We start from the raw sequence: 144,179 nt of genomic DNA, 5'->3' as shown, positions 1-144,179 counted from the left end.
CTAATAACCTTTCACCTGTGATTTCTAATAAAATATATCATCGCATCTGCATGTCCCAATCAAATATATTCTCACATATGACGAATACTATAATATAATATTGTAAATTCATCAATCCATCTCAAATTTGATAAATTTATTGACTTTCTGTTTTTTTTTTTTTTTTTGTTAATATTTTGCTATAAACTTTTGAAATCTCACATTTCTATGTCATTGTTATAATAAATTTTTTTTTTTTTTGGTTACAAATCATATTATTTTAATCTAATTAAATTCATACAAAAACTAACCAAAATGGCCCTTCTTTTTATAAAGTAACCCAACATTAAAAGAAATAAATTAACTACATTGGGAGAACCATGTCAGTAGTGACCATGTCAGGAGAACCCAAATATAGCATCTAGCTTACACAACACCTTCTTCTCATAAAAACAAATGCTTACACAGCACCTACATCAAATTTTGACATGATTCTCAAAAAAAAAAAAAAAAAAAAAAAAAAAAAAAAAGACCTTTTTTTTTCCTGGTAACTTGGTGCAGACATAAGATATAGGCCTTCATTTATATGACCTATATAAGTTTTGGAACACTATTTAAGAATCTTGGGTTCTCTTTTGTAAGACAGAGTTTCATTGATAAATAAAGCTCCTTTTGGTTTTATGGTCTTTACCATGAACTATCTATTGCAAGCCGCTCATTCCCACAAGCTAAGTGTCATCATCGTCGTCGAAGTCAAACTGCACCAAAAGGACCACCGCTTTTCTTATTAGATGTTTATTTTTCAAGATAAAGTATAATCAAACATAGCTCGTGCTGCTCGTCAGAGTTAATAATTGTGTTGATCATGTCTATATGGACGTAATTGGTTATAGGGTTGACCGTATCTATATATTTGAGAACTGAAATTCTTCAATACATAAAGTTTGATTTAGTTTTGCACCATCTGTTTTCTGAGCAGAATTTTTCATGGAAATATGTTTTTTCTTGGGATATTCGTATCAGGTTTAATGTCGTTGCACATAAGTTAATTCACACAATTTGCACACACACACCTCGAAATAACAGCACTCGTGATTAGAGTGTGTATAATAAATATCACTCTTGACATTAGTTGTAAAAAGTAAATGATCCAATTAACGGGTTTCCAAAAGGCATTTGTTAATAGATTATTTTAAAAAAATTTTAATTCCAATTTCATAAGAAATATAAAAAAATTGTAAAAAAAATTAGTTACTTTTCATTTCTCCCATAAAAAGTTTTTAAAAATATTTTTTAAACTATTAATACCATTAGGATATCCTTTAACTTCTCCCAAAAGTAAATATGACAGTAATCAAGTAGTGAGCATGAGCAATCAATGCATATTTCAAGATTTACTTTCAGCGTGTATGAAATGAAATAAAGAAAATTTCAAAACTAAGAGAGAGAGAGAGTAATGTTCCTAAAGTATATCGCTGATTTGCAAGATAATTGAATGACGTATTTCCCTATAATACAACAAAAAATAAAATAAAATAAAATAAAAAAGTTTGGCTTACTTCTAATACTTTTTTAACTAAAATTTTCTTTTATTTTAATAAGTGACTATCACTAAATAAAATGTGGAAATTAAAACTCACTATCACTTGTCATTGTATATTTAAAATAAAAGGACATGTCCAGTTAAAAAAGTACTAGAGGTAAACTAGACCCCAAAAAAATCACCCTATTTGTCGGTATTCTAGTTATGTGCAGATCTTGTGGACTTAGAATTTGTTGTTGCATATCTAGTGCTAAAAATATATATATAACTATGGGAAAATTTGAAAAATATAGATATTGGGAATGATTAAAGAAAGAATATTTAAATGGAAATGAGAAAAAAAATATAAATCCTAATGAAAAGTGTATTTGAAAAAGTGTTATGGAAATACGTGTAGGTGAAAAAGTGTTGTGAAAATACGTGTTGTGCTGTTTAAACAACAAAAACTGTTGTTCAAACGTTACCAAACAGACCCTTTATTTTTTGAACCTACGTAGGTACGGACTAGGATTGGACTAGATCCCAAAATTGGGTTTGCGTTGGGCAAATCTACTAAATAGTTTTTTGATTAAAAAAATTACATCATTAAAAATATGTCTTATTTCTAAACAAAGCTAGACTGGAGAAACAATGGAGCTCTTTTTTCTAAATTTAAGGGACTAAAATTGCTCATTTGAAGTTGTAGAGACTTAAAGCACTCAAAAGTTTAAACAACGAAAATTGTTGTTCAAACACGTTATTAAACAGACCCTTTATTTTTTGAACCTACGTAGGTAGAGACCAAGATTGGACTAGATCCCAAAATTGGGTTTGGGTTGGGCAAACGTACTAAATAGTTTTTTGATTAAAAAAGATTACATCATTAAAAATATGTCTTCTTTCTAAACAAAGCTAGACCGGAGAAACAATGGAGCTCTTTTTTTTTTTTTCTAAATTTAAGGGACTAAAATTACTCATTTGACATTGCAGAGATTAAAAGCACTCAAAAGTTTAAACAACGTTACCAAATAGACCCTTTATTTTTTCAACCTACGTAGGTAGGGACCAAGATTGGACTAGATCCCAAAATTGGGTTTGGGTTGGGCAAATCTACTAAATAGTTCTTTGATTAAAAAAAATTACATCATTAAAAATATGTCTTCTTTCTAAACAAAGCTAGACTAGAGAAACAATGGAGCTCTTTTTTTTTTCTAAATTTATGGGACTAAGATTGCTCATTTGATGTTGTAGAGACTAAAAGCACTCAAAAGTTTAGGAGTGTTTAAATTTCACATGCGTTTATGTGTTTGTTAAGTGTTACAGGAATATAAATGTTGATTCAGTCATGCTGCTGTCTACACTTGCAACTGATGGATAGTAATAGGTTGAATTTGTAGCATTGGGCAATGATTTTGTAATGATCTGTTTTTTTTTGTAATTTTGAGCACTTTGTTTAAGTTTTGTATTTTGTCACGGATTGCCAAAGGGGAAGTTTGTTGGGTTCTAAGACTTTAGGTTTAAATGTATTAGAACTTCATTTTGTAATGTTGACAAACCATGGTCAAAACATTTAGTCTTGTTTCTAGACTTGCTCAAAGTATGTTTTTGTGTAAAGTTGGAATCGAGTGTACTGCAGGATTTACTGTGTAAATATGCCTGGCTCGATCGATTGAAAATTAAACCCGATCGATTAAAACTTATGCAGATTGTTTTTCTACAAAATTTTCAACTCAACCCAAGCTTGTTTGACGTGTAGGGTTTTATGTTTTGTCTTAAGTATAAAAGGGAAAACCCTAGCCACGTTTTGAGGTCGCTCATGCTGTGTGTGTAAATCTCTTGTGAGATCTAGAGGTGTTTGCCTTCGCATACACTTAAGATTATCAAGATCTAGATTGATGTCAAAATCTTGGTGATCAATTCAATTGCAAATTCAAGAGCTTAAAGATATACAAGCGGGAGTTCTTGTACTTGCTGGGAATCCAAGAAAGAAGTAGTCCGTGGACTCGGAGTTATCACGTGATCGTAGTAGTAAGTTTCCTGCTCGAGGTAGTAATAGGATATTAGTGGTCTAAGTCGCTATTGTATAAATTTCAATTCTATCATAGTGGATTCAGTTTATCTTAAGGATAACTAGGTTAAATCCTCCCCAGGTTTTTTACCAGTTTGGTTTTCCTAGGTTATCATATCATTGTGTTCTTTATTTTCCGCACTTTACAATGATATGATATATTTGTGTTAACTTAGATTTGTTTAATTTGACTAAGTAATCACTTGGCTAACTAACTAAGTTAATCTGGTTGTGTTTTAAGGGGTCTAAAAACTATACAAATTGTTGTCTCCATCAATTGAACCTTAGATACATATTTTATGTTTTGTTAAAATACTTATTGTTATTTTATCCCAAAAATAATAATAATAATAATAATAATAAATAAATAAATAAATAAATTATTATCTCGGCCTAAAAAAAATTTATCCAAAATATTGATATAATTTAGTATAATCACTTAGCGGAATTTGAGTTTCTAAGGCCAACTTAGAAATAAAATTTTAAAAAACATTTTTATGAAAATAATAGAGGGAGCCGTACAACTGTACAAGAGTGCGTGCCATCCTTGCCTCTCGCTTTCGAAAAAAACTAATCATCACAACGATGACTTTGTCCATTGCCATAATTTTTTAAAAAAAATATATATATATATTAATCTGATCGAGCTTTTAAATTTTAGTACAAGTAGGGGAGCATTTTGCACCTAAGCAATATTATAATACCAATTAACAATCCCCATATGGCAACTTGAAATATACATACTAAAATGCTGCAACCATAAACATTCACCAGATACATCCCAAAACTACAAAAAGTCATTAAATTAACACCACCACCAAAGTCACTCACGCAATGTCCTTTTTCAACCCCAAATACAATCCCTCCTCTTCCATTTCATTTTAGATTCTAACAATGTCTTCAAATAATCTAAATGCGTTTACATATTCCCTTATTTTCATGGTTTTCGTGCTTGTCGTGATCACGATTGTAGCATTGCTTCGCTATTGCACTGTCGCGTCATCCAACCAATTTGGCACCTTCACAGCAGCACAACAAGATGCAATCAACATCGAACTAGGCCTCGACAAAGCCACTCTAGAAAACTACCCAAAACTCATCTACAGCCAAGCAAAGCTCCACAAAGGCATGGGCAATTCTACCACATCATGCTGCTCGATATGCTTGGCTGATTATAAAGACACTGATGTGTTGCGGTTTTTACCTTATTGTGGTCATCTCTTTCATGTTGAATGTGTCGACTCGTGGTTACTGCTGCATGCTACGTGTCCGGTGTGTCGGGACTCGCCTCTGGCCAAGGCGGTGCCTTTGGAGGAGCAACGTGTTTGACCTGAAAAAAAAAAAAGGAAACATTGGGGTCTCAATAATGCATGTTTTCTAATTTAGAGGTATTTAAATTTATTATAAATTTAATTTTGTACAAGTTGATGTATGTGGTTTGGTTAGGTAGGTTGGGTTTTCTCTGTTACTAAACAATGATGTCTTGCATTTTTGGTCATGTATAAATTATGACTTGATTGATATCGGTATACGTAAAAGAGTTTTTCGTTCCTTTAAACAAGAAAGGGTTTAACTCGAAAATTGGACAATAGCAACTTTCACTTATCAGTCTTTTAAACAAGCTAGTTGTTTATATCAAGCACACTTACCGTGAAAGGGAACCATTGTATGAATCTTTTGGCCAAGAGAAGCACACTTAAAAGCGTTTAGCTAATGCTTAGGGTACTATGTATCTTAGACTTTGTATTGTTTATGTTTGATTTTTAATAAATATTCCCTTTTTACCCCCAAAAAAACAGTTGTTCATAACTATTTTTCGGTGGACTTCGTGTTAGGCAATCTGTTATCCATAAACTTTTTATTATTATATAATATTAGATTTTAAAAACTTGAAATTTAAATATTTGATGTAAAAAAAAGTAATTTATTAATTTTTAATCTTTTGAAAATTTTGCAAGTAAGAAATATATAAGAAAAAAATGTAATCTAATGGTGAATTTGTCAAATGACAAAGTTTAGTTACAAAATTAGTTGTAACCTAAGGCTACAACTCTACTCAATAAAATAGATATTATTTACATATTTTGAAAATATAACTATTAAATTGCAAGATTATTTATGCTCTTAATATACATGTCAAATTTTGTGTCAATCGGATATTATTTACTATATAATCTATAAGTTTATATTTTATACACAATTTTAAACTGCAAAAATTTGCAATTTAAACAATTTATTGATGACATAGCTATTAATCTTTAATTTTCTAGAAATTTTACAAGCATAAAGAATATAATAAGAAGATGTAATCCGATAGTGGATTTGTCTATATTCACCTCCAATAAAAAAGATATTGAGTAAGGTTATACTACAACCAATTTTGTAACTAAATTTTGTCATTTGTCAATATTCACATCCAATAAGAAGATATTGAGTGCAATTATAGCCATTAATTATAAATTAGTTTGTAGCCAAACTTTATCCTATATATAAAAAAATAAAAAAGCCCCATTGCAATTTGCAACAAACCAAGTGCAACATAAAATGCCAGAAACACAAACGGCCTAAAGATGGCCTAAGAAACCCCAAACTTGCAACAAACAATGAAAAGATTGTGAAGCATGTGCCTTACTTGGAAATCAACACATGATCCCCCGGTTCAACCTATCAAAATGTAATCCAAGGAGGATTAGTTTGAGACTTGAGAGCATTAAGGCAAATTCGAAGTGGCTGGTTATATATTTATAGACAAAGTTTAGCTACAAAATTAGTTGTAGCATAAAACTACAACCTTACATAATATAATAAACATTACTATATATTTTTAAAATCTACCTGTTGAATTGCATGTTCTTTACGCTCTTAAAACATATGTCAAATTTTGTGTCAATCAGATATTATTTACTATATGATCTATAAGACTATATTTTATGCATAATTTTAGATTACAAAAACTTGCAATTTAAACAATTTATTGATGACATAGCTATTAATCTTTAATTTTCTAGAAATTTTGCAAGTATAGAGGATATAAAAAGAAGATATAATTTAATTGTAGATTTGTCAAAATTCACCTCCAATAAAAAAAAAATATTGAATAAGGTTGTAGTATAAGACTACAATCAATTTTGTAGCTATATTTACCACACCCTTTTGCTTTTTTGTCTAGGCCAAGGGACATATATATGCACCAAAGAGTTGAAGCCCAAGTCATCCAGAACGTGCATGCCCTATCCTTTTGTTTTTTCCTTCCAGTTAAATGCACAACTGGCACCCAAGAGCATTTTTTCCCCCAAATTACCCTCATCTCTCTCCCTTTCTAATGTAATTTAAAGAGGGGAATGAATGAATCAGGAAATTTATATTTCCCTCCCATCTCTCTATGTAGGACTTTCTGAACTCTTGTTTATCCTTTTGGACCGTTGGATGTTTAAACTAAAGTTAGAGCAAAAATCAGCGCTAAAATTAGAAAATGGAAGGTTTTGAGTAGGGGTGTGGAAAAAACTGATGAACCGAAAAAACTGGCTAAAAGTGACCAAAGCGAGTTCAATTTTTCGGTTCGGTTTCAGTGCGGTTCGATTTTGGTTTGAATTTTAGAAAACCGATATATTTCGGTTCGGTTTTGGTGCTGGATTTTTTCACCTGAAAATCGACCGAACCGACCGAATATGTGTGTGTGTGTGTGTGTGTGTGTGTGTGTGTGTGTGTGTATTTATGTAACTTTAAGACATAACTCAATAGTGGCTTAGTGGTATGCTCCCTGCGTTTTGGCTAACTGATCCCTAGGTCGAGCCTTCGCATGGGCTCAGTGCGGTTCGGTTTTGGTTTGAATTTTAGAAAACTGAAATATTTCGGTTCAGTTTTGGTGCTGGATTTTTTCACCTGAAAATCGACCGAACTGACCGAATGTGTGTGTGTGTGTGTGTGTGTGTGTGTGTGTGTGTGTATTTATGTAACTTTAAGACATAACTCAATAGTGGCTTAGTGGTATGCTCCCTGCATTTTGGCCAACTGATCCCTCGGTCGAGCCTTCGCATGGGCGCTTTTGCTATTTTATTTTTTAAAACCCTAGTAGTAACATGATATAAATACCCCCTATTCTTTTCTCTTCCTTTCTTCAGCCGCCCCCTTCCCCAATTTTCTCTGTCCCTCTCTACCTTTCTCGCTTCAGCAGTTCAGCGCCTCCTGATTTTTTCTTTCTTTCTCTGAGTCCTATGGACCTTCAACCGCCCCCTTCCCCAATTTTCTTTGTCTCTCTATAGTCTCTACCCTTCTCGCTTCAGCAGTTCAACGCCTCCTCATTCTTTTTTTTTTTCTTTCTTTGAGTCCCATGGATGTGCCTCTCTCTTCTCTCTGAGTCAGATATCTCTGTTTTTTTCTTCAATTCAAATTAAAAAATCACTATAGAGACATAGTGGTAGGCTCATACTATGGTGCAGCAATGGTAAATTTCTGTTTGGACCCTTTTGCTAATTTAAAAAATTTTCAATTTTATGTTGGAATCTGTGTGTAAATTCTTGAACAAATATTGTTGGAAGTTTTTCTCGCTCTGTCGTTCTGATTTGTTCAACAACTCTCTCTCTCTCTCTCTCTCTCTCTCTCTCTCTCTCTGCTGCTCTATTGCTTTGTTTTTTATATGTGATTAAAGTTAGGGACTTAGGTTTTGAAAGTCTCAATAACCCTCTATTTAGAAAACTGAAAACCGACCGCAACCAACTGAAACTGAAATACACCGAAACCGATTGATTTCCAGCCATTTCGGTTGAGAATTTTACAAACCGAAATATTCGGTTTCCTTTTATCTTAACCGACACACCCCTAGTTTTGAGGAGTAAGTGTCGATTGGCACTTATTTCAAGAGGGAAGTGCAAATCGGCACTTCCTCTAGGCTTTGACTAGTTGATTCTTTTTCCTCCAATTGTGAATATTACATGATTTTAACTCTATTTAAAAAAAAAAAATTGTTTCAGGATCAATTTTGATTTTTAAACTCTCCCCCTTGTTCCCCAAGAAATTTATGGATTTTTAAAATTTAAACTCTCCCCCTTTTTCAAAGATGACTGCATAAAATTCAAAAACCATAATTATCTTCAAGTATTATTCAATAATACTTTAAATACACACTTGTAGTAAACTTTAAACCAATGAGATATGACATATATTAATTTTAATTTATCAATCCAATGAAAAATCAATTAACTAATCATAGTCAGATAGTTTAAACCCTAATTTGCAATAATTCATATTAACTGTTAAAATTTGATGTGCTTGATCTTTTAATTTGATGGTTTGATTTTCGCATCTCTAATGCATTTTAAAATTGATTTCATGTTCATTGAATGGTTTAAATAACATTTTTTACCCATTCAAATATCCAAAGAGGAAATTATGGTTTTTCCCTTAATCGAAGTTTAGTTTCAAAATGGTTTCTATACATAAGTGGTCAAGTTAAATAAACAACTAGACCAACTTAGGTATTGCTTCTTGGGGTTATCAATCGAACTATCTAGATTTAGTAACTATGCAAAAAACTGTTGAAAGAGAAATAAAATCAATTTTGTAAGCTCTCTTTAATGGAGCTCTATCTCTTAAGTATTTTTAAAACTATGGTTGCTTCTTAACAACTTTTAGCATTGGAGATAAATTTTTTTTCTAAATATCAATCTTTTTTTTTTGGCCAAATAATGTGGAAACTTTATTTAGCACTTGAAGTATGTTAAAATATGGATTTGTATTAAGTAATCCATTTATAAAACAGTTATAATTATAAAATTTTAATTTTTTATTGACCTGTTTTCATTGTATACTAAAGCTATAATGAAATTTTGCGTTGTAGATAAAAATACTAGCAAAATTACTATCCAACTTGAGATGCAATTCTCAAGTATGAATACTTCCACTGTTGGATCTACTACTAACATTGAGTATATTGGTGTCCAACTCATATTAAATATTTACCTATTTTGCTTTATGTAGCATATTATGTTTTATTTTTAATACTTTATACGATATATACACCTAAGAAGGTTGAGAGCTTGACAGGATCCATGACATCTGGCTCTTTGTTTTTTGCCCATTCTTTTTGTGGTGAAAGAATATTGAACTTTGGACTATGTAAATTTAAGAATTTATGCATTATTTAACTTTTATATTTGAGTGTTTATGTTTTTGTTGTTCTTTTATTTGTTTTGAAATGAAGAAAAAGACATAATAATCACGTTTCTTTTTTATTTATATTTTTTGGTATGAGAAAAAATATGGGTCATACTAAGTTGACCTAACCCTCAAAAGACTAGGTAAGGATCATAGGATTTGCAACCTATTTAGGATGGCATATTTCTGACCAGAACTCAGCCGGGTCAAACCAATCGACTTGAACTATTTGCCACATTTATATAAGATACATGAGAGACATCCAGGCAACAAAGGAAAATGTTGTGTGAGGTAAAACATAATTCTCTTAGTTATTGAGGGTGTCAACAATATATAAAAAGGGATGATAGGTTGAACTGTGTAGGATCAATGCTAAAGCAGGAGCATAATGGCAACTTATGTGGCTGCCACATAGGTGACATGTGTCATTTATTTATCAGTCTAGTTGTCTTTTATTTATCTTTATTATTCAATCAAATTTAATCATGAGTCTTGTAAGAAAACGAAGTCAGGCGGCCTAAGCCCACCGAAAATAGTGAAATTGGAGTTCCTAAACCTGGCCCAAATTAATAGATATTTGTATAGAGAGTGAGATGAACAAGTTTGGGCTTCGCCCAAGGACACAGATAGGGAAAGAAATACCAAAAACCTAAGGTTTTAATATATGAATGAATCTTTACAAGTTTGCCTGATGACAATGTTCTTTATTGTTACAAATACTGTTCACTCTCTCTCAGCTACTATTCTCTCTGTTATCACCCTTTCTCAATTCTTGCTGGATCCCTTTTATCTGAGAGTCTCTTTCCTTTATATACTCCATGGCATCTTGCATCCTATCCCTTCATCTTTAATTCTCCTAAATCTCCTTAGGACACTTGTCCCACTAGACTCCTAGTGAAGGTGGTGGAAGGAGCTGCTGAGCTGTGAATCCACTGTTCAGGTACTTCCTCATTAATGCGGTTGATAAAGCTGTTGCCAACGACCAACCATTCTCAAAAGGTTGTAGCCTCCAAGGGCGCTCCGTCACCTCCAATTCTCTCCTCAGACCACCTCACTCCTTGGGCCGTGGATACTTCTTCAAAAGAAACAATTGAAGGCTACAATGGTGCTTCACATCTTCGGTCCTCGAGTACCCACAATAGCCCCCTAAAACCTTGCTATCTCCACTGAGGTAAACAGTAAGGTTTTAGTAATGCTACCTTAATCCATACGTCCTAAAAGCGTTCCCACATGGCAACGTCTCTTCACCTGTCATCAGCACTCTCCTGATGCTTCGATATCCATGGTCTCACATTTATGGTGTCAAGCGGCTACTTGTCCCCCCATTTTCTACAGTACGATGATGATCCTAGGTCCTGGTTTATTCTCATTTATGAGCAAAAATTTTACTGCTCATTTTTCACCTTTATATAAGGAGAGGCTGGAGGTACCTTTGCCCCATTTATTCACTTCACAATTCTTCGTTGAAACAGCAGTCCGAGGAGAGATTCTTTCATTGCGAGTAAGTGCATCCAGATTCCTTTATTTTTCGCTTAGATTATTTATTGCCTTCACCATAAATTGCTATGGATAGATTTGCTAAGCTAATAGATACTCCCGAAGGCATGGCTGCCTTTAGGGCCAAATATAGGATCCCTGACGATGTTGTACTCCAACACTGTGAGTTAGGAGAGTGGCTAGTTAAGAATAGACAGCCAGGATCAGTGGTAATTCTAATGGTCACCTTCATTGAAGGCGAGATGGAAATCCCTATGGGTAAGGTCACTAGAGACTTCCTTATGAACTATAGGTTAACCCCCACCCAATGTACTCCGAACGTCTTTAGAGTCCTTGGCAGTTTAGACATGATAAATCAAAATATGGAACCTCACATGGCATGACGTAAACTGGGTGTACAACTATCAAAGAGGGGAAAAAGGGAAAGGGACTAACTATTACATCAAATGTAGGGTTCCTTCAGTTAGGTTAATTTAATGCATGAAGGATTCAAATAAGGTTATGGACGAGGATTTTTTCATCGTCTCAGGAGACTGGCATGATGGATTGCACTGTCCCATCAAAAAGGGCGAACCAGGTAGGGTTCCCACAGACACTAGACAAACTTAGGATCTTGTATAAATAACAATAATTTTTCCATGACTTATGTTGTATTTTTTTTGGCAGACGCACATCATACCACCCCGAGCAAGCATCTCGTGAACTTTCCCTATCTTAACCAAAGTCTCAGATCAGAGATCTTTCTTTCAAAGGACGGTAGCTTCGAGTAGCGCACGTGATCCTCCTCCACATAGAACTCAGAACGTTTAACTTCCAACCCCACTCATAACCAAACTTCTGTACTCCTAGGAGCAGCCCTACCTTCAAACGAAGAAGCTAAAAAGCCCACTCCTGAACCTGTCCAAGAAGTTACAGACAAAGACTTTGAGGTCTTCTATCAACAAGATGCTCCTAGTACCTCACACCACCTTTTACGTCCTGCCCAAGTTAGCTCTAGCCAAGAAGAAGCTAATATTCCAGAAAGGATGGTGTTCGAAGAAAAACTCCAAACCTCCTGGCCTTACTTAATGCCCACACTGGGAGTTCGTCCCTAGCAATTCCAGTAATGCCGATGGTGCCCCGACCACTAACTCCTATTCCCGAGCACACATCCTCTGGTGATGCCGCAAAGAAAAAGAGGAAAAGGGGCCAAGGAGGCAAGGGCCATGAAGGTACTAAGGAAGGAGAATTCATTCGCTCCTCTCAATAGCCCCCAACTAAAGAGACTCGTACAACTAGGGCCTAACAGAAGAAGGGTACATCCACTGGTACCTCAAAAGAATCCAAAAGGGAGCAGCCACCCAAACCTTTGGCCTGGAGACCTTTTTTTAAGATAAGCTCAAGGGGCCCTGTTATGGACGATGCCAATTTAAGAGACTGCCAGAAGGGCAGGTCAGGCTTGGTGGTAGAGTGTCTAGAGAAAGCTCTCTGCTTGCCCAAGGACATGCAAGAGCTCAGGTCCTTCAGAAAACGTGAGGTCTTCCTATTTCTAAAGAGTGACCTTACCAAGGTATACTATCACTTCCCTCTTTCCATAAACAAAGATAACACATGTATGAACAATAACATGTATCAAACTTACAGTTTGTACAAGCAGCCTTCGTGGCCGAAGAATGGGTGGACCAAGCTCTAGAGTAGGCTCGTAAGGCTGAAGGCAATCTGGACGCAGCTGAAAATGCCTATGGCGAGGCTGATCAGGAGCTCAAAGAAACCATCACCCCGACTGACTAAGGTAGAGAACTCTTGAAAAAATGCCAAAGCTACCTTGTCCAGCTTTGAAAAATAAGCTGTAGAGTCTCTAGAGGCTCAAAAGAAGTCCAAAAACAAGTTGGCCTTGACCATGGTAGAGCTTAAACAAACACAAAAACAGCTAGTGGCCAAGGATGTCGAGATGACTAAGGCCAAGTAGCTAGTAACTCGGGCCTTTTGCCTCGAGGTATAGGGTTAAGCACTCACTACAGCTAGGGTTGACACTGAATCGTAGCTTAGGGCTCCTGACAGAGTATATTACCCCCTAGCCTTGCGCGTGGCCCCCAGCCTCCCTTCGCCTTCAATGGACTCTGGCTCTGCCCCCACTTCTTCCTCGACCCAGCTTGCCATTACCTCGTCTACTACACCAACTACTAAGAAAGGGCAAAAATAGCCAGACCTCGTGGATGTGGTGGACGTGGAGATAGAAAAGGCAGATGACACGGCTCAGTTGAAGAGGAAGAAGAAGGAGAAGGAGCCAGAAAAGAAAAGAGAAGAGGAGAAAGAGACATCAATGTAACTTAGCTCTAGGCTTAGTGACAACTTACCAACTGTGTAAATGGGCCTAAGTTTAGTTGATGCCCCCATTTCCCTTATAATGTAATCCTATTCTCAAATTTTAATGAAAATGGTTAAACTTTATTTTGTACTCTTTCATTTATCTAAACTTTACTTATCTGATTGTATTTTCGGCTATATTTGTTTTCTTTTTTATAACATTTTAACCTTTGTATAACTAAATCAACCCCCCTTTCCTAACTATTTACTCTAGCACAAAGTTTAAGAAAGTTACTAGACTGACCCTTAAGGCAATGATTTGGCACTTAATAGAAATTACAAACAACCCTTACCTTAAGTTAGACTTGGAATCCCAAAAGGTCCATCTACATGGTTCCTGTAACCCGAGGAAGCAAGCAAGCTCTATAACTTTATTATATACTTGGACAACTTCACACACAGGTTAATTTACCCGAGGTTTGTGACCCAAGGAGTCGAACAAGACTAAGGTTCTTGTTTAACTCTGAGAAACTTTTTATACAAAAGTTAACTTACCCAAAGTATCTCATGGATATACTTGCAAATGCTTTAAGTGACACTCATGGGCATTTTTGCAATTAGGTTATTATGACAAGGGTCTTAGTCATCTATTGCAAACAAACCAAGCAAGTCCAAGGGACCAGACGCAACCGAGGTCTTGTTTAGTACTTAGCACAGTAGAAAAGCATTAATTTACCCAAGGTACGTGGTCCGAGGAACCAGGCGTGACCAAGGTTCTGTTTAACAATTAGAAAGATATGAAAGCATTAATTTACACAAGGTACATGGTCTGAGGAACCAAGCATGACTAATATTCTATTTAATACTTAGAAAGATATGAAAGCATTAATTGATTAGCAATTGAGCCACAGATACAGTAATTCAAAAATAAACCAGTATTAAGTGAAGAGAACATCATCTCATTAGTAATAATAACGACGTAAGTTATTTACATTCTAAGAACGTGGAACCACATTCTCATCCAAATATTCCAAATAATAAGCCCCAATCCCTGCTACTGATGTTATTCGGTATGAACCTTCCCAAGTGGGGCCCAACTTCCCCCAGGATGGGTTCTTTGTGGTCCCCACCACCTTTCTTAGGACTAAATCTCCTAGAGCTAGTGGCCTCAACCTTACTCCCTTATCATATCCTTGCTTAAGCCTCTGCTAATAATGTGCCATCTTTACTACAACCACCTCTTTTCTTTCCTCAGGCACGTCCAAGCTGTCTAAGAGTAAGCGGTTATTTTCGTCAATGTTGAACTAATCAGTTCTCAAGGTTAGGAACCCTATCTCTAAAAGGATTGCTGCTTATGTCCCATAGGTCCTTGAAAAAGGAGTCTCTCTAGTTGATCTTCGAGGAATGGTACGATGAGTCCACAGCACGTGGGATAATTCATCCACCCACTTTCCCTTTGCATCATCCAATCTTTTCTTCAATCTAGGCAGTATGATCTTATTAGTCTTAGCCTGACCATTCCCTTGAGGATAAGCAGGAGTAGACTACTTGTTTCTGACCTTCAACTCCCTACAATATCTTTGAAAAGCTTTAGCTTTTCAATGTGTGTGGAACTCCAAATCTAGTGATGATATTCCTTCATATAAACCTCTTAGCATCCATATCCCTGATGTTGGATAATGGCTCAACTTTCACCCATTTGGTAAAATAGTTTGTCTCGACGAGGAACCACTTTAGTTTCCTATAGCTCGGGAAAATGGTCCCACTATGTTTAAGCCCCACTAAGCAAATGGCTAAGGGCTGGAAAGTAGGTTTAGGACTCCTTCAGGTTGATGAATATTTGGAACATACCTCTGACACTGGTCACATTTCTTCACATAATCCTGAAAGGCTTTCTACATGCTTGTCCACCAATATCCATGGGTAAGTGCTCTATGGGCCAAAGACCTCTCTCTTTTATGACCCCCACATATCCCCTCATGCAACTCTTCTAAAAAAGGCTCCACTTCCTCGGGATGCACACACAATAAGTGTGGTCCCATATAAGAACGCTTATACAATTTTTGCTCTTCGAACGACCAATAACAGGAAGCCTTCCTCCGTACCTTTTCTGCCTCACCCTTGATCTCTGGTAACAAACCTCGCTTCAAAAAATTCACCAAGGAGTCCATCCAGCTCGGCCTAACCTGGATGTTATGTATCTCAACCAATGGCTTATTTGCAAGACTAGAACTAGCCATATCTTCGGATGACCAATAACGGGAAGCCTTCCTCCGTACCTTTTCTGCCTCACCCTTGATCTCTGGTAACAAACCTCGCTTCAAAAAAGTCACCAAGGAGTCCATCTAGCTTGGCCAAACCTGGATGTTATGTATCTCGGCCAATGGCTTATTTGCAAGACTAGAACTAGCCATATCTTCAACCATAACGACCCTAGGCAAATTTGACCCTAGAAAAGTTGCAATCACAGCTAAAGAATCTACATGGGAGTTCTGTCCTCTCGGGATTTGCTTTAGAATGAAGCTCTTGAAATGGATCTAAGCTAATCTAATTTTAGAGAGATATCCTTGCATTTGCTCATCCCGAGCTTCAAACTCCTAATTGACATGGCCCACCACTAGCCGAGAATCTGAATACAACTCTATGACTTCACCTCTCAATTGCTTAACCATTTCCATCCTAGCCAACAAAGCCTCATACTCAAACTCATTATTAGTAGCCGAGAAACCCAACCGCAGCGATTTCTCCATAACCAGCTTCTTAGGGGTTATTAGCACAATCCCTACCCTTGCTCCTTTTCGGTTAGCTACACCATCAGTGTACACTTCCCAGGGGGGAATATTAGAGGCCAAGGTGGTCATAACACCAACTGCTCCTTCCCCCTCACCTTCTACCCCATCAGTGAATTCTGCCACAAAATCTGCTAGTACCTGCCCCTTTACAATAGTACGAGGCATGTACTTGACATTATAAGCACCTAGCATGGTTCCCTACTTGGCAATTTTGCCCAGTGTAGTTTGATTTCCATAAAAGGGCTTGCAAGGGCAGTTGAGTGAGCACCACCACAATATGTGCTTGGAAATAATGAGGAAGCGTCCTAGTGGCTTGCACAATGGCCAATACTGCCTTCTCCAGAGGTAAATAACGTGTCTTTGCTTCCTACAAGGACTTACTAACATAATATACAGGTTTTTGTACTCCATTCTCGTTCCTAACTAGAACCAGACTAACGGCATAATTTGTGACTGTCAAGTATGCATATAGCACTTCCTCTTTCTCGGGCCTAGAAAGGACTGAGGGTGTGACAAATATTGCTTAAGCTCCTCAAAAGCCAATACACACTCCTCAGTCCATTGAAAGTCCTTCCACTTGTGGAGAAGTTGGAAAAAAGGATGACACCTATCTGCTGACCAAGAAATAAACCTATTGAGAGCTGCTGCCATTCCTGTTAACTTTTGTACTTCCTTAGGATTCCGAGGAGGATGCATGCTATTTATGGCCTTAATTTGATCGGGATTAACCTCAATTCTTCGGTGTGTTATCACGTAGCCTAGAAACTTTCCCGAACTGACCCCAAAAGAACACTTAGATGCATTTAAGCGCAACCCATGTTCCCTCAACACCAAGAACACCTCCCCCAAATCTGCTAAATGCTCTGAAACTTGCTTGCTCTTTATCACCATATCATTAGTGTACGCCTCAACGTTCCTTCCTATTTGTGACTCAAACATCCGTGTCACCATTTTTTGATACGTGGATCCTCTTAAGACTAAAGGGCATCAGACGATAGTGGTAATTTCCAGTAGGGGCGCAAAAAGCTGTTTTTTCCCTAATTGGATATTGCCAAAGGTATTTGATGATACCCTTGGAACGCATCCAAGAAACTCATCCGAGGATGTCCAACCATGGCATCCACCAATTGATCAATCCAAGGAACGAGGAAGGGGTCCTTCAAACAAACTTTATTAAGATCCGTGAAGTCCATGCCCACGCGCCACTTTCCGTTCTTCTTTTTTACCACCACGATATTAGCCAACCACTCGGGATAAAAAATTCCTTTGATTGCCCCTGCCTATTTAAGTTTGTTCATTTCTACCATCATTGCTTCAACATGCTCCTTTGATGACCGTCGAGGAGGTTGCTTTCGCGGGGTTGCCTCTGGATTCATGTTAAACCGGTGACATATAAACTCAAGATCTATCCTAGGTACGTCATAAGTACTCCAGGAAAACACATCAACATTATCTTCTAGAAACTTCACCAACACTACCTTTTCCACTGACAATTGGGACCCCACCTAAAAATATCTTTCAATGTCCTGTCCAATCACAACCCTTTCTAGCTCTTCGAACAACACGTCAGGCGCCTCGGTCCCAAGACCCTCTTTGAGACCCTTTAACTGCTACGGGATTCGCTTTTCTCCCACCACGACAGGATCCACAGGATACTATGTGATGGCTGACACCAAACATTGCCTTCCATTGTTTGGCTACCAACTAGTTCCCCTACTCCTCCTTGTGTAGGATACTTGACTTTCAAATGCAGATTTGGTGACACCGCATTCATGGCACGAAGCCATGGTCTGGCCAAAATAACTGTGTAAGGGGAGTAGGCTTCAACTACAATGAAACTGGCCTGCACCTCCTCGTCTCTTGCCTACACGGGTAACCTTATCATCCCACGAGGGACTACCATCGTCCAATTAAAGCCCACCAAGGGCGAGTCATATTTTTCCAGATCCTTAGACTTTAGATTTAATCCGCTGTACAAGTTAGGGTACATGATCTCTGTTCCGCTTCCCTGGTCAACCAACACTCACTTTACATCATACCCACCAATCCTTATAGTGACCACCAAAGCATCATGTGGCTGAAGTGTACCCATTTTATCCTCTTCAGAAAAACTTAAGGTAGGGATAGCCACCATCTTAGCTTTCTTAGGAGCCCGATTCCTGTCCTCTAAATAAGGGCCCCCAACCATAGCCATAACCCCCAAACAGGCCCCAAGATCACTTCTTGGCCTAGAAAAGATCACGTTAATAGTTCACAATGCTGGCCGAGGAGCTCCATCCTTTTGAAACCCAATTCCTGAATGCCTATATTGACTTGTAGGCTGATACAAGAACTAACCGAGTTTACCTGCCTTCACCAATTGATTCAAGTGATCCCATAGAGTTTTGCATTCCTTCGTTGTGTGCCCTTTGTCCTGATGATAATTGCAATAAAGGCTCTAGTTCCTCCTAGATGGATCTCCACCCATCTTATTGGGTCACCTAAAATAGGGCTCATTTTTTATCTTGTCCAGTATTTGATAAACTGGTTCCTTAAACAGTGAGTTAACCACCTGAGACCCGTAGATGGCGTCTGATTAAGGAAGTCCCTCTTGGGACGATAATTATTATATCCTCCTCCCTGAGGATTCCTTTTCTTTGGGAACATCTTAGCTTTACCATTTCCTTGTATCTGATCCTCCTCCACTTGTTTATACTTGTCAATGCGATCCATAAGCTAACACATACTGAGGGTAGGTTTCATTATTAATGACTTTCTCAGCTCATGCTCCGTCAAGAGCCATACCTTGAAAGTTCTCACTACCACGTCCTCAAAGTCTCCATTTATTTCATTATACGTTTCCCAATATCTGTCCGAGTAAGTCTTGAGAGTCTCTCCCTCCCTTATCGTCATGGAAAAAAGGAAATCTATTGGCTTGGGAACTCTGCTACATGTTATCAATCTAGCGTCAAACGCTCTTATTAGCTGTTTAAAGAACCTTATTGACCCCTCTCCTAAGGCATCAAACCAACGCATGACCACTAGCCCGAGGCTAGAAGGAAAAACCTTGCATATAAGGGCTTTATTACCAGAATGAACTGCCATCTTCTGAGTGAAGTGGCTCACATGCTCCACAGGGTCAGTCCTCCCGTTGTAAGGGGTGAAAGTTGGTTGTGAAAGTTGGTTGTGAAAGTTGGCTTTGTTAATTCTCCTAACAAAGGGTGACATAGAGATTTGTTGAAGTATTCTGCTCATCGCATTGTTCCCCATGCCTTGATGAGACGACCCCTGTTCACGCCTGTACTTGCCCTTTTCCAGCCTATCTTGGCAGGAGGAGGCTGATAAGGATTCGCTGGATGGAGTTCTCGACCTATGGCAATACAAGCAGTCCCTGCTCTCCCTTAACTCATCACTTGATGAGGGTCATGGGCTCCTTCTATCACTCTCCCTGTGCCTCAGCTTCTCACGTAGGTGGTCTATCTCATGTTGCAACTTTCATGTCTCATGATCGTAGGACACCAAGCTCCCTAACCTTGAATGACTCCAGCCAGTGCGTTCCGTACGGTATGACTCTACCACAATACTAGTATGGTGCCTATCTGCTCTCTGTTCCAGATTAACAAACGGGTTTACCTTCTGTGAAGCCATAGATTCCCCCCTATTATGCTCCAAGTTGGCCATGACTTACCAGAACAAAGTCACGACAAAATCTTGTTCCCACAGACGGCGCCAATTGTAAGAACGCGAAGTTAGGCGGCCCAAGCCCACTGAAAATAGTGAAATTGGAGTTCCTAAACCCAGCCCAAATCAATAGATATTTGTATAGAGAGTGGGATGAACAAGTTTAGGTTTCGCCCGAGGACACAGATAGGGAAAGAAAGACCAAAAGCCTAAGGTTTTAATATATGAATGGATCTTTACCACTCTCTCTCAGCTACTATTCTCTCTGTTATCACCTTTCTCAATTCTTGTTGGATCCCTTTTATCTAAGAGTCTCTTTCCTTTATATACTCTATGACATCTTGCATCCTAACCTTGCATCTTTAATTCTCTCAAATCTCCTTAGGACACTTGTCCCATTAGACTCCTAGTGAAGGTAATGGAAGGAGCTGCTGAGCTGTGGATCCACTGTTTAGGTCACTTCCTCATTGATGTAGCTGATAAAGTTGTTGCCAACCATTCAATGTGGAGAAACAGGTGGGACTTTACAAGAAACTTCCCACAAAGATCTCGTTTACCCCCTGAGGCACTCCCTTCCTCCCAGTATATCCCTCCAAAGGCACTCCATCACCTCACATTCTCTCCTCGGACCACCTCACTCCTTGGGTCATGGATGCTTCTTCAAAAGGAACAATTGAAGGCTACAACGGTGCTTCACATCTTCGGTCCTCGGGTCCCCACAAGTCTTGTTAGTAGTTGTTCCAACCCAATAAAATTGATCATATGGTGATGTGAAGTCAATCTAGGGAGTTGTCATCTATATTGAAAGTTGTCAAGTATTTAATGGAAATCATTTATTTCACATGCAATGTATTTACCTATAATTATCAATAAGAAATAAAAAAAAAGTGAGAAAAGTTTCTATCTAGAAAATTATTTTCAAGTAGCCTTGATTTGGAGTTGAGTGATTCCTCCTAACAATTAAGTGTTTGACTTGGTTGCATTGAGTGACATCCGCAATTAGTAGCGTTAAGTGACATTTGCTACCTCCATTTTAGTGGCATCCTGAAACTATTCATCCTATCATTAGGTTAAATATTTGATTTAGCCTATCTAGCACATCTCAGCCTGCATCAAATGCGTTCTGTGCATGTTTTGGAATGCTCGTTGGTTGATTTTAAACAAATGCAGGATCTCTAGTGAGTATTTGTGAGAGGTAGCCTTAATTGTCTTTGGTAGTTCGCTGTAAATTAATAAAGGTTAATTGGAAGTATTTTTCTATATGTTATATTTTATATATAAAAATGCGTATTCTTGTTTTACACAAATTGATAGATAGTTTTATGCTTCTAATTGGTCGTTGGTCAGAAGAAGAACCAGACACTTTGACTGGCTTGCTGAACTAAGCAATGATGCACATGGCCTTAAAACTTATGGGCTATGGAGAGGGAAAATTCAGCTTTTCTTTCTATTTTCTAATCGTTTTTTTTCTCTCTCAATTTAGTTACTCACTTCTCTACAAGAACAAGAAACTTCAATCTTAAAATCCATAATGCGCACTTTAAGTGTTTTAAATGAGATAAGCCTGCGCTTTCATCTATATTTCATTCAAATAAAAATAAATAAAAATCGATTAAGAATTTTCCTTCTAACTAATCATTATACTTTCAAGAATTTTAGGTGTTAGTTACGTGGAAAACTTGGATTTTATAAGTGACCCCGCATGCTACCCTTGTAGTTTACGATAATCTAGAGAGCAAAACTAATCATCAGGACAACCCAAATGCAAAATAGACATTCTCAAAAAAAAAAATGCAAAATAGACAAAATAATAAATTAATAATCCATTGGAACGTTTAAATTTAGTTATAAAATTAGAGAGAATTTGTACTCAGCAATAGTATTGAAACTCCAAATATGCACCAAACAAACAATCACCAGGTACTTATTCCCAAAACTAGCAAGCACTTCCTTCGTTAAATTAACAACACCAAAGTCTCTCACGTATTGTCCTTTTGCATCCCAAAAATACAGCCCCTCTACTTTTTCTCTATGCAACCCACTCTTCCATTTCATTTTAGATTCTGACGATGTCTTCAAAAAATCTATATGGGCTTGTATATATGATTTTGCTTTTCTCTTTCATCACTATCATGTTCATAATTTTACTAATTGTTTGCTATTGCACTGTCCAGCCATCCCTCCAAATTGGCAATCTCACAACTGCAGAACAAAATGCAATCACCATCGATCTAGGCCTCGACGAAGCCACTCTAGACAAGTACCCAAAGCTCATCTACGCCCAAGCAAAGCTCCACAAGAACAAGGCCAACTCTACCTCATCTTGTTGCTCAATATGCTTGGCTGATTATAAAGACACAGACGTGTTGCGGGATTTATCAGATTGTGGTCATCTCTTTCATCTTGAATGTGTGGACTCATGGTTAAAGCTGCATGCTACATGTCCGGTGTGTCGGAACCCGCCTCTAGCCAAGCCGGTGCCTTTGGAGGTGTCTCATTAATGCATTTTTTGTAGGTATTTATTATAAAGTACTATAAATTTGTTTTGTACAGATTCATGTATGTGGTTTGGTACTTTTAGTTGGATTTTGTGTCACATTTTTTATTCGAAATCTTCTCTAGAGCATTAGGAGCAATGAAGCTAAACAACTATATAGTTATTTTAGCTTCACCAAAACACAAAATGCATGTTACAATATTGGAGTCCTAGCTAATATATATATATATATATATATATATATATATATATATATATATATATATATATATATATATATATATATATATATATATATATTTTAGTAAATTTCTCTCTCTTCTCTTATTAAAATAATATTTTCTCTTTTTCTTTCTTTCTCTCTCTCCAGCTAAAATAGATCCATTGTTACTGGGTGTTTTGTAAAGTGAGTAGGTAAAATAGATAAAGTAACTTTTTGTAGTGCCAAATAGCTAAATTTTTAGCTCCACTGCTGTGAATGCTCTTACATAACAATTATGTCTTGCTTTGTTGGTCATGTATTAAATTATATCATGACATGATTTGACATCAATATATGTATAAGAGTTTTCCTTTCCTTTAAACAAGAAAGGGTTTAACTCAAGAAAAGGGTTTATTATATTAAAATTTACTTATTTTTCTTTACGTAGCATATTATATTATATTTTCAATACTTTATACGATAAATACACCTAAGATGGTTGAGGACTTGATATGATCCATGACATCTAGCTCTTTTTTTTTCGTTCTTTATTAGTGAAGATAAGATTATTGAACCTTGGATAATGTAAACTTAAGAATTTATATAATATTTGAATTTTATATTTGAGTGTTTATGTTTCTTTGTGCTCTTATATGTTTTGAAAGGAATATAGCATTGGCGGTTCTATGAATTTTTTTTCAGGGTGGTCATTAAGAAACTTAAATTAGTAAAAAGAGTACTTCATATATTGATAAAAAAAAAAATACTCACACACAAATACATAAAGTCTTACATTGTATGACTGTCTCATTTTCAATATTGCAAGCTACATTTTTTTCAAAATTTTAGTTAAATAAAAAAAATTTGGGATTTTTCTTTTTATTTGTAAGGACCTATTGTATTGTTAAAGTTATCAAAGTTTAAGGACAAAATTTGGCTACAAACTTAATTGTAACCTAAAACTACAATTTTAACTAAACAAATTATCATGACTACATATTTTGAAAATCTAATAGTTGAATTGCTTGATTTTTATGTTCTTAAAACAAAAGTCAAATTTCATAACCAATCAGATTCTATTTATTATTCAATCCAAAAAAATTATTTTTATTTATGTTTATAGATTATAAAAACTAGAAATTTAGAATTTTGATTGTTGAACATAGCTATTGTTTTGTAATATTCTTGAAATTTTGTAAATATGGAGGACATAATATGAAAATGTAATCCAATGGTGCATTTGTTAAAATTCATATCCAATAAAAAAATATATTGACTACCCTAGTCTACAATCAAATTTGTTGCCAAACTTTGTCCAAAGTATAATTATGTTATACCTAAAAGAAATTTAGGGTGGTCATAAATTTTATATAGAGATAAAAAAAAATCATAATTTTTTAAAAATTTATATATAATAATAATTATTTTTTCCAAGTTAGGATGGTCTTGTGACCACCCTTTACCCAACGTAGAACTGCCATTAGAAGATAGAGACATAATGATCATGTTTCTTTATTTATTTATATATATATATATTTTTGGCATGAGAAAAAATATGGGTCATACCAAGTTGGCCTAACTCTCAAAAGACTAAGTGAGGATCATAGGATTTGTAACCCATTTAGGATGATATATTTTTTACAAGAACTCAGCCGGGTCAAACCTAATGGACTTGAATTGTTTGCCACGTTTATGTAAGATGCATAAGAGACATTCAGGCAACAAAGGAAAATGTTGTATGAGGTAAAACATATTCCCTAACCTGTAACATGTATTAAAGGGGATAATAGATTGAGTTGTGTAGGATCAATGAGTTCTGTGTTTTTCTCAAAAAAAAAAAAGAAAAGAGAGTTCTGTGCATGTTTTGTAACGCTCGATGGTTGATTTTAAACGAAGGCAGAATCTCTATTGAGTATTTGTGAGAGGAACCCTTAATTGTCTTTTGCAGTTCGCCGTAAAATAATAATAAATAATAAAGGTTGGAAGTATTTTTCTATATGTTGTGTTGTATGTATAACATTCTGTATTCTTGTTTTACACGAATTGGTAGATAGTTTTATGCTTCGAATTGGTCGTTGGTCAGAAGAAAAACCAGACACTTTGATTGGCTTGCTGAACTAAGCAATGATGTCATACCATGACCTTAAAACTTATGGAATATGGAGAGGGGAAATTCAGCTTTGCTTTCTATTTTCTAATCAATTTTTTTTCAAATTTATTTACTTAACTTTACTTACAATAACAAGAAATTTCAATTTTAAATTCCATATGCATGCACTTGTGTTTTAAGTGAGATATGCTTGCGCTTTCGTCTATATTTCATTCAAAAAAAAATCGATGAAGATTTTTCATTCTAACTAATCATTATACTTTCAAGAATTTTGGGTGTTAGTTAAGTGGAAAACTTGGTTTTTTACAAGTCCATAAATTATCTTCTGAGTCGTATTCCTTTTAAGATGAGTTTTGGGACCTACACCTATAACATTTTCATTTGCTCTTTTCCTTCTCCTTAGTAAAAAATATATAAAAATTATGAATTTGAGCACAAAGAGAAGCAACAACCAAATCTAGGAAGCAAGTAAAGTGGATTTTCAAAAATATCATTTCACTATATTCCAGAAAATACCTAAATATTTCTGATTTTAAAATGAATTAACTATGATTTACTGTCTTGACAAGAGAGAAAATTTGAAATGACAAAAATTTATTATATCCATGTGACATTTACATATATAATAAAGTGAGCCCGCATGGCGCATGCTACCCTTGTGGTTTGCGATAATCTAAAGAGCAAATCTAATCACCAGGACAATCTATATGCAAAATAGACAAAACAATAATCAATTGGAAGTTTGGAACTTTTAAATTTAGTTATAAAATTAGAGAGAATTTTGTACTTAGCAATAACATTGAAAGAGCAATTAAGAATCCCCATATAGCAACTCCAAATATGCATCTAATAACAAACAATCACCAACTTATTCCCAAAACTAGCAAGCATTTCCTTATTTTTGAGTGGTGGTTTGTGGTGGGCAAGCATTTCCTTGGTTATATTAACAACACCAAAGTCTCTCACGTTTTGTGACTTTTGTCCTTTTTCAAACCATATAAAATACAGCCCCCCTACTCTTTTTTTTCTCTATGCATCCCACTCTTCCATTTCATTTTAGATTCTAACCATGTCTGCAAATATTGTATGTGGGCTTGTATATATGATTATACTCTTCTCTTTCATCACTATCATGATCATAGTTGTACTACTGCTTTGCTATTGCACTGTTCACCCATCCCTCCAAATTGGCAACCTCGCAACTGCAGAACAAAATGCAATCACCATCGAACTAGGCCTTGACGAAGCCACTCTAGACAAGTACCCAAAGCTCATCTATGCCCAAGCAAAGCTCCACAAGAACAAGGCCAACTCTACCACATCATGTTGCTCAATATGCTTGGCTGATTATAAAGACACAGACGTGTTGCGGGATTTACCAGATTGTGGTCATCTCTTTCATCTTGAATGCGTGGACTCATGGTTAAAACTGCATGCTACATGTCCGGTGTGTCGGAACTCGTCTCTAGCCAAGCCGGTGCCTTTGGAGGTGTCTCATTAACGCATTTTTGGTAGGTATTTATTATATAGTATTATAAATTTGTTTTGTGCAGATTATATGGTTTGGTACTTTTAGGTTGGATTTTCTTTGTCACATTCTTTATTCGAATTCTTCTCTGTTACTTTACAATTATGTCTTGCTTTGTTGGTCATGTATTAAATTATGTGACATGATTTGACATCGACATATATATGAGTTTTTCTTTCCTTTAAACAAGAAAGGGTTTATCTAATAAAGCTTGCCTGGGCTTTTTTTTTCCCCCAAAACAAGAAAGCGTTTAACTCAAGAAAAATCGACAATTACAACAAATACAAATCCTCTGTATTACTTGTTGTGCACCACTCTATGTTTCACCAACACAACTTGTTATTTCCTTATAAAATAACTAAAGTTGAAAATGAAAAAAAAAAAAAAAAAATTCAATACATTACAAGTTGTGATTAGTAGAACATAAAACATAAAGTGGTATATAAAAAATGGTACAGATGATTTATATTCAATAACAACTTACAACTATCAGTCTTCTAAATTAGTTCTGTTCATAACTCATTTTTGGTGGACTTCATGTTTAGGCCATAAAAGGCCCACATATGCAGACAAGCAAGATTGGGCCAACAAGGCACCAAACCTTAAAACATAAAAAGAAAGCCCATTGCCATTTTTGACTGATTGAGAGCTACATATATAAAATGCCCAAAACACGGCCTAAAAGATGGCCTTGGAATCCCAAATATGCCACAAACAATGAAAAGATTGCGAGGTGTGAGCCTGACTTGGTAATCAACACGATTCCCCTAAAGGGTGGCCCAACATATGGCTCCAGCTCATGACAGGTCCAACCCATCAAAATTTAATCCAAGGAGGATTAGTTTACTAATTAAGAGGGTGGGAATAGGGATGGCAATTTTGTCCCATTCTGCTTATCTCGTCCTAATGGGAATAGGGATGACAAAGATGGTGGGGTGGAGATAGGGCGAGATTTTAAACTCGCACCACAGGGCGGCACAATAATGGGTTTACACTTTTTAGACCCACCCCGCCTCATCCCATCCCTACCCCACCCCACATTAATAAGGATTAAATTGTAAATTTTTCATATCTTAAAATCCTACTATTTAAACAAATATATTATCAACTTATGTTATTCTACCAAATGTGGCACTTTACCTCTATTTTCTCTCTAGCAAAGTTGGAAATAAGGTACTAATTTTAACATTTTATTTTGTCTTTATTAAAAATAAATTTATATACTATTGAATCATTGATTCCATTCAACATCTTTCTCAACATAATTTTCATCAAATGAACATAATAGATTTTTTTTCTACTTTTATGAGTTACGGGTCTAAATGTTTGTGTAGTTATTTCTATCATGAAAAAATTGGAACAACATAATAGCTTGTCCTATGAGGTATGGGTCCATACATACATACATATATATATGTTAGAAAAAATAAAAGCTCTAGATTAGTTTCACTCATAAAAATAATTGTGGAATATAGAAATTTAATGTGGTAATAGTGCCACGTGTCATACTTGATGCCAAGGAGGCCAATGTCGTTCCGAGAAGGCCATATCCTCGGACGGCAAGGCCAAGGAGGCAAGCCATGGTCATGTCGATGGCACATCACTAGAGGAGGCCTCATTGTAGAGGAAGAACTTCAAAGATGGAAGTTAGCCCTGACATGACTGGAGAGATGGTAGCTGCCACCACATTGAATGTACCCCACCAAATCCCCTGACCGTATTTATGTGAAGAAGACCTTCAATCAGTGCTATCTTGGTTGCCGTAACTCACAAAAGATTTGGGAATGGTGTCATATGGGACAAGCACTCATATAGCGTCTTGCACAATCAACAAGTGGAAGACCAAGATCAGCTGAAAGAGGCTATATAATGTAAGAGATCCTCCAAGGATGGGGATCATCTGAAAATGGTGGAAAAAGTCACTATAGTAACCAAGAACTGAAATTATAACCAAGTCTAAAGAAATATATTCAAGAACTACTATCCTCGGACTTTGCTGAGGAGGGATTTTCTTTGCATACAACTTAATTTTCTTTGCTTTCTTATTATCCTTAATCCACTATGCGCGTTGCTCAATCCATTGAAGCCTAGTTTTTAAGCCCACTCTCTACAAATTCATTGTATTGGGCTCTTTGAACCCTAATCCAATCACTTCTTGGGCTTAGGACGCCAAAGTCGCCCCTACAATAATATACATACATATACATATAGGTATATATGTTAAAAAAAATAAAGAAAAAATATTTTATAAAAAAAAAAGGACTTCCAGATTAGTTTCTAGAAAGAGATAAAGATGTTATAAAAAAATAAATAAAGACAAAGAAAAAAGGTGTTATAAAAAAATGCATTGGGTATTATTAAAAAATAAACAAAACATTTTCTTGAAAGTTAACTCATTGTCCCTGTTGGTGTGTTTGGTTTTGTATCTTGAAGCATTTCTTTTGGGAATTTGAATATACAAGTGATAGCTTTGGGTGTATTTTAACGTTTTCTTTTTTCTTTATTAGAACAACTACTTCAAATATACGACTTGGAAGTTTAAAACTCATTATTTCATTTTATTTATGTATTTTATCTTTGTTGGAGAAATATAGTTTGTCCATAACTAAGTTGCTAAATTAACATCTGAAAAAAAAAAATGACTTCACATGATAACATTGATAACTCCAATCCATCTGCACCTATTGGCAACAATCAATTTCCTTTGATAGTAGATGAAGATAATGCAACTCTGTCATCACCTCTGTTGGATAGGCCAAAAGATATCCAGCATAACAATGAGATAATTGAAGGAGAGGGGAAGTACAAATCAATTGTTTGGAGTCATCAACAAAGAGAAGGCAGAAGTTTGAAGAGACAGCCCGACAAGTACATGTTGAATGTACCAAAGAACTAGCCCTTGATTGTAAGACTCACTGGAACGAGGATGGGGCAATAAAATTTTCCCTGTTATACGGCGCAGGGCGAGGATGTAATAAGACAAAACTATGCGGTGCGGGGGTAAAGACCCCATTATTTGCCCCCCCCCCTCCCCCCCTCCCATTGCCATCCCTAGGTGGGAACCATTTGTGAGTGGCTAGGGGCCGTTAAGTGTTGTTTAAGTATTGGCGTTCAAAATGTTATGAAAATTGTGGTTTAAAAAGTGTTGTGACTTGCGAAAACACGTGTTTAAAGTATTTATAATGCAAGAAAATTGTGTTTAGTACCATATTTCAAATAACATATTTTAAAATGTGAAAAAAAAACATAATTGTGAGTTTGGTATGTACATGTGTTTTTTTTTATAAAAAAATTGATAATTGTTTAGTAAAAGAATACTATTTTATTTAAGGAGAAAGAAAAAGAAAGAAAAAAAAGAAGAAGAGAGAAAGACAAAGAGGTGGGCTTGTCGAAGAAAAAAAAAAGAGTTTGGTTTGGTCCATGGGGCCTACACTTTTCAACTTGTTTATATTACAAAAAGACCATATGACACCATTACCTTTTTTTATTTATTTTATATATATATAAGATAAAATTTCTACTTTAGCTTAATCTAAGTATATATGTGTGTGAAATTCCCTTCTGGAGACTTGAAAACTAAAAACTAGTATGAATGAGTTTTCAAAATACATGTTATAAATACTCTAATTTGAGAATTGTAACTCAAACACCCATAATAAAAACATCGCTACCAAATACGTTTTTTTTTTTTTTTTTATGAACAATTTTCAGTGTTTAAATATCGAAAACTATTGTTTGAACATGACTACCTAATACACTTCTACCAAACCCCTTTGTTGTTGTGTTCCCTAAGGAGCATATGCACTAAGAGCATTCTTATCAAACATCTTTAAAAATATACCATTTAGCCTCTCAAATCCTAATTTTATAACATATAACACATCACTTTATAATACCACTTATAGCAAAACTTCTATTTTTTTTTTACCATTTCATTTAAATAATGATTCTTTATTATTTTTCAATAATTTTTTTTTTTATTTTTCCTCTCTTTCCTCTGTTTCTCTCTGTTTCTCACAGCACCACCGGCACCACACTACCAACCACCCACAAAAAATCCACCCCCCACCAAAAATCCACCACCCATACCATAACCACTACAAAAAAATCACAACAGAAAGACACCTCCACGTCCACCCACAACCACCACATCCACTCACCACCACCAACCACAGCAAAAAAGAAAGAAAGAAAAGAAACCTCCACCATTGCCGCCACTAGCAAACCCACTAGCAGACCCATCACGCCGAACCTCCACCATTGTCATCTTCTTCCACGGCGCGGCTTGACGTCCTCCTTCGTACCTGTAAATCAAATCAAGGCCCACCCCAACCAAATCAAGACCCAAAATCCCAAAACCAAATCAAGACCCAAAATCAATCCCACAAACACCACGTCCTCCTTCGCACGATCGGAGCCCAATCGGACCTAAGAAGAACCATGCAGAACCAAAAAAAAAGAAAAGAAGAAACCTCCATCGCCGCCACTGGATCACGGCCATCAGACCCACGATCCATGACCACAATCACCGGACCACAACCATCGTCATCCCACAACCGCCGGAGCACAATCATCGGTGGAGCCCACTCATCGGCGAAGCACAAAGAGAGAAGAGAGAAGAGAGAAGAAAGAAGTGAGGAAAGAGAAAGATAGAGTAGAGAGAGAGCGTTGAGTGAATAAAAAAAAAATCAGCTTGGCTTGATGCGCTGGCCTGGGTTTCGTCGGAGAGGGAGGCAGAGACGTCGAGCAGAGGGAGAGAGAGAGAGAGCAGAGAAATGGTGAAGAAACGGAATGAGAAAGAAGTAAAGAAAGTGGCCCACGGAATAAAAAAATAATAAAAGTTTTACAATTGGGTGAACAGTGCGGTCTCAAAAATGAGATTGCACTGTTCACCAATTGCAAAAATTATGCCATTTAGTAGGTTTGATGGAGCATGCCTTTTAGTATTTATAGGATTTTGTATGTTAAATTTTAGCATTTATAGGATTTGCCCACCTTGATAAGAATGCTCTAAGGATAGTGGATTATTGTATATACACCCTATTTTATATTGGTTAATAAACTTGAATCCATAGTCCCAAATGATAACACCTAGACATGATATATTAATCAGCTAAGACACTAAAAAGCAAGAAATCACCGCACACCCTTGGTGCGATGGTCACTCCACAAGTATAAGTGCTTGTGGGGTGTGGAGGGCAAGGGCCGGGGTTCAAGTTTTTAGGAGGAAGCTTCACACACATATACACTTAGAATTCTATCTTGTAAAAAAAAAAAAAAAAGCAAGAAAAAGAGCATAAGAATAGCATGATGTATGCATGCATCGACCATGTATACACGGCCTCAACTGTGCCTTACACATGGCTGCCAACTCCTGCGTATGGAGGCCGTGGCTGAAATCCTAAAAAATGGAAGGTTTTTTGAGATACAATTTTGTGGCAAAGCAGTATTACATTGCTTAAACACAAGTTTCTCACCCAAACTTCCCCATATAATGAGGGTCTTCAACCAGTAAAAAGAGCGAACTTAAGGAGAGCGGGTATACTAATTAAATAGTATTCAGGATTATAAGAAAGCAATAATAATTATAAGTAAATAAACTTTGCTTTCATTTTCAAAACCCTCTCTCTCAAGGTTTTGATTGCTCTTTTGTTCTTTGAGTTAGTCTAAATCTTGAGGGGACCGGACAATTGAGTTTTTGGGCCAGGTAAGTTCATTTTTAGTTTATGTATTTCCATGTAGTATTGAACTGTTTTATTCATTTCAATTCACAATTTATTTCCATTTTCTTTTTTTCTAAAAAAAAAAGATTTATTTTGCTTAAATTTCAGTAAGTGTTTTGTTTATTTTAGTTTACATATATGTAGATTACGGTTGTTGGGTAAGGGTGTATAGTGTATACACATTATGTTTTTTTTTTTTTTGCGAAATTAAATTTAAAATAAATAAATACGATAAAATTTAAAGGTATTTTGTCTACTTTGTGATAATTATTCTTTATTATTAGGTAAATGGTTTGGATTTGAAATCTTTGATTTAGTCTTCAAGATAGCAGCCAGCCTATAGATGTCCATGTCATTGTACTCAACTTTGAAAATTATATATGGTGTGCCAGAAACTCCCTCAGAGTTGAGAATATGATGGTGAGCTCAATCAGCTTTGCTATACTTAGACAAATGGAAGGAACTATCAGAATTTGATAAGTGTGGCCAAACCTAGTGGTAACCAAATAGAGGCCCCCGGAGTTGGGTAAATATAAAGTTAATTATGATGGAGCCATATTCTAGGATTAGAACTTGTCTAGCATGGCTTTCTCTTATGTCAAACAACAAGGCAATAGGTATGCTCATTTATTAGCAAAACAAACTCTAGGCTTGGTAGATTTCTCTGCTTGGATTAAAGATTGTCATTGTTTTTAAGAACAAACTCTTATCTATGATGTATCTGTGTCTTTATCTTTATGAATAAAGTTTTAGTCTTTTAATAAAAAAAGAAAAAAAAGGGAACTTGCCTAGCGTGGGAGTGGTAATACGAAACCATAATGGTTGGTCTCATCAGTTATGGAAGCTATGTCATACTGGATTGAAGAACAGCTATAGGTGGAAAGGGTGGAAGCAATGGCAGCGTTTATGGCAGTAAAACTTGCTTTGGAAATTGGCTTATTGGATATTGTTTTGGAATTATGACTACTTTAACAATAACAATTAACTCCTATCTTTCATCTCAAAAAAGAAAAGTAAAAAACAATAACAATTGAAGGGGATAAAAATAGTAAATGGACGGAGATAATGAGGACGGACACTGTAAGGGGCGCGACTATGACGGTTAACTTTTGCTGAGTATGTGTCATAGGTGAATTGATTGTAGGTTCCAGGTGGCGTGTAATTTGATATGCACCAGATGAACTTTTGCTTTATCCCCACGCAAACGTGCACACTTGGGCTTCTTGCGACACACGTTTGAGAAGACTCCTATATGGAAATAAGCTTGAGAAGGAAGTTGTATCCTAAAAGAAAGGTAATTCCGCTCAATATAAATACTTCAGAAACCCTAAATATGAAGGTACGCACAATATTCTTAACTCTGGCACTCTAGGGTTAAAGGAACAAGATTCTAACTTGACCTTCGGAGGGTATTCGGCCGACACCACACCGGTGCTCTCTCCTAGGTCCTTTGTTTTCTTTTTGCAGGTATTGCTTTCGTTTGAGTAGCGCTTGCAACTCACTGGTGATATTTTCGGAATCATCAACAATTAACAGGGCCTTCAAAGTGATGAATACATGAGGATGCTGGCTTTGGAAATTTGCTGCAGGATATAAAGACTTTACTGGGAAACCTCAAGATTGGGACCGTGACTCACACTGTGCAAATAATTTAGACCAAGAAATAGTATGGGTAGAACTGTAGAAGATGAGTCTTTATTTGTGATAGTATGAGGCAGAAAAATTGTCTTGCACTAGTTGATTCATTTTAATCGAATTTCCTTCATTTTTGTTAAAAATTTTAAAAGAAGAATAAAGACAATTATTAATTTTTGGTATAAGAAGAATTAAATATAGGCTTTTGTTTGATGATAGGATACTTTATAAGAAGAGCACTTAGTGGAATCTATTGCATTACGAAGAGATCAAATTTAGTTAGATCCTTAATTGAACAAATTTGGGTGCATAATATTAATACCTTTTTAATCCCGCACCCAATCACCTTGACTTTGACAACATGACATTCTGTCAAAAAAAAAAAAAAAAAAAAATCAAGACATCAAAGTGTCAATTTTGCTAACTTCATTTTTGGACTTTTACCCTCCGTTTGTTTCGATATAAAATATTTGCAAAGGTAAAATGTTTTACATGTAAAATATTTGCAGGAAAATATTTTCATTTTACAGTGTTTGGTAGTGTATATGAAAATGTTGTGTATAATATTTTCCAATGTTTGGCACAACGTAAAATGGAAATAAAAAATCCGGTAAAATCAAAACAATGACCACAAAATTGGATCCTTGCATCATCATAATTCCAGCCACATTTTTTATTTGAGTGGTATAACAATAAGAAATTGGAGTTGGCTGGATAAATTCTATACTCATATAAAATGAATAGTTCATCTCGATATTAAATGTTGTAGCAATGGGCTGGTCAGAAAAGAATTATGCACAATTGTACCCCAAAGACATTAAGCTAGTGAAAGTAAACTTTCCGTAATTATATTTTCCATTAAATCCAAATATATTCCTTCTCAAAAAAAAAAAAAATCCAAATATATTCTATCTTTTCTTAAAAAAAAAAAAAAAAAAAAAATATATATATATATATATATATATATATATATATATATATATAACCTGATATGTACATAATTTTTATCAAACCATCAAATTTTAAAGTACGATTAATATTATTTATAAGGAAAAAAAAGTAGAATTAATATTGTGAATTTTAATAACTCAATTAATAAAATCTCATATCAAGAGTTAATGTAGTAGGTTAAGTATAAAATTCTATACTGATTATTTGTATCTATAAAAAAGAGCAAATTTTTATTTATTTATTTATTTAAAGAAGATATCAAAAATATCGCCAAAGACATTGTAGCTGAATTGACACCTCCTATGTACAAACATGTTGTAATTATCTCTAAAAAAAAAAAAAAAGAAGATCAACCAAACATAGTTTTGAGAAATGTCACTAAGGGAGTATTTGAGAGAGTAATTTGAGTTATATTGTTTGGATGTTTTTGATATACTTATAGGTGAAAAAGTAAGTAAAAAAAATGTGTAATATTATTTAAAAATGTGAAAAAAGTTGCTAGAAGTAATTTAAAACAGGCTCTTAAAAATCTAAGATGGTCTAAGTCAATTTAAGAAAAGAATTTCTAATCACATACGAATTTTTTATTTTTTTATTTTAAAACCCACCTTCAGAAAAACCACAAATCTTTCTTCACGTTCAAAGTTGAAATCCAATTTTTGCTGGCAAATTACACATTCTCCTCCGCACTGAACTCAACCCTCCCTCCTCTCCCAAAATGACAATGGTGGCCACCACCACCGCACCACCACCACCACCACCACCACCACCACCGTCTTTACTAAACCAAGACTCCCTATCACACATAGACCTCTCAACACTCTCCCAATCCGAACTCCACTCCCTCTCCCTCTGCTCCACTTCTCCTTCTCCCTCCACTTTCCCCTCCCCCTTCCTCCCTCCCAAAATCGACCGTTCCCAGTTCAACGAGTCCGCCGGCTCCCGTCGCCAAACCTACTCCCGTCCCTCCATCTCCGCCGGCCACCGCCGCCGCGTCGCCGGCCTCCTCCCCGCCCCTAAACTCCCTCCCATCCCCGCCGACGACCCCGAACGTGTCGAGAATCGCTACATCATCAACCACCTCAAGCAGTTCCTCAACCAAGACCCTCGATTCGATCGCTTCGACCTAACCCTAACCCTTCCTTCCATCTCCTCAATCTCCATCGCCGGAGACAACGGCAACAACAACGACGAAAAGGTGAGCTTCGGGAAGAGGAAGAGAGGGAGGAAACCTAAGCTGAAGGCTTTGCATTTGGAGGAGGACTATCGGAAGTTGGAGATTGTGAATAAGAACGGCGTCGTTGTGGACCTCGAGAAGTTGGCGAATGCGGAAGATCCGTTTGGGGAAGAGTTGCGGAGGAGGACTGTGGGAATGGAGAGTGAAGAGGCGTTACTTGGTTTTATGAGGGAATTGGGTGGGCAGTGGGGGAGTAGGAGAAAGAAGAGGAAGATTGTGGACGCTGCAGCGTTCGGAGACGCGTTGCCGGTTGGATGGAAGCTCTTGTTGGGGATCAGAAGGCGCGATGGCCGCGCCTCCATTTACTGCCGCAGATATATAAGGTGCCAATTACTACTTTTGTTTTAGAATGAAATTTATTGTGAATGTTAGGATGATTTGCGAATGCTTGATTACTATCGGAATATCACAACTGATACATTGTGTGAAAACTTGACCATCAGATTGCCCCCAACAAATTAGAACTTAATTAGAATTCGACTAGAAACTTGCCAAGTGCCTTGTAGCTCAAGTGGTTCGCACCTCCTGTCGTTTCCATTGGAGACATTTAGGATTCAAATCCCCCAGTCTCGGTTATCAAATTATCAACCAAAAAAAAAAAAAACTTGCTAAATATGGAAAATTAAAATTAACACTCGATAAGAGCTAAAGTAGCCTATGTTTACAACGATATGATATGAGTTCTTAGCTTAATCATTTGTTTAAGACTAATTTCTCAGACTTTATATGAAGTGATACAAAATAAAGGATGTTATCTAAAATGGAATCTTGCACATGCTACAGTTCCATTTCCCAGAATCCTTTTCTGCTATATAATATGATGTGGAGTCATGTTAATTCGGTAGAAGGAATGACAATGATCGTTGACATTTCAGCTCTAGTGTAGCTGTTTATTTGTCATATGTGCCATTTGGGTTTAGAGATTAAATTAAACACCATAAAAAATTTCTGTAACTATTAAGATTGTTAAATTATTTCTTGTTACTCTGTATCTTTGTTCCCTCTTCTTGCTGGGTCTTAGATGTTCTCTTAATTTATTGATCCAGCCCTACTGGACAACATTTTGTGTCCTGCAAGGAAGCTGCTTCATACTTGCAGTCCTTTTTTGGTCTTAGAGATGCACAATGGCCCAGTAGTCAGATGGTTGAAAATATTCAGCAGGACTACAGACTAACTTCTGAAACTGTAAGTAAATATTTGTGTAGTTCTTTGGCATATATTAATGTCATTCAATAAGGTTTATGGGGGATGTGCAGCAGCTTGTGGCTGTTTCCCAAAAGGATGAAGACCGAAGGCAAGAAGTCATTTCTAGTTCAACCGCAGCAAGAGTTCCGATATCTAGCGAACAGCCAAAGGAAGCAACATTATTGGGAATGGACAATCTTGCAGATGTCCAAATACGTGATTTATTTGAATGTCACAAGTGTAGCATGACCTTTGATGAGAAGGATACGTATCTGCAGCACCTGTTGTCCTATCACCAGAGGACTACAAGGAGGTACAGGCTTGGTTCTTCTGTTGGGGATGGAGTGATAATTAAAGATGGCAAGTATGAATGCCAGTTCTGCCATAAGGTATTTCTGGAAAGGCGTCGTTACAATGGTCATGTGGGGATACATGTGAGGAATTATGTGAGAAGGGTGGAAGAAGTGCCTGGTACAACTCCTCTTCCAATGAGAATTGAGTCTCCAACCAGGGATGATGTTCCTTCAAGGATCTCAAAAATGGATGCTTTGATAGAAATTGCTCAGAATTCTATTCTAGAGACTTCTACTGTTAGACCTAATAATGAACCCAATGGTGGTTCCACTCCTAATCAACTGAATGTTGTTCCTACTCAAGAAATTCCTGCTTCCAATCTTAATTATGACCCAAATCTTGGTTCTCCTCTTAGTGGACCGGAAATGGATGATGACTCGAGTGATAGAACTCTGGATCAAGATTTAAATCAGCTAGATGGTGAGCATATTAGCACTGCTGAAAATATGGAGAAGACTACTGATGAAGTAGTGGATTCTAAGATGGATTGTTGTTTGGGTGCCACAAATGTCTTACCTGCTAAAGATCAAAATGCTAATACAAATGAAGCTTTTTGTAAAAAAGACAGTTTGGCATTTGTCAATAATGAAAATGACATTTCTGGGGTTGAGCAGGAGGGAGTTCCTGAAGGCCATTTAGTTGCTCAGTTTGAAAATGAGATTATTTGTGAGGCTAGGGATAATATTAATTTGAGTTGCACTAGCACTTTAGACCATCCCAAGCTTTGTGAAGTCAATAATAATATTGAGCTAAAAGTTGGTGTTGGTGGTATCAATGAAGGGCCATCCAAGAATGTTGTGATGGAAATTGTGCAGCAAACTTCTGAAGAAAATATACTCCAGCATGGGGTTTCTGATTCCCCAATGTCCCCAGAACAACTTTTGCAAAAATTTTCAACATTCAATGCAACCTCGGATAAGGTTTGAGGCATTGTTGTTCCAACAATTAATAATAAAATAAGCATCACCTCTGTGTGTTTTACCCAGCTTCTCTATACGTTTTCTGTTTTCTAAGAAGTTTACTCTACCATACTTTTTCTATGTGATTGTTGTTAAATATGGTAACCCATATTTTTCCAGTTATTCAGTTAATATGTGAGTCTTGGGAGATGCAGGAATTTATTGGATTGTTCTGTCTGTTTCAGTGTTATTAAACCCAACCTGACTTGGCCGGTCGGACCAGTAACTTGGTGACCCAGCACATAGACCTGTCTGGGTCATCAATTAGATCGGATGTGCATAAGACCCAGTGAAAACCGGTAAAACCCGGTGGGTTCTAAGCAAACTGTGTGACCCAGATGGGTTTTATTAACCTAGCTGGGTTTGTGAATTGTGTAAAATTATATTAATAGATCAATCTCATTGACTTCTTTATTGTTTAATATGTGATAATATGGTAGTTTAAATAAGAGAAAACCTAAATAAATAAATGCACTTTTCAATTTCACAAAGCTCGTCAATACGTAGGTATTAGTATATCAGTATATGCTATATAACTTATTGCTTAAACATTTTTTTCTCTTCTTTTTTTTTTTTTTATTTATATTTTTTGGGTTTTTTGTTTATTGCTTTAAGTATAAGTCTTTAAAAAAATTTCTCCTCTTTTGTTTATATATATATATAATTTTTAAAATATTTTTATTTGATTCTGCAGTTTGACCGTTGACCCTTTGGTCGAACTAGTGACCCAGTGACCCGGCTTATAAACTGGGTCAACGTATGGTCCGGGTTTAATAACTTTGGTCTGTTTGTTTATTGTTGCTTAATTAATTGTGCTTAGATTTTTAGCATGTTGCCTGTGAGACTTTTTTTGTCTAAAGGCTTTCCTGTTGTTCTGACGGTTATACGGTTACAAGGGGTAGTATTGTAGATTGGGGACTATGTATCATTGCAAAGTAATATATCATAATGGATAGTTTTTTACTTATTGAAGTTTGTATTACTTTTAATTTGAGTGGTTTGCCAAAATTTAGCTGCTTATACTTCTTAATGTACATTTAACATTTGTATATTGTAAATTAGGTTATATAACATAGTTGAGTCGTGATGTTCATGTTCTGTAGATGTAAATGGTCTAGCTCCTTCATTTTTGGCAAATTGGTTGATACAATGTGTAAGGTTTCAAAGAACTGTTCTTTTTACCTTCCCAATGTTTGTGATGAAGATGTTCAGTTTTCCTGTTCCATCTTACAAAATAAATTATTGTTTTTTATTTTTATTGACAGGGAGACCAGTTACACAGGGTTGACCAACGGCATGACAATTTAACTGGGTTTGAGGAGCTGGGGTTGGATGAAATAGAACCTCTTAAGTATAGCACTGCAACTGGGCAAGAATCTCTTTCCTTGCAGGAGGTACCCATGGATTTGACATACAACGTAGATATGGAAAGGGAATATGGTTCCTCTGTCCAGTTTGAGTCAGAAGAAGTCATGTTAAATATGGGTGGGAGACATCAGCTTACAACTGTTTGTGTATGGTGTGGAGTGGAGTTCAACCATGAGGCTGTTGATGCTGAATTACAACCAGATTCTGTTGGTTTTATGTGTCCAACCTGCAAGGCAAAAATCTCTGGGCAGTACATTAGTGGTTCACCAATGACTTCCCATCGTCTTTGATAAAGTGCATCCTTTTCAATTTGCCACGGGACAAGCTTTCCTTGATGTGGGGTAATTACTATTTCTCATTAAGAAAAACTATACCAATTAGTAATTAAGAATGTTTCTGTTATATAAATTTTAGATGTCACGAGACTTATCAAAAAATAAATAAATTAATAAATAACATTTTTGTTGTCATACTTATAAGGCATTTTTTTAGGTGTTATAATATTATTAATTTCTGTTTTTAGTAATTTATAATTTATCCTCTTGGTTTACTAATCTATGGGGGTAAAAGTGACACTTTATCCCCTGTGATTCACTCAGTTATCTTTCCCTATTAAGTCTCCAACGTGTAGATCAAGAAGTGACACTTTGTCTCCTTGTGGTGTGTCCCTTCACATGTAATTTCTGTCCAACTAAACTGAGAAAGATTGCCACAATGGGGCAGGGTGTCTCTTTCTAAACCACAAGTTGGTAAACTAATTTTGGGCAAACAACAGGAGGGTGTCCTCTTTTTTGATAAGTAGTCACCTTTTTATTTTTATTTATGTTTATAATTTCCTCTTTAAGATATTTTTTATATTATTATTTTTAAATCATTCTTGGTTTCATAGAGATAAGTATAGAATAGTAATTATAATGTGTTGTTTTTTATATTGATTCACAAGTTGATAGAATTAATTTTGCAATCCTGTAAGTTTCTCATGGAAATGTTACCACTAAGATTGCCATTTTGCTGCCCATTATTGACAATTAAATAGCAGCTACCAGGTATTGAAAAAAAACTATTTATTGATTTGGGGTCTGTACGAAATTTAGCACTACTTTAGGTTTCTCAATAGATTTTGAATGTTTCTTGTACGTGGCTTGATGTTTAAGGGCTAAATGATGATTAGCTAATAAAAACTGATTGAATCTTAAAAAATAAAATAAAAACAGATTGATTCTTGATCTGTTTGGTATGAATACGATGAATTAAAGGAGAAAAGAAAAGAAATCACACCTAGGAAGGGGATGGCAATAACATCCTTATGTCTTTAAGAAAAGCTGTTGGAATCTTTTTTTTTTTTTTTGTGGATAAACACTGTTGGAATCTTATTGAACTCCATTTCTAATCTTTGACAGAATGCATAAAAGCAAAAAAATAATTAAAAAAGAACATCTAACCAAGTAGGGTACTAGTACTACTAATTCAAAATAATAAGTAGACCCAAAAAATAAACAAAAAAACTCATGGGCCTCTGGAATTGAAAATTACCAGATTACCACTGGCATAGCGAAACTTAAAAATCTTAATTATAGGTACTGATAAATCTAGTCAAAAACTATTGAAACAAAATAGAAGAAAGTCCAAAAACGTAGAAAAAGACTCAGTGTTAACTAAAATAGCCTAAGAATGTGCCAATAAGGGCCATATTGGGACTAAACAATGAAATTGCTGCAACAAGGTATGGTTTGAACTTTGAAGCACAACTTCATTGCGTGTGGTCTGCTATTAGTAGTAGTGGTAACTGGTAAATTAAACTTTCATCTTCACAGTTCTCTCACTTTTAGTTTGCGTTTGGCATGAAATATTTTTGCCAACTTATTTTACTATTTAGCTTATTTTTGCTACTATTCATGGGTATTACTATACTATTTTAGCTAACTTTTACTTTTATCTACAGTACTTTTAGCAAAAAGTTTTCAGTTTCAGCAAAATAAGCGGATCTCAGATGGACCCTTGGTATAATTAAAATTAAAAATGTTCATGTCACCTATTAAGGTTCACCATTTTGTGTGACCTACATAAAAAGGTTCACTTTTTGTGTTGGGGGAATGTCCTGTTTATTAGCTTAAGTATTGTTTTACTTGTTAGAAGTATATTCAAAACTAGTGGCTATGTTAACCATCCACTTTTTATCTAGATTGAGGCATGTCAAGAACTTTTGGTTATAGCACAAAATTGAGTTTGGAAACACAAGTGAAACAGCTACCCTTCCTGCCCTTGATTAAATAATGATAACCTTGACCCTGAACTTTTTATTTTATTTAATTGTATTATATTAATTTATTTTTGAAGCCCATGGCTGTATGAAGATTTCACTCTTTACATACATAGAATTTCATCCTGAAAAATTTACCAGTCAGAAATTAATGGAGGACAAACCTTAATAGTGGAACTAAGCTTCCTGTGATGAATATTGATTGGGTAATTCAGGAAAGTTATCATAAAGGGTTAAAGGATGAAAGGTTTAATGGTGTTGGTTTTAAATCAAAATATGGTTTGAAATTATAATGGGAATATATTGCTCTAATTTCTGGACAGTATGGAAAAGTATAGGATTTTAGTGCTGAGCTTACGCACATGAAGTTGCTAACAGTTTCAGAGGTCAGATTCAAGGAATTAAGTGAGTTTTAAAAAAGTGCTGGTTGGTAGCGAGTGAGATACATGCATATAATGCGATAGAAAAACAGACAAGGAGAGAAAAGAGTCAAAATATCTTAAAATATCATAAGGTGTCCACTGCCGAGGAGATAATCCATTGTGTCATAATTAATTGTGCCAAGCTTTTAGCCTGGGGCAACTAATATAGTCAGTAAAAAATGCTTTGGTGAGAGGTTCTTCTGGGTCGGGTTTAACAAAGGCATGAAGTGGACTTGTGAGTTTTCAGGCTTTTTTACATTGATGTAAGGTATGGTTGTTGGATACAATTGTTTTGGCATGATAGTTGTTACCGTGAGGTTGCTTTGAAAATATTTGTTCGACTTGTTTCCCATCACTGACGATACGGAAATGACTAAACAACCATATCCTCCAATTTAGGCATAAGTTGAGGATTTAAGTTTGATCCCCATTTTGTATGAGCAATTTGAGGTTGGTCAGTGGTGTTTTGATTGTTCTTGAGTCAGGTAATTAGTGAAGGAGAGGACAAAATACATTAAACATCATTTCATCCAATTCTAGTTTGTTTTAGACATTCATTTTTGAGTCCTCTGTTGAATCTACTCTCATTTTATTAGACTGCTATAAGACTATTTATGCTATATGGTATTGAATGTTGGGCTACTAAGAAGCAATATATTCATAAAATGAGTATTTTTTTCAATTTGAAGCATTCTCAAACCAACACTGACTAGAACTGAGTTTCTCCATTCTAAGTTATGGGTGGTTCCACCTTTTTCTTCATTGAATCCAAAACTTTTGAGTTTTCCATTGTGGAGGGGGGTTCTTTTTTCTCTTTACGGATTTTTGAGAGAGGACATTCCTCAATGCGCTCTGTGTTTCTGGGGAAGGAGAGTGCACATCGATTCATGATTCTTCTGGAGGATTTATATTCTAAGAAATCACCTGATCAATATGTTAGAACATTTAGAGAAGGAAACTTGGTGTACATCCTTCAACTGGGGTCAAATGCACATGGTAAGTTTCTAATGGTATCAGAACTTCTTCATGGTCGCCGGAAGGGTACTATAGTGATACCAGAAGGAAGATTGGGATGTGGTTGGCACTATTTCGGCATTAATCTGAGGAAAATATTGAGACCAGCCTCTCTGGTCAGCCAGGGATCTTCTCGGAGAACTCAGGGTGCTACAGAGGTGGAGGCGCCAGCGGAGGGTGACAGCTCCCTTATGCATGGTGGTGAGACAAACAAAGGGAAACCAAACACAGATATCTCATCCTATGCATCAGTGGTGGTGGGGCAGCGGAATAATACCACCAGCAGAGGGGTTGAAGGGAAGAAGAAAGCTGCGTTGGGAGGGGTGAAGATTTGGTCAGAAAGCAGTCGCAATCTCAGCAAGAATAGTGTCCTAGGACAGAGGGAGCAGGTTGGAAAGAAGATTGTGTCAGATTCAAGATGTGCTTACCGTGATCCTTGCAAGGCTAGTACTCTCGGGCAGAGGGAGCTTCTAGGGGTGAAGATTTTGTCAACGGTAAAGGATATTGATAGTGATGGGAAGAAATCTGAGTTAGCGCTGGACCTCTTTATGCGATTGGAACGTGGGTTAGACGGGAGTTGGGCTATTGTGTGGTCTGAGGTAAATGAAGTGGGCCCAAACTCATTTAAACCCTCAAAGCCCATTAAGCATATTCCCTCCAGCCCCAAAGTTCCAGCCAAGCCCAGTAGAGAGTGGAGGCCATGTCAAAATCCAAAAATGTTGAACCCAGCCCACTGCCAGAGCTCTGTTGTAGTTTCGGGATCCAGAATGAAGATGATGATGGAGGATCGGGTTCCGAGAGTGGGTCTAGTGGGCTCGTGTTCAAGGGAGGAAGAGACGTGGCCGGCGATGGAGTGTGGCGAAGACCCAGTGACCGGAACTGTTGGTGAGGCCCCTTGCGGCGCCGATAAAGCTATTATCGACGCCGGCAAGGAGCTGACTGGGCTTTCGAGCCCAGATTCTAGATCGCCTCATCGGATGGGGTTTTTGGAGCTGGGTGTCACCGGCGACTTGGTGGTTGGCTCGGACTTGGTTAGGAATGGGCCGGTGAGTAATGGTCTGATGCCTTTTGTAGATTTGGGTAATATGTTGGAGGTTCAGCTTGGGGAAGGGGAAACAATTGTGGAAGAGGTGGATTCAGTTGGGGATTTTCAGGCAGATTCTGGGCTCTCCATTCTTCCTAGGGAGTCCAATGGGGGGGTGGTCAGTGGTGGTGGCAGTGGAGAGAACGTTAATTGTGTGTTGGACTGTGAACCTCTGTCTCTTTGGGTTCCTATTGATCCAAACGTGGGTACTTTGACTCAGGATTTTGTAGAGGGAGCACAGAGGAATGTATCTGGTCCACACTCGGATTGGGTATCCAAGCTGATGAAAAAATTCTGTAAATTGGTGGGGTTCCCTATTGTGAAACATGAAGCTCAATGTTTGGCCCTTTTTAGCATACTAGAACAGGACTGCCTCAAGGTGATTGACGAAGAGGTGGCTAAGAGACCTGTTAAGTCAGGGACACGAGGCCTTAGGGAGCTTAAGGGGCTGATTTCAGATGTCAATTATGAGGGGGCCATTGCTAGGAGTAAGAGCAGAGACTCTTTGACTGACTTGGGGGGTGCTAGTAGTTTCAAATGACGATACGACTGCTTTCTTGGAATGTAAGGGGGCTTAATAATCCCCGGAAGAGAGAGGTGTGTAAGAACCTCCTAAAAGAGTGGAAGTGCGATTTTGTGTGTATTCAAGAAACGAAAGTTTCGTCTATTGATGGGGTCTTTGTTCGGAGTTTATGGGGTAGCCCGTTCACTGATTGGGCTGCTTTGGATGCTGTGCAGTCTTCAGGTGGGGTCTTGCTGATTTGGGATAAGAGGGTTTTTGAGAAGTTGGATATTAGTGTGGGTCAATTCTCTATCAGTGTTTTACTGAGAGGAGTGGTGGATGATTTTGTGTGGGCTTGTTCAGGTGTGTATGGACCTAATGACAATGGGCAACGGCCTAATTTGTGGGGGGAGTTGTCTCAGGTGCGCGCTAGGTGGCCTGTGGCGTGGTGTCTGGTAGGTGATTTTAATATTATCAGATATCCAAGTGAGAGACTTGGCTGTGAGACTTTCAGCCCCGCTATGCACGCATTCTCAGATTTCATAGAGAATAATTCCTTAGTTGATTTACCTTTAGAGGGGGCTTCGTTCACTTGGTTTAGAGATTCCGGTCTTCCCTCTATGTCAAGAATCGACAGGGCCTTGGTCTCTCCTGATTGGGAGGAGCACTTCGAGAATGTATCCCAACGGGTGCTTCCCCGTATTCTTTCAGACCACTGCCCTCTTCTGCTGGAAGCTGGTGTTGTTCGGCGTGGACGAAGTGCCTTTAAATTTGAGAACATGTGGTTAAAGGAAGAGGGCTTTGTTGATAGAGTTAAGCAGTGGTGGGGTAGCTACAGTTTTGAGGGCTCTTCAAGCTTCATCTTGGCCCAAAAGTTGAAGGCTCTAAAAGCAGACTTAAAAAAGTGGAACAGAGAGGAGTTTAGTGATTTGGCTTTTAGAAAGAAGAACTTGCTGACTGAGTTGATGGGGTTAGATCTGAGAGAGGAGCTAGTGGGTCTTTCTAGTGAGGATCAGATTCGGCGTCTCCAACTCAAAGGGGACATTGAGCACTTGGCTATTCTTGAGGAGACTTCCTGGAGGCAAAAGTCGAGAGCCTTATTCGTGAAAGAGGGAGATAATAATACTCGGTTTTTCCATAGATTAGCAAACTCCCTTAGAAATGCTAATCAAATTAAAAGGATGGAGGTGAACGGTATCCTTTATGAGGAAGAGAATGATGTTCGCTCTCAAATAGTCCTCTTTTACCAAGACTTGTATAAGGAAACTGAGGTGGGGCGTCCTTCTATGGATGGGTTAGAATTTGCCCGTATTGAAGAGGGGGATCGGGTGTCTTTAGAGAAGGAGTTTACAAAGGAGGAAGTCTTCCAGGTTCTAAAGGAGATGGAGGGGGATAAAGCCCCGGGTCCTGACGGCTTTACCATGGCCTTTTTTCAGAATTGTGGGAGTGTCGTGGAAAGGGATGTAATGGATTTTTTTGAAGATTTTCATCGGCATGCTTCGTTTGAAAGGTCTTTAAATGCTTCGTTTCTCACTTTAATTCCTAAGAAGTGCAGTGCCGTTAACATTAAAGACTTTCGCCCTATTAGTTTGGTGGGTAGTGTTTATAAGCTGTTGTCTAAGGTGCTGGCCAATAGGATGAGGAGGGTTTTGGATAATCTCATTTCTGAGACTCAGAATTCGTTTGTTGGCGGAAGGCAGATTCTGGATTCTGTGCTTATTGCCAATGAATGTTTGGATAGCAGGTTGAAGAGCAAAATTCTGGGTGTGGTTTGCAAGCTGGATATTGAGAAAGCTTATGATCACGTAAACTGGGAGGCCTTGTTTTATTTGTTGGGCCGGATGGGTTTTGGGGAGAAATGGAGGAGGTGGATTAAAGCTTGCGTTACGTCTGTTCGATTCTCAGTCCTTGTAAATGGTTCCCCTGAGGGTTTTTTTGGTAGCTCTCGTGGGTTGAGACAAGGGGATCCGCTATCTCCGTTGTTATTTCTTTTGATAATGGAGGTTTTAAGTAGGCTGTTGCAGAAGACAGAGGAGTGTAATCTTATTCGGGGTTTCCAGGTGGGAGCTGTGAATTCTGCTGGGGTGAGTATTTCCCATCTTTTATTTGCGGATGACACCATCATATTTTGTGAGGCCTATAGGGAGCAGCTTCTGTCAATTAGGCTGGTGTTGTCTTGTTTTCAGGTGTTCACGGGTTTGAAGGTCAATGTGGGGAAAAGCGAGATTGTCCCCGTGGGGGAGGTGAATAATCTTGATGCTTTGGCTAATGTGCTGCAATGTAGAGTAGGCAAATTGCCTATGAAGTATTTGGGGATGCCTTTGGGTTCTTCTTTTAAGTCCCCCTTGATCTGGAATCCTATTTTGGAAAAGATGGAGAAGAGGCTCTCTGGGTGGAAGCGTCTCTATTTATCTAAGGGTGGGAGGCTCATGTTAATTAAGAGTACTCTCTCATGTCTCCCGACTTACTTTCTATCTCTCTTTACTATTCCTAAAGCTGTGGCGGCTAGATTGGAATATATTCAGAGGAAGTTCCTTTGGGGGTCGTCGGAGGGGGGATTCAAATATCCTTTGGTGGCCTGGGATAAGGTGTGTATTCCCGTCGAGAAGGGTGGATTGGGGTTAAGAAAGGTGGTGTCGTTTAATCAGGCTTTATTAGGGAAGTGGTTGTGGAGATATGGCCACGAAGATACCCACCTGTGGCGTCGTGTTATTTCTTCTAAATATGGCGAGGGGCTAGGGGGGTGGAGGACTAGGGCTTGCAGGAGGTCCCATGGGTGCGGCCTTTGGAGAAGCATTAACGAAGGTTGGGAGAACTTTTCTAAGCATCTTTCATTTGTAGTGGGGGAAGGCACTCGTATCCGCTTTTGGCATGACAGGTGGGTTGGTGATGCTACTCTAAAAGTTCTCTATCCTGAGCTTTTTGAGTGTTCATCGGTCAAGGATGCCTGTATCTCAGAAGTTTTGTGGATTCCAGAAGGGGGTACTGTTAGAGTGTGGAATATAACGTTTTATAGAGCTTTTGAGGATTGGGAGTTGGCGGTTTCGTATTCTCTTCTCCGGCTTATCCAAGCTCGTATCCCTCAGGGTAGTAGGAGAGACATCCTTTATTGGAGGCTTAAAGGGGATGGTATGTTTGATGCTCGGTCTTATTACCTCGCGATCCGGGGTGCTTCGGATTCTTGGCTTCCTTGGAAGGGGGTTTGGAAACCTAAGATCCCTAAGCGGGTGGCGTTCTTTCTGTGGTCTGCTGCTCATAGCCGGATTCTCACCCTGGATAACCTCATGCTTAAGGGTAGGCCTTTGGTTAATAGGTGTTGTTTGTGTTGCATGGATGGGGAGTCAGTTAACCACCTTCTCCTGCACTGTCCTGTTACCCACTCTCTATGGTCTTCGATGCTTCAGGCCTTTGGGACTCCTTGGGTTATGCCAGGATCGGTGGCGGATTTGATCTCTTGCTGACATCAGTGGCATGGAAAGGATAAGTCGGACATTTGGAATTTGATTCCAGGGTGCTTAATGTGGACTGTGTGGTTGGAGCGGAATCGCCGTTCCTTTGAGGACAAAGAGAAGACCTTGTTTGAGCTAAATCTTTTATGCCTGCGTAGTCTATTAGAGTGGTCTTGGTGTTGGGGGTTTACTAATTGTTCTTCTCTCTCTGTGTTTATGTCCTCTCTTAGCTTTGTTCCCTAGTAGCTTTTCTCATTCTCTTGTTGTTCATCATCATGAACTTCTTGTATGTCTTTCTTTATCACATTTATATAAGCTTTCTGATTACTTATAAAAAAAAAAGAAGGTTAATGAGAAATGTCTGTTTGTATTTGTTTTTATTTTAAGGCAGTTAGAGCGTTGGACTGTGGAGGGACCTCAAAAAGGTCCATCTCTTTTGGGAACTTTGTTTATAAAAATCTTTGACAAGTGGATATTTATTAAGGAAAGAAATTATTGTACTTTAAGAGAGAGAGAGAGAGAGAGAGAGAGAGAGAGAGAGAGAGTAATTGTAGATTGGTACTGTATGATCGAAGCAGCAGTAAGATATTGCATTATCTTTTGCTACACTGTGCAATTGCAGATATTTTTGGTCACTTGTGTTCTCTCTTTGTGGCATTTAAAGAGTGACAAGTTGAATAAATACACTGAGTGGCTGCTGGAGAAATTTTCAGACAAAGAGTCCAAGAAAATATTTTTGGCTGATGTGGTAGTATGTTAGAAATAGTTGTAAAAGATTTTCAAAATATGTGAAATTCTCAGTTGGACATGGGAGATGCTTCTAACAGAAGTATGTGTAGTGTGTTGGTGAATCACTCAAAATTATATTCCCTATCTTTTTTTGAAAATGTGGTTAATAGACAAGCTATTGTTGCTAAATATGTGAAAATGCTTAATGATATGACCCATTGGTGTCGTACTTTTTCATGGGCCTGATTGGGAGCTTGGATCTATTGGGGTTTTTTTTTTACTCTTTTCTCATCTCATACTTACTTGAGAGGCGTGTATAGGATGTATTGGACTTAATACAAGAACCACAAATTTGATGTGAAATCCTTCTATAGGGATTTACAAGGAAACTATAGGGTGGTTTTACTTGGTGAGAAAGTTGGAGCGCCAAAGTTCCAAGGAAGGTGGCTTTTTTGTTTGGACAACCTCCCATGGTAATGTGCTTACCATGGATAATATTTGAATTTGAAATATTACAATTTTTGATTAGGCTGTATGTACAAAAGGGATGGGTAGATCTATTAATATAATTTTACACAATTTACAAACCAAGCTGGGTTAATAAAACCCATCTGGGTCACAGGGATGGTTAGAATATTAACCACCGTCTTCATTGTGCATCACTAGGGACCTTTGGCGGTTTGGCCTATGGCTTTTTCTGTGTTTAGTGCCTCTTGGTCATACCTTTTTTTTTCTGTGAAAGACCTTCTAGCTTGTTGGAGAGGTGCTTTCAAGGGCCATCAAAGTGCTGATGTGTGGAATGCTATTCCTAAATTTCTTATGTGGTACATTTGGGAGGAACAAAATTCTTGGTCTTTTGAAGGGGTTCAATTCCCATAGCTTCAAATGAAGTTTTCTTTCTTAGATCGATGTTCGATTGGTTAAAGGCCTTAGGGAATTTCAATTGTTCTTTTCTGTAGTTTATTGATCTTTGTAAATTTAGGTGTTTTGTGTGCAGCTCTTCTATTACTCCCAGTATGTACCTGGGCTGTCCTTTTTCCTTTAACATAATTTTATTATTTGTAAGAAAATGAAACACCAACTTTACAGAGCAAAGTTACGTGGTCTAGTGATTAGGAACAGGTGTCTCTAGTCTGTTATGCTACAGTCTGACACTGTTCCAACTCAACCTTTTTTTAGATTATTGATCAAAGCTGCCTATGGCAATGCTTGAAGATTGAAAGCCCAAAAGTATGGTATATGCCAAGAGCCTTGTGGCTCAATTGTTTGGCACATCTTGGTGTATCCATGACATCCAGGGTTCCTCCCTCCCCCTTGGTAACTATAATTATCAAAAAAATAAATAGGGATTAAATAAGTTGCATTGCTTGACAATGACATTTCTGTAGATTCCTAACCAATAAAATGTGCCCCTAAGATTTCAGAGTGTTGCTAACCTGGAATCTCAGAAATGAATCCCTGATTCATGGCTGATCCATTTCCTAATTTCCAAATTTTGAAATGAGGATGGATTCATCCCTTTAGGATGTGATAAACTGTCACATAGGTGATGTCCAAGACAGTAAGGTTCAATTGCCTGTGTTAAAAACTTGGGTTTGGTCATTTGACTTTGGGTACTGTAGAGCGTCAATTGAATTATCTTCAGCTTCTACTGATATATTATCCAGTCTAACTCTGTTTTGGTCTTAAGTTATTTTGAATCTTAGACAGTGATTTTTAGGAGGAACTTTTGTATGCTTACTGTGTCTTTAAAATTTTCCCTCCTTGATAACCATTTTGTGAAAAAAGAAAAAAATTTGTCTTCCCCTGTCCTCTCTCTATCCAAATGTTTAATTCGTTATGCACAAAAGAATGAAAAATTGAGTGCAAAAATTGTAGGAAGTTATAGTTAGTTCTTCTCTAGTTGTGTATACCCTCCTTATGTGTTATAAGCCTAACTTGCTTAGTGTTCCTAAAGATTATACCCCTACAAAAGCTAGGAAGGCACTTTCTGTGAATCAAATATAACTCAAGCTAATATGAGAAGGAATTTCCTATAGCCTAATGCATATCAGCTCTGACACCAATGAACCCTGGGCTCCTCATTAGAAAAAATGCCCGAACCCCCAAATGAGAGATTTTACTTTTCTCCAAATTTGACATGAAGATATTTTCCACCATATTCAACAAAGGATGTTTCTGGGCACCCTTGATGGAAATTTTACCACAATTCATAATGCTAACTTAAGCATTGATTAAATGAATTCAGAAAATCCTCTGGAAACTAAAATCTGTTTCCTTGCTTTATCTTTGGTAGAAATTTTTTCAGCATTAAAGCATGCTCAGAACTCAAGCTTTGCACAAAAATACTCAGACCTTGCAAACTAAGATACTATGCTGTCGAATTATAAACCGTTGAAATGAAGCAAATGCTAACATGAGGCCGTCATATATATATATATATATATATATATATATATATATATATGTATGTATGTATGTATGTATGTAATTCCAGTGTTTAAATCTATTTTTGCCACAGCTCTCAATTTAGTTTAGTGTTATCACTTCTTTAGAATGGTAGGACTACATATTGTGTTATTGATACTAATGCTGTTCTTTTTCAATTTTGGCAGTAGACTGGTGGCTGAAAGATGCTTATATTGGCTCTGATTAAAATTTTGATGGCATTCTGGTTTGCAGTATGTCTGTATGTGGTTTCTAGTTGCTGGAGTTAGCTATTAAATCTTAAGATCGTAGGTTTGATGGATATGTCTTTGTTGCATCATCCTTATGAAGTGAAAAAGAAACGAAGGCCAGCTCAGTATATGTAGTTGATATACCTTTTATTTTTCTACTCCTTTTAGGTATATGAGAAATTTTATCTATCTACAAGCCAGGAAATTTAGTAACACTAGCATCTATAAAATTAAAAAAAATAAGTAAAAAGAGAAAACTTATTTCAGTTGTATAATCCATACTATAAAATTTAACTAGGTAAAATACAGGAAAAGGGAATGTTCTTGGTTTTGTGGCCTGAGCACAGTAAACAATTTAATTAATGTTTATATGATAATACAAATAAAAAGAATAAATTTCTAATATTTGGCAATATTTACTCTATAAAGTCTAAGCAAACATTCAAGTTAGTTAACAACTTATGTAAGAAAAACTTTTAAAAGGTTGCCATTGTGTACATAGAAATTGCTCGCTCCTCCGTTTATGGTAGCAGCCATATCAGAAATATGGAAGATCGTTAGTTCTCAAACTACCTGACTTATTATGTGACCCTAAGCAATAAGATAATATCTATACTATTATTTAAGGGGTTTTTTCGGATTAGATTTCTCATTTTTTAGTTTAAAAATGTCCTTATAGCTCTATGTTTAACTAGAGATAAAATAAAAGGGTAATCTGGTAAAAATGTAACTTTAACTTTTACTAAAACGTTACTTAAAAAATAAGACCATTTTCCTTAATTTTCAAATTATTTTATTCATTTATAAATTAGATTTTAAAAATAAAAATTATATATATAAAATTAAAAAAAACACTTTTTTTTTACAAAATAGGACCACTAAAAAAAAAAACTTTATTTCCGGTTAATTTTTAAATTATTTTACTCACTTTTAAATTAGATTTTCAAAAAACATATATTATATATATAAAATTAAAAAAAAAACACAATTTTTTTTCTACAAAAGAGGATCACTAAAAAAAAATCTCATCTTACGTGCGTTGCGCGTGTGATGAGGCTAGTTCTTTTTAAAGTAGCATGGTAGTGACCATTAGAGCATTAACATTAGATCGTGCATGATAGAAAAAAAAAATATATATATATATATATATATATATATATATATATATATATATATATATATATATAATTTACACAATTTTGTTTAAAAATGACTTATATTAGTCTGCGTATAATTAAGTAAATTTACAAATTTGCTAAATTAAGAGCATTTACATCAATCATGCTAAAATAGAAAAAAGTGATAAAATTTACACAATTTGGCATAAAAAGGACTCGCACCAGATTGTCTAAACTTGTGTAAATATACAACTGTGATACAGTAACCATGTATATTTACACGGTTAATATAACTTTCTATCGTATTATTTTATTAATTTCTACATTTTTTTTAATATTGTTTTCACTTTCACTTTTCATTCTGTCTTACACCCTACTTTCTCTCCGTTCTTATCTCTCACTACTCTCTCTCTCTCTCTCCTAGTCGTTCTTCTCCAATTAGGAACTCAATTACATTTTTTCTTGGCAGCACCAACTGGGCTAAATCTTTGATGAGCGATTTGATTTTCGCTTTTGGGTGGCCTCGATCTTCTTCTCAATGTGTTGTCCTCGACTTTGAGCCTCTATTGGGCAGTGTTGATAGATTTGTATAACTCCAAGTCTAATTTTCAATTTTAGTAGCCCATTTTTTTTATTGATTTATTGTTGTGATTTTTTTTTTTTGTTACCTAAACAAATAGGGTTTGATATTGGAGATTGTAAAGAATTGGATATGGCTGGGCGTGATTATCAAATGGGGCATCATTGATTTGGTTGTTCTGGGTAGATTCATTAGCTAATGTTGTTTGATGATAAGTAATGACCGATGTCGTTAGGCAGAGGGGAAGGGAGAATATGGGAGAAAGAAAAAAAAAAAAGAGAGATTAAAATATAATAAAAATACAAAATTTTAATAAATTATAGTGTAGAATACATAATCTAAGATGGATGCTTTGAAAAAGTGGTGTGTTAAATAGAAAAATAGGTGTTTATGCTAAAATAAACAACAATTTATACAGAAATTGATGCAGATGCTTTAGCCGTGTAAATTTACACTAACACTATTAATTTTGTATTTAATTGTTTAATCTTTCTTTACATATCTTGAGATGAAGGAAGAGAGTGAATGGTAGTTTTTATGTGTGAAGAAAGAGAAACAATTTATAAAATTAAGAAAAATTGATAATTTAATGAAATATAGTGTAAAATAAATAATCTAATGTGGGGTGTTTTGAAAGGTGAGTATTTAAAATAGAAAAAAAAAAAAGGTTTTTATACTAAAATAGATAGAAATTTTTGTACGAGATTTTTTTTTTGAGAGTTTCAACCTATAGCATCCGCTCCTGATAATAGCTCTTTATCATCAAACTAAAACACTTATCAGTTTTTTATGTAGGCGGGAATTGAACCCCAGATCTCTTATTCAACCATCAGAGACTTTATCAATTGAGCTAGCTTTAGATAAAAATAAGTTGAATTTTTTCAACCAAGCATTTATGTATCTTAGAAAAAGCTTGTTCTAAGCTGTCAATGGCCAAGTATTAACATTTGGTTTGGGAAACGTAACATGGCTCTAGTTGAAAAGAAAGTTGGCTTTTTAGCTGTAAATGACCGAAGTACTAAAACCTCTCGGATACAATGTATCACAATCCTTGGAAATGTTCCGATACGGGTTTCAATACACACCCACTTAACACATACAATTTAATTCAATCAAATTCATATAATTCTAAGGTTATATAATCTCTCTCATACAAATTCTTGATGTCCTTGTCAAAGTTCACATTATATTGCTAATTGCAATGCTCTCAACTCATAAAGAGGTTTGATATCAATTCAACCAAATCCATACAATCCAGAGTATCGCACCATATCTTCTCAACTTCCTTTTTTGTTGATATGGTGTGGTGGGAGACAATTTAAAAGTTGCCAACATCTTTCAATATTCTTAGCATGGCTATAATGATCATATGTTATGTTCTCTTTGACAATGAAACTTATGATGTTCATAAGATTGCCTTAAATCCCCATTTTGAAAATATATCCAAAATCTCTAGAGTATTTTCTCCTATAATCAACACCTCGACCCACATACCGGCAAGAAAAATTCCAAAACCAATAGATTGCAATGTCAAAATCATATTGGAATGGTGAACAAACAACAAAGGCATCAAATCAATTTTTTTTTTTTAATTGCATTTCAAAATATAAGAGTGAATTTGTTGCATCATGTACAAAGGCATTCCATGATTTTCATCAAAGTTAGCATAGCATATGATCATAGAATCATTATAATTTTTCCACAACAATGTTCGTCAATGGTGTTAATAGTCAGGGATTGTGCCGGATTTGGTCTTGCCTCTGAAGTTTGTGTCTACCTTCGTATTCCCTTTCTCGGTTGTCACACCTAGGCCAGTGTGGTTTTTTTTAAGGAAAATATATTTATTTATGGGATTCTAGCATTTAGGTATATTTTCAAATCAGGGAAGACGAGGCAAGACGGAGAGGGCTAGTATCTTAAAGATGGTCTCATGAGATCACCTTCTCACATCATGTGACACCCCTACATATTGTGAGAGAAATATTTCCCTAGACCTCTTTTGCACAGTTGAAGGATGGTTATTTATGTAAAGTAGCTGAGTTTTCACATGATATTTTGTGCAACTTATTATTAGTTTTTTCTAATATTTTAATAAGATTAAGCTTAATTGGTTGGTACCTTAATTTTCAATATAGACATTTAGGATTTAGATCCCCGCCCTCAATTATCAATGTATAAAAAAAATTTAAATAAATTTCATTGTAAAAAATGGTAATCTTTAGTTATTTTATGGATAAAATAGAAAGACATTAAAACTAGTACAGTGATTTGATCATACTATATATATTTTTTTATAAATTGAAAATTTCATGATGTAGTGGCTCATATAGATAGGCATGTTTCATGCCTACTAAAAAATGAAAAAATATATACTTCAATTAATTCTTTTTACATTCTTAATTTTGTGTTAATAATTTTTTTTTTCCTTTTTGTTGGACATTGTTTCAATTGTTGCATAAACAACTAAATTTGAGTAAGAATACCATATTTCAAATCAATTGTTCCTCACATTAAAAAAAAAAAATCAATTTTTTTCTCCTATAAATCTTAGAAAAATGATATTAAAATTTTATTCTACTTAAAATAATTAATATAACAAAATAAACGCATTTATTCTATTAGTTATCTTTCTAATTATATAGAATAAATACTACAATGTTAGTTATCCTTGCTCCCCCCCCTCCCCCCCACACACACATACATACTACATTTCACAAAAAGGAGTTAGGAAATTTAAAGGGATAAGATTAATTTTAGTGAATTCACAAATATTTAATTTCTTTTATGGTTTTTGTGTCAATTTTTGACAAAGTAACTAAACATGAGAAAGAATGTCATATTTTAAATCTATCATTATTATTCCAACTTTCTTATATAGAGTTTATAAAAATAATCATATAAATTCATTTAATTTAAATAATTAATGCAAAACTATAGATAACTAATATATACATTCACTCTATTGGCTAATTCAATAAACTAATACTTTGATATAAATGCACATTTTTTTTTAATTAGAAGCCTAAATAAGGAGAATTTCAACTGAAATAGGGAGAATTTCAGTTGAGCATTACTTTCAGTTTCAAGTAATTTTCATATTGCATTTGGCTGGTTATATCGCCTTATTTTCAGTATCATATCATAATGTCTCCCATATTTTATTCTAAATCTATTTTATGGTAACTCTCCCCTTCCCCTTCATTTATTTCTATACTTGTTATATTTTCTCCATTCTCATCTTTCATTATATATCCTCTTTCCTAGAAGTTTTGTGGTGGATGTCTCCATTCTAAGCTTCTTTCTTTCTCCTATTCAAAATTTTATTTTATTACTCTGTGTTAACCAGTTATTTTCCAATTATCTGCTTCTTCCAGTCTCTGTGTTTAGCCCAGCAATTTGTTTTAGGGAGGTACGAGTTTGGCGTGTAAGTCTTGGAATCCTAAGCGAGGGGCCATTTAGCCGGAATTATGTGTCTAAGGCTTAAAGTTAGGAATGGCAATCAGTCATGGAAAGCATCCCCAGAAATAACTCAAAGGTTAGGTACAGTAATTTGGAGATAAATATGATTAGAATTTAATTACTTAACATAGATTTTGATTGAATTCGGAATTATGAATAACTTGTTTAGAAGCAGCTCTTCCACTAGCTCTTGGTCGTTTATTCCTGAGATTCCCGAAGACACTGGGATTCTCAATTCAAAGTCTTTTGAAGCGATATATTTAGATTTAAACCTAGGAGATTGGAATATCCCTAAGGTCCCCACCAATTAGCTCTATAAGTCTTCTTGGTCCCTTAAAAAATCTTTTAAGACAAACTACCATGTTAATACTATAGAGCAAGTTTATGGTTTAAACAAAGAATATGAAACCTGTTACTTGTTTTCACCATCAACTCTAGTTGCACACCGGAAAGAAGGGCACAACTTCCTACACATAGGTCTTGTCCAAGTAGGAGTTATACCCCTAATCAAAGAAGGATTGAACTGCTCAATCCTCATGGCCCTTAGGGACACAAGACACATTAGATTTGAAGATAGTCTCTTAGGGACTATCCAAACTAGCCTTAGTAATGGACCAATCCATTTTGATTGTTTTCCCAACTTCACAGTTTCTCTTCATGACCCACATATCAGGAAAGCCCTCACCTTAAATATCCAGACCTTAGGAACCCTTATGGTACTAGGAACCCAACAATTAGCCTTAATTTATAGAGTTTACTACAAGTGTATCAGGACAAACCTAGATGTTCAAGCTCTTAACAGGAAACCAAAAGGAGAAACCACTTTTATCCAGTCCTTAACACTAGGATCTCAAGTTCAAGTACCCAAAACCCTTAAATGGATAGAGGTCACATTCCCACAAGATTGGACTCTGCGAAATGAAAATTATTCATTATAGATCCAACACCCTACCTAAAACCCAGATTTAGACTTTGTCCAGTAGCTAACTGATGGAATTGTAAGATTAAGTTTCGAATTGTCCAAATTTAGACTTCCTTTAGATCTTTATCAACCCAAAATGTAGTCCCCTATTCTCCTTAGGGACAAATCTGCATCTCAGTGTAGCTCATCCAGACCTTTAACACCTAGGAAAGACTTGGATCTAGAACTCCTAGGAGTCAGAACTAGATCCCAAATTAGTACACCATGCTACACAGCCAAACAAGAATTAGTTGTAGAGGAGGATGAAGATCACAATCAATCTTCTCCAACTCAATCAGACTTTGAGCAGAATGAACCCTCAGTAGGTCATCAGCTCAATGTCATGAAAAAGGATTTTGCCCCTGACCATAAGTCTTTAGGAGATGACTATGACTTAGAAACAAACAAAGCCAAAAGGGAAGCCTATAAGGCAAATCATACCAAGGAACAGAAGATAGAAGTGTACATTAAATGGCAAGAGTTCATGAGAGAGATATCAGCAAATATCCCTTTCTTTGAATATTTTGAAAACCATTTTGAATGGCACAGAAAGTCTTGTGTCATCATTAAAACAAACTGGACCAAAGAAAATAAGGAAGTAGTCCGATCTAGTCACTCTCCCCTAGAAAACATAACTATCAAACACCAAGGCTTTGAAATAGTTGCTACTCCTTTTAGGAAGCCTTCCAGTGGGGATAAACCAGTAGAAAAGGTCATAGAGCAAAACAACTACACCAACTAGTGTCTAGATGTCATAGGAAAACAACTAGACAAAATAGAAGATAGGATAGAAGCCAAGGCCGGAAACCTTGTTAAGCCCATCTCGTCTTTAGAAAAGCCTTTAGTCAAGTTACCAATAACCCGACAAATCAATCTTAGGTCCAAAGATAAAATTGCATATAGTCAACTAGAAATTAGAAGAGCTAGTTAAAAAAGAACCAACTACCTCTTCAACAAGTAAAGACCCCAGGTTGGCCACCCTAGACATCCATAGCGCTTCTAATAGCAGTCGCAGCAACACCTCTTCAGATTCTGAAGAGGAGATTGGACAATTAGAAAATCAGTTTTAGGATTTACAGGTGAATAAACTCCACCATCGTAGGGTTACCCCAACCAGTATCACCAAAAATTGGTATCCTAGACTAACACCCCCTGACCTCCATTTAGAGGAAAAGAATGTTAGCAACCTAATCTTAATATCTTCAGATAAACTCTATGAATGGAATATAGATGGATTATCAGAACAAGAAATCATAACTAAAATCCAACACATGACTATGGTAGCCAATAACTACCTCAATGGCGGTTGCCCTCATACCAAAGTAGTTGAACTTCTGGTCTTAGGTTTCATAGGAAAACTTCTGTCATGGTGGAACCATTACCTAACAAAAGAATTAAAGGAAGCTATCAAAAGCGTAGTCCAAAAAGATGAGGAAGGGCGTCCAATCTTTGATGAAACCATAGGTCGAGGTGTCCCTAATGGAGTAAACAACTTAATCCATACCATTACAAGACATTTCATAGGAGCCCCTAGCAACGTCTCCACAAGGATACACGGCCAATTAAATAACCTCAGGTGTCCTACCCTTAGTGACTATAGGTGGTATGAAGACGTCTTTACCACTAGAGCCATGCACAGAATTGATTGTAACTCTCCATTTTGGAAGGAGAAGTTTATCAATGGCTTACCCAGTCTTTTTGCCCATAAGATTAGAAAAACTCTCAGTAACTCCTCAGCTGTCATAGACTATGATGACCTGACTTATGGAGACTATCCAGTGTCATTTACAAAGAAGGCCTGAAAATGTGCATAGACATGAAAATCCAGAATCAAACCAATAAAGACAAGAGAAAAGCTAAGTATGAAGTAGGGAACTTCTGTACTCAGTATGGCCTCCCTTCCATAGCCCCATCCAAAAGGAAATCTAGAGGGAAAGAATACCCTAGGAAAAGAACAGCCTCCAAGTATTATAGAAGTCATAAGAAGCCTAGTCACTTTAGCAGAAATGATTTCTATAAAAAGAGCAAGAAATCTAGGGATTACCCTAAAGTCAATGGTAAAAGAAAAGATTCAGCAAGAAAAATATTTGATAAAAAAAAATAGCGAATGTTGTAAGGGTGGCAAGAAAGGTCATTTTAGGAATGAGAGTGTAGATCCAAAGCTAAAACTTTAATCAACACCCTCCAAGGTGATCAAGCCATAAAAAATGAAAATTTTGAGCTCTTAGAACTTAATCACATAGACAGAGAGTCCTCCAATAGTTCTAGTGACAATGAAATCTTTCAGGTAAACTAGTCCTCATCCTTCGGAAAGTCATCTAGTATCTCTAGTAGTCCAGACATCAAAACAGGATGTAAAGACAGTTGTTGCAAAAACAAACCAGTCAATATTCTTAGCCAACAAGAGGAGCTTCTCTTCACCCTAATAGATAAGGTTGAAGATCCAGTTGTTAAGGCTCAATACCTTAGCAAGTTTCAGTGCACTTTAAAGAAACCAAACCCAAACACCCCGAACCCCCAGTTAACCTAGAGAAAATCTTCAATAGGTTTACCAAAGCTAAGAAAGAAATCACAGTTAGTGACCTCCAACATGAAATCAAAGAAACCAAGTATGAGATTAGGACCCTCAAAGAAGAAGTTAAAAAGCTTGACTAGGCTTTAATTATTCTTAGGATTGACCATAATTTCCTTAACCAGATAATTGAGCACCAAAATAATACCTCTCATCAAGGCCATGATGAGGCAAGTCCTTTATACCAAAACCCTACAGCAAACATGGTCTTATAAGAACCAACCCAAAAATACATAGATACTATCAGCAGAATTGATTTCCAAAAATGGCATTCTAAAGTCAAGATTGTCATTAGCAAAGATTTTGAATTTGAGGTTATAGCCCTTATAGATTCAGGAGTAGATCTCAACTGCATCCAAGAAGGAATCATTCCCTCCAAGTATTTTCAATAGACTAGGGAGCATTTATCTTTAGCAAATGGGAGCCCAATGCAGATTAAATACAAAATCCCAAAAGCTCATGTGTGCCAAGACAACACATACTTCAAAACAGCCTTAATCCTAGTTAATAATATGACAGACATAGTAATCCTAGGAAATCCTTTCATGTGTTTATTATACCCATTCACTACAAATAGTGAAGGGATCACTACCTATCCTTTTGGTCAGCTAGTTAAATTCAAGTTTATCAAGAGCCCGGAAGCCCCAGAAATTAGCAGTCTCCCAAATGTCTCCATCTCCAGAACCCTTAACCTTATCAGTAGGAAAACCCAACACCTTAAATACCTTAAGGATGATTTAAGACACAAGAAAATTGAGGAACAATTAACTTGTAAGATCATCCAAGTAGAAATTAGAGATTTGAGGAAAAACTCAAGCAAGAAATTTGCTCTAATCTACCCACAGCTTTTTGGCATAGAAAGAGACAAGAAGTAGCTCTCCCATATGTCAAAAATTTTAAAGAAAAGGATATCCCAACCAAAGCTTGACCCGTCCAAATGAACCAAGAACTCATGGAGTTTTGTAGAACAGAGATAAACGACCTCCTTAGCAAATGAATCATTAGAAATTCTAAGTCACCTTGGTTATGTCCAGCCTTTTATGTCCAGAAAAATACTAAGATTGAGAGAGGTGTACCCAGATTAGTTATCAATTACAAGCCTCTTAACAAAGTACTTGAATGGGTTAGATATCCTATCCCAAACAAAAGAGACCTAGTTAATAGGCTTAGTAAGGTAGTTATCTTCAACAAAGAGTCTGATAGGTATAAAACAGCTTTCACTATACCCTTTGGACATTACGAATGGAATGTAATGCCTTTTGGTCTGAAGAATGCACCCAGTGAATTCCAAAACATCATGAATGAGATTTTCAATCCTTTCTCCAGTCATTCTATTGTTTACATAGATGATGTACTCATATTTTTAGAATCTATTAAGCAACATTGGAAACATTTGAGATCGTTTCTCAATACAGTCAAGCTCAATGGCCTTGTAATCTCAACCCCAAAATCAAACTTTTCCAAACAAATGTCAAGTTTTTAGGTTTTGACATTCATCACGGTCTGATCAAACCAATAGATAGAGTCATCCAGTTTGCGAACAAATTTCCAGATCAAATCCTTGACAAGACACAACTTCAAAGATTCTTAGGGTCCCTCAACTACATCTCAGATTTTTATCAAAATCTCAAACAGCAATGCAAGCCACTTTTTGATAGGCTTCGAACCAATTTACCTCCTTGGACCCCGGCTCATACATCACTTGTTCAAGAAATAAAAAATATGTTAAGACTCTCCCTTGTTTAGGAATTCCCTCAGTAAATTCCTTCAAGATTGTCCAGACAAATGCCTCTAGCAGTGGTTATGGTGGCATTCTCCTTCAGCGTACTAGTCCTAATTCCCCTGAACAAATAGTTCATTTCCATTTAGGAATTTGGACTCCTACTCAGCTAAATTATAGCACTATTAAAAAAGAAATTTTATCTATAGTGCTATGCATTTCAAAGTTTCAAAGTGATTTGCTAAATTAAAAGTTTTTAATTAGAATTGATTGCAAGTCTGCAAAACATGTTTTAGAAAACGATGTCCAAAACATTGCATTAAAACAGATTTTTGCAAGATGGCAAGCCATCCTCTCAGTTTTTGATTTTGACATAGAATTCATAGAAGGAACTCAAAACAATATCCCTGATTTCCTAACCCGTGAATTCTTGCAGAATCCAACCCAACATGTCTGGAAAGAACACAACATTGCAGCCTCAATCCCCAAAGCCACCCAAACAGTCACCTCCCAGCAATACTAGTCAGGCAAAGAACCCTGGCCCGATAGTCCGAATTTCCCCAGTTTCATTGGCCAACCGTTATGTAGTTTCTACAATCCTGAAACCAAACTATGAAAGGCCACTCCTAACCCAACCTAGTTTTAGTTCTGCTTTAGTTTCCCTAGCACCTAGGGATTTAACCCCATACATAGTAGATGATCCCTTGGCCCCTTACAGTCCCAAAGATCATCCCAGCCATCTAGTAGACAAAATAAGTCCCCTTATGTTAAGAAACCTTATATCCAGCACATCTTTTATATTGAACCACACATGATCCATATAAATGATCCATTAGCCCGAGCTATGGAAGTCTTGCCACCAAATTGACATTTTCTTCCAAAAGTCCTAGAAAAATCCATCAAGTTCTATAAGAGCATCATCACCTAGGAAAAGTCTACTCGAATAGAAGATATCAAGTCAAAATTGAACCCTTCAATCGTCCTCTACCACAAGCTCCTCATCACTAGGTTCATCAGTTGTAAAGAATGGGGCCAACACCCCTCCCTACTTAGACCAATAGAAGGCATCAGTATTCAATATAGTTATTATGACTATATCGACGCCTTTGAAAAGATTTTGTTTTATCAAAATAAGATCTTTAATCATTCATGGTTCTTAATGTTCGACAAAAACTTCAACAGCCAAATACTGACTTGGTTCCTTAAGTGGTGGGAAATGCTCGGATAAATTCCTCAGATCTTCCTAGAACCTCTCCAGGATGCCCTCAGAAATTTCAGTTCAATAATCCAAGTTAGCCATTACAATTCTCAATTTCTAGCAATCTTGCACATGACCATCAGGTATAAAATCCATTGGATCAACATGTGGTCCTATGCAATTAGCAACAATCTGTTAAACAGGGAGTTCTCAATAAAATGGTGGGATAGCCTCAAAATTGATCCACTCATTGTCCTGTTAAATAAGGATTTCCCTTCTCCTGTCCACAGAGCCATTACCCAGAAGACAAGGTCCCAGTCCAGCCTAGAATCCGTCTCGGTCACCGAAAAATCTAGCAAAGAATTAAAAGATCTTGCAGACCAATTGCTCCTCCAGGCTTCTCAGTTAGAAGAAGAAGAAGAAAAGACTTCTCCTACCTCTTTAGAAGCATCTACTAGTCACCAACCATTTGATGCCTTCCAAGATTCTTAAGATCCCTATAAGGGCCATAATTTGGACAGTCCCTAGACTATTCTGGTAGCACCAGTCATTACTCAGAATAGCTCCAAACAGCTCCAGATTTGGTTACTATTCAGAACAGTACCAACAGACAAGATACTATTAATAAATAGTAATATATATATATATATATATTTATTTATTTATTGTGAATTGGATATTTTTATCATTTACCCCACTTATGGTCCATTGCAACTATTAAAGTTTACCACCCAAATAGATGGTGGGGTGCTACTTGCAGGGATTGTCACGATTGGTGCCGTAGTTTTTGTAGTTTAGGGTATATAGCGACACTGCTTCTAAAGTTTAGGGTATATTTCTATAATTAACCCTGCTTTCCCCCTTTAATTTTAACAATTAGATAGATTTGGGTTTACTTTTTTGGATTCTCTACATATTTTATTGGAAATTTTAATAGTTAGAAAAGAGGAGAATTTGAACCTTTGATGCTTTATTTGAAAATGAGAGGAGGTGCTAACTAGTTGGATTACAAAATTCTTAGCATGAAATCTCTTCATCCTACTCTCCATTTTTGGCCTAATTAATAAATCTCTTTTGCTTAATATTTTAGCTACTAATGAATTTAGCATGCATCATATAGTGCTTAATCAGTGAATTTGCATGTGTTGTTATTAACTTATTATCCTTGCGAGACTAGGCTTTTGTCTTATTCCAATGGTAGTGACCTACATCTCACACAACACGTGAAAAAGGAATAATGAAACTGGATTGATATTGCGAAGTGTGAACGCTTGTCATTTCAGTTAATTAGCCGTCTATGTATATGCCTTGCTTGACTTGAAAAGACACCTATGGAATGCCTTTGCATAATCTATTGATTAGAAAAGACTCGTTCTTCAGACTCACCAAGATTTTTTTTTTTTAAATCTTTTTTCAAATGGGATTAATATTCTATCTTGTTCCAATGTCAAATAAAAAAAGGTTGATAGCTACCGTGTCTCACACAAGAATATTTATGCACACCTCATATTTATGGATGCATGTCACAACTTTATGGAGCTTATGTCATATGTTGAAATTTTATCATATTTATATATATATAAAAATTAACTATCTTTTTTTATTTATAAAAACATAGTCTTACACAATATCATTTTACTAAAAGTAATTTTTATTCATTTATTTTTACTCTCTATTTTATTATTTAATTTTAATTATAATTTTGAAATATTATTTTTAGTTTACATATGATTTTTAATAAATTGCATGGAAATAATACTTATTTTATAACTAAAAGTGATGCTTAATTCTAGTAATCTAATGCAATAAAAAATAAAAAAATAAATCTCATCAAAAAATAAAATAAAATAAAATAACAAGTTTATACCAGCGCTTTCAAAATGCTAGTATAATCTAGCTGAATCTATTGCAACGGTTCAATACTGAAGCTAGAAAGCGCCGATATAGTGCAAATGGACCTATGCTGGCGCCTTCTTGGTGGATCTATCCTAGCATTTATAAAGTGCTGCTCTAGGTTTTTTTTTTTTTAAATTTTTTTTAAAATTTAAATTGGCTATAGATATTAGAAACGCCACAATAGGTAGTCTTTAGATTTTAAAAAGCTATTATAAGGGTTTTTTTTTTTAATTTTTTTGATGTAGGCTGTAGTGGCGCTTTAAAAGTGCGGCTATAGGTATTTTTTTTAAATGCATAATGTGGGCTAAATCCAGTAAGATCACGAAAAAGGAATATTAATGGGAAAAAAAAAAAAAAAATTAAACAACCAGATCCGCCCTTGACTAGTTTACATTTTTCTAGTTAAATACATTGAGCTTTTTATTTATTTTATTTTATTTTTAGCTTTTGGTTAAGCAAAAGTGCGAATAAGAATCTAAGAGACCAAACAGAAAGGGAAAGCAATCGTCAGCCACCGAATAAAGGTTAAGGCATGTGATTCTTGCCTTCCAAAGTGAGAGAGAATAAAGTGAAAAAGGAGTTCAATTGGACGCCAACAATTTTGCACCTTTGGTATATAGATTTTCGTGAGCTAAGATTACGACATTTTAAGGAAACTTACATTTTATCCTATTAAATTAATTTGAGTGTATTTCAAATTAAAATTTCATAAGTTACAAACCCTATAATTTGTAGAATTTCAAATTATTCCTTATAATTTCATAAATTACAAATTAAGCCATGAAGTTTTGAATTTGTTTCAATTCAATTCATCTCTTTGCGTCTCTCCATCACCGATCTCGAGAATCTCGAAATTTGAATTGAAATTGATCTAAAGATTCATGATTTGATTTTTCGTTAGCATTTTCTTACGTTTTGGGCTAGTATAATCATTTTTGTGTATTTAATAAAACCTGAATTAGTTGGAGAATATATTACTAAGTGTTTTTTAGAGTAAATAATAGGTAGTGATCACCGTATTTTGTTAATATTGGTTATTTTAGTGGACATTATAATTAATGGTATGTATTTTAATATTGTGTATTTTCTTTCTGGTCATAGGCGGTCCATTAGGGTCTATTTGTTTAGGCTTTTTGAAAGATTAAAATCATGTTTTTAAAATCCAAAACTCTGTTTTAAGACCATTACTCTTTAAAGTTTTTTTTTACAAATGTTCATTTTAAATTCAAAACACAGTTTTCCAACGGTTTATACAAACACACCCTTATTAGGACAAATTAGTATTTTGAGTTTTGATAATATAAAGGTCCCTATCTTGTACCTGTTAAAATATTGGTTTGGCTTATTAAAATTCAATATATTTTGATTATATGTATATGTTGTGTTGGTGTGAGGTGTACAAAGTAGGGAATATGAGAGAGTGCAAGCGTCTTGGTGTAGTTCACCTTCCTCTCACACAAACTCCATTCTAACTATTCTTGCAGCAACATTACCTGCTTGCTTTTGTTCTCATGGAGGATTCTCCATCTTTATCATCAGGTGTGTTATGTTGGCGTCCTCATTTATTTGATAAATATGTTGTGTGATTCTTGAGAGTTTGGTAAATGCTTTATTCCTTTTGTTATGTGGGATTCAGTACAAATTTTTTTCAACTTTACGTAGAAGTTAGTACATATATTTCAACTTTTAAACTTAAAAATACTATGGTTTAGTTTGAAATTTCTCCTAGACTATTGGGTTTAATTGATAACTTATAAAACTATAAAGTTTAATTTAGAATTTTCATAAATTAAAATATGTAAAATGTAATTTCGTCTACATTTTATTTTACTTAAGGGAAAAGGACAAAAACAGAAAAAAAATTCTTGGCTTTGGGGTTGGAGCTTTGCCCCATAGGAAGACCAACCTTTCTTTATATTATTTCTTTAAGAATTAAATTCTTTTCTGTTTCTTAGTACTAATTCATGCCCTTTAGTTTTTTCTACCCAAACTTTAAGCAATTGTAGCTCTTTTAAATATTAATTTTTTAAAACAGGTTAAAAAAAATATAATCACTTCTATATCTTTTTCTTTACCCCTTTCACATTTAGCAAATAGTCTGAAGAGTCAGCGTTATCAAGTATAAATAAGAAAACACAAGGTTTGCATTCTTCAAAGGAGAAGGTGTGAATTCAGGGCCGCCATTCGTACAAGCTTTTAGGTCGGTGTAGGGCTCTGAATATAACTTTTCTACAAAGTTATGTTCTAGCATTTTGAAGGGTGCCAATTTATTGACAGTCATATCAATAAGCAAAAGTCAAAAGTTTCTCATTCTATATATCCCCGCCGAAAATAAATTATTCTAAATTTCATGCATATTCAATGATTTCGGCTTAATAGAGAGTGTCTATATAGCTAGCTAGCTCTTTGGCCAGGAAAATTCATAGGCAACAATGGAAAAAACAGCGTGCAATACACAATATTCAAGAACAAAACCGGAGTTAAATTGCAAATGTTTTGTCCCAACAGGCGGGCAGTCAGGTGACAACCAAGAACGGCACCATCGGTTTTCACAATTTGTTAGAAATTTTGCTCAGAGGTTCAAGAATAAGCTCTCAAGCAGTGGTGAAAGCACAAATGTTTCTTCAATGAATGTTAAGCCATCTGGTACAGGTTCTGCAGAGACACACCCAAGGAAGAGGGCACTTCTTTGTGGGGTTACTTATAAGAATAAGAAATACAAGCTCAAGGGAACTGTTAATGATGTGAAGTCCATGAGAGAATTTTTGATTGGTAGATATAATTATCCCGAAGAGTGCATTCGCGTCCTCACAGGTAATTACCAATAATTATTTGTCTATATGATCTGAATATTGGTGCTTTTACACACATACAACATATATGCATGTATGCCATCCACACGTTTCCTAAATTTTAATACAAACATATGGACTACTATTTCCTCAATTGTTTCCTTTGGATATCTTTCCTTATTATTATGTGATTGTTCACATGTTTATTGGAGTTTGCACTCCCTTTGAAGTTTTAATTAGGACAATGCAAGAGTACTGAAACAAGCCAACAAGAACTGCTACAAACACCGAATAAGCCACCCAAAAAAACACACTCACATTTCAAATAGGAAAAGGAGATTTGGACCATGATTTTCCATAAAGGAAACTAAACAATGAAACTAGGTTATAAGACTCTTAATTTCGTAGGATGTTAAGGTACTAGCTAGCTATAAATTGTGTTGGTCTGGTATGGTTGCATTGGTTAAGTCCTAGGCTCAATTGTTAGCTGTAGCTCATGTAGGCAAGTTGTAACTAAGAGATTAGGCTGTGTGCACATGCTTAAAAAGCAGTAGTTAGTTTGTTAGTTGATGGTTAGAACCAGTTAACTACTAAGCAGTTACTCATAAGCTGTTACTGTGGTCTACTGCAATTGTATCCATATAAGGAGAGTCTTGTACTGGAATGAACCATATATGATGATGAATAATACTGAATTAGCTCTCTCTCGGAGGCTTAACTAGTCTTTAATTACCTCACCATTAAGCACTTAAGAACCCCTTTGTTCTTATCATAGGATAATTTTATAGGCTGCCTATGGACGCACTCAAACCGCTTGGATAAACCTATACCAATTTTTCAACATATATGTTTGATGTTAACTTGTAATTGCATTACAAGACCTACACATAGGGCTACAATAAGTACTTACTAAAGAAATGAATTTTGGTGTGCCAATTACAAAATGACGCTTGAGCATATTATAGAATATGTTGAAACATATGTAGGTCTTGTAAAGTGATAAATAGAGAGAGACCTTTTAAATAGAGAATATGCTTGACTTACCCTAAAATATTTCTAGTATGTATATAACAATATCAAGATGCCATAAAGTGATAAATATAGAATATGCTTCACTTGTCATATCAAGTTCTCCTAAAATATTTCAAGTAATATATATATATATATATATATATATATATATATATATATATATATATATATTAATCTTGTTAGCAACTAAACTTTTATGGGTTAACGAAGCATTTTTTTTTATTTTTTCCTCCCCCAACTAGTTTAGCTTTTAGAGTTAATCTAAGGGACAAAACGAAAGCCAATTTTTTTAAAATAAAACAAAAAAAGATGGAAGGATTTTTAGAAAAGTTTTATAATATGATATCGTCATATATTTAAAGCTTTTACACTGATAACTTTCCAACATAAAATTATACTATATATATATAGTAGATCCAACGGTCAAAAAAAGATTTTCATTAATGTTAATATTTTGATTAGGATCTTATTAATTATTTCCCATTTATTATATTTTTTTATTTATCTCTAAACCCAAAGACTCTTCCTTTCTTTTATCTTCTTCAACGCATATACTATCCAAATTCTGCCATACCTTAATGTATCTCAAATACAGTATTTTTTTCTCAAAAATTTTCTGCATCCGGTGAAATTCAGCCTCATAGATCTTGAAAAGATCTTTCCCCCTTGACTTTGACTTGTTTCTCTCAAATTTGCCCACTGCTTCAATTTCTCCCCAATATTAATATTAGTACCCCCCTTCAATAACAAATCCACAATAGCATCTTTACACTCATCATCATTTGATACGATTTCAACATCAGCACTAGAAGTAACAGCGGCTCCATCATTCGGCACAAGAAGCTTTCCATGCGACATTCTCTTGTCGAAAACTACACAAGAGAAGTCCTCATTTAATAAAATCTTCTCATGATAATTGATAAGCAACACAAGACTCACCTCTAATCTTATCCTTTGCAAGACTGAAGCAGAGCACGTATGACCCACAAATATGGCCGAGATCATCCAAGAACTTGAACACACAATTAGGCTCTGAGATGTCAAGAAAGCATGTTGAGAGCAGAGTGCAGTTCATCCCACGTTCCTTAAGCAGCTATTCCGGGATTCGCTTCTTAAGCATTTCCATTTTTTTTTTTTCCTTCTTTTGCCGGCAATCTATCCATGGAGGTGGAACAATGGTGGAGGAGAAAGAGATAGAGAGAGAAACGTATAGAGAGAGAGTCAAATATAACACTTTTTTTGGGTTTAGAGTTAGATATAAAATATAATAAATGAGGGATAATTAATGAGCTTCTAATAAAAATATTAGTATTAATGAGGTTTTTTATTATTATTTATTTTACCGTTGTATCTATTTAAATTCAATGGTTTAAAAAACGTGTAACTCTTTAGAGTTACACCAAGTGTAACTCTCTCTCTCTCTCTCTCTCTCTCTCTCTCTCTCTCTATATATATATATATATATATATATATAAAGTTGTTTTAATGTTTTTTACCTAAAATACTTTCTTGGAAAAAAAGTTTTAATGGAAATTATTTTCTAAAAATGAGTTGCTTTTCTTGTGTTTGGCTATGACTCTAAAAAGGATTATATAAGCCAAGAGTGTGAGATGACGGTCGTGACTAATGGCTATGTCGAAGATAGTGGGGTGGTGTGGTGGTAGCCATGATGGTGTGCTAGTGGCAAAGTTGGTATGGTAGCTAGCGACGGCGGTGATTACATTAGTATGGTGGCGTTGGGTGTGAAAGTAGTGGAACATGGTGACATGGGTGTGGTAACAGTGGTGTTGTCGGCGAGGTGGGTGTGGCAGTAAAAGGGTTGTTGTGATGGGGTTGGAGTGGCAACAATAGCAATAGTATAGTATGGTGGCATCCACATTCTGCAATAGTGTGGCTGTAGTGGCATTGGTTGTAGTGGGAGGCACTGATGGCGGTTAAGGTAGTATTAGTGGCGAAAACATGGTGGAGATAAAGTTTATGGTGGTGGTTATTAGACATGGCAAAACGGGTCAGAATTTTCTAATCCGACTCCAAAAATACCTTATTCGAACCTAATTTTTTGACCTGAAGCAAAAACAGGTTGACCTATGACTTGATCTGTGTTTTTTGCGGGACAACCTAACCCAACCCAACCCAACCCAAACCATTTTTTAAAACTTTTTTTTTTGGGTAAAAAAACATAAAATTAAAATAATATTGGTTTAATTGTTTGTTATAAATTTTAAGGAAACAATTGAGACATATACATAACTGTATGCAAATTAATTGAAAGATGAATGATTGAGTATTCTGTAATGAGCAAAGATTTATATATATCAAATAGTAAAGTACATGCTAAGATAATCTGATTACAATACAATTAAAAACATAGATTTAAAATTGTAGACATGTGTGAGAAACATTCACAAGTGTGAAAATAGTGAAACCAAAGTATCAAATTAACATAAATTATAAATGTTTAGACCTATTTTTTAAAAATTTATGTCCAAAATAAACTGCTTTTCAAAATAAATTATGATATTTTTTAGCGTGTGTGTTGCTTAACAATGATATGATATTCATAAAAAAGACCATGTATAAATAAGTAAACAATTAGACTTTAATATATATCTCAAATTGAAATAGAGTGTCAATCACAATTGAAAATAGATTATAAAATTAATTTTTAAGATTGTAAATTTCTTATATGTTTTTATTTTTTGTCAAATGAATTATCCAATAAGTCATTTGTAATTTTGTTTTATATTTTGGGATGTTGATATTGTGTAGAAATAAAACTTGTGTATTTTTTTTTTAAATTTCTTATATGTTTTTATTTTTTGTCAAGTGAATTATTTAATAAGTCATTTATAATTTTGTTTTATATTTTGGAATGTTGATATTGTGTAGAAATAAAACTTGTGTATTTTTTTTTACTTATCTTTGTGTTATTTTATTTTAGATAGCAATGTTAAGATTTGTATAATTTTAAAATTATTGAATAAGTATTAATAAGTGTAATTTATTCTTGATATAAATGGTGAATCCAAAATAATGCATTTCACATCAAGTAATTTATTGCATAACTTTTTAAATGACAAATAAATGTTGTTTTCCTTATAAAAAAAAAAATTCATGTGAAAAATATGGGTCAACCTGACATGCACCCCGATTGACCCACTCTGCCTCACCCGTTTTGCCTTGTCTAGTGGTTAAAATGCCAAATTGAATGGAGGTGGTGACTGGTGAGTACACAAAGGACCTAAAAGAAAATATTATTTATTTATTTTTCTAAAAAGTGGATTTTTTTTTCTAGTTCTCAGAATTAGAAAACTTTTATTCTCCTATTTTGGGTTATTTTTTGTTGAATTTTAAAAAATATTTTCGAAAGATTTTTTGTTGCATTAAACATTATAAAATTTTTGCCATGGAAAAAATTGAGTGTTGTAATAATATATATATATATATATATATATATATATATATATATATATATATATATATATATATATTGATAAGATGTAATAAAACAATTTGTTCTACATGATTCTAATCACCTTAAATATTGAACTTTGTTTGTTCTTAGGATTAGTAAGGTTATCATCTCCAGTTGATTATTATTATTATTATTATTATTATTATTATTATGCATTCAATTTTATATTAATGTGTGTTTATCAAGTTAGTAATATTTCATTTATTAATTTAATTTTCCTTTCATTAACTAAGTAAAAATTCTATTTAGACCCTTATGCAATTTATTTAAAAAAACTATTTATTTATGTTAAATCACCCAATTGCTAAGTTATCCTCACAAATATTTAGTTCACCACAGTAACCGGAATACCAAATCTTAAAATAAAAGCAATAAGCACAAGCCACAATTTGTTATTTAAGTAGAAAATTATATATAGAATCGTTTCCAAGGAAAAACTACTCCGAGAATTTAATCCCACAAAAAACTCACCAAGGAAAAATGCTTACAACAGCGTCTTATGATAAGCAAATCTTAAGTAAAAAAATTCTTCAGCGAACCTTAAATATGTAAAACAACATTTTTCAAACTATAGGTAGGTAATGTGCATTCGAGCTTAGATACAGGTGGATTTATTATAATTATCCCTTAAAAGAATGTTCAAACAATATTTTTGCTTTAATTTTTGACTCTCAGCTAGAATTCCGACATTTATCTCATTAATTTATTTAGAGAAAATAGTCTAGAAGATTAAGCTTATCAAGTTGGTTCTGGGATCATCCGGGCAAAACCACTCAATGAGTTGTGGGGGCCGTGGCCCCCCAAAATTTTCAACAATTAAAAAATTACCCTTAAATTTAGTTAAAATTTTCAAAAATATATAGATGGTCCTCAAAAAGTTTAATATAATTCTCATGTAGAGCTCTTAAATTGGATAAATTTTATGTTTGTTATTACTTTAGCCCCCTCTTTCTTAAAATTCTAATTCCGCCCCTGGATCATGATTTGGGAAATCACTAATCACAATTGTACTATATCTCTGAAAGACTCTTCACAATCAGAACTTCATCTGCTAACTTCCATTTAAAGCCTTCTTTGTTGGCTTCATTTTTTGGTTCATGTAGCCAAGTTTTATCTCCCTTGAAAACTAGTTGATGTGATTTTTTTGTTGTTTTTTTTGCCCCCTCAACATATAACCCATAATTTGTCATTCGTAAAAACATTAATGCCATAATGCAGAAGATGAAAAAGAAGATATATTTAGTCCAACGAAGAAAAACATACAAGAATCTTTGAAATGGCTTGTGGAGGGTTCAGAATCTGGAGACTCATTGGTGTTCTACTTCTCTGGACATGGTTTACGGCAACCTGATTTCAATGACGACGAGCGTGATGGGTTCGATGAAACCATTTGTCCTGTTGATTTTATGCAAGAGGGCATGATTCTTGATAATGAAATAAATTCCACAATTGTTTGGCCACTCAAGAAGGGTGTCACACTTCATGCAATTGTCGATGCTTGTCATAGTGGAACTATTCTTGATCTGGAGTACATATACAAACCAGAAATGTGAGTAATTTTTTCTAAATCGTAAAAGTAACTCATAGAGTATTAACTATTAAGAGATGTCACATGTAAATACATGAATTAGTGATTAAACATGATGATAAAGATCAATTATCATTATTACATAAATTTAATTCTTGCTCTATCTATATAAAAAATTGTAAAGCATCGACGATTATGAAATTTCGAGGACTAAAATTAATAGTTGGAAAAAACATCATGACATTGTTTGTATACAATACAAATTGTATTGTGACTTTCTCGCTTGAGAATTGCAGAAATGATTGGGAGGATAACAGTGCTCCGTCAAAAGCAAGAAAAAGTACAAGCGGTGGAATTGCAATTTGCCTCAGTGCTTGTGATGATGATAAAATGGCTGCCGATACCACTGTAAGGAGATTTCGTAATTCAGTATTCCAAATTTCTTTTTCTATTTTTTATTTATGGTAAATCACTTTCAATTCTATAGCTTATAACTCTGTCTTTGCCCATATACGATTAAGAATAATCATAATTATTTTTTCGAAAAAAGAATAACCATAATTGGAAACATATATAACAACGATAACTAATAAAGCCTTATTTCCAAAATTTTCGGGTCTATAAATCCTCAATAGATTTGTTAAAATCAGTTGTATATATTATTTTTCTCCATGCTACTCTATCTATAATCATACTCTTTGTTACTTCTTTAATTACCATGCATGTTCTTTTTTATTACTTTTGTGAACATGACTGAACCATTTTCAGCGACGCTCTATCTTTTCATTAGTAGGGGTTACCCTTATTTTTAAGAAAATTTCTTCATTTTGAACCTTATATTTCCCTATGTTCTCACTTCAGCTAGGGACAGACCTTGGAGTTCAAGATAGGGGCTAGAGTATAAGAAAAAAAAAAAAATCATTAAACTCCAAATAAGAATTTATTTAGTATTCACAAACTACAAACAAAGACAAGAGACACAATTATTGATCCAATAATCCTTAATATATTACTTACCAATCAACTCCTTACACACTTTTCGTAACTTTGCCAAACATATTTAGTAGTCTTTTAATAATTAGAATAATATTTTTTTTATAATTAATTATGCTATTTTTTATTAGAATAATTAAGATAAAAAATAAGATAAGATGAAAATTAATAAGAAGTAATAAATATAAGGTAGTGACATGTTGGTAGAAGGAAAGTGGGGTTTTAAAAAAAAATTGAACAATTTAAAATAAAAACTAATGGGTAAATTTGTAAATGCAATAATCAAAAAGCAATTAATTATTTGCTAACCTGTACTCCATCTTTTTCCCAAGTCCCAACTGCCCCTTCTTTTATTTTTTCTCCTCACGTTTTTTTAATTTTTTGTTAATTCTTTGTGAATTTCAATTGTTAATATGGTTGATTTTTTGTTTGGGCTAGGTTTAGTTAGATATATGATTGCTGTTGTTGGATTGAGTTGTGATATTATTTGGGTTAGATTTGGATTTTGGTGTTGTTTGGGCTGGGTTTTAATTTTAATTTTATGGAGAGCGGCCAACCTTTTGAAAGAAAGGGGGCCAAACTCTATTTTTGCTTGGCCGAAGTTGAACATCGGTATTCTACATAGAGAGATGCTACGTCCACAACATTTTTATAATACTTTCACAACAAATCATAGGTGGTTAGTTGTTATTAGTTCAAATTTAAACCTAACACTAAGATTACTTTTTTGTCCCAACAATAACAACCAGTAACAACCTGCCACTTAGGATTTGTTGTAAAACTATTGTGGACATATCATTTCTCTTCTACATATACTATTTATTTTTCATGCGTAGAGACAGGAGGTTTGGCCCCCTTGGACCCCTTGTAATAGGTATCCTTTCTACAATCATACAACACTCTCGATGCTTTTTTTTCCATTTCATCCATTTTGCTCTTCTCCTATGATTCACATCATTTTTAATATTTCCAATTTTTATAAATTATTGATCCAAGATATCAAAAACTATTACTCTTTAGTATCTCTTAACCATCAAGTCATACCACCCATTCTTTTCCATTTCTATTTTTACTAAATTTATATTCCATATACTCTATTTTAATTTAGTCATACTTAATTGAAAGCTTTTAGATTTTAGAGCGTTTCACCAAATTTCTACTTGCATCAACTTCATTTCTAATTTCATCTACTAAAACTATATCATTTGCAAAAAGCATACGCCGAGAGACTTCCTCTTGCATTGATTTAGTGAGTTCATTCATCACCATTGCAAAAAGATATGGACTTAATGATGATCTTTAATGCAAACTTATGGTAATAGGAAACTCACTTGCGATTTGTTCACTTATTCTTATACTAATTACCACTTTTTTCATCCATATCCATAATCAGTTTAATATACTTTAAAGAAACTCATTTTTTTAGCCAAAACACACTACATAACCTCTTTACGAACCTTGTCATATGATTTCTCTATATCAATGAAAACCATATGAAAATCTTCACAGGCTTCTCTATATTTTTCCATTAGACACCTTAGTAAGTAAGTATATATATATATTCGATGGTACATCCTGGCATAAAACCAAATTGATTCTCTGATATTGTTGATTCACGTCTTAACCTATGTTTAATCACTCTTTCCCCAAGTTTCATAGTGTGGCTTATAAATTTAATTTTATTGTACTTATTAGTACAGTTTTGAATATTTATTCTTATAAATAGGTATTAAAGTATTTCTCCTCCACTCACTAAGAATTTTTTTAGCACTTAAGATCTTATTAAAAGTGTTTGTCAACCATCATACACCAACATCATCCGAGCACTTCCAAACTTCAATGGGGATTTCATCTAGTCCCGTTGATTTTCCAATTTTCATCCTTAATGCATCCTTTGCGTTAGCCATCCTAATTCTTCGGATGAATCTATGATTTCTAACCTCCATTAGGTCACCCAAATTGCTCCAATCAGTCATATCTTTTGCATAAAAAATGTTTGTCAAAATAACTTTTCCATCTCTCTTTAATCTAGTCTTCTTTCACTAACACTCTTTGTTCTTCATATTTATTTCACTGAACACCTTTCAAGTATCTTATTTTCAACTATAATGCACCCAACTTGTTATATAAGTTATCATAAGCATATTTAGCTTCTTGGATAACCTTTTTTGTCTTCCTCTTAATCACTTTATACTTTTCTTACGCAACATTTTCTCAACATTTATGTGGGCTTCTATAGCTCTTTCTCTTTAATATAATTACTGCTTGAACCTTTGTATTCCACCATTAAGTCATTTTAGCTGGTCATTCACATCTTTTATATAGATACTAGCTTCATTACATGCGCTTTACGTGTGCGATGAGACCTTTTTTTTTGTAGCAAAAATAAAAAATCTGTATTTTTATTTTAAGAATTTAAATTATATGTGGATAAAGCAATTTGAAAATCAACAAGAGAATAACCATATTTTTTAGGTAATGTTTCAATGAGAGTTATAGTTGTATTTTTATTAGATTGTCTTTTAACTTTGTCTCCACTTAAGTATAGGGGTGTAGGGACTTTTGAACAAAAAAAAAAAAAAAAAATGAGGATCCTAAACAGGAAAAGCCTCTTAAATAACCGTGCTTATATATATATATATATATATATATATATATATATATATATATATATATATATATATGAAATTTTATTATAAAAAAAGTTATATATCTATTGTGTTATATACTAGCATAATAAATTTGAATTGAGCCTTTTATATTCTTCAAGTTTACATCAACGAATTTGCATGTAAATATAAATATTACAAAATTCCCTCCTCCCCCAACCCCGCAAAAAAAAAAAAAAAAAAAAGTTTAATTAGAAGCCAATTTATAATTTAATTGATACAAAATCAGAGTATAACTAGAAGCTATATATTTGGTATGAAATCGGAGTCTAAACCAGAACCATATTTGAGTATATGATAAACTTCGTAGGCATTATATTATAAACTATCACGGGTTTCTCAAAAAAAAAAAAAAAAAAAAACTATCGCAAGCAAGATCAATTAAATGGTTGTAATAAATTGTTTTATGTAGCTATTTTAATATCTTATTATTAATTTGTTATGAGACTAGAGCAACAATCTATGTGAAATTTGTCTGTCCCGAAGAAAAGTTTTTACAGATTATATATTACCATTAAAACGTGCAGGCTTTCACAGGAAAAGCAATGGCTGGTGCAATGACATACCTTATGATCGAAACGATCAATAAAGATGCCGAAGTAAATAAAGATGCCGGAATAACATACGGACACCTACTGAAAAGAATGCGTGAGATGGTTGAACTGTTTAACGATAAATCATGTCTCGGAAAGTTCTTACCAAGAGTTTTTTATCACAGAAAAATACAGGTTGGATTCCCTTGTATACTAACGAAATGAGTTTGTTTATTGTTTACATATGTTTTGCCTTTTAAAAATCAAATTTATTTTAAATAATCCTACTTTTAGTTTTTTTAAATGAACTAACTTTTAAGTTTTTGTAACACATTTAACATAAAAGTTATTAAAAATCATATCTTTTGTCAACATAAATTCAAGCCAACATAAATTTAAATTAAGCTGTCCATTTTCTCAAAAAAAAAAAAGTTGTCCATTATTTCACTCTGAACCACCTCAAAATATTGGTCCAATTTTTTGATAAACACTATATAATTTCAATTTCCAATATATATATATATATATATATATTTTTTTTTGTGTAAATGGGATTTGGAACTCAAATCTTTTATTCCACAACAAGACAATTTACTATTAGAGCTAATAATTAGATCCCATTTATCCAATTTTAGAAGACGAAGGCCACTTAATTCTTTTCTAAAAATAATAGCAATAACAATAATTCTGCTACTTACAAATATACCCGTGGGCCATGTCCTTTATTTTATTCGAGGTTTAATACTTGAAAGTTAATAAAGGCAATTTTGAAAGTTTCTATATTTTTCTTTTAAAGACAAATTATTCAATTGTATTCTGTGAAAAAAGTTAAAATTTTAAAGTTAACAAACAAAATAGAACAGGGAGGTACATTTTTTTTTTAGTTGAATTTCCCTATTTTTGAGTATTATATTATAATTAATCTAAAATCTACATTATACCTTTAGAATTTTCTTGAACTGTCATTTTTATCTTTAAAGTTTAGTTTATCTTATTTTAGTTCTTAAATTTTAATATTCTTGTCAAGTTGGACATTTTGTATATTTACATTTATAAAACTGATACCTTCACATGTATGATACAATGCCATTTTAACGGCAATTTTATAGATAAAAATAGACAAGAAGACCAGTTTCACCAAAAAAAATTTAAGCTTAACGACTAAAATAAATTTGTATAAAAAAGGACTAAAATAAATTAAACTTAAGAACCAAATGGATAATTTACTCAAATTTAAAGAAAGTAATTTGGATTTTGAACTATAATAACTATTTCCGGTAACTGACCAACTATAAATGCTTCATATAATTTCATTAGTCCTAAAGCATTGTTTCTTTGCATTTGGATTTTATGGAGGAGTGCAGCATGCTCTGCTATCATCGTCGGAAAGGTTTGATGTTTACGCGAAGAAATTTCAGCTGTAAATCCTATGTGATGGAAGGGTGTAAATCGCGAAGAAATCTCTGCTGCAAATCCTGTGCAGAGAGGGAAGTGAGTATCAAAACAAGCTGTAATTGTAAAGACGAGTGTTCTTTCTAATAAATTAAATGAATAAATTTTGAAAATTAATGAACAGTTGCCACTCTGGCTAATGCATGCCCTTTACAACTTTTATGCGGATTTTGAGAATTAGGGTGTAAAGAAGGAATGGTGTTAGGACCAAAGGTATAAAAATTGCACCATACTTGTTTATAAAGTTGAAAAATACCATACCAGCCACTAAACCGATAGTGTTAATCCCCTTGAAACATGCCAGTATATATTCTAGGGTGTTGTACAAACTATTTTAGTCTTCTTCGACCCTTTCGAATGTTAAACATGCTTCTAGCCAGTATAATATCTTTTGTATTTTTTGTAATGTCTTCGGAAAATTATTTATACCTTATTGATATTTTGCTTAGCTGCCCAAACTTTAGCTCACCGGATGTACACCGTCGGCTTAGTTACCACTCACTCTGGCTTGCATCTGATAATATATCGTATTTCCTTTTGTATTGAGTTCCATGCTAAACTCTTATCTTTCCCATATATATGTCTATAACTTTAATATGCTAAAACTAAGTATAAACGTTGAGTTTTCTTATATAATTTTCCTTAAAATTCCATTTAATCATCCTATTCTCTTCTTTCCTATCAAATAATTCTATTCTCCTTTTCCCATCAAAGAAGTTGTAAAGTGTATCTCCAAAGGGGAAAAAAAGCTGCAAAGTGAGCATGTAATACATATCATATATATACTACCAAATAAAAGTTGGATTTTAGAATTTGTGGTCTATCAAGATCAAGGCAAAATAGTTGAAGAATTGAAGCAGAGGAAGCAAGACTCCATGGATGTGATTGAGGTTCAAGAAGCCAAATTTGATGCACTTGTAGTTTAGCAGCTATGTAAATAACTGTTTCCATACGACTTGTAGTTTTACTTGTAGTTTTCTATTTCTGACACGTGAGCTGATTAGTTAGTCACACGTGAGAAGTTATTTAGCTGTTAGTTAGATTAGTTGGCTCTGTTTCAATCACTAGTTGAGCCCGAGATTGTATATAAAGAAACAAACTAAATTTATTCAATACAATTCAGTTTTCCCAATTCTGTTGTTTCTCATATAGTATCAGAGCTCTCTAGAAACTTTCATTTTCTAGGGTTTGTCAAAATTGGGAATTTCTTCTTGTCCGCTACTGTTACTCTTTTTCAAGCTTTCTCAGTTCAAGATTTCTTAAATCTTCACTACACTTCATTTCTCTAATGGCTAACACCACAGCTACTGCTAGCACTTCCACCACTGAATCCTCATCTTCTTCGCAAGAATCATACAATCCCAATGACCCTCTATTTTTACATCCTGGTGAAAATCTAGGAGCTGTTCTTACTTCTCAACCATTAATTGGTGGAGAGAACTATTCTGCTTGGGCAAGGTCAGTGAGGAAGTCTTTGATTGCAAAGAATAAGCTTGGATTCATTGATGGTTCTTTAACCATTTCATCACCATTGGTGAATTCACCAACAGCTGTTCAATCTTGGATCCGTGCTAACAATATGGTTGGTACTTGGATCATCAATTCAGTTTCACCAAGGCTTCAAGCAAGTATTATCTACAGAGACATTGCGCTTGAAATCTGGACTGATCTTCGAGACACATTTAGTCAAGGAAATGGCAATAAGGTCTTCAATCTCCAAAAACAAATTGCTGAGATTCATCAGGGAGAGCAATCACTCACTGATTACTTCACTCAGCTCAAGGTTTTGTGGGATCAACTTCAGAATCTTAGTCCATTCCCTCAGTGCACTTGTGGAAAGTGTGTGTGCAACATCAACCAGAGGCTGAAGAGTCTTCAAGAAAAGGAATCTACAATGAAATTTCTCATGGGAGTTAATGATGTGTTTTCTTAAGTCAGAACACAAATCTTGCTCATGGATCCATTGCCTTCTGTTAATAAGGCACATTCTTTGTTCATTCAAGAGAAGATGCAGAGGTCTAATTCTATGAGGGTTGAATCTACTGTTTTGGCCACCAAGAGTTCAAGCAGCAATCCTAAAGGAAAGGAACGGCCCATGTGCACTCACTGTGGGAAATTGGGTCACACTGTGGATAAGTGTTACAAACTCCATGGTTTTCCCCCAGGTTACAAATTCAAGAACAAGAACATTATGGCTCATCAAGTCTCAATTGTTGCAGAACAATCTCAAGGCAATCACTTTCATCCAACTTCAGATCATGCTTCTATTGTTGCTCAAGCACCTGCTTTTACTCCTGATCAATACCAACAATTCCTTTCTTTAATTGGTTCTTCTTTAATTGGAGTGCACCAAGCCCCAACAGATCAGGCACCTCATATGGTCAATGTTGTTTCTTTGCCTTCCAATGCAGTTGCAGGTACTGTTCCTTGTTCTTCCCATTCAGTCTTTTCTGCCAAGATTGTGAATAGAAAAGCTTTTGGTATTAAAACTTGGGTTGTAGACATTGGTGCTACAGATCATATAGTGTGTCATTACATTTGTTGACTTCCTTTACTGCAATTACACATACTGTGGTTGAACTGCCTAATGGGGAGGTTGCCATTGTGACTCATGTTGGTATAGTTAAACTCTCACCACATATTACCGTAACAAATGTTCTTTGTGTGCCTTCCTTTTCATTCAACTTGATATCTGTTAGTGCATTAACTCATTCTTAGCCCCTTTGTCTTGTTTTTCTTTCCAATTACTGTTTTATATAGGACCTTACCTGTTGGAACACGATTGGAATGGGCCAAATGCTTGATGGACTCTATCTGTTACAAGGTTCAAGTCTATCCAAGGCTTCCAGGTCTTTTGATGACTTCCTTCTCAAAAATAAGCTCAGCTCTTTCACTGCTTTCTCTTCTTCTGTTTCACATGCCAGCTTGTATTCCTTATGGCATTCTAGACTAGGACATCCATCTGATATGAAACTTCATTCTTTGAGTCATCTTTTTCCATTCTTACAACATTGTTGTACTAAAGATTGCAATGTATGTCCCTTGGCTAAGCAAAATAGGCTGCCTTTTCCTTTTGATAATAAAAGAGCTTTTCATTCATTTGATCTTGTTCACATGGATGTTTGGGGCCCATTTTTTGTTCCCACTACTATTGGACATAGATATTTTCTTACCATTGTAGATGATGCCTCAAGGGCTACTTGGGTTTTTCTTTTAAAAGCTAAATCAGAAGTTAGGCCTTTGATTGTTTCTTTTTACAATATGGTTCATACTCAATTTAACACTTCTATCAAGCCCATTAGAACTGATAATGCCTTGGAGTTCAATATGGTTGATTTCTATAGTTCTAAAGGTATTATTCATCAACAAAGTTGTGTGTATACTCCACAACAAAATTCAGTTGTGGAGAGAAAACACCAGCACATTTTGGCTACTACTAGAGCCTTACAAATTCAATCCCATCTCCCTCTTGGTTTTTGGGGAGATTGTGTTCTAACAGCTGTCTATTTGATCAATAGAATCCCTACCCCTTTCCTAAACCATAAGTCTCCTTATGAGGTCCTTTTTCATCAAGTTCCTTCTTATTCTCACTTAAGGACCTTTAGCTGCCTTTGTTTTGCTACTGATGTTACTCCACACAAACACAAGTTTACTCCTAGAGCTAGAAAGTCCATTTTCTTAGGCTATCCTTTCAATATTAAAGGTTACAAATTGTTTGATCTTCAATCTCATACCATTTTCATCTCTAGGGATGTAGTGTTTCATGAAAAGTCTTTCCTTTTGCTTCATCCTCTTCTCTTCCTTCTACTGATCTCATTCCTTTACCCAATGTCCCTTCTATTCCTTCTGTTTTTCTTGATCATACATCCTCTGTCACTGCTGATTCTATTATCCAACTTCACCATGATTTTGATTCAGATGATCAAACTTTTCCTGATGCTTTTGATCATGTTCCATCTGATGCTATTGATCATGTTATATCTACTAATCCAGCTGTACTCCCTGTTGTTCCTAGGAAGTCTTCTATGATTTCTAAACCTCCTTCTTATCTTAAGGCTTACCATTGCAACTAGGTTTCCTCAGCATCCATTCCCAATCAGTCCCAACTAGGTACTTTCCATCCTCTTTCTTCTTTTCTCTCTTATGCCAATCTATCTCCTTCCTACAAATCATTTTGTTGTTCTATTAGTACTACCACAGAACCTACATCTTTCTCACAAGCAGTTTCTGACCCCAAATGGCAAGATGCCATGGATGCTGAAATTGCTGCTTTGGAAGCCAATAACACTTGGTTTGTCACACCTTTGCCTCCTACCAAACACCCTATAGGATACAAATGGGTCTATAGGATTAAGTACAAGGCAGATGGGTCTATTGAACGATACAAGGCTAGGCTAGTTGCCAAAGGATTTACTCAAAAGGAGGGTCTAGACTACCTTGAAACCTTCAGTCCTATTGCAAAAATGGTTTTTGTCAAGTGTGTTCTTGCCGTGGCTGTTGTGAAAGGTTGGTTCCTTAGCCAACTAGATGTCAATAATGCATTTCTTCATGGTGACTTACATAAAGAAGTGTATATGGCTCTTCCTCCTTGCTTTCACAGCAAGGGGGAGCATGGAAAGCAGCTTGTATGCAAGTTAAACAAGTCCCTCTATGAGCTTAAGCAGGCTTCCAGACAATGGTTCTCTAAATTCTCAACCACACTCATTCAGCTTGGTTTCACTCAGTCTAAAGCAGACTGCTCTCTCTTTACCAGGCAGTAAGGAAGTTCTTTCATTGTTTTATTGGTATATGTAGATGATGTTCTCATTGCAAGTAATGATAAAGAGCAGGTTGATCAGTTTAAGATGCTATTGAATCAAAAGTTCAAGCTGAAAGATCTAGGAGAGCTGAGGTATTTTCTTGGTTTGGAAGTAGCAAGAACAGATAAAGGCATTTCTTTGTGTCAAAGAAAATATGCTCTTGAGATTTTGGAGGATGCAGGACTACTTGGTTGCAAACTTGTCAAAATTTCCATGGATCAAAACTTGAAGCTTAGTAAACATCAAGGTTCATTGCTTGATAATCCAGGGCAATATAGAAGATTGGTGGGAAGATTGCTTTACTTGAGCATCACAAGGCCTGACATTACTTATGCACTGCATAAGTTAAGTCAGTTCATGGCTAACCCAAGAAAACCACATCTTGAAGCAGCACTTGAGGTTCTACAATACTTGAAAAATGAACCTGGGAAAGGGATTTTCTTCTCAGCAAGTTCAGAGCTTCATGTGAAAGGATTTATTGACTCTGATTGGGCTGCGTGTCCAAATACAAGAAGTTCCGTCACTAGATATTGTATTTTCATAGGTGATTCACTAGTTTCATGGAAATCAAAGAAACAATCCACTGTTTCTAAGTCCTCAGCTGAAGCAAAATACAGAGCAATGGCTATCTCCACTTGTGAAATTGTTTGGATTCTATATTTGTTAAAGGATCTTCAGGTTGATCACAACAGGGAGGCTTTATTGTTTTTTGACAGCCAAGCAGCTCTTCATATAGGTTCCAACCCTGTTTTCCATGAAAGAACGAAACATATAGAGATAGATTGCCATGTTGTAAGAAATAAGGTGTTGGAGAAAGTAATCAAACTTAATCATGTTAGAACTCAGTCCCAATTAGCTGATTTGCTCACTAAACCATTGAACCACAAGCAATTTTCTGCACTTCTATCCAAGATGGGACTTATCAACATTTATCAACCTAAAGTCCATCTTGAGGGGGAGTATCAAGATCAAGGCAAAATAGCTGAAGAATTGAAGCAGAGGAAGCAAGACTCCACGGATGTGATTGAGGTTCAAGAAGCCATATTTGATGCACTTGTAGTTTAGCAGCTATGTAAATAACTATTTCCATACGACTTGTAGTTTTACTTGTAGTTTTCTATTTCTGACACGTGAGCTGATTAGTTAGTCACACGTGAGAAGTTATTTAGCTATTAGTTAGATTAGTTGGCTCTGTTTCAATCACTAGTTGAGCCCGAGATTGTATATAAAGAAACAAACTAAATTTATTCAATACAATTTAGTTTTCCCAATTCAGTTGTTTCTCATATGGTCACCCATAATAAGTCACTATTAACTAAAAGTAATAGAGGAATATAAATAAGTTATGACTAGAACATGCTAAACACAAAATAAAAAATTGATGTATTTTTACCAAGTACCTTAAAGTATTTTTTGTTCTTCAATTTTTATTATGTGCTTTATTCTCAAATTTCAAATATATTATTGAAATATCTTCTTAATTTACTTGCGATTTTAAATTAATCCTTAGAGATTCTCAAAAAAAAAAAAAAAAAAAATCCTTAGATCATACATGCATAATAAAATATAGGTCCTAAAAACAGTAATTACATCAAGTGATTACCCTTACTTTAGGCTCAAGTATACTTTGTAATAGACTCTATTAAAGAGTTTTTATATGACTAAACACAGGGAATTAATGAAATTGGGTCTTGGAATCTATTGTTATTGTTATATTCGTCAAGTGGTTACTTCATTTTATAATCTATTGTTATCTTTGATTTATTTTCTATTTTATTTTATAAAATCTTGGTCTTACACAATGCTGTTAAACTTAAAATGATTTTTTATTCTTTTTATTTTTACTATCTATCTTATTATTCAATTTTAATTATATTATTATTCAATTTTTTTAATTGACATATAATTCTATTAATAAAATTGTGCATCACATGATACTTAATTAATTTAATATATATATATATATATATTAAAAAAAAAAGATAAATAGTAGAGAAGGAAGAGGTGGGGTTTGGACCACAGAGGTAAAAGGCTTCAAACTTCAAAGAGTGCTATTGCCACTAGGTATATTACTTTGAACCCCAGCCCCAAAGTGATGCTTAATTCTAGTAATCTCACAAAACGTTTAAAAATATAATGTGCGATAAATCTGGTCTGCCACTTTGAACCCCGGATTTGTATCACTATGAAAATATTTGTTTATATTGAGCTTTTCGTTATGCAAATTTGCAAATGCGCGAATAGGAATCCATGAGACCAAAATGAAAACGAAAGCAGCTATGCTAGTATATCGTCGGCCACCGAATAAAGGTTAGGGCATCAAAATCTTGCTTTCCGAAGTGATAGAATAAAGTGAAAAAGGTGCCATACGGTTCAATTGGTGTCTAAAGATTTCGATGAGCTATGGACTGTATAACATTTGAGGAAATATTACATTTTTAACCTTTTTTTAGTATTTTTTTTTAATAAAAAAAACACTATTGTTTTGGGAGGGTTTCAAATTAAGCTTTGTGATGTTGTAAGTTATGAGATATATATATGCCAAAATGGGCTTTTGCCCTTTTCGCAAAAAAAAATTAGCATGTTGCCTCCTTTCCCAAACTAATTAGAGAAATGTCTCTATTTTGAAACTTGATTTTCTCAAAATCAAGTTAAGCCCTATAGTGACATTTTAAGGAGCCTATAGTGACGTTTTTAAGAACCTATAGTGGCGTTTTGTAACTCGAGCTCCATGAAGTCGAGTTATAGGTAAAAAAAAAAAAACAAAAAAAACAAAAACTTGCATGTAACTCGATTTCATGGTGGTCGAGTTACAAAACGCCGCTATAGGTCCTTAAAATGTCACTATAGGCTTCTTAAAACGTCGCTATAGGGCTCCAGATTTTAAAAAAAAAAAAACTTGATTTTGAAAAGTTTGAGTTTCAAAAGAGGTGCATTTTCCTAATTAGTTTAGGAAATGGGGCATTGGCCCATTTTTGCCTATATATATATATATATATATATATATATTTAAGTGGCAGAGAGGAATTCCCTCTCCCTTGTGTATTTATATTTGTTTCTACAAAAAAAAAGAAAAAAAAAGGATAATTGTCTTACATTGCTCAAGAGATTGTGTTGTAGGGGTGGCAATTTGTGTTCGCGTGTTGGATTCGTGTCATGTCAACTCATGAGTATTTGACTATATAGCTCAACTCTAACCTGATATGTTTATTAAACGGGTCAAGATTCATTAATCCTAACACAATCCATTTATTAAACAGGTCAATCGTATTGATTTGTTTATCAAATTTTATCAAAATTTAAATTTAAAAAAAAAAACCTATTTTAGTATTAACCAAATTGATATGAACTATGAAAAACCAAACATATAAATATTTTTAATATAAAATTTAGAGCTAATGAGTAACTACATCACAAATAATCATTCAAAACTAAAGCATATCTCAATATCACAAATAATTAATCATAATATGTCAAAGAAATTAAACCACAACAACTAATAAGTTTATACACCTAGGGTTTGAAGGGTATATTGGTAAAATGTCATTTAATTAATAGGGTCAGATAGGTTAAAAGAGTTCCATGTGATGGACACTGACCCAACCCGTTTATTAAATAAGTCAGTCGTGTCAATTCGAATATGACACAAACCTATTAAGCCTCAACCCATAACCTACTAATTTCGTGTCGTGTCGTGTCGTGTCGAGTTCGCAGGCCGTGTCCAATTTTGCCACCCCTATTGTGTTGTGTGTAGTATAATTTGCTCCATACTCCCTTAAAAGTTACCATGACTTTTGAGTGGAGTTTGTGATGTACTTTTGTGTTAGAACCACTTTTTCTCTCCCTTGTTTGTCTGTATGTTTGTTTCTCAAAAAAAAAAAAAAAAAAAAAAAAAAAAGTGGAGAAGAGGAATTAGAAGTATAGAAGCTTCTGTTAGAAAACTCACCAATATTTCATTTGACCTAAATATCATTGACTCATAAGTTACAAAAAAGCACTATAACTTTAGGAGTTTCAAATTAAATGTCATAGTTTCATAAATTAGACATTAGAACCAGAATTTTTAAATTCATTTCAATTTGAACAATCTTCTCTCACCACCGCACACCCTTGGTGCGATGGTCACTCCACAAGTATAAGCGCTTATGGGGTGTGAGGGGCAAGGGCCGGGGTTCAAGTCTCTAGGAGGGAGCTTTACACACATATACACTTAGATTAGGATAGAGTAGAATTCTATCTTGTATAAAAAAAAAAAAAAAAAAAAAAAAAAAAAAAAAAAAAAAAAAAAAAAAACAATCTTCTCTCTCTCCCCCACCACTAACCCACCGCATGGCCCGGAATTTGAATAAAAACGGATCTAGAATCTCATAATTTAATTTTTAACCCATATAATTATATGGTCTAATATGATATCTATCCTACACTATTGGGTTAATTTAAAATTTATAAAACTATAGAGTTTAATTTAGAATTTATAAAACTATAGAGTTTAATTTAAAATTTTCATAAATTATAATGTCCAAAATGTAATTTCTTCAACATTTTATTTTACTTCAGGGAAAAGGAAAAAGCAAAAACTCATGGCTTTGGCCCTTTGGCCCCTCGGAACTCATTCTTTTAAGCATAAAATTCTTTTCTTCTCTGTTTCTTAGTATTCCCAATCATCCACATACTATTTCAAGTCCTCTTCTCTACCCAAACTTAAGAAATTGTAGCCCTTGTAAAGTTTATTTATTTATTTTTATTATATATACATATATATATATATATATATAAAATAATGATTAATTGTTTAATCGGTTGGATAAACAATTTTTTAAAAGATTAATAGCTATGTCATCATTAAAATTTTTAAATTAGAAATTTTTGTAATATAAAATTATGCACAAAATATAAGCTCATAGATCATATAGTAAATAATATCCGATTGACACAAAATTTAACATGTGTATTAAGAGTGTAAAGAACATGCACTTCAACGGTTAGATTTTCAAAATATGTTGTAATATTTATTTCATTACGTGAGTTTATAGCTTTAAGCTACAACCAATTTTGTGGCTAAACTTTTTCCTATATATATATATATATATTTATTTATTTATTTATCTTTCCCCCTTTCACAATGAGCAAATGGTCTATTAAATACAGAGTCTGCCCAAAATAAGTTTATGATAAGCATAGATTTGATGGAAATTCAATGAGGGCTCAATAATTAGTGTCCTTGATGTATATAGGTTATAGCTAGTGATTTGGCCTGAAAATTTTAGGGTAATCAGTGCACTATGCACAAGGCTGGCTCAACAACTTTTGGGGCCTTAGGCGAAAATTTTAAGTGGGACATTTTTATATTTAAATATTAATCAAATAATATATATTGAGATGTGAGGTGTAATATATATTACTGTGTGCCTATGCAATGTAGATGTGAGATGTCTAGCCTGTACTCCTATGGCTAAGTGTAAAAGCAAAAAATGTGTCCTACTCCTATCATAGCAAGGGTCCAATTAAGAGAGGGGCAAAAAAGGGTCCTATCATAGCAGAATTTTGTATCAATATTTTCCCAGCCTGTCCTATGACTAAAAACTTGTCCCATCAATCAATTGTGCAGTGAAATAAACTAAAAAAAAAATATAATTTAAGTTAAATAAATAGCAGACTGCAGACTTATCATCTTCATTGACGGAAAGATAGAGAGGGGAAGAAGATTACCTCCTTTTTCAGTTTTGAATTTGCTGTGAATTGAAGGGAACCAACAAAGAAAAATTTCAAGCTAGACTGAGTTTATGGAAAATGATCAAGAATGAAGATGAAGATGAAGAAAAGAAAGGTAAGAATATAGATGGAGAGGCAGAGAGATAGAGAGATGAGAGATTTTTCTTTTGTTTATGAAATTTATAATCTCTATTTAAGCACATTTCAAGACAATTACGTTGTTGTATAAAATTTAAAAAAAAAAAGAAAGAAAGAAAGAAAAGACAATTACGTTGTATAATTAATGAATTTGTATGGTATTAATTTTGATTTTAGCATATTTCAAGAATGAGTTAATAAATTTGTCTCCTAAAATTTAATTTTGTTAGTTGAAGTTTGACTATTTTTGTTTTTTCCCTTTTTTAATATTCTGCATTTTAGGATACAATGAGGCATTTTTAATTCATTTTATTAACCAATAAAAGTGCTTAAATTTTTTTAATTAAAATATATAGATAAATATATTTTATATATATATATATATATATATATATATATATCTTTTACAAGTGGGGGCCTTTTTTTTATTTTTTATAATCCAACAATTGGAAAATGGGGATTTGAAATGGAATATTTTTTTTGTTGGAAATATTAAAAAGTTTTTACCTAATTATAAAACTCTTGGCCTTGTTAACACCAACAATATATGATTTCATGAACCACAAGTTTCTAAAGTCTAATACAAATATCTTGGGACAATTTCCTCTAGTATTTAGTTTAGTTGTTATGTAAAAGATAGCTACGATGTCTTTGCTTATTGATGATGTCGAGAATCGTCAGTAAGCTACACGATTCTTGCACACTCTAGACAAGACCTGCACAACAAAGAAAAAGAAGAAAACCTTACAGAGAGTGCCAGTGTGGTACCAGCCAAATACCCTCTAAAGGTTAAGTTAGAGAACTTTCACAACTCTAGAGTGCCAGAGCTGGGATAAATTATGCATACCTTGATTTCTGAGAGTTTTGGGTTTTTATAGTAGTATACAACCGACTTTGGTTTCTTGGCGAGGAAGATGTTTCCTTGTAGGGAATATCTTCATTAATACACGTATTTTATGGGATCTTTCCATATAGAGATTTAGTTGACTATGGTTAATCGTGGAGCACAATATATTTCTATTTGGAGTTTCTTGGGAACCAATTAAATCATGTGGATGCCATGTGGCTTTGCCACTATCCACTTTGTATCGGTCTACTTTCCTGTCCTTCCGTCATAGAGAGTCCGTCCACCTTGGACACGTTTCGTCATGTTTCTTCCTTCCCTTTGATCATCCACTACCCAGTACCATTGCTCATGGCAAGTTCTGTAAAATGAGACCATCTATTTTAATTTCATCCTCTTCAGTTGCCCCCTCACTCTATGGGTCCGTCGCCTTATTTTCCAGACGGATACGTAGAGTGACGTTCTAACTCAACCCTTAGGAAATGCTTTATGATTTGACAGGCTAGCCTAGTGCCATTAATGCAGTAAGGGCACGTGGCACGTTTTAGTGGTTAATTGCTCGTACCGAAGAGTCCCTTCATCTTCCGTGCCGTTCCCTCTATATATATGTTGCTTCTCCCTCTCATTCTTTTCCACAACAAATTTCCAGGGCCAGAGCGCTACTGTTTACTTTCTTTTCAGCTACGTCTTCTCCGTCGCTTTTGGGTGACTGTTCACTTGTTGCGACTGTCTGCCATGCCATGTTCATTGCCTCTTCGTATCATTCAATTAGTAAACACCCATTACCTTACACTAAGTTCTCTTTTTGTTCTTAACTTCAAATATTGCTTGCCCATCATCTATTTAGATCTGTAGTGTCTTAAGAGTTTATCTGCCACGTGTAGGTGACATGGTTTTGAAACCCAGACCGTTCATTGAACTGCAAAAGGGAGAGGTTCAAGGTTTTTGAGGTCGAACTGAGGTTGAACTAGGGTTGAACTGTGATGATGTCATAATTAATTTAATAATTATTTAAAATATAAATAATTATATTAAATTAGTACAAATATTTAAAAAATTAATTAAAATAGTGCAATTAAATATAGAGATATTATAGAAACAAAGAGATCTATCTTTCAAATGTATTTTCTATATCATAACTTTAAGAAGTATTAAATCCTAGTATTTTTTACGTTGATTAGTTAAATTTGTGATAATATCTAATAATATAATAATTAGAATATATATATATATATATATATATATATATATATATATATATATATATATATATATATATATATAATATGGTATTTGTGTAATTGTGTTGCATGTCCACAATGTGGCACTTATAAAATTACAAATGCATTAATTTTTTTTAAAGTGATGAACCAATGATATTTGTATTGCATTGCATGTGTACAACGTGGCCCACTAAGAATATAAGAATCAACTATTTTCTTTAAACTAAAAGCAAGACATAAAAGTTAAAAACTTCAACCACTAGCCAAGCGAAAGTGGCAACTCCAATAAATTCTCCCACTTACCCCACCTACTACCTTGACCACTTCTCTTTCTTTACTTTTGGCTGCTGATGCAATACTTCATTATTCAATCTTTCTGCTTTCTATTCTTCTGTGTTGAGCTCTCTATAGCAGATTTGAAGATTGTGAATCAGTGAAGCTTAAGCACCTCCAAAAATTGTTAGATCTCCTTTTGATCTTTGTTCTTCTTCATGTTCTTTCATGTTCTTTTTCATTTTTTCTAGATCTGATCATAACTTCATACCGGTGTACCCAAAATTCAACAGAAAAGCTAAAACAAAAAGAAACCGTCTGAACCTCAAAAACTGGTCACAGTTCTCAAACGCGTACGGTCTGACCACGATTTGCACTGGTCCTTGATTTTTTTTCCCATAGAGTGGTTCTTGAAGCTAAAAGAATTGCAAAACTGAAAGGTTCATGGTTTTTCCGGTCGGATCGTATGGTCTGGTCTGGGTTTCAAAACCATGGTAGGTGACAGATGTCTAGTGAGACGTCAAGTGATCAATCGTGTGTCCACGAAGGCGCGAGCTATGATGAGGTGTATCCATCAGGTCAAGATGAACCCAGCACCTCTCATGATGGAAGGGTTCCGTCTACTAGTTCTCCTTCTGCGGAGGAGGATAAGGACTTGGAAGTGGTCGGATCAGAGGGGGGTTTAGACGTAATCTACGTTGATCCTTCCGTCTAGTTCGTCATAGGTCCAGATGGCCTTAGGGAGTTTATCCTTCTCCCGTTGTGGACAGTAAATGACTTTAATTCTACCGTCATTTGAAAACAGTTCGAGTCCCTTAGGGAGACGTACCAGATCCCCGTCTGCATCCCTATCCATCTACCTTTCAAGTCTGAAAAGTGTTACTATAAGGGCGTTGAGGACGTCGGGGTGTATGAGCAGATGTTTAAGGCAGGACTTATGTTCCCTCTAAGTGATCTTCACAGTCGTCTTCTTCAGTACCTGAGGCTTGCCATCACCCAAATCTCTCTGAATGCTTGGAGAGTCTTCCTTGGTGCAGAAGTTTTGTACCGAGTCTTGAGTGATGGGGAATGTAGGATGACAGTGGAGGAGTTCTTCCACTGCTACTGTCCGTCAGAAATTAGCCAGTCTAAGGGCATGTATAGTTTCCTACCAAGGAAGCCTGTACTCAGGCTAGTGTGTGATACTCCTGACTCCAACAGAAACAAGAAGAGTTGGTACTTCTTCATTCAGGGTGACTACTGGATGTGTCACCCCCAACGATTAGGAATACATGTCTGTAGAAAAAACTTGGGGCATAATGCCTTCGTCGGGTAGGTGTTCGTCTGGTTTAAATTTTGTCTTTTATTGTTTATCATTGTTGGTCTAATTGTCCCCTTTTTGCAACTCAAGACTGTCCAGAGGTGACCTTGGAGTAGTAGAGTTTTCTAGAAAAAATCTTTGCGTTTAAGTTGAAAAAGAGGATGTGGGCAAGGCTTGTTACCTTGGACACGATCCACTGGTATTTCGACAGTCCTGAACCCACCAAAACTGCCTGTCACTACGACAGTTAGGCACGTAGACGTAAGTCCGTTGCTCCTTTTCTCCTTTAACTTCTTGTAATTTACCTAACTCTTTCTTTTTGTCTAACTTGATGTAGAAATTAAAGAAGGCAAGAGGAGAGCTTTCATAAAGTAGCAGGCTGCTGCGAAGAAGCAAGAGGGAAACTTGCCTTCTAAGGGAATGGGTCAAGTCAACCCATCCACGAAAAGTTAACCGTCGAAGAAGACTGAATATCCTCTTAAAAAACCCAAAGTTATGGCTATGTCAGCCGTCGAGGTCAAGGCTGACACAAAGAAGATGCCTATCCTGTCCGGTTCGGGGAAAGGTAAGGGTCTTATGATAGGTCAGGTTCTTGTCACCGAAAAATCACTCGTCCTCCTTCGTGAGGATCCTCGGTACGCACTTGAGCAGCTTTCATCATGCGACTGAGGCTATGGGGGAGACGGATCTCTTTAGTATTGCACAGGTAAATATGTATGTCCCTTTCCTCTTTTTGTTAAATTGTCTCATTACTTTTCTAACACTTTTTTGGTTTTTACAGGGGATGCTAATGATGAACGGGTTGATGGACTGTTGTCTATCCCATGAGATGGCGTTGGATCGTGTAAGGGTGAAGAGAAAGGTGATGGTGGCAGAGCTAGAGGAGTTGAAGGCCTGGAAGGTGGTCCAGGAGAAAAACTAGCTGCGTCAGAGCATCTTCAGGGTGAGCTGGAAAAGTAGACAGAGGTGCTGAGGAAGGTCCTTGAGGACAAGGAGGGAGAAATTAAAAAGGCTAAGGATCAACTCCATTAGGCTAAGGATGACACGATACAGGAGTATCGTGACTCTGATGCCCTCCTAAAGGAGCTCTGCGATTGTTTTACTGACAGCTTTGATGATTGTTTTCGTCAAGTCAATGCCTCTTTTCCGGACCTAGCCCATATTTCAATTGATGCTCAGCCCAGACCCCGACCTAGCCCGTCTACTCTGAAAGCACCAATGAGTTGTTCGCTGATGACACCATCGCAGACCCTCAAGGTGATGGGGAGACTGCCCCTGTAGACCAAGCCATATCTATTGGGGACGAAGCTCGTCCACTTGAGGGGGATCAGACTGCTAAAAAGAAGGGCGGAGAGGACCCCATGGATAAAGAGTAGATTTTTCTTTTTTCTTTGATTTAGTTTTTTCTTGCTCAAATGTAAAGATCTTTTGGAAGAACAATATTTCTTTCAACCATTGCCTATTGTTATTTCAGCCTTGTGGGTCTTCATAATATTTTGATATTTGTTGTTTGTATATTTTGTATCATATATCTGCCAATATATGTCTGCAATATATCTGTCTACTTTGGACTTAAAAAATTTAAATTATCCATAGGGATGAACCCGTCCACTTGTGGATTTAATAAATGTAAGCCATCCCTTAGGATGAACCCGTCCACTTGTGAACTTAACAAATGTAAATCATCCCTTAGGATGAACCTGTCCACTTGTGAACTAAATAAATGTAATTCAACCCTTAGGATGAACCCGTCCACTTGTGGACTTAATAAATGTAATTCACCCCTTAGGATGAACCTGTCCATTTATGGACTTAATATATTCAAGCCATCCCTTGGGATGAATCCGTCCACTTATGGACTTAACAAATGTAAATCATCACTTAGTATAATCTCGTCCACTGGCGGACTTAATAAATGTAAGTCACCCCTTAGGATGAACCCGTCCACTTGTGGACTTAATAAATGTAATTCAACGCTTAGAATGAACCTATCCACTTGTGGACTTAATATATTCAAGCCATCCCTTAGGATGAACTCGTCCACTTATGGACTTAACAAATGTAAATCACCTTTTAGGATGATCCCATCCACTTGCAGACTTAATCATTATCCCTGTAGACATATGCACAACATATTTGAATAACTCCTCTTATTGTGATAAATTCGCAAGTAGAAATTTCCTTTGGGCTTAAAAAGTACTGTAGATAGTAAAAATTAACTAAAAGGAATTAAACTGGAAATGAAGAGTGTCATTGTCCGTGCCCTTCTCTATTGGTAGTACTTCTTTAGGTGCTCCGTATTCCATGGGTGTCGCAGCTTTTGCCCGTCCAACATTTCTAGGTGGTAGGTGCCTCTCCTTTGCGATGACGTGATCCTTAGGGTCTTTCCCAGTTAGGTCCTAGCTTTCCCTGGGCAGGATCTCTTGTTGCCCCCATCACCTTCCTCAAGACGAGATCTCCAACCTGGAAGTCCCTGTCTCTTACTTTGGAGTTGTAGTGCTTGGCCATGAGGTCCTGGTAATGAGCTAACCTCTGCTCAGTCGTCTCCTTGACTTCATCCACCAAATCAAGCTAAAGGTGCATAGCTTCATCATTCCTACTCTCATCATGGTTTTCAACTCTGTAGCTTGTGAGTCCAACCTCAACCGGGATGACTGCCTCGCTTCCGTATGCTAGTCGAAACGGAGTCTTTCCTGTAGGTGTCCTTGTCGTCATCCTGTAAGCCCATAAAACACTTGCAAATTCTTCCAGGCATATTCCCTTTGCCCCCTCGAGCCGAGTCTTGATGATTTTGAGTAAGGATCGGTTCGTGACCTCAACTTGTCCATTGGCTTAAGGGTGGGTGGGTGATGAGTAGTGATTCTTGATCCCCAACTGTGAGTAGAAATCCCTGAACGAATCGTTGTCGAATTGCTTCTCGTTTTTCGAGACTAGTACTCTAGGTATACCGTATCTACAGATGATGTTCCTCCATACAAAGCTTCACACATTCTTCTCCATGATGGTGGCGAGGGCTTCGGCTTCTACCCACTTGATGAAGTAGTCTATGCCGACTACTAGGAACTTTAGCTATCTAACTGCTGTTGGGAACGGGCCCTTGATATCCAACCCCTATTGAGCGAAAGGCCATGGAGCTATCATTGGAGTAAGCTCCTCTGTCGGTTGTCTGATGAGGTTACCAAACCTCTGACACTTGTCACAAGCTCTGATGTACGCATGGGCATCCTTCTGCATGGTAGGCCAATAGTACCCTACCCGGATCTGTTTATGTACTAAAGACCACTATCCTGAATGGTTCCCACAGATTCCTTCGTGGATTTCCCCCATGACGTAATCCGCCTCCTCGGAGTTAAAACACCTCAGGTACGGATGGGAGAAGTCCTTTTTGTACAAGATGCCTTTTATTAGCACAAACTGTGCTTGAACTTTCATCTTCCTAGTGGCCTCTTTGTTTTCTGGTAGCATGTTGTCCTTTAAGTAGAAGGTTATCAGTGTGGTCCAGTTGTTTTCGGAACCTACCTCCTGCACATTGACGTCATTTATTAATGGTGAATTTTGAACAATGGACAGTACCTGATTGGGGATAAGCATGTGTTCTGCTAATGCAGCCTTGGCAAGATGGTCAGCTTACTCGTTCTCCTTCCTTGGGATTTGAATAAACTTCTCTTGTAGGTCGTTCACTCGATTCTTTACTTGCTCCATGTACTTTTTCATCCGTTCACCCTTGTATTCATAGTCGCCATTGACATGACTTGTGACTACTTGAGAATTGCAGTATACGACCACATTTGTGGCTCCTGCTGCTTTGACTAGATAGAGTCCTGCGATCAAGGCTTCATACTTCGCCTCGTTGTTGGTCGTAGGGAAGTCGAGTCGGATCATGCATTCGATCTTGTCCCCTTCTTGGAATGGAGTACTACACCAGCTCCGCTTGCTTGTTTATTGGATGATCCGTCCATATGGATACTCCATTGTGGTTGTGCTCCTACCTTTTAGCCTTCTGCATTGGTGAATTTCGCGATGAAGTCAGTGATGACTTGCCCTTTTATGGCCGTTCGCGGACGATACTGTATGTCGAACTCACTCAACTTGATTGCCTATAGCGCCATCCGTCCAGCTACTTTAGGGTTGCTCATTGCTCTTCGCAAAGGATTGTCTGTTAAGACGACCACAATGTGGGCTTGGAAGTATGGCTCAAGTTTACGAGCTGCCGTCACTAATGCAAAGGCGATCATTTTCATCGGGGGGTACCTCTCTTCTATACTTCAGAGCACCCGGCTAGTGTAGTACACTGGCTTCTGTACCCTGTCTTCTTCCCTAACCAAGGCTGCGCTGACAGCTGTCGGAGAAATGGCTAGATAGAGGAACAATTCCTCCCCTGGTTTGGAGGGACTTAGCAACGGTTGGGAGGAGAGGTATGCTTTAAGTCTTCGAATGCTTACTGACATTTAGTTGTCCATTCAAATGACTTCTTAAATGTGCAGAAGAAGGGCAGACACTTATCCGTTGCTCTTAAGACGAACCTATTTAGTGTGACTACTTTGCAGTTAAGGCTTTGTACTTCCTTGATGTTTATCGGTGGCATCATTTCCATTATTGCCCATATCTTGTCTGGGTTGACCTCAATACCTCTCTAGGATACCATAAACCCCAAGAATTTTCCGGTCGTCACCCCAAATGTGCACTTGTTCAGATTCAGCCTCATGTTGTACGACCGAAGAGTATCAAAGGTTTCCTTGAGGTCGTCTAAATGGTATTTTTCCATTTAGCTCTTTACCAGCATGTCGTCCTTGTAGACTTAAATGTTTCCCCTTATCTGATGTTCAAACATCTTGTTCATCAACCTTTGATATGTGGTGCCTGTGTCTTTAAGTCCGAACGGCATTACTTTGTAGTAGAGAAGACCCTGGCTAGTGACAAAAGAAGTCTTCTCCTGATTAGCTTCGTCTAGCTTGATCTAGTTGTAACCAGAAAATGCATCCATGAAGCTCAACAACTGGTGTCTTGCTATCGAATCCACCAAGATGTCAATCCGCGAGAGTGGGTGGCTATCCTTAGGGCATGTCCTGTTTAGGTCCGTGAAGTCTACGCACATCCTCTACTTTCCGTTGGCCTTTTTTACTATCACTACGTTGGCCAACCAGTCGGGGTAGTATACTTCTCGTATGAATTCCGCTTCTTGTAATTTACGAACCTCTTCTGCTATGGCCTTATCCCACTCCTGCGCGACACTCATTTCTTCTAACAGATGGGAGAAAACGAGGGCGATACATTCAATTTGTGGACTATGACTGAAGGATCAATCCCAGGCATGTCTTTATGGCTCCAAGTGAAGACGTCCTGGTTCTCCCTTAGAAATGCTGTGAATGCCTAAAGGACTGGAAGGCTAGCAAGAGTACCTACTCTAGTCGTTCGCTCAGGCCTAGAGTCATCAAGGAGTATCTCTTCCAATGCTTCCACAGGCTCTGCTACCGTCTGCTGTTCTTCTATGCACATGGTTTGTCGATGATCGTCCATCTCCAGCATGGCAATGTAGCATTCGCACGTTGCTACTTGATCTCCTTGTACCTCTCCCACTCTGTATTCAGTAGGGAACTTGATCACCAAGTGGTAAGTTGAAGTTACGGCCTTCCATAAATTAAGGGTGGGACGACCTAAGATGGCGTTGTAAGTGGAGGAATAGTCAACAACTAGGAACATGACATCCTTGGCAATTTGTTGAGGGTAATCACTGATTGTTACGGGCAAAGTAACCGCACCGAAGGGGTACACTCTTGTTCCTCCGAATCCAACGAGTGGTGCGTTGGTTGGAACCAACCATTCTCTCTCAATCCTTATCTTCTGGAACGCTGGGTAGTAGAGTATATCATTAGAGCTCCCATTGTCGACTAGGATCCAGTGAGTGTTGTAGTCCCCAACCTGTATGCTAACTACAAGCACATCGTCGTGTGGGTGGTGGAGACATCGAGCATCCTCCTCTATGAACCCAATTACAGGGTTGTTGATGCATGCCATTTTCGGGACTAAGCCCATCAATTGGATGTTCTGACCCATCCTGAGGTAGGTCTTGCGTGCCTTCCTTATTGAACTAGTGGTTATGGTGCCTTCTACAATCATCCTTATATTTCCTAGGGGTAGTCTCGGACACTCATTATCCTTCCTGGCAGCTTGCTCTTGTGGTTGGTACGTCCTCTCTTTGTTGACGAACCTCTGCAACTTTCCTTGTCTGATTAGGGTTTTTATCTGCTGCTTCAAATTGTAGCAGTCGGATGTATCGTGACCGTGATCATGGTAGAAGCGGCAATATGTCTCTGGACCTCTTGTTGAGGTCTCCCTTCAATTTGCCAGGAAATGTCAAGTCTCCTTCGTCCTTGATATGCATCAAGACTTGATCAAGTGGGGCATTCAATGGGGTGAAACTCGCGAACCTTCTTGTGGGGGATTTGTAGCACTGATCCTCTCGTTTATCTCCAGTTCTTATTGTCTTTCGCTCCTATCCTGTGGAGCTTCTTTTGGTCTTTCTCTCTTCTTTGGCTTCTCTTCTTGGGCAAGCAACACGTCTTCCGTGTTCATGTATTTAGTAGCCCTGTAAAGCACATCCGACATCGTTTTTGGATCGTTTTTGTATAGGGAAAACAAGAACTCCCCCTTCCGTAATCCATGGGTGAATGCAACCATGAGTATCTTGTCATCAGCTTCATTAATCAAGAAGGCCTCCTTGTTGAAGAGGGTGATGTAAGACCTTAGTGTCTCATCCTCCCGTTGCTTGATGTTCATCAGGCATGCAGTGGACTTCTTATACCTGTGCCCCCTGATAAAGTGCGAGCTAATCTGGGCGTTCAACTCCTTGAAGGTACTAATGGAGTTTGGTGTTAACTTGCTGAACGATACCCTTGCAGGGCCCTTCAACGTGGTAGGAAAGGCCCGACACATGATCTCATTCGCCATGCCTTGCAGGTGCATGAGGGTTTTGAACGATTCCGAATGGTCTAAAGGATCTCTTGACCCATCGTAAGTTTCTTCTTGTGGCATACAGAACTTCGGTGGCAAGGGGAATGTAGTGACGGATGCGGTGAAGGGTGAGTCTGTCCAATGGACTAGCTCATTGAGGTCGTTTAATACTCGTCTCCTCAGGGCGTTCACCATGGTTTTGACGTAGCTACTTCTCTTGGTCGTGGTTTTGCTTGGTAACGCGTTCGACAGCCACGACAAGAGTCTGAACCTGTCTTTCGAGGCCAGTGGTACGTGGTTCGTCTCCCTGGTTATTGTTGGTGGTTGCCATCGAGCGAGGAAGTACCTTGCAACTTTTTTTCTAGGAAGTGGTAGTATGGCTTACAAGTTTCTTCCCACAAACGGTGCCAACTGATGATGTCGAGAATCGTCAGTAAGCTACACGATCCTTGCACGCTCTAGACAAGATTTGCACAACAAAGAAGAAGAAGAAAACCTTACAAAGAGTATCGGTGTGGTATCGGCCAAATACCTTTCAAAAGTTAAGTTAGAGAACTTTCACAACTCTAGAGTGTCAGAGCTAAGGTAAATTTTGCGTACCTTGATTTATGAGGGTTTTAGGTTTTTATAGTAGTATACAACCGACTTTGGTATCTTGGTGAGGAAGATGTTTCCTTGTAGGGAAGATCTTCATTAATACATGTATTTTACAAGATCTTTCCATATAGAGATTTAGTTGACTATGGTTAATCGTGGAGCACAAGATATCTCCATTTGGAGTTTCTTGGGGACCAATTAAATCATGTGGATGCCACGTGGCTTTGCTACCGTCCACTTTGTATCCGTCTACTTTCCTGTTCGTCCGTTATAGAGAGTCTGTCCACCTTGGACTCATTTCGTCGTGTTTCTTCCTTCCCTTTGACCATCCACTACCCAGTACCGTCGCTCATGGCAGATTCTGTAAAACGAGACCGTCTACTTTAATTTCATCATCTTCACTTATTTGATTTGATTATTCACATGTTAATCGGAGTTTGGATTTTCTATTTCGAAATTGGAAGCTACCCCCATCAAGTCTTTGTTTGATTCCTTGGTCAATAGTTAAAAAGAAATTATTTGTTATAGATTCCAATTTAGCTTAATTGATAAATTCCTTTTTGTCGAGTAAGCGATATACATCAAATCCCATCAACTGGAAAAACTAATTGATATCTTTATGTTAGGCCAAAATGGGCATTTGCCCCTTTCATCAAAACTTTCCAGCAAAATGCCCCCTATTTTGAAACTCGATTTTCTAAAAATCAAGTTTCAATTTAAAACTCGATTTTTGGACAATTGAGTTATAGGGAACTGGAACTTAAAAAAAAAAAAAAATTGTGGAACTCGAGTTCCTTGAAAAAACTTTTCTAGAACTCGAGTTCTTTGAATGGAACTCGAGTTCATGGAATTCGAGTTCTAGAAATTTTTTTTTTCTAAGTTCAATTTCGCTATAACTTAATTGTCCAAAAATCAAGTTTTACATTTGAAACTCGATTTTCTAAAATTCGAGTTTCAAAATAGGGGCATATCCCTAAATAGTTTCAAACAGGGGCATTTTGCTGGAAAGTTTGGGAGAAATGGGTAAAACCCCATTTTGGCCCTTTATGATATGATATAGATCAGTTATGACATATTAGCCACTATAATTTCAAAACCTTCTTCTTCATCCATGGTGAGCTTAAATTATAGTTTTGGTGTTCAAGCCTGCTACTAGGAAACAAAAGCTACAATTTTGTTTAAATAAAAGTATTAGAGATATATTAGCCCTATAGTATAGACTCAGGCCCAATTGTACTATGCGTGTAAGCCAAGTCTTATACTTGTATAACAATTTTATTAACCATAGTTAGTATATGGTTAGTTTAACATTTAGTTTATTAAATATACTCATGTTTAGTTCATTATAACACAAAATTTGTACCACACTCATATATTAAAGATGTAGCCTTTAATGGTTTCATTTGTGGAGGTAGATTGTTGGACTGAATGACATAACCCTCATGTTCTTGTATTACTATTTTATGTTTCTACTTCCATATTTATTTTATCATATTTAACATGATATCAGAATATGAGGTCTTAGGTGTAATTCCTTGTCTCCACCTTACCTTCCATTTAAATTTCCATGTGTTGGGTCCCATTTAATTGTGGCTCAGGTGGCCCCACATGTGAGAAGGGGTATTATATTAAATGATTAAATTCATCATCATTTCTTAATAAATTAAAGCTTTTTGGAAATTGGTAATTTATTAAGGTATAAATCATGTGTTACAATGAACGCAATATGGGTATATATAATAGGTTAAACTTTAGACTAACCATATACTAACTATGATTAATAAACTTGGTGTACAAGTATGAGACTTGGCTTGGACTTATAATATTGTGCTAATATATTTCTAATAAAAAGAATTCAATAATGATGTTATTGTAAAGGTGTTACAATCCCAATCATTATGAGCATTAGTAAGAAATAACATAATTTTCCCTTTCTATTTTAATTGCAATGGACTAGATATGATTTGTATTTAATGGAAATTGTTATTACAAAGACCCTGAGAAACTAATCTGATGCTTTAGAACTGCTTTCAAGTAAATTAGCAATAAGACCCTGAGAGTTTCTTAATGTCAAAGACCTTTTGGCTGTTTGGAAAATGGGAAAAGAAGGATTAAAATATTGACTTTGATTCACATTAAATCGTTGTTGTCTTTGAGATATCAAATTGTTTCAAATATAAAACAAAGCCTGAATTGGTCAGAAACATCTTTCCACTCCCTCTCCCTCCCCTCCCCCTCCATCCAAACTAGCCACTAAAACACCTTTTTTACATGATTTTATAAAGTTCCAAAACCTCAAATTGTGATGTAGAACAAAATTTACCATTTAATTTTTATAATTGACTAATTTTGGTATTTTTATGTAATTTTCATTATTATAAGTTTAGGGTTATTATTTTCTTGTTTTTAGTTGCTTTTAATATTGTTTAGTCAAATTAGGGCTTTGTAAGCTTTTCTAGTTGCCCTAGGTTTTCCTAACCACCCTACATTTTCAATACAAAAAACTGGACCTATAGTGGTTTTTGTGAAGCGCCACTATAGGTCCAAAAAAGCCACTATAGGCCCATTTGGGCTATAGTAGCATTTGCTATAGTGGCGTTTGTAAATGCCACTATTGTACCACAACTATAGACCTATAGTGGCATTTGTAAAACACTGCTATAGGCCCAAATCTTTTTTTAAAAAAACAAAGGCTATAGCAGCTATTTTATAAATACCACTATAGGTCCATCCCTATAGTGGCGTTTTCAAAATGCTGCTAAAGACCCTAATTTAAAAATTGGATATATCAGCGTTTTAAAACACCACTATAGCCAAATATATTTTCAACAAAAAAAAAAAATTGAATACCAAAATTTAATTTTTAGTAATCAAAAGTTTTTTTAATTGAAATTTTAACTTTGAAATTTTGAAATCATTAATATTAATAATTTCAAATTTTGAAAATTAAAATTTCAATTTTAATTGAATTGAGAAATTCAAAACAAAAATACAAACCCAGTAAATTCAAATTCAAGCACAAACCCATAAAATTCAAAGTCAAACACAACACAACATGATCCAAAATACAAGAACACAATCTCATAAAAATCCAAGCTCAAGAACACAAACCCCAATTTAAACATAAGCACAAGATCATATACACAATAGCACAAAATCAAGAACACAAATCCAAATTTCAACATAAGCACGAGATTGGAAACATGAAAATAGACACAAACATTGCTAAAATATTTGTTTCATTCAAAATATTCCTCCATTTTTCTTACAAACCAAACAAAAAAGAAAAAAAAAAAAAGCTAGATCTACTGTCAACAAAAACCCAAAAAAGCTAAGGGGAGGGGAAGGGGATGGGTCTCATCAGGTTGGTGGCGTGATCGGCGGCATGGTAGGCTTCACGGTAGGATTGCGGGTGTGGGTTTCATGGAGAGATTGGTGGTGTGGTGGGCTTCACTGCATCGTGAGAGAGATGAGAATGAGAGAGTGAATTAGAGATGAGAGAGTTAAGATGAGACCTATTTGTGAGAGACCTCACCCAAGAATACCTCTCTAAAAAGAGAGATTTTTGGTGTGCTTTTTAGGGCACCTCTATTTTTAGGTAAGAAAAAATATAAACATAAAATACATGACTAAATTGTTCTTCTCGTTGATTGAATAATAAAATACATGATTGAAAAATTGAAAATTACATGGCTTTGGGTCCTAGTTACAAACTACCAAATAATTACATGACTTTCTGTCCTAGTTACATTCTACCCAAAATAAAGTAAAGACAAGGCTTGGATCTACCTATCCAAAGACCTAAATTTGGAGGTTAGGTTATGGAATGGGAAGGTGTTAGGCACCCATTCTGCCCAGACAGAGTCTGGTCTTTTAGACTCTTGTGACCAATGTACCATTTATGCATGCTATGTATGACATGTTGCATATACACATGAAAAACTAAATCACATAAGTTTATTTATGAATGCATCCTCTTCTTTGTTTAAAATTCAGATATGTTCTTGATAAAAAAAAAAAAAAAAAAAAAGGATTTTAGTTTGTAAAAAAAATGCTAGGTCAGTTTTTGTATGTGTAAAAAAAAAAAGGTTTTTGAAGAGAAAATTTAGATCTATATTTTTATTTAATAAAACAAAGTCTTTTGGTTTGTTAAAAAATTCAGATCTGTTTTTTGAGAAATAAAAAATGGTTTTAACTTTATAAAAGATCATATCTGTTTTGTAATGATAAAAAAACGGCTTTTGATAACAGAAAAATCAAATCTATTTTTTTTATATGTTCAACAAATATGAAAAATATTTTTTTGAAGAGAATTTCATTTATAACATAAATCTATGTTATATATACAAAACAAAACGAACATAAACATAATCATGCATAATCTTTTCTTTTGTTTCAAAATTTGCATAAATTTTATTAAAAAAAAAAAAAACAGATCTGTATCTAAGAAAGATACAAATTAGTTTTTTATTTATGAAAAATTCAAATTTTCATCTAATAAGATGCAAATCTATTTTTGAATGAGAAAAAATTCAGATCTACATCTAAGAAAGATGCAAATCCGTTTTTGATTAAGAAAAATTCAGATCTACATCTTAGAAAGATGCAGATTCATTTTTGATTAAGAAAAATAATTGGTTATATGCAAATTATTAAAATTAAGAAAGGGATTATAACAAATTAAGATCATTTAAGCAATGGTTAACATTCATATGAAAAATAAAAGAAGACATGCATCATCATGAACAAAATATAAAAGAGAATTGAGTGATTAAAAATAACCTCTTGTATAAGCATTCCTTGTTCTCAAGAGGATGTCTTAGGGTCCAAAGAAATTTATTCAATTATCTTTGAAGCCTAAAATCCCTAATTTTGGCAGCAAGTATCAGAAAGGATAAGCAAATAAAAGCACTTGGTGAGTCTAAAAACGTAGGCCTCTCAGAGCACCAAAAAAAAGTCCTTGAATTATGAGATCCAGTCCCTATTTATAGAGGCCAGAAAGTTCTAAAATATAGCTCTGATGTGTACAACGCGAATCGGGACTCATCCTTTTGCGAAAAGATCGAAAAAGAGGCCAATATGGTATTTTTAAAGTGCCGAATGGTACTTTGGACGTCGAACACACTTTCGAGTTCGGGTGCATTTTGGACTCTCTTTCTAGGGTTTTTTGATCCGGTCTTTGTACCTAGATGTGTTTTCATCTTTAGTCTATGATTTTTTTTTAATCTCTTTTCTAGATAAATCCGACTTTTAGGAACAATTATCTTGTGGATAAATCCCTTAAAATAAATCTCGATAAAATTCAGATTATCCACAATTTTATTGTGATCCAATCATCCCTTTTATTCCTATGCATGAAATCCTATTATAGACACTAATTATCAACTAATCACAAAATTATTTAATTAATTTTAATTCTTTAACCAATTAGAATTAATTTGAATTAATTGTGTGTGGTCGACTCTTCCTAGACACAATGCATGTTGACTGTGCAAACTTGATCATGCGATATCTTTCGATCCGATGGTTCGATTTGGAAACCAAACACACCATTGCGACCATATGAATCTCAAGATCATTTTTATGATATGCAATGAATAAACTGATGCATGCAATGCAAGAACAAATTTATGCATAATTGATGCATGTAATGCAATCATGATTTTTTTTTTTTGGGTACAAAGATGGTCATTCCAGTCATCTTCCTTGATTAAATCATAGGTGGAAAATCGAGTGTCTACACCATTTGTTTTTTGTGTTTATGTGAATAGTCAGTAAAGTAAAACATTTGGGGAAGCAAAGTGATTAGACTTAAAGTAAAATATGTGGAGGAGAAAAAGAGAGGAATTTAAAAAAAAAAAAAAAAACTAAATATAAAACTTTTAAAATGTGACACTACGTGCTAGAGATTTGACTAGGTGAATTCAAAATTCAAAATTTCAATTTTAGTTTTTTTTTTTTAGAGTTGGACCTATGGTGGCATTTGAAAAACGCCACTATGGATCCCTTCATTTTTTTTGTTCTTTTAAGTTGGGCTATAGCAACAGTTTACAAACGCCACTATAGGCCTTTGTAAGATGAAAAAACTATAGTGGCGTTTATGAAACGCTGCTATAGGACCCTCAAATTGTTTTTTGTTGGGCTATAGCAACGTTTCACAAACGTCACTATAGGCCCTTGAGACAAAGGGCCTATAGTAGTGTTTATAAAACATTGTTATAGGTCCCTTATATATATATATATATATATATATGAGGGAACTTTTTTTTTTAAAAGAAAATCGGTTGGTTTTTTTTTTTTTTTTTTTAAAAGAACCTATAGTGGCGTTTATGAAATGCAGCTATAGGTCCCTCAATTTTGTTTTTTGGTTGGGCTATAGCACCATTTCCCAAACGCCACTATAGGCCCTTTATTTCAAGGGCCTATAGCGGCATTTGTGAAACATTGCTCTAGGTCCCTCATATGAGGAAAATTTTTTTAAAAAATTTCCGTAGGTTTTTTTTTTTTTAAAAGAACCTCTAGTGGCGTTTATGAAACGCTGCTATAGGTCCCTCAATTTTGTTTTTCAGTTGGGCTATAGCAGTATTTCCAAGTGCCACTATAGGCCCTTTGTTTCAAGGGCCTATAGTGGCGTTATATATATATATGAGGGAACTTTTTTTTAAAAAAAAAATTGTTAGTTTTTTTTATTAAAGAACCTATAGTAGCATTTATGAAATGCTGTTATAGGTCCCTCAATTTTGTTTTTGGGCTGGGCTATAGCAGCGTTTTATGAAATGCTACTATAGGACCCTCAATTTATTTTTTGGTTAGGCTATAGCCGCGTTTCACAAATGCCACTAGGGGCCCTTGAGACAAAGGGCCTATAGTGGCATTTATGAAACGCTGCTATAGGTCCCTCATATATATATATGGGAACTTTTTATATTTTTTTTAAAAGAACCTCTAGTGGCGTTGAAGAAATGCTGCTATAGGTCATTTTTTATTTGTTTTTTTAAAAGACCTATAGCAACGTTTTACAAACGCCACTATAGGTCATTGTAAGACCAAGACCTATAGTGGCATTTTTAAAACGTCTATAGGCCCTTGGAAATGCTGCTATAAGCCAGTGTTTTTTTGCAAACACCACTAAAAACCACGTTGCTATAGGCTGCTTTTTTTGTAGTGTTTCTAGCTGCCCTAACTTTCTTTTTTGTAATGGAAATTCAGTTTTCAAAATTAATATAATTCAAACTTTGTCTATTTCTTTCTATGGTCAATTCAAGAAAATTATCACCTTGTGGATTCAAGGGATCCCTTGGGGATTCGATGTTTACTACTAGAAACTAACAATTTATTTTCCGTTCCATCTAAGAGAGCATTGTGTGTGCTTTCTTTATACTTTTGCAACATCAAATTGTTTCACTTGAGCAAAGCTCGAACAAATTGCCTTTTATTCGAGCGAACTATCAGGAAAGTTTGAAATTCTTGAGACAAAGAGTTTGCCTGGCCTTTTGCAACATCTTGCTTAAGCAGTCACAAAAATTGTCACTTTGCCTGAGCGAATTGAAAACTTTCTTGAGCAAACTTCAAAAAAAAATTTGCTTGTTCTTTGCTCAAGACTTGCTCAAGTGAACCTATAAAACTCAAGCTTTTCCTTTCTTCCACAAAGTTTTAAAATAATTTTCCCCTCTTTGCTAGGATTGCAACGCTTCTCTCTTTAATTTAAAATACTATAATAGCTTACGTTACTATGTTAATTTTGATATCACTTTCCATGAGTTGTGTTGGGTTGTAAATTAACCACAGTTAATTAATTCAATTATCCAAGTTCATTAATTATTCAAATTACATGTGATAACGTGGACGAAAAAACTAATCACCAATGTAAACAAGAGTGCAGCGGAAAATAAATTTGACACTGTGATTTGTTAACAAATGGGGAAAAACTTCACAAGGCAAAAACCCCACCGGATGAATTTCTGGTCACCACTCCCAAGAATCCACTAATCAAGAACAAGTAGTTATATGTATAAGGAATCTTACCACTACCTGGACTATTCCAAAATACCAACCTATAGTTGAACTTTTGCTTCAATCCTCAGTTGGATTTGATCTTGTAGAAGACTTCTTCCTTTTGCACGGATCCAAATTCGTGACTAACACTAGCAACTTGAGAGTCGTTGTTGGGTACAAGTTCTTCAATCCATGCTTGTAGATCTGAAAGCAGCTTGGTATATAACCCTAAGGCGCACAAGAGTCGCAATAGGTTCACAGGAGCCTGTGTCACAGTTTATGTCTCTATGTTTGTCTCTCTATCTAATGACGGCTATAAAATATTTCTTGTATATTTCTAAAAACCTTAGGCATCAAACCCTAGAAGGATTTGGTCATCATGGGCCGAAAAATTGATTTGAATAGTCGAAATTTGCATGTCTCGATAGATCTAGAGGTATCAAGGCAGATGTCATGATTCATTAAATCTCGATAGATCGAGAGGTGTCGAGCTAGATTTTAAGGCTTTCTGTTTTATCTTTTCTGCACTACAACTCGAGTAATCTTCATGTTTTCTACAATACCACTTGTCATGATGTTCTTGAAACCACTTAGAAAATACCCACTTACAAGCAAAGTGCATTTTGTCATATAATATGTCAATTACATAAAAATATAACCGTTACAACTTGTAAAACATTAGTCATGTTAACTTAAATCCTTAAATTGATTTAGTAAATAATAGATATAGGATTCAACATACGCTATGCAATATCTTTGTAATCAAAATCCTATCACACACATCTATAATCAAAATCCATATAGTAGTTAGAGAATTGAATAATTTAAATAAGATATACCTCAATTTGGTAAAATGGTTGGACTTTAGATTTGAACAGTCGAAATTTGCATGTCTCGATAGATCTAGAGGTATCAAGGCAGATGTCATGATTCATTAAATCTCGATAGATCGAGAGGTGTCGAGCTAGATTTTGAGGCTTTCTGTTTTATCTTTTCTGCACTACAACTCGAGTAATCTTCATGTTTTCTACAATACCACTTGTCATGATGTTCTTGAAACCACTTAGAAACTACCCAATTACAAGCAAAGTGCATTTTGTCATATAATATGTCAATTACATAAAAATATAACCGTTACAACTTGTAAAACATTAGTCATGTTAACTTAAATCCTTAAATTGATTTAGTAAATAATAGATATAGGATTCAACTTACCCTATGCAATATCTTCGTAATCAAAATCCTATCACACACATTTATAATCAAAATCCATATAGTAGTTAGAGAATTGAATAATTTAAATAAGATATACCTCAATTTGGTAAAATGGTTGGACTTTAGGGTGCTCTACTATATTTCAAAAGATGAAAAAGTTAAAAAGAAAAAAAAATATATTTTTATTGTTTTGGATTTATGTGGTGATATTGTTGGAATTTGGTGGGCCTTTCACATCATCACCCTTCCAAACACTAATACACCACTCAATGAAATAGACTCACATTCACAAAGCACACAAAGGGAAAGAGGGAGTGGAAAGGAAACATGAAGAGAAATCTTGACTTCTATTATTTTTGTTCGTTCACTCTTTCATAAATATTGACAGATGCTTGGGTTATATATACTACACCATGCAACCTTTAACTCCAATTACATTTGTGGAGTGACTAAATTTCAAGTTTGAAATAAAGTCAAACAAGTAAAATTGTTTCACAAATGTGAATTTATATTGATGAATATGTTGTACTATTCTTCTGTGATTACAAAAGAGAGATCATCTGATTCGATCTCCTTAAAAGATTTGTTGATTGGAATTGTGGTAATCTAATTTTGATCCGAACACCAAATATACTTCAATTTGGCTGAAGAATGGATCGAAGACTTTTGAAATGGCATTACAATGAATCTCTAGCTATGAGCTTGTTAGAAATCCTTTGTTCTTCGTGTGTTCTTTTTGTTCTTCATGCGTTCTTCGTCTTCGAAGGTTTGTGTGGCAATTCTTCGGGGCTTTAGTGGCTTGAATTTGTAGAGCTTCACCAATTTGTGGTTTCTTAAAGTTTATGGAGACTTTTGAGCTTGATTCCAGTGAACTTTGAGATCTAGGAAGATGATTTGGATGATTTCTCTTCGAATGTTCTTGGTATTTGAAGGTTTGTGGTGGAAGTCCTTTGGAGCTTTTGGGGCTTGAATTTGTAGAGGTTCGCTGATTTGTGGTTTCTTGAAGTTTCCACAGGCTTTTGGGCTTGATTCCAGCAAACTTTAAGATCTAGGAAGGTAGTTTGGATGATTCTGCTTTGAATGTTCTTCGTATTTAAGGTTGAAGTTCTTGAAGTTCCTGGAGGCTTCAGAGCCAAATTCCAACAGAGCTTCTGTACTTCTGAATCTTCTTTCATGCTACTTATGGCATGGATGCCTTGGTGTGTTGGTCTCTTCCAAGATGTCTTCCAAAATATCTTGGCATGTAGAAATGCCTTAGGAAGGCTTCTATTTATAGGAGTTTGGGGGAGGGTGAGCGGCACATGGTGGAGTCTGATTGGTGACATGTGTCACAATCTAATTAGAAGAGCTTTAAGACTTTTTCTCCTAGACACGTGGCATCTTTTGATTAGCTGAAATGTCTTGATTTTCAAGGTGACACATGTCAGCACCCGATTGGACTACTTATGTCATTGCTTACATGTGCCGAACTGCTTACGTCATTGCTTACACGCGCTGATGTTTGATTAGAATTTTGCATGCTTTTTATGTTTTTATTTCATGACACTTGGAAAATTTCTATTGCTTCTTAAATGGTGATGGTAGAAACTAATAGCAATACATGACACTTTGTAATTGGCTATACTTTGTAGACTTGGTAGTATGATGTGTCAACTTGTGATTGGTCGAGAATTTTCCCTCTCTACAACATTTATCTTCTAAACTCTCACATTCATAAACTCTCCACGTGACTTCAATAAACTCCCCACAGGCATTCTCTTAAATACTATTTAATTTATAAAACTAATGCTATTAATGAAAGCTTAATTAAAACAACTTTAAGTTCCAACATCACCGCTATATTTGATTACTCTTTGCATGCTTGTAACATGTAGAATGTGTCATACTTGAGTGTTTTGGTGAGTATATTTACAACCTAATCATGCAATTTCATTAAGTTAAGCATGAAATTCCTTTTTAGAAATACATTCTAGAATAAAATAATGCCATATATCGATGTGCCTGCTTTTATCAGGAAATACTAGGTTCTTTGTAGTAGCTAGTGTGGGCACAAGCGCCCGTGACAAGTGGTTTCCTCATGAGAAGTACACCTCAGCCTAAAATGGACCAAGAGAAGGGTGTAAATAGAGTCACCACCTAGATTAGGTTTAGGAACCATATTTATTGCGCCCCTATGTGAATGATTGATCTTATTAGAGCATGTGTCTAGAGTTTAGGTATAGGGATAGGATGGTGTTAGACACCCAACCTGACCCTACCTGTAGGCCGGCTTCCACTCATTGTGTTCCAAATCCTATCCTATTAAAAGGTATTCTAACAGGTTATGCTACACACACACACACACACACACACACACACACTAAGCCTACCCAAACATGCATCTAACACACAACATGGCATCTCAATCATATTGCATTCATGGTACAAAGTCCTATCATTCATCGAGCACATATATATCCAAGGGTAGCAAGTACATCACAAGGCAGTAGCATCAACAAGGCATTAACATCAAGCATATTCATCATGTTCATCAATCATATTCATCATGTTCATCAATCAAGCATTTTCATCATGTTCATCAACCATACCATGCTCATCATCCAAATTAAATGCATGCTCATGTAATTATGCATGATATACTTCACTGTATCATAGCATCTATTTATCAATGCATGTACATGTGGTTCATCAAAGCATAAACCTTAATCATTAATCTATCGATTATACAAGTAAAACATGTTATTCTACTTAGCCTAGACCTAAATGTGTGAAAACTAGGCTAACAAAGGCTAAACATGTGATTAAAACAAAGCAAAAAAAATAAAATAGCAAGAACCCTAAATCTGGGGTTTTTGGGCACAAATATGCATGTGTATACATGAAGTATGCGTACTTATGCCTCGAGTATGCATATGCATGCTCAAAGCATGCACACGCATACACTCCTAGAAAAACAGTTTTAAAGTAGCAACAAAACGACACTTAAACAAAACCTAGCATGCTTCTAATATATTAATTCAACTCGTCACTCAAAACCTGAGAGACATAACAAATCAAAATCAAACAAATCAAATCATATTTCTAAGCATGCATCTATAGAGAGGATAATTCCAACCTATCACAAGCTGATACATCATACTACCAAATCTACAAAGTACGGCTAATTACAAAGCGCCACATACTGCTACTAGGTTTTGCAATCACTATTTAGAAACAATCAGAAATTTGCCAAGTGCCGTTGAAATAGAAACATAAAAAGCATGCCAAAAAAAAAAAAAAAAACCCAATCACACATTGGTGCGTGTAAGCAATGACATAAGTAACCCGACACGTGTAAGCAATGACATAGGTAGTCCAATCAGGTGTAGACATGTGTCAACTTTAAAATCAAAACATTTCGGCCAATCAAAAGATGCCATATGTCTTTGAGAAAAAGTCTTAAAGCTCCTCCAATCAGACTGTGATACATGTCACCAAATTTTATACCATCCAATACTCATAGCAATCTCCAAGGTACCAGCTCATCAGAAATCAGCCTCTAGTTTCGGTCAATCAAGGATGTGTTTCCACCAAAGCCTCATTCCATGTCGCCACCAATTCAGGACACAAAGGTCATCGTCACTGGTACTTCAGAACACATTTTTCAGGAATTACTCCAACTTAAATTCTACTTGAAGTATTTTAGAAAGTATACTTTTGAAATTACTTTAACCTAACCTTCGTCGGCATGGTCCCATCCCACAAGCGCATTCTACTACTTGTCAACGGACTCTGCCCAGCATGCAATCTGTCCCGTATTCCAAGATATACTCTCGAGAAACATCTACATCAAAAATTCCCTGACGTACAGGGCCAACTCCATGGTGTCGTATGTTTCACACATTCACTATCTCTGCCTCATCTCCGTCTCTTCATAACCACAACCAGCAAACCCAAAATCCATAAGCTTCTAAAATTACCTTAACTTAACCTGAGCGATATAATAACACGTGCACACTCAACCACTTTCCCACATGTCCTCTCTGTAATCTCAAGTATATTCTTCTGAGATCACTTCACTAGTAGTTCTTAAAAATGCAAGGCTAGCCCCATAGCTCTGCATGCTGTACCAAGCCAATATCCTCACCTCATCACCATCTTCTACACCCTGTGATCACCGCCAACAATCCAAAACACTTTTTTGAAATTACCTTAGCTTAACCTCTACCGATATGATTCAATCACGCAAGAACATCCAACTACTAGCAAATAACTTTTTCCTCACTGACCTATTCTTAATACCATAGGATGCTCTTATGGAATTACCTTAGCTTAACCTCTGCTAAAATAATTCGATCACGCAAGTGCATCCAACTACTTGCAAATAACACTCAGTCTCACCAACCCATTCCAAATACCATGGAACACTCTTTTGAAATTACTTCAACTTAACCTCTATTGAGAAGGCTCATTCACGCAGGTGCAATCAACTACTTGATGACCTCTTTTCGGTCTCATCAAAACCTTTCATGTGGGTGGGTCTACTCTTTTGAAATTACTTCATCCTGCTGAAAGCTTCACCACCTTCAACTACTTCACTTGAAGAGTCAAGTGTCAAAATCCATTTTCAAGACTCATTCCCTTACTACATTTTGAAACTTTGTGCGTGAAGGAGTCTCAAGGGGGCATTTGTAGAGAGGAAAAATTTTCGACCTATCATAAGCTAACACATCATACTACCAAATCTACAAAGTAAGGCCAATTACAAAACGCCACATACTGCTACTAGGTTTGCTATCACTATACAGAAACCAACAGAAAGTTGCCAAGTTCCATTGAAATAAAAAGCACCAATCACATGTTGGCCCATGTAAGCAATGACTTAAACAGCCTAGCGCGTGTAAGCAATTACATAGGCAGTCCAATTGGGTGCTGACATGTGACACCTTGAAAATCAAAACATATCGGTCAATCAAAAGATGCCACATGTCTTGGGGAAAAAGTCTTAAAGCTCCTCCAATCAGATTATGACACATGTCACCAGTCAGACTTCACCACGTGTCGCTCACCCACCCCCAAACTCCTATAAAAAGAAGCCTTCCTAAGGTATTTCTACACACCAAGACATCAAAAGTACAAGCAGCATCAAAGAAAATTCAAAAGCACTCAGAAGTACTAAAGCTTTGTAGCAATCAAGCCTCAAAGCCTTCAAGAACTTCAACCTCAAAATCGAAGAACATTCGGAGTAGAATCATCCAAACTACCTTCCTAGATCTTAAAGTTTGCTGGAATCAAGCCCAAAAGCCTCTACAAACCGTAAATCAGTGAAGCTCTATGGATTCAAGCCTCATAAACCCTGAAGAACTTCCACCACAAAACCTTTGAAGACGAAGAACACGCGAAGAACATGAAGAACATACGAAGAACAATGAATTTCTAACAATCTTATAGTCATAGATTCATTGTAATTCTATTTCAAGGGTCTTTAATCCCTCCTTCAGCCAAATTGAAAGATATTTGGTGTTCGAGTCAAAATCACATTATTACAACTCCAATTAACAAGTCTTTCAAGGAGATCGAATCAGAGGATCACTCTTTTGTAATTTTAGAGAATTGTACCACATATTCATCAATACAAATTTACATTTGTGAAACTATTTTACTTGTTTGACTTTATTTCAAACTCAAAATTTAGTTGTTCTACAAATTCTAGTATGCCCAATAGGACATCTCTGCCTATCATCTCTTTCTCCTTCAAAAGAAAAGAAAAACAACATCGTTTTGCTGCCAGCTTCGATGGCCTTTAGCAAGAATGTCTGAAAATCAGCGATAGATGCTTCCATTGCCGATGATTATGCCGGCCCAGTCACTCGCAGTCGATCCAAAGCTCTCGATCGACTTCAACCCCAAACAACCAAAGAAAGCAAGATTCATACTACCATCTCTTTGGACTTTCTTGCAAATAAGAAAGTTGCCGCTAAGGATTCATTTGTCTCGAAAGGTTTGGAGATTGATAATGAATTATTCACAACAAAGACCTTTTCTATGAACTCTGCACCCATGATGAGAAACTTAAGGAATGAAGTACCTTTGATTCATCTAGTTTCACCATTTTCTCCATCATATCTAGAGGTTATGCCAGTGATGATGACTAACACCTCTACCATGGAAGAAAAGATGATATAAATGGAACAAAAAGTCACCTTCCTCACAAAGATGCTTGAAGATAGGGATGTCAAAACTGCAACCCTGGCGAACAAACTAGAGGTACAAGATTCGGGTGAATCAAGTCTTGACCCTGAACACTAGCCTGGCTTTACCTTGAAAGGAGAAAGTGCTAGGGTTAATAAGGGAAAAGGAGTTGAAGAAACTTCTGAACATGGACATTCCACCTCAATTGCCTCTTCATCTGTCCAACAACTGCAAGACTTGATAACAAACACCATTCGAGCATAGTATGGGGGTTCTTCCACTAGTTCCCTTATATTCAAAACCCTACACAAAGCGCATCAACAACATGAGAATGCCAAATGGATATCAACCTCCTAAGTTCCTACAATTTGATGGGAAGTGCAATCCAAAACAACACATTGCTCACTTCGTAGAGACTTGTAAGAATGCAAGAACTCAAGGAAGACTCCTTGTAAAACAGTTTGTTCATTAGCTCAAGGGAAATGCATTTGATTGATACACTGACTTAGAACCTGAGTCAATCGATAGTTGGGAACAACTCAAAAGAGAGTTTCTCAACCAATTCTATAGAACACGTTGCATAATAAGCATAATGGAGCTTACTAATACCAAGCAATGGAAGGATGAGCATGTTGATTATATTAATCGATGGTGTTCTTTGAGTTTAGACTGTAAAGACAAACTTTCTGAAATCTTGGCTGTGGAGATGTGCATCCAAGGCATTCTTTACCTCCCGTACATGAGGAAAGGAAAGAAAGAAGGGAAATAAGGAAGAGTGACAAGAATGTGAAAAGTAACATCAAAGACTCAATGAATATCAACTCTGCCATAGTAAAAAATTTCAACAAGAAATGTGAAGGCTAATGAGAGGAGGCCTGAGGGTGGCTAACAGCGTGAGATGAGTCGCTTGTCACTTAAGGAATGGGAAAAAAAGGTATATCCTTTCCCAAATGCTGATATGCTCGAAATGCTAGAAGAACAGCTCAAGTTGAAATTAATTGAATTGCTAGAATGCAAATGACTGGAAGAGATAGGGAAAGTTGATGACCCAAACTATTGTAAGTATTATCACATCATAAGCCATCCAATCCAAAAATGCTTTGTTTATAAGGAACTCATCATGAAGCTAGCCAAGGAAAGGAAAATCAACTTGGATTTTGATGATGTTGCCGAGTCAAACCTTGCAACATTTGCTTGCGGGTTGCCTAGTTGCATGTCTCCGACTACTAAGCAGGGGGCAAATACCACACTCATCCAATTTGGTTCTCTAGAATCTGTTCAAGTTCAACTCTCACAAGAAACATCTGACAGTAACTCAAATGATGATAAAAGGTCAACAATGGATGAGGAGGGGGGATGGACGATGGTTACTCATAGGAGATGGAAGAAAAGATGAAAATTCCCTCTTTATTTGATCACCCAAGAGTCTAGAAGAGCACAAAACCAGATTCAGCCTCGGTCAAGAGGAAGGAATGATAAAAGGCAAGAAAGACTGGGAACAAAAATGTATGACGATTTAGCACAAACCCATAACCTTCGAAATCTCATCACATTGGAAGAAGCTGTTCGGATTTTTGGTGTGTTGTTTGAGAGAGAAACATTATACTGCCGCATCTTGTATTTTTCCTTGTAAATAGTGAAATCACTGCAACCCCGTTGATGTAAGAAAATTTTTGAACTACGTAAATATTATCTTGTGTGATTGTTTTCTTTGGCACATGTTTTTCCTCTAAAGCTCCCACAATTTTTCACGTCACTACAATATTTAAATAAAATTATATTTTATTTAAATAAAATTATTTTTGTTTAGTATAAACTTTACAAGCAGTAAAACTCTATCTCTCTACCAAGTCTAACTTAAACTCAAACACATCATTTTTTAATCATTTTTTTTAAATAAAATTATTTTTGTTTATTTCAAATTTAACAAGGAGTGAAACTCTATTTCTCTAACAAGTCCAACTTAATATGTTATGTACTCCATTATAATTTATCATTCTTTACTTGTCACCTTCATTTTATCTTCCTACTTTAAATAGATAGAAGATTATATCAAGATTAGCTTCTAGAAAGCTAGAACAAGAGTTACACCAAATTTGGGTATCAAGTGTTTAGTGGTAATTGATAAGTGGTAACAGTATCACCAGTGAGAATCAAATCATAGTTAAGGAGCTCATAAACAATTGACAAATTGCATCTATTTCAACAACCAAAAAAAAAAACTTGTTTGAAAAATACAAGTCAACTCGACCTGCGACTCGATTGACCAAACTAGACCCGCCCATTTTGCCACGTCTACTTATCGTATGATTCACATCATTTTTAATCTCTCCAATTTTTATAAATTATTGATCCAAGATATCAAAAACTATTGCTCTTTAGTATCTCTTAACCATCAAGTCATACCGCCCATTCTTTTCCATTTCTATTTTTACTAAATTTATATTCCATGTACTCTATTTTAATTTAGACATACTTAATTGAAAGCTTTTAGATTTTAGAGCGTCTCACCAAATTTCTACTTGCATCAACTTCATTTCTAATTTCATCTACTAAAACTATATTATTTGCAAAAAGCATAAACCAAGAGACTTCCTCTTGCATCGATTTAGTGAGTTCATTCATCACCAGTGCAAAGAGATATGGACTTAATGATGATCTTTAATGCAAACTTATAGTAATATGAACTCGCTTGTGATTCCTTCACTTATTCTTACACTAGTTACCACTTTTTCGTGCATATCCATAATTAGTTTAATATAATTTAGAAAAACTCATTTTTTTAGCCAAAACCCATTACATACCCTCTTTAGGAACCCTCTCATATGATTTCTCTATATCAATGAAAACCATATGAAAATCTTCACAGGCTTCTCTATATTTTTCCATTAGACGCCTAAGTGTGTGTGTGTGTATACATATATACATACATATATATTCGATAGTATATCATTGGCATAAAACCAAATTGATTCTCTAATATTGTTGATTCACGTCTTAACCTATGTTTAATCACTCTTTCCCTAAGTTTCATAGTGTGGCTTATAAATTTAATTTCATGGTAATTAGTACAGTTTTGAATATTTATTCTTATAAATAGGTATTAAAGTATTTCTCCTTCACTCCCTAAGAATTATTTTAGCACTTAAGCACTTCCATATCACCCAAGCACTTCCAAACCTCCATATCACCCAAGTTTAATATAAATAGGCATAAAATGTTTGTCAACCATCATACACCCACATCACCCGGCATTTCCAAACTTCAATGGGGATTTCATCTAGTCCCGTTGATTTTCCAATTTTCATCCTTAATGCATCCTTTGCGTTAGCCATCCTAATTCTTCGGATGAATCTACGATTTCTAACCTCCATTAGGTCACCCAAATTGCTCCAATCAGTCATATCTTATGCATAAAAAATGTTTGTCAAAATAAATTTTCCATCTCTCTTTAATCTAGTCTTCTTTCACTAACACTCTTTGTTCTTCATATTTATTTCACTGAACACCTTTCAGGTATCTTATTTTCAACTATAATGCACCCAACTTGTTATATAAGTTATCATAAGCATATTTAGCTTCTTTTTTTTTTTCTTTTTTTTTTTTTTTTTTTGAGGAGCATATTTAGCTTCTTGGACAAACGTTTTTGTCTTCCTCTTAATCACTTTATACTTTTCTTACGCAACATTTTCTCGACATTTATGTGGGCTTCTATAGCTCTTTCTCTTTAATATAATTACTGCTTGAACCTTTGTATTCCACAATCAAGTCATTTTAGCTTGTCACTCACATCCTTTATGATGAGGGTAATTTTGTAAAATTGATACTCACCCGTGACAAGGCGACGGTCATAAACAAAGTCATCAACCTCTCTCATGAGAGATGACATTGGTGTAAAGTCTATGGCTCCACCCCGAAACTGACAACTACATCTTGGGCGACGACACAGGAAGCTGACAACTACATCTTGGGTGATGACACAGGAAGCTAACGACTGCATCTCGAACACAAGAAGCTGGCGGGGATAAGCTAAAGGGGATACGCAGATCTTTGACGGATTTGACGTGGCCTTACTTGGTCATCACACGTGTGTATAAGGAAACATATTGCGCCCCACGCTTACCCCTGATCAAGAAGACTCATATAAGGAAAGGATTTCGAGAGATAAGCGGATTAAAAAGAGGTTTTCTCCTACAAGGAAAGAACTTCTTAACCAAGGTGCGGATGTCAGCCCTACACTACTATATAAACCCCAAAACCCTTATAAACCAAGGTACACATAATTTACCCCAGCTCTAGCACTCTAGAGTTGTAAAACAAGAGAATTCTCTAACTTGACCGTTGAAGGGTTTTTGGCTAGTACCACATCGGTACCCTTCATAGGTTCTTCTTCTTCCCTTTGTGTTGTGCAAGTATTACTTGAAGCACTTAAGGACCATGTGGCTCACTGACGATTCTCGACATCATCAGTTGGCACAGTCTGTGGAAACTTTAGTGACTTGTAAAGTCATACTATCGCTTTCCAGACAAAGAGTTGCATGCTACTTACTCGCTCGATGATGACCATCTTGCGCCCCAAACTCTAGCCACCGCCGTGAAATGCCTCACCAAACAGAACTAAGATTTTGAAAAGTAGCTGTGCCAAAAGAATGCGAGCGCTAACATTCAGGAGGAAGACTAGAAAGGCACCAGCGCTAAGAGAAGGAATTAAGAAGGCCCGAAGGGTAGCAATGCCCCAAGCAAGCCGAAACGATGTGACATGAGCCGGCCATCTGTCACCAATACGGTTCCATCTCACATAGTCGCCGAGATGCAGATGATGAAGGAACGGATGGACCTTATGATGAACACCTTTAGAGGACGGGTGTCTAGTGACCTCGATGACTTGGTCCATCGAACTAATTCGCCATTTATAGTGTCCGTCACTTCATTCCCCTTTTCACCGAAGTTTCGTATGCCGCAGGTGGAAAATTGCGACGGATCCAAGGACCCCTTAACCACTTAGAGTCTTTCAAGACCCTGATGCACCTTCCAAGGGTGCCTGATGAGATCATGTGCAGAGCGTTCCCCACCACGCTGAAGGGAACCGCAAGAATTTGGTTCAGTAGGTTAATGCCTAACTCTATTAGTACCTTCAAGGAGTTAAGCGCCCAGTTCGCCTCTTACTTTATCGGAAGGCACAAGTATAAAAAGTCCACTACATGCCTGATGAACATTAAGCAACATGAGGACGAGACACTGAGGTCTTACATAACTCGCTTCAACAAAGAAGCCCTCTCGATCGATGAAGCTGACGACAAGATACTCGTGGCCGCCTTCACAAATGGGCTACGGAAGGGTAAGTTTCTGTTCTCCCTATACAAGAACAACCCAAAAACCATGTCAGATGTGCTGTACAAGGCAACCAAGTACATGAATGCGGAAGACGCGTTGCTGGCTCAAGAAGAGAGGCCTAAGAAGAGGGAGAGACAGGAAGACATACGTCAGGATAGGGGGCAGAAGATGGCCAGGACTAGAGAGCGATGGGAGGACAGGTGTTCCAACCCCCCGCAGGAAAGTTCACAAGTTTTACCCCGCTGATTGCCCTGATCGACCAAATCTTGATGTAGATCAAAGACGAAGGAGCTCTGACATTCCCCGACAAGCTGAAGGGAGATCCCAATAAGAGGTCTAGGGATAAGTACTGCCACTTCCACCGTGACCACGGTCATGATACGGCCAAATGCTATGATTTGAAGCAACAAATAGAAGCATTCATAAGACAAGGAAAGCTGAAGAGGTTTGTTAGCAAAGAAAGAATGGATCCATCACAAGAGCAGATCCCTCGGCGAGAGAATGAGCGTCCTAGGCCGCCCATAGGAGATATAAGAACGATCATAGGAGGTGTTGCAGCCTCTAGTTCTTCCAAAAAGGCCTGTAAGACTTACCTCAGGATGGTTCAAAACATCCAGCTAACAGGCTTCATACCCAAGATGGCACGGATCGACAATCTTGTCATCGAATTCTCAGAAGAAGATGCGTGACGTCTCCATCACCCGCATGATGATGCACTCATCGTTAACATCCGAGTAGGGGACTACAACACACACCGAGTTCTGATTGACAATGGCAGCTCAACCGACATCCTCTACTACCCGGCGTTCCAGCAGATGAGGATTGATAGAGAGCGACTAGTCTTGACGAATGCTCCGCTCGTTGGTTTTGGAGGAACAAGGGTATTCCCCCTTGGCGCCATCACTCTGACTGTAACGGTAAGCGACTACCCCCACCAAATCACTAAGAATGTAACGTTCCTTGTGGCCGACTGTTCGTCCACTTACAACGCCATCATAGGATAGCCTTCCCTCAATTCGTGGAAGGCTGTAACCTCGACCTACCATTTAATGATCAAATTACCTACTGACTATGGAGTAGGAGAACTGCGAGGAGATCAGGTGGCTGCACATGAGTGCTACATAGCTATAATGGAAATGGACGACCACCTCCAAGCCATGAACATAGAAGAATATCAGACAATGGCAGAGCTTGTTGAAAGACTTGAAGAAATACTTCTTGACAATTCCCGACCAGAACGAACAACTAGGATCGACACCCTCGCTAGCCCGACAGTTTGTCAAGCACTCACAACTTTCCTCAAAGAGAATCGAGACGTATTTTCCTAGAGCCACGAAGACATGCCAGGAATCGACCCGTCAGTCATGGTGTGCAGGTTGAATGTGTCGCCTTCCTTTCCACCCATCCATCAGAAGAAACGAGTGTTCACCCAAGAGAGAGACCAGGCTGTAGTGGAAGAAGTCCGCAAGTTACAAGAGGCAGGTTTCATTAGGGAAGTCTACTACCTTGACTGGTTGGTGAACGTCGTGATGGTCAAGAAAAGCAATGGAAAATGGAGGATGTGTGTGGACCTCACGGACCTGAACAAAGCATGCCCTAAGGATAGCTACCCCCTCCCGTGGGTTGAGCTCCTAGTGGACTCTACAGCTTAACACTAGCTACTAAGCTTCATGGATGCGTTTTCATGATATAACCAAATCCAAATGGACAAAGCAAATTAGGAGAAGACTTCATTCATAACTAGCCAAGGACTTTTTTGTTACAAAGTCATGCCATTCGGCATGAAAAATGTGGACGCAACATATCAGAGGCTCATGAACAAGATGTTCGCACAGCAAATTGGGAGAAATTTTCAAGTTTACATCGACCACATGCTGGTAAAAAGCCGAAGGGAGGACGATCACTTGGAAGATCTCAGGGAAACCTTCGACACCTTTCGCTCTTACAACATGAAGCTCAACCCAAATAAGTGTGCATTCAGGGTGATGGGAGGAAAGTTCCTAGGATTCAAGGTGTCTTAGAGGGGTATCGAGGGCAACCCGGACAAGATCTGGGCCATAATAGAGATGGCACCACCAAAGAACGTGAAAGAAGTACAAAGCCTCAATGGTAAAGTAGCCGCGCTAAACAAGTTCGTGTCAAGAGCGACGAATAAGTGTCTACCCTTCTTCTACACACTAAAGAAATCTTTTGAATGGATAACAGAGTGTCAACAGGCATTCGAAGACCTAAAGGCCTACCTCTCGTCCCCTCCATTGTTGAGCCCCTCCCAGCCTGGGGAAGAACTGTTCCTTTACTTGGCAGTATCCCTAGTTGCCGTCAGCGCAGCCTTGGTCAGGGAAGAAGACAGGGTGCAGAAACCCGTGTACTACATAAGCTAGGCACAGAGGAAAGATACCCACCAATGGAAAGCTCGCCTTTGCCTTAGTTACAGCAACCGGTAAGCTCAAGCCGTACTTCCAAGCTCACATGGTAATCGTCCTGACCGACAAACCCTTACGACGAGCAATGAGCAATCCTGACGCTGCCGGACAGATGACATTATGGACAGTAGAGTTAAGTGAATTCGATAAACAATACCGCCCGCATGCTACCATTAAGGGGTAGGTGGTCGCTGACTTCATTGCGGAGTTCACCAAAACAGAAAAGCCAAGGGCCAAGAGAGTATCCACAATGGAGTATAGACACTGACGGGTCACCCAACAGACAGGCTGATGGAGCAGGCATTGTACTTCATTCTCCAGAAAGGGACAAGATCGAATGCATGGTTCGTCTCGATTTCCCTATGACCAACAATGAAGCGAAGTACGAAGCTCTAATAGCGGGACTAGATCTCGCCAAAACAGTAGGAGCCGCAAGTATGATTATCCGTTGTGACTCCCAAGTCGTCACAAACCAAGTAAACGGTGATTATGAATGTAAGGGCGAGAGGATGAAGAAGTACCTAGAGCAAGCAAAGAGAAGGGTGGACAACCTATAAGCCAAGGTTGTTCAAATCCCTAGGGGAGAAAACAAGCAAGTTGACCGTCTTGCCAAGGCTGCATCAGCAGAACATATGGTCATCCCCGACAAGGTACTCTCCTTCATTCAGCTTTCGCCACTAATAGATGTTGTCAATGTGCAGTAAATGAGTTCCGAGAGCAATTGGACAACCCCTTTAGCCTCCTACTTAAAAGACGACACACTACCTAACGGTAAGGAAGCCGCTAGAATCACTTCATGACTGAGGAAAGGCACCTATCACCTGGAAACACTAGACGGACAGAAGTTGCACCACCCGTGGAACGCCGAGCATCTTCGGAAATACTACCAATAGACATGATAACATGAAAAGCGACACTCCTCATTCTCCAATTTATTTTAGTTAATTTTTGCTAGAGTACTTTTTAAGCCCATAGGGCCGGTCTTTTTCTTTAAAGAACAATTTTTCTATATGCATTTATCATAATAAGAGGAGTTTATTCAGAAATAACTAGCGTATTTGCCTTGTTCCTACATGTTTATTCTACGTGCCTACCAAGTCCACAAATGGACGAAATTAGTTAGTCCTTAAGTGGACAGATTCATAATTACGTCCAGAAGTGGACGACCTTATCGTATGAGGATGAATCAACATAAAATCCACTAGTAGAAGAATTCACTATTAAGCCCACAAGGGGATGGACTTGTAAATAAAGTGGACGGATCCACGATTAAGTTGACGGGCTCATAACTTAGTCCATAAGTGGACGACATCATCCCACAAGGGTAAGTTAATACTACTATCCACAAGTGGACAGATCCATAGTTAAGTCCACAAAGTGGACGAGTTTATTACCAAGTCCACAAAGTGGACGAATTTATTATAAGTCCACAAAGTGGACGAATTTTGTGCTGTCCACACAGTGGAAAAATTTAATATAAGTCCACAAAGTGGACAAGTTTATTACTAAGTCCACAAAGTGGACGAGTTTATTACCAAGTCCACAAAGTGGATGAATTTATTATAAGTCCACAAAGTGGACGAATTTTGTGCTAAGTCCACACAATTGACGAATTTAATATAAGTCCACAAAGTGGACGAGTTTATTACCAAGTCCACAAAGTGGACGAATTTATTATAAGTCTACAAAGTGGACGAATTTTGTGCTAAGTCCACACAATGGACGAATTTAATATAGGCCCACGAAGTGGACAATTTTATGCTATGAACACTAAGTGGACGAACCTATTAATCAGCCCACAAAGTGGACGAGGCTAAGTCCACAAGCCGATGGGACAGTCTTAGTATCCAGAAATAAATATACATAATCCTTAAGGACACATTCACATACAATCAAGACACATATACTCATCAAAAACACAAAGATCAATTAAAACATGAGTGTAGAAAAATGCCACAGCATAAAGTGTCTACAACAAAAAGCCCAAAGAAACAAAAGGGCCTTAAAATTGTCTAGAAAATGGACGAAATACATAAGTAATGAAAAATGAAAAGCTAAGGGTCCTAGACATTCTCGGCCAAAGGGTCTTCATCAGCTTTAGGTGGAAGGTCCTGCGCAGAAGGGTTTTCAACATCCTTGGATTCAGTGGACTGGATCAAAGGAGTAACAGGGTTTTCCACAATAGGCTGAGCCAAAACGACGCCATCATTTTTTGGATCCCGCTCTGACTAAGTGGAGTCATCACTTTCCTCAAGAGTGGTGTCGCCAGTTGGGGTAGACGGCAGGGGGTCATCCATGGTGACCTTGGATAAATCCAAGTGTGGGTAGATGAGCTTGATCTGTTTCAGGCAATCCTCAAACTTGTCACCATAATAGGCAGCGCAGGCATCAATAAAAGGCTAGGAAGCCTTGAATTCCGTTACCGCATCAGCCCCGGCCGTCTCCACCTATTCCACTAGAGCTTTCAGCTCTTTCTGCATGACCGCCTTAGCCTTTTGCTCTTCTTCCCACTGACAGGTCTCCTCCTTCAGTTTCTCTTGTAGCTCCGTCACCTTCTTGTTGAGAGTGCGAAGGGCATCCTTGTATTGATCCTGTTCGTTAGTTAACATTTCATTACGCTTCCTAAGACGAGTGGTAATCCCTTCCTTAGCCACGCACCTGTCTTACAGGGCTTTCATGCGAACCAAGGCCTGAAAAGGAATTATAATCGTCAACTAATGAATAAAGCAAAGGAGTAAGAAATCTAAAACATACCCTTGAAAGATCAAAGAGGCCTGACGCCCCCAACTCCTCTGTCTCTTGATCAGCACACGGTTCCACGTCCGTCTCTTTAATGATTGATTTAACCATTTCGACGACGTAGCCTTTGTGTGTGAGAAGACAACGGGTTCCTTCACCGACAGGGCTAGTTCCCGTCATCAGACCTTTGCTAGCTCCATGAGTGGGCTTAGGAGGCGACGACTTCTTTTGCTTCACATCACCAATAGAAATTTTCTTCCCTTTCTTAAGAGGACGATCATCTTTCCCTTCTCTCTTCCTTTTGGGAACCCCTTTGGTAATGTCCTTGAGAGCAGATGATGAAGCTCCGTTCTTCTCCTTCTTTTTCTTGTTCGCAGCGGCTACCCTCACTAAGGCCCTTTGTCTCACTACCTCCATTTCTACGAAGGACAAGAAACCAATGTTAGGAACACAGACGCCGATAAAGACAATGGAATGAAAGAAACAGGTAATATTACTTACGTCGACAAGAGTAATCGTCCAATTGCCAAGCTATAGGCATCGGCTCAGGACCACTGTAGAAAGCGTGTAAAGTATCAAGGGTAATTATGTCCTGACACCTACATTTGTCAAAAGGGATCTGCAAAACCCGATGGATGAAAGCTTCTTGCTCACCTATAATGTGAGGGTGAACACTGGCTGCACAATAAAAGAAAGTCGACGACATTAAAACCACGAATCAACATCAGCTAGATAGTAGACGACATTAAAAGATGTAGATAGTACTAAACCTGAGTCTTTGACGATGCCCAGGTATTGTCAAAACCATAAGGCATCGTCACCCACCCGTCCCGACGGCACACCCAATTTGTCCCTTGAACAAAAAAGTATCTACTCTTCTAATTTCTATTCGAGTCGGGCATGTTTGACACAAGCCTAAGTGTCTTCTACCTCGCTACAAAATGATATATACCCTTGGATGAGGAGATGCGATATGGTTTGTAGCACCAAAAGAACTCGTCCAAGGTTAACTGACGGTTTCCTCCACTAAGATGACCCCAGATGACTTCAGCCCTTATAAATATCCTCCAAGCGTTCGGGGCAATTTGGCTGATGGACATACCAAGGTAGGTGGCCAACTGACGGTGTAGTGCCATCAAAGAAAGCCTCAATCCAGCTGAGAACATGGCATGATGCGTGCCGACGTCCGTGGTCTTACTAGAGTAGCATTTCTCATACTTCTCAGGTAGAATGATTGGAATATTATTAGGAGCTTGGAAACAGTCCCTTAAGCCATTGAATATTTTGGTCGTCATTGTCGGATAAAAGTCATTTATTGTCCGGATTTTGGGGAGGATAACGGGACAAGTGTGACCATCATTAAGGCTCCCAGAGCTTCCTTCCTTAGGAACTCCCTTATCGCCACTACCCTTGCCCTCGTCATCTTCACTCACGAGCACTTCAACCTTTCCTCCCTCACCATCATCGTCGTCACCCTCTACTTCCTCACCCTCATTTCCAACTTGACTCTCCCTTCGTCATCAGGAGAATGGGCGGACAACTCCATCTTTGATGACCCTGAGAAGCCCTCCTCGGGCTCATGACTTGACGAGAAAACTTCGTCGTAGCCTGCTCCATCACGGACTGACGACTGCTCACTCGTTGCTTCTATGGACATCTATTTACCTACAAGCGACAGAGGTATTCTAAGAACCTAAGTTGACGGTCTTTCTAAGATTAACGGCTAACTAGAATAATGAAAACAAAGGTAAAAGGGCTTACTTGATTAGTGGATGGCTCCTTAAGGGATAATAGTCTTAGTAAACAAATGGCAGCAAAAATGACGAAATCAACAAGTTGACGGGCGCAAGAAAAATCAAAATGACGAGTTAACTCTTACAATCAGCAAAGATGAAATAGGAGAAATAAGGGGAGGAAGGGAGATATATATAGACAGAAAATGCACGGAAGACGAAGCGACAGGCTCGTCCAGAAGTGGAGCCAATTAGCTCGCACCACGTACCCAATCATTTAATAAAGGCTGCTCGAGGAATCACCCATAAGTGACCTTTCATTCCTCTAAACAAATAATAATTAATAATAAAGATTATAAAGCTAACTCCATAACCCATCAGCTGAAGCTAACGAAGCTATGGAGTAAGGGGCAGCTGATGAGGGTAATTTTGTAATATTAATACTCACCCATGACAAGGCGACGATCATAAATAAAGTCTTCAGCTTATCTCATGAGAGATGACATTGGTGTAAAGTCTACGGCTCCACCCCGAAGCTGACGACTACTTCTTGGGGGACGACATAAGAAGATGACAACTACATCTTGGGTGATGACACAGGAAGCTGACGATTGCATCTCAGGCATAGGAAGCTGACGGGGATAAGCTAAAGGGGATACACAGATCTTTCACGAATTTGACGTGGCCTTACTTGGTCACCACGCATGCGTGTATAAGGAAACATCTTGTGCCCCACGCTTACCCCTGATCAAGAAGACTCCTATAAGGAAAGGATTCCGAGAGATACGTAGATTAAAAAGAGGTTTTCTTCTACAAGGAAAGAACTTCTTAACCAAGGTGTGGATGTCAACCCTACACTACTATATAAACCTCAAAATCCTTATAAACCAAAGTACGCACAATTTACCCCAACTCTGGCACTTTTGAGTTGTAAAACAAGAGATTTCTTTAATTTGACCGTCGGAGGGTTTTTGGCCAGTATCATACCAGTACCCTTCGTAAGTTCTTCTTCTTCCCTTTGTGTTGCGCAGGTATTACTTGAAGTACGAAAGGATCGTGTGACTCACTGACGATTCTTGGCATCATCACTTTATATAGATATTACCTTCATCACATGCACTTCACATGTGCGATGGGGCTTTTTTTGTGTAGAAAAAAAAAAAAAAAAACCTGTATTTTTATTATATGTATATATATAATTTTTATTTTGAGAATCTAATTTATATGTGAATAAAGCAATTTGAAAATCAACAAGAGAATGACTGTATTTTTTAGGCAATTTTTTAGTGAAAGTTATAGTTGTATTTTTTATCAGATTATCCTTTAGTTTTGTCTCTACTTAAACATAAGGGTGTAGGGACTTTTTTGAACAAAAAAAAAATTTAATAATAAGGATCCTAAATAGGAGAAGCCTCTTAAATAATTATAGTGTGTATATATATGAAATTTTATTATAAAAAAGTTATATATTTATTGTGTTATATACTAGCATAATAAATTTGAATTGAGCCTTTTATATTTTTCAAGTTTAGATCAACGAATTTGCATGTAAATATAAATGTTACTATGTAAATAAATTACTGTAAATAAGCAATTTTCAAACTGACATAAATTTAAATTTAGTTGTCCATTAATAAAAATTATTTGTCCGTTATTTCACTTTGAACCACCTCAAAATATTTGTCCAATTTTTTTAATAAACACTATATAATTTCAATTTATTGTGTCATTTTCATGATTATTGCCTTTTATCATCCAAGCTAAGAAACCAATCATTTTTTTTTTCTTGGTGTAAATGGGATTTGGAACTCAAATCTCTTATTCCACAACAAGACAATTTACTATTAGAGCAAATTAGATCCCATTTGTCCTTTATTTTATTCGAGGTTTAATACTTGAAAGTTAATAAAGGCAAGTTTGAAAGGTTCTATATTTTTCTTATAAAGACAAATTATTCAATTATATTATGTGAAAAGGTTAATTTTTTGAAGTTAACAAACAAAATGGAAGAGGAAGGTACAATTTTTTGTGTTTAAATTCATGAATTTCCTTATTTTTTTTAGTATTATATTATAATTAATCTAAAATTTACATTATAACTTTAGAATTTACTTGAATTGTCATTTTTACCTTTAAAGTTTAGTTTATCTTATTTTAGTTCTTAAATTTTAATATTCTTGTCAAGTTGCTCATTTTGTCTATTTACATTTATAAAACTGATACTTCCACATATGTGATACAACATCATTTTAACGGCAATTTTATAGATAAAAATAGACAAAATGACTAGTTTGACCAAAAATAAAAAATAAATTTTAAGGACTAAATAAAATCGTATAAAAAAGGACTAAAATAAATTAAACTTAAGGACCAAATAGATAATTTAATCAAATTTAAAGAAAGTAATTTGGATTTTGGACTATAATAACTATTTCCGGAAACTGACCAACTATAAATGCTTCATATAATTTCATTAGCCTAAAGCATTGTTTCTTTGCATTTGGATTTTATGGAGGAGTGCAGAATGCTCTGCTATCATCGTCGGAAAGGTTTGATGTTTACGTGAAGAAATTTCAGTTGTAAATCCTATGTGTTGGGAGGCTGTAAATCATGAAGAAATCTCTGCTGCAAATCTTGTGCAGAGAGGGAAGTGAGAATCAAAACAAGCTGTAATTGTTAAGACAAGTGTTCTTTCTAATAAATAAAATGAATAAATTTTGAAAATTAATGAGCAGTTGCCACTCTGGCTAATGCATGCCCTTTACAACTTTTATGCTGAATTTTAGAATTAGGGTGCAAAGAAGGAAAGACGCACTATAAAAAAAAATTGGACTATCCCAGCGCAAGTGATTACACCATCTCATTTAACTTTCTTTTTTTTTTTCCTCCTATTTTTACTATCTATTTTATTATCCAGTTTTAATTATATTATTAAAATATTTTTTAATTTACATATAATTTATAATAAAATTTTGCATCACACGGACATAATACTAATTTTATAAGTAAAAATTATGCTTAATTTATTTAATATATTATTTTAGATAGATAGTGAAGAAGGGAGTGGTGGGGTGTGAACTATAGAGATGAAACTCCACATACCACTAATGTGATTACCACTTGCCAATAACTTTTTTTTGATAGGCTTGCCAATAACTTTGAACCCCATAGTGATGCTTAATTGGAGTAATCTAATGAAATGTTTGAAAATATAATGTGCGCTAAATATGGCCCATCACTTTTTTTTTTATTTTTAAGAATCAAATATGGTCTATCACTAAATTTGTATCACTTTGAAAATATTTATTTATATTGAGCTTTTGGTTATGTAAATGCGCGAATGGGAATCCATGAAACCAAAAAGAAAGGAAAAGCAGCTATGCTGTCCATCGTCGGCCACCGAATAAAGCATAGGGCATCACATTCTTTACAAAGTGACAGAATAAATTGAAAAGGTGTCATATGGGTTCAATTGGTCACTAATCATCGCACCCTTTTTGTGATATAGATTTCGATAAGCTATGGTATAAGTGTATAACATTTGAGGAAAAATTACACTATAATTTGAACATTATTATTTGTGAGGGTTTCAAATTAATCCTTGTAATTTTGTGTGTATATGTGTGTATGTGTCTATATATATATATATATATATATATATATATATATATATATATATATATATATATATATATATTTTAGAGATAATTACAACATTCTACAAACTCTACAGCTCAAACCCTTTCCCCCTTAAATCCTTAAGCTCTTTGTTCAAGGGGAGGTGTCAATTCAGCTACAAGGTCTTTAGCAAAATTTTTGTGTGTATATGTATATTAAGTGGAGAAAATGGATTCAAACCCTAGATCTCTCTATTGAAAACTCCAAAATAAATATCATTGACTCGTAAGTTACTAATATAGCACAATAATTTAGGGAGTGTCAAATTAAATGTCTTAGTTTCACAAATTAGACATTAAACCATGAATTTTAAATTCATTTCAATTTAAACAATCTCTTCTCTCTCTCTCCCCACTAATCACATGGTTCAAGATTTTAATTAATTCAAACATAATTAAAAATTCATAATTTTATTTTTAAGTTATATAAAATTATATGGTTTAATAAGAAATCTCCCCAAGACTATTGGATTTAATTTAAAACTTAGAAAATTTTAATTTAAAAATTTTATAAATTATAATGTTTAAAATGTAGTTTCTTCGACATTTTATTTTACTTAATAAGAAAAAAGGCAAAAGGAAAAGCCTATGGCTTTAGCACTTTGCCCCTAGGAAGAAATACAAATTCTTTATACCATTCTTTGTATTTCGCTTTATATTTCACCAACTATGTAATGCCATGTGATTGATTTTTTTTTTTACCATTTTAAACTTTGATTATTTTATAAGAAAAATTAAATAAATATGTAGTAAATTTTGATTGGTAGAACATAATATAGGATACAGAAAGCGGTACAGAGAATTTATATTTCATAAGAAGACCAACCTATTCATTCTTTTAAGCATAAAAGTTTTAGGTAATAAAAAAAAATAAATAAATAAAAAAAAAAAAAAAACAAAACAAAACAAGTGCATAGGTTGAGGCACTCTAAAAATGGAAGCAAGAGTTACATGCAAAAAAAAAAAAATGGAAGCAAGAGTACATGCAATCAGTGCAGCACAGTAACAAAAATGGAGACAACAACTCATTGTACAAAATGCAAATATAAAGTCTTGGTCTCAATTGGTAGACATTTAAGTACCAACCAAGGACAGGATCAGCGGTTGCCACAATCAAGTAATTTTGCTTAGAGTTTGAAGAATAAGAACTAATAAGGGAAAACAGATAGGTCTACATCAATATCCTATTCCAGTCCTCAGCCCTCATTCAAGCAGTGAAAGCCAAACGTTTTTTCTCTGAATGTAAAGCTATCTCGAACAGGTTTTTGTGAGACATACCCAAGGAAGAGTCCACTTCTTTATGGGGTTACTTATCAGAAACGGAAATACGAGCTTAAAGGAAACCAGTCCATGAGAGATATGTTGATTATTAACTTTTTGGTTATCCAGAAAAATGCATTCGCGTCCTCACCGGTAATTTCTAATTATTGACTATTAGTACCTGTCTTATGATCCGAATAGTACATAAAAACAAAGATATATGTGGTTTTTTATGCTGAGTTTCTAAATTCTAATACAAATATATTGGGAAAATTTTCCTCCATTCTTTAGTTTAGATAATATGTAGGAGACAATCACGATGTCTTTGTTTATTTTTATAGGTAAATTACAAATTATACTCCTAAAGTTTGAAGGTATTTGGATTTTACACTCTATAGTTTTAGAATTTGGATTTTACCCCCTAAAGTCTGAGAGTGTTTGGATTTCATACCTTAACGTTTCAAAAATTAGATTTTAACTCCTAAAGTTTGGTGTTGTTTAAATGTTAAATTTCAAATTTTGAAATTTTAGAGTATAAAATCCAAACATCCCCAAACATTGGAGAGTAAAATCCAAACACTCCTAAAATTTGAGGAATAAAATCTAAATTTTGAAAAGTCAGGTTATAAAATCCAAACATCTACAAACTTCAAGGGGAAAATTCTAATTCTGACACTTCAAGGTGTAAAATCAATATATCTCAAAATTTTAGGAGTGTAATTTGTAATTTATCATATTTTTATTTGATTATTCACACAATAATCAAAGTTTGCATTCTCTTTGAAATTGGAACAAAACATACCATACCTTTAAGATCATAAAGGATTTTCTCTAATTGAGTTCTCCATTTAACTGAGGCAAAGGTAGGAGGATCGAGAGGGATAATTACCCACTACCCCGTTGTAAATAGTTAAAAAGTGTAAGGTTGAATTTATTCAACCATTTGTTGGCTTTATTCCGTGCCAAATTTTCTTGTATTTCAACAATTAGATACCCCGTATTTGGGTTGGAAACATGTAAGAGTTGTGGGTGAGAGAGTTTGAAGAAATTCAAGTGTGTGTGTATTTAGAGGATTCTCGTGACTAAATCTCGCAAGTGACTCATGATTGGCAACTCGCCAAAATGCCACACATGTGAAGTATGCAAGAAGCTGAAGGGTCACAACAGCTGAAGCACTACAAAAAAAAAAGTACAGTCTGGCCTGGTAGTTATCTCATGACTCAAACTCGCGACTTGTTCTAGTTGCGAGAGTGAATCACTAGAATGCCCTATTTTGCAGAAAAATGACTTTTCACATTCTTCACATACCTTACTATAAATACCCTTATACCCACGAAATGTAGAGAGCTTCCAAAGAGAATTTTGAGAGAGAAACCCTAGAGAAAACCAAGATTGACTCATCAACAATCTTAGACATTTGATTCTCCAAATTCCTCTACTCTCAGCCTCTCTATTGACATACTCTTGAGAGGTTCATTAGCCAAATCCTTATCTCACCATACCCATATCAGTGAGGAGGTATTTTAGTACTTGGGAAGCAGTTCAGAGATGACCAATCCACTTAGTTGATGCAATGGACTTATTGCAAGATCCGGAAAGGTAGAGAAGACACGATTAAGCTTAAACAATTGGTAGCAGGAGCTTGGAGAGCTCAAGTACATTGGGAAGACTAAGCTTGGAAGGTCTTTTGTTATTCGTGTACTCCAACTTTATTCTCTAGTGGATCATTTTACCGCTTGGAGGTCGGCGGAGAGGTTTTTTCGCCGAATTCTTCGGTTTTCTCTTCGACACGTGCTAGTGTTATTTTTGTGTTTGCATCTATCTAACACTTACTCTTACCTTTTAATTGTTGTTGTGTTGTGATTTATTATAGTGTAGAGTTGTTTATTTGTTTGGGTTTTTGCTTATACCTATTATTCCGTACATCTATTATTTGGGTATAAGCTTGTGTTGGTTTGATTTGAAATTGGGGGTCTAAACATTCATTAGTGTTTTACACATTAATTGAGCTTTCAAAAAGAAATGTGAAAAAAGCATTTTGGTTCATACATTTTGAAATCACAGTTAATTGCATTCCTGTTACTTTAACTTACTGTCAATTTTGCTCCTATCATCAACTCATTAACGAAAAATGTATACATGGTTAATGGATTGCACCATTGCCATACTTAAAGCCTAATTGACTTCTAAAATATTAATAATTTTAATTTTTTTTTGTTGAATATTTTTTATGTGTTAAATAAATTTTTAGTCATGTAGGTATTTTTTGTTAGTGCATTAACAATAGAAATCAAAATAACTACAAGTTGAAAATAATAGGAACCAAATTAACTGCTACCAAATTGTTGGTACCAAATTGACTATGACCCTAAATTGTATGGACCAAAACAGTATTTTTGCTAAAAGAAATTGTTTTTCAATGGTTCAAATTAGTTTAACTTATAAAATCACTTGAATTGATATAATAATAGAGAGTAATCACATACACACAAAATTGTTTGTCCCCTCCTCCCTCTGGGAGTGTCCATGGCCTTGGTCGATCAAGTTTAGTTTAGGCTTAACCTAGACTCAAATTGATCCTATTAGGTGGCAAAATGAAGGCCCGCCATCAACCACGGATTAGATAGAGACTAATTTCCATAAATCAAGTTTGTTTCGGTCAAAACCGGGAGAGGTGGCAATGATCAAGATTCCAACAGATCTTCATTGTGTGGTGAGTCTCCACCAATTCTAGGCAAAGATCGCGTGATGTTCACTAGATTTGGGTAGAGATCACAAGATCTCCACCAAATATGGATGGAAAACGTTTTAGAAAAAGGTGGAATAGAAGTTTTTTGATCTAATCGGCTTTGACGGGTCGAGAGAAGTGAAAATCGAGACTCACACCAACTTTGTCGGATCTTCATCTCCTAGAAAAGTCATCGACCACCATGGTAATTGGATTGGTTGGAGTTTCGACCAGACAGCTGCAGGTCGAACAATTTTGTCGAGTCCAATTGGCTTTGGACAACCGTAGCCCCTTCTTTGTAAAAGGTTAATTTAATTTGTAATCTATCAAATTACCTTCAAGAGAAAATTGTTGGCATAAGAATTTCCAAAAGTTGTTAAATGATAAATACAGAATATGCTTCACATGTCATATTAACTTAGCATGCAGTCAATGTCTCTCTGTCGCTAAGAAAGTGAGGTATTCTCTCTTCTCTAAGGCAGTAGAAGAGTTTGTCCCTTCCTTGGAAGGAGAGTGTGTTCTCTTAAGGTAACAAGTGTACCTTCAAAGCTAGTGGTCTTTTTTTGGGGCCTCAGGGAAACAAGAGTGTGTTTTTTTGGCTTTCAATCTTTCTTAGCTGCATACCATGGAAGAACTAGCAAGCCAATTGAATAATTTCTCCCTGCCGGAGAAGGAGAAGGAGGGTTTTACTCTCTCAAAGGAGGGTTTTCCTCAATATGGAAGCTATGGCTCGAACTTTCAAACAAATATGGTGATCAACTAATGGATTCAAGATTCGTAATCAAAATGAGCACAGGGTCCTTTTTGTCTTCGACAATCCTAGCGACGTTGACAGAATTCTACTCAACCAACCATGGAGCTTTGATAAGCATTTGGTGAGAGTAAATGATATTCCAGTACGCTATATGATAATGGCAATAGCTAAGAGTATTTGTGAAATAATTGGTGAAGTACAAAAGTCGACGAAGGGAGTTAACAACGAGGGTGGTTACTTCATGCGAGTCCGAGTAGAAGTGGATGTATCTTTGCCTCTATGTCGCGGTAGGCTCATCACGTTGGATAATGGCACAAAACCAAGGTGGTCGATACAGTACCGGTACCGGCCAGTGCACCGGTACCGATACACTTCTATTTTGTACCGGAAAAAATATCGGTTGTACCGGCCATACTAGCGAATTCCGACCGTACCGGATCGAAACACAAAATGCTGTGTTTTTTTTTTTTTTTGTAATTGTGGCAGTTTTTGTCTCTAAAATAATCAATAATGAAAGTATTTTGTAGATAATTTCATTATTTCACCTAACCTTTGATCTCTCCAATTCTTTTTCTTAATTTGGATTTGGTGTTTGAATTAAGAGTTCCATTTTCTTCTTTTTTAATTGTTTTACTTGCATCAATTCTAATATCCAGTTGATCTTTAGGTTGCGGTATCAATCAGTACACAATAGTTGAAATAGAAGGTATTTATGAGACTAAAAGTTGGAGAGTCTGTGTGTGTAAATAGAGATTTTGTGTGTGTGTATTAAATATATAAAATAGCGGTAAACCCGAAACAGTACACCGGTATTGACCGGTATCTGAAATATATCGTACCGGTGGCCAAACCGGTACAACCTCCGGTACGGTATTGACTTCCTTGCACAAAACACTGGGTTAAGTTCAAATACAAAAGATTACCAAACTTTTGTTTTTGGTGTGGGCGACTAACTCACAGTGACAAGAATTCCAAGCTCTGGATCCAAAGCAAAGGTTCATTAACACTGGACCAACAACAGTTCAATTCTTCCTTGAAGGCAGCACCATACACTGCCCATGAAAAAGATGTTATATACATGCCAGGATTCTATGAGAGCAAGCAACCATGGATGAGAAAAGCTTTCCACTCAACAAGAATGTTATCGGAGGAAACGGTGGTGAATCCGGTGGATGGCGGCTCAGAGAAGGTTCAGACAAGCATGGAAACGGTTGGGAACACAAATATTAATGCAATTAATGGGCACGTTACTAAGAATTTTTTGATGAGGGATACATTAGATTCTCAAGTGGTTCAATCAGTTCAGAATTTTATGTCGAGCCAGCTGTCCAGTCGAATTCCATGATTCAAGGAGGTCAGGTATTAAGGAGGGAGTAAAAGAATTGATTAAGGAGTTAATTCCTTTTGAGGATGCAACGGAAAATTTATTTGATATTCAAATAAAGGAAATTGATGCTGAATTAGAGAAATTTAATGAGAATCCAGCTAGAAAAGGGAACCCGAGTAATGATCTTAATGAGAGGTTGAAGTCAGCCCATATACGGAATACTCACCATAATTCCTTAAGCACGTGCATGCCAACCGCCTCATGCACTATGGAATTTTCCCAACTAGACTCAAAGCCTACAACCAGACAACACACACGTAACCCGAGCCTCTAGTACACCAAAAGAACTTTGAAAAAGCAAGCTAGAACAAAAGGCTTGAGCAGTAACACAATCAGCAAAAATATTGGGAAGAAGAGAAGTAGTGTTGATCATTAAGAGTTACCTTCTAAGAGGAGATTGGTTTCAAAAGATGATGGGAGTTCATCAAATTCAATGGCGGAGACTGTGCATCAGCCCCGCCAATTGCAATAAGTTGCTTAGTGTGGAACTGTCGTGAGCTTGGGAACCCATGTACAAAGAACGAGCTTGCAGACATGGTGCGGGCAAAAGATCCATTTGTCATGTTTTTAGCCAAAACATGGGCAAATGAAGCTAAGCTAAAAAACGTATTAAGGAAATTAAAGTTTGAGATTTTTTTCCTTTGTCCCAAAGACAAGCAGGGGAGGGGGATTAGTACTTTTCTGGAGAGTGACAATCAACGTAACTATGGAGGGATCACGCAAGAACTACATCGGCGCTATAATCAATAAGGATCAAGAAAATGAGTGGAGGTTCATTAGGTTTTATGGCAAACCGATAGCAGGGAGAAGAATTGAATCTTGGAATCTACTGAGAAGCCTGGATCGAAAATTCTAAATCCCATGGCTTTGTGCGGGAGATTTCAATAAGTTAACTAGAGGCGATGAAAAAGGGGGGGGGGGGGTAATAGGAGAAGTCACAATCAGATGCAACTATTCCAGGATGCAATAGATGGGTGTGGGTTTATCGATTTGGGCTACACGGGTTCAAAGTTCACATGGAGGAAGCATTATGCCAGTGGTCAATCAATATGGGAGAGATTAGATAGAGCCCTTTGCACAAACGATTAGCTGCAACAATTTGGAGACACTAGGGCTCATCATCTCAATTTCATCACCTCGAATCATGTTCCACTGTGGATTGTTTCGAATGGCTTTGATCCTCCACCTATATCAAGACCGTTTAGATTTGAAGAGATGTGGCTTACGGGCAGAGAGTGTGACCGAATGGTGGAAGCAGTGTGGAGAGATCATACTCCTTGTGATGCCGAGGTACAGGTGATGTGAAAGGTAGAACGATGTGGAAAGGAGCTAACACAATGGAGTCGGAAAAATTTTGGGAGTGTGAGGCAAGAATTATTGGAGAAGAAAAAATTGTTGGCAATGGCAGAACAGATAGTGGTACAATCAGGGAGCAATTTTTGGGTTAGAGAGCTAAGCAAAGAAGTGAATGATTTGATGATCAAGGAAAACAAAATGTGGAGGCAGCGGGCAAAAAAAATTTTGCCTGGTTGGAGGTGACAAAAATACCAAATAATTCCATAGTAGGGCGACTCATAGGCATAGACGAAATAGAATATCAGCCGGTATTGTCTGAAATCGGCCAATATGGCCGGTACATGGCCGGTATTTAAACCGGTATGAAATGTTGGTGTTTTGATACCAGTATATGTACCAGTACGATACATATCGGCCGGTACGATATCGACCACATTGCTTTCAATGCGTTTAATGTGCTTTAATGGCTACTTCTTTTACTTTGATGGCCTACTAATGCGGCAGTCCACCCTAATGATTTTAGACTCATTAGATAATAATGGTTTTTAATTTTAAATGAATAATTGCAAATATTACACCAAATATAACTTGATCTCATTTCACACACACACACACACACACACACACATATATATATATATTACCATTATAATTGAACATGTAAGTAGGAGTTACAAGTTAGTTTTGTTAACGAAAATTGTTAACCAATGTTTAACAATAATTGTTAGATTATGTTTAACAAACATTGTCGAATTATGTTTAACAAACATCGTCAAATTATGTTTAACAAATATTGTCAAATTATGTTTAACAAACATTGTCAAATTTGTCAAACATAATTTCACCCATAAACCTTTCGGCGTATAAGTTTTTTTTATGTGAGTGGTGCACATTCAAGATAATGTATCTCTTAATTACAATCTTTTGTTTCAAGGGAAGACCTTTTGATTACAACCACGTCGTCTTTATACATAAGTTTAATTATTTTCATGTTTAAGGGGATATGTGTTTTTATTTATTTGTTGCTGCACCTAATAATTTATTTAGGTTGCCTACGTACCCTTGACGGGGATCAAGTCAATTCGTAGTTCTTAAAGTGAGGTTTTAGATTCAAAATCCTAAAATTAATTTTGCCAAATTTAAATGATGGACATTTAAGTCAAATACTTTGTATTTAATTAAGCATCGACTTAATTTTGCTTTTGGGTGAGATAATTGATTTTAATCTCAAGGATAAGTTTTATGGAAATTGAATCAAGGATTCTCTTTTTGAGAAGTTAATGTCCATGCAATTTTCCCTTTTCTTTCATTTGCTTCATTGTAGGAATTTAATGAAATTTGGATTGAGGTTTCCAAATTTAATTAAGGGAAAGAAAACTTCTTTGAAGCAATTTTATTTTTTATGAACATGTTTTAGAAATTGGAAATTGGAAAATTTCCTCAAATCAATTTTTATGGTCATTTTATTTTGTAAATTATTAACTCCAATCTTGATTAAGAAATTAGGAATCCCCAAAAAATTAGTCATGTTGGAATTTAAAATAATTTTGGGTGTCAAGGACTCCATTAAAATGATAGAGTCAAGAACTCCATAAATTTGGTAGAATCAAGGATTCTAATTAATTTGGTAGAGTTAAGGACTCCATTAAAATAGTAAAGTCAAGGACTCCATTGGTGAATTTGATTTGGTAGAGTCAATGACTCTAGTTGAGAAAACACTGAACCAAAGTTTGAAAGAATTTTTATTTAGTAATGTTCAAATAGGATTTACGAGTCAGGGACTCGTATCTAAAGTTTCCTGCATGGAGTTAGGAACTTCTCATAAAATCCAACCCTATTTGTTTTATCAAATAAAAATTCAAATTTGAAGAAGAGGAAGAGGGGGAGATTTAAAGAAGAAAGGGACTGATAAAATCCCCACATAATGCTATATGTTCCTCCTTTGCTTGTTTCTCTCTATCTATGTCTGTTTCTCTCTTCTTTCTTTCTTTTTTCTCTTTGTATTTTGCTGTGTGCGTGCTTCTCTTTTTCTTGTGTTTGTGCGTGTTTTTCTCTCCTTTTTTCTACTGGAGACTTTTTAATTGATAGAGAAATTGGGAAACTGTTCCCGCTTTTTTTCTCAACTAATCAGTTCATGGGCAACTTCCATGGACTATTAACTTCTTTCACGTGTTCATGCCATCACCCACTTTTCAACTTTTTAATTTTTTTATTATTATATTTGTTCTTGCCGTGGCCATCTTTTCACTCATTATCTCCCTTTTTTTTTATGGACAATGGCAAACTTGCTTTTTGATAATGCTATGCCAGCCTTTCCTTTAGTCCCTATTTTTCTCACTTTAGTCATTTCTTATAGGTAATGGAAGAATCGCAAACTAGATAGCTTTTCACCTCACGTGTTCAAGGTTGAAATTTGTAGGGTCCAGTTAATGTATAGGGCATACATTATACGCTAACAAATCTGTTTTGGAAAAAAAAAATTATCAAAAATTGAAAAAATTATCAAAATTTTTTTAATTTTTGAGAAAATTTTTTTAAAAAATGGTATGTTATTGTATACCTTTAAGGCACGTGTTAGTAAAATCTATTTATATATATATATATGACCTTTTTGTAGATCACCACACATTTGGTCTCATCCTAATATCTAGGCCACTAGCCGTGAAGTGACATTTTTTTTTTTTACTTATTTTTTTAGTTTCAACAAGTTTCATTATAAAATCAACAAAATGGTTTAAAATGTCCTTTCAAATTTTCTCTCAATTAAATAATAACATCAACAAATTAACAAAGACTTTATCCTTCCACTTTTTTATACGATTCTACCAAACAAGATAATAAAGAATTTATCTTATTCTTAGTGCTTGGTTCATTTCTATATTTTATTTCCCACCACTCCATTTTTTAATCCTCCAAGACCCAACCAAGAACTTGGCGAAGTACTAACCAAGAAGTTTCTCACTTTTCCCTGGTACCACCAGCTAATGCTTCATTGATGCAACGAGCATCAGCTTCTCAAATCAACTTTCTTTTCCTACATTTCCGAATGCCCAAGGCCTGATAGAAAAGGAAACGGAGAGCCGATCGATCTCTAACTATTTATGAGTTTCAAACCTCTAAGTCTATAGTAATCAGTAATCACCAACACGACCATCGATCACAGTATATTACTTCTTCCATGACTATCCAATTCCAAGGACCCTTATCTTCTTTCTCTTCTTCTAATTCTATCATCACCCATAGATGTACTTACGACGTATTCTTAAGTTTCAGAGGTAAAGATACTCACTACAACTTCACTGGCGATCTATACAATGCTCTGCATGAAAAGGGAATCAATACCACCTTCATAGATGTTGATGATGATGAGCTTGAAACTAAAAGAGAAGAAGAATTTTCAGAGGCCTTTGTCAAAACCATAGAAGGGTCAAGAACTTCAGTGGTTGTACTCTCTAGAAACTATGCATCATCCACACGGTGCTTAGACCAGCTGGTGAAGATCCTTGAGTGTAAGCAAACAAAGGGACAAGTAGTTCTACCAGTGTTTTGGAAAGTAGATCCATCAGATGTAAGGCATCAAAGAAAGAGTTTTGGGAAAGCATTAGCTCAACTTGAAGACAACACTAAGATGCAGAGTTGGAAGACAGCCTTAAAATATGTTGCCAATTTGTCTGGCTGGCACATAGCCAGAGGAAAAGGGTATGTTTATCTAATTCTTGCGCTTTCATTTTACTCCACTTTACCATGATCTTTTCTCTCTGTTTACTGCAACACACACACACGACTATGAAAAGAAATCTGCGCATAT

At 35.9% G+C, this 144,179-nt stretch overlaps 6 protein-coding genes and 2 long non-coding RNA genes across 15 annotated transcripts in view; all 8 read left to right on the top strand.

Annotated features, from left to right (window-relative positions):
• The first annotated feature begins 4,463 nt into the window (after nucleotides 1-4,463).
• Nucleotides 4,464-4,898, top strand: LOC142644066 (RING-H2 finger protein ATL70-like). The gene has a single exon (XM_075818751.1). The coding sequence runs from the start codon at nucleotides 4,464-4,466 to the stop codon at nucleotides 4,896-4,898; it is 435 nt and encodes a 144-aa protein (XP_075674866.1).
• Nucleotides 4,899-21,754: 16,856 nt separating this feature from the next.
• Nucleotides 21,755-22,566, top strand: LOC142644729 (uncharacterized). The gene is made up of 2 exons (XR_012845981.1): nucleotides 21,755-21,877; nucleotides 22,132-22,566. It is a non-coding gene; the product is annotated as an uncharacterized LOC142644729 (long non-coding RNA).
• Nucleotides 22,567-25,835: 3,269 nt separating this feature from the next.
• On the top strand, nucleotides 25,836-26,267 carry LOC142644065 (putative RING-H2 finger protein ATL71). The gene has a single exon (XM_075818750.1). It carries the CDS (start codon nucleotides 25,836-25,838, stop codon nucleotides 26,265-26,267), a length of 432 nt encoding a protein of 143 aa, XP_075674865.1.
• Nucleotides 26,268-35,228: 8,961 nt separating this feature from the next.
• LOC142643045 (uncharacterized) lies at nucleotides 35,229-52,057 on the top strand. Of its 3 annotated transcripts, none has more exons than XM_075817575.1 (5): nucleotides 35,229-36,163; nucleotides 36,887-37,025; nucleotides 37,100-38,299; nucleotides 39,604-40,047; nucleotides 51,782-52,057. In XM_075817575.1, exons 1-4 carry the CDS (start codon nucleotides 35,322-35,324, stop codon nucleotides 39,994-39,996), a joined length of 2,574 nt encoding a protein of 857 aa, XP_075673690.1. In that variant the 5' UTR covers nucleotides 35,229-35,321; the 3' UTR covers nucleotides 39,997-40,047; nucleotides 51,782-52,057. The 3 variants fall into 3 exon arrangements, with proteins under 3 accessions (XP_075673690.1, XP_075673688.1, XP_075673687.1); XM_075817573.1 differs by having other exon boundaries at nucleotides 37,097-38,299; nucleotides 51,785-52,057; XM_075817572.1 differs by having other exon boundaries at nucleotides 37,097-38,299.
• A 14,694-nt stretch (nucleotides 52,058-66,751) lies between these two features.
• On the top strand, nucleotides 66,752-80,267 carry LOC142642450 (metacaspase-3-like). 4 transcript variants are annotated; one of them, XM_075816805.1, is made up of 6 exons: nucleotides 66,752-66,887; nucleotides 67,857-68,162; nucleotides 73,866-74,196; nucleotides 74,472-74,583; nucleotides 78,365-78,565; nucleotides 79,735-80,267. In XM_075816805.1, the coding sequence occupies exons 1-6, from the start codon at nucleotides 66,860-66,862 to the stop codon at nucleotides 79,792-79,794; spliced, it is 1,038 nt and encodes a 345-aa protein (XP_075672920.1). In that variant the 5' UTR covers nucleotides 66,752-66,859; the 3' UTR covers nucleotides 79,795-80,267. The 4 variants fall into 4 exon arrangements, with proteins under 4 accessions (XP_075672920.1, XP_075672918.1, XP_075672919.1 ...); XM_075816803.1 differs by having other exon boundaries at nucleotides 79,727-80,267; XM_075816804.1 differs by lacking the exon at nucleotides 66,752-66,887 and having other exon boundaries at nucleotides 67,635-68,162.
• A 12,674-nt stretch (nucleotides 80,268-92,941) lies between these two features.
• Nucleotides 92,942-95,563, top strand: LOC142644779 (uncharacterized). Of its 2 annotated transcripts, none has more exons than XR_012845995.1 (3): nucleotides 92,942-94,122; nucleotides 94,202-94,817; nucleotides 94,893-95,563. It is a non-coding gene; the product is annotated as an uncharacterized LOC142644779 (long non-coding RNA). The 2 variants fall into 2 exon arrangements; XR_012845994.1 differs by having other exon boundaries at nucleotides 92,942-94,372; nucleotides 94,449-94,817.
• A 26,499-nt stretch (nucleotides 95,564-122,062) lies between these two features.
• Nucleotides 122,063-123,063, top strand: LOC142644064 (uncharacterized). The gene is made up of 2 exons (XM_075818748.1): nucleotides 122,063-122,605; nucleotides 122,650-123,063. Exons 1-2 carry the CDS (start codon nucleotides 122,063-122,065, stop codon nucleotides 123,061-123,063), a joined length of 957 nt encoding a protein of 318 aa, XP_075674863.1.
• Nucleotides 123,064-143,221: 20,158 nt separating this feature from the next.
• The window catches only part of LOC142642360 (TMV resistance protein N-like), a 12,575-nt gene continuing 11,617 nt past the window's right edge, over nucleotides 143,222-144,179 (top strand). The window contains exon 1 of one of the 2 annotated variants that reach the window (XM_075816715.1): nucleotides 143,222-144,070. In XM_075816715.1, coding sequence (XP_075672830.1) covers nucleotides 143,550-144,070 — 521 coding nt within the window. In that variant the 5' untranslated portion in view covers nucleotides 143,222-143,549. The remainder of the gene's footprint in view (nucleotides 144,071-144,179) is intronic. The other variant, XM_075816714.1, reaches the window with a different exon arrangement.

This window comes from Castanea sativa, chromosome 7 (genome assembly GCF_040712315.1).
Source record: "Castanea sativa cultivar Marrone di Chiusa Pesio chromosome 7, ASM4071231v1".
Lineage (NCBI taxonomy): Eukaryota > Viridiplantae > Streptophyta > Magnoliopsida > Fagales > Fagaceae > Castanea > Castanea sativa.
Note: the sequence above shows the minus strand (reverse complement) of the source record. Positions and strands in the feature narration are given on the sequence as shown.

What these genes read in the sequence shown, in the direction of transcription:
- LOC142644066 (XM_075818751.1), top strand. Translation starts at nt 4,464, where the DNA reads ATGTCTTCAAATAATCTAAATGCGTTTACATATTCCCTTATTTTCATG.
- LOC142644065 (XM_075818750.1), top strand. Translation starts at nt 25,836, where the DNA reads ATGTCTGCAAATATTGTATGTGGGCTTGTATATATGATTATACTCTTC.
- LOC142643045 (XM_075817573.1), top strand. Translation starts at nt 35,322, where the DNA reads ATGACAATGGTGGCCACCACCACCGCACCACCACCACCACCACCACCA. An exon ending in ACAGACTAACTTCTGAAACT is followed by an intron (nt 37,026 to 37,096) that starts GTAAGTAAATAT and finishes GGGGATGTGCAG; the next exon opens with CAGCTTGTGGCTGTTTCCCA. An exon ending in TCAATGCAACCTCGGATAAG is followed by an intron (nt 38,300 to 39,603) that starts GTTTGAGGCATT and finishes TTTTATTGACAG; the next exon opens with GGAGACCAGTTACACAGGGT.
- LOC142642450 (XM_075816802.1), top strand. Translation starts at nt 67,781, where the DNA reads ATGGAAAAAACAGCGTGCAATACACAATATTCAAGAACAAAACCGGAG. An exon ending in AAATGGCTGCCGATACCACT is followed by an intron (nt 74,584 to 78,364) that starts GTAAGGAGATTT and finishes TAAAACGTGCAG; the next exon opens with GCTTTCACAGGAAAAGCAAT. An exon ending in TTTATCACAGAAAAATACAG is followed by an intron (nt 78,566 to 79,726) that starts GTTGGATTCCCT and finishes GATTTTATGGAG; the next exon opens with GAGTGCAGCATGCTCTGCTA.
- LOC142644064 (XM_075818748.1), top strand. Translation starts at nt 122,063, where the DNA reads ATGCACCTTCCAAGGGTGCCTGATGAGATCATGTGCAGAGCGTTCCCC. An exon ending in CCCCGCAGGAAAGTTCACAA is followed by an intron (nt 122,606 to 122,649) that starts GTTTTACCCCGC and finishes ATCTTGATGTAG; the next exon opens with ATCAAAGACGAAGGAGCTCT.